This window comes from Vidua chalybeata, chromosome 21 (assembly GCF_026979565.1).
Source record: "Vidua chalybeata isolate OUT-0048 chromosome 21, bVidCha1 merged haplotype, whole genome shotgun sequence".
NCBI lineage: Eukaryota > Metazoa > Chordata > Aves > Passeriformes > Viduidae > Vidua > Vidua chalybeata.
In genome coordinates, this window is record NC_071550.1 from 4,889,412 (window position 1) to 5,002,951 (window position 113,540).

Here is a 113,540-nt window from a genome sequence, read left to right on the forward strand (position 1 = left end):
GGGATCTTCTTTCCTCCCTTCCCCCGTCACAAACCCCCACGGCTGCCTGGGAGCAGGGGATGGAGCTGCCTTAGGTCGGAGGAGCTCAAAACTCACATTTTACAAGAAAGGGATCCCTGAAGGAGCTACAGTTATTGCCAAACTTGGCCTGGGCACAACTTATGCCCTTAACACAGCCGATAATGAACGGCTGGAGCCACGTCCCTCCCATCCCTCTCGTCAGTGCTGCTGCAGCAAGCCCCTTGCAGGGATGGATCCTGATGGATTCAGCCACAAAGTTGGGGAAGAGCAACAAGTCCAGAGCATTAAAACCAGGGGCTGCCAACTCCTCAGCAGTGAAACCCTTACAGGGCTGCAGAGGAAACCTCCTGGTGTTACCACAGACCCTTCTGGCCCAAACGGCAGCGATCACAGAAACTGCCAGGGAATCCTCGGTGTCACAGCACCAGGGGGATGTGACAGTGACAGAGTTTCTCCAAAATTAATGCTGATGCTGCCCTCAGTGACACCCCAAACTCCCTGGGACGCGGCGGAGAGGGAACAACAGAGTCCAACAGACGGGAAATACTTGGCCCACAAGACACCTTGTGGAAATTTTATTATATAGAGTGTAAAATGCAACTGTCAGTCAAATAAAAAGAACACTTTTTTTTTTTTTAACACCATGCTCAACATTATCCAATCGCGGTTCTTTATAGTTAGACATTTCAAGCATAAGGAAAAATAAGGAAAGAACCCAAGAACAGTAAATTCAGTACATTTAAAAACGGAATGTCCCGCAGGGCAATTAAAAATGCAAGAAAAAATAGCTTCAATTCCGTTTTTCCTTTAAAAATACACTGTTATCTGTACAAGAAACACTACAGTAAACATCAGAAATCATATTATCCCTTTTATTAAATCAAAATTATTTAGAGCATACTGTGGTTAATACTAGATTCATTTATTTCTCTAGGTAATTTGACAAATATTAGATAAGAAAATATTTAAAAGAAACAAAAAAGCAGAAAACACCTTGGAATTAAAAAATAGTTACTACCTTTTATATGGTTTTATGTTCCACAGTGTTTGTTAAAGGTACTAATAGCAGATTCATTTTAATATTAAAAATAACAGTATTTATATTTCTGAGAGCATAGAAGAAGTTTTTTTTCTTTTCTTTTTTTTTTGCTTTTCTTTTTTTTAACAAGCTTGGAGGTCTTAGATACATAAATGCAACTAGCAATGGAGACATGAAAACATGTATTGCTAAAAAAATTAACACGTTTTTATATTACCCCTTTAGACTCTAGAAATTATACAAACCCTACAAAATGCCCCCCCCCGAACTTGCAAACAGTAACTGTTTCAAATACAGAAATCATATCATTAATTACAATACATATCATAGTTCAGTTTTTAAAAAATGCAATAAAATCAAAGACAGCCAAGATACAAGAAATTAGAAGTAAAACATTTAATGAATTTACATATTTAAGAATATTTAAATACTGTTTAAATTTTTTTTTTCTTTTTAAGATTTGTTACATACCACCTAAGACTTCCAAGCCACTCTTTCTGTTCCAACAGAAAAGATCGAAAATTAAAAGGAAAAAAAAAAAACCACACAAAAAAACCCACATGTTGAAATGTCACATCTCTGGGGTACGTTTTGGTGCCTGCAAATTCTCTGGCTTCTCTCCAAAAAGAATCCCGGAGTTTTGTTTTTTTTTTTTTTTAATATAAATTTGGAAACAAAATTACCAGCATGTCCATACGTTTAGTACATTACTAATTGTTCCTGATTCTTAGAAAAGTTCAGTATAGATTATCCTACAGCTAGTGTTTCACAAACAGAAAAGTCTTCATCAAAATGTTGCAAATCTAGAAACCTCTGTTACAAAAAGGTTTTCTTCCACAACCATTCCAAGGGAAAAAAATTGCCACGAGGACCTTGTTCTACTGCTCCTGGAAAGAAAGAGAGAGGAGAGAAAAGGAAAAGTTACTGAGCAGCAGGAAATTATCCAAGCTGCCGAGCCCTCCTCCCCCAACACAGGTCTGTCCCCGCTGCAGCTGAGCGGGAAACAGAGCTCAAAGGATGCTCCGAGCTGCCACTGGAGCCCTCTGCCCTAACGCCGTCCCAGAGCTCTCCTGCCCCTCACCAAACAAGATCTCTCTTTCTAGCAGGGCAGGCTCGGGGAGGAATGAAGAGAAGCCCTTTCATCACCGCGTCCAGGTCACACTTGGCCAGCGCCCGCGGCGAGCGCCGGCGCCCGGCTCCACCTCGCCGGTGTCAGCGGGGAGAGCAGGGGAGGGCAGGGGAGGGCAGCTGCTGGGGGCTGGCATCCACAGCAGCCTCTGCTCCCGGGAGCCACAGCTAAATGTGGAGCCGTGGGGACAAGTGTCAGACCACAGCGAGGTGCCCCCGTGCTGTGCGCAAACTTTTTGCCGCTTTGTTTGCTCCATGAAGCACCGAGTGTCATGAGGATAGATCTCACACAACTCTGCGTGCACTGTGTGACAGCTGAGGGGAGATTTTACTTGGAAACAGGTGAATACAAATTATTTTTCAACGGTTTTGGTCTCAATTTTTGAGTCAGGGAGCTGGTGAGCACACAGCTCCTGTCCCAGCATGAGAAAAGGCAGCGCCTGCACTCTCAGTTCTGGGATGCATCAGTGCTGTGCTGCCTCACCAGCCTGGTTTCATCATTCCTTTTACTTTAATTCCCCAAAGTCAAACAACTGCCTGTAACCTCCCAGTCCTCTCCCAAAAAAACCCTCACCCACCCTGTACAGGAAAATAAGACTTCGATGCTGAGGCAACACTTCTGTGATCGCTTCCTCAGCCATAAAACATCTCTGTTTCACCATGTGAGCCTGAAGGAGAGTCCCCACACTAGGGCAAGGCCAATACACCCAATTGCCCAAGAGAAGGAGCAGAGGGGTTTGGGGAAGGTGAATACAGACCTGGCTGTGGGCCTGAGCCTGCCCTAGTGTCTGCCCGTAGTAGGCAGCCTGCTGTCGGTAATACTCTGCCCAAGCCATCGTGTAGTCCGGCTGGGAACTTGCCTGAGAAGCAGCACTGGCAGCATGACCTGAAGGGAAAGAAGAAAAAAGGGAGAGATAAGCAATTCCAGAAATGCAAGCCCAGGCTTAGGATCTCCTTTTGCCAAGCTTTAAAGAAGAGCCAGCCCCCTTCCAGCTGCTGCAGACGCCTGACAGAGCAACACGGGCTCCGCTGCGTGGGATGGCAGGACGGGCTCCAAGCTGGACTGTGAGGGACAAGCAAGAGCAGGCAGAAAGCACCCAGAGCATTCCTGCAGGGACAGGCTGACAGCCTGCACAGCCCTCATCCTCAAAGGCGCAAAGCCTCCAGCAGCTCCATGTCAAAGCAAGTCCAGAGGTCGGGATCATGCACTCCGTAACACGGTGGGGAGAGCCAGGCCTGTGACCTTCCCTGAGCTCTCCTACCCTCTCACAACCCAGCTCCAGCTTTCTGGATTTTGCCAGCAGCAGTTCCTGCGTGCTCCGTCTCCCCCAGGCTGGCTGGCTGCAAGCAGGGGCACGAGGGGACCGGGGCTCAGTGGGAGCTGCTCTCCCGAGACGCGACAGCACAACCGAGAGCTTTCCGTGGGAGCACTACATGCACCATCACCAACAGGGCAGGACCAGAGGGCATCTGGAAAGGACTGGAAGCTAAAAATGGCAGGGATGGAGATGCAAGTCATCGGATTAGAGTTAACTCCTTGTAAGAAGAGCTGATTCATCTCCAGTTAGCCTGTTTCACTCACTCTGTTTTTTGAAATACTCCTCCCATGCTTTGCTGTAATCGGGATGGCTGTTCTGCTGCTGGCTCTGTTGGCCTGTGCAAAGATGACAACAAGGGGCACGTCAGTATGGAACAGGTGACAGTTTCCAGCCAGTGACATCTACCTCTCCGCTAGGCAGGCCCTGGGTCTACCCCAGCTGGCCAGACTTGACACTTCAGCTTCCACTTTACTACAGTGCTGGGCATCTTCAGGGGAAGCTGAGGAAAATCTTAAATTCCTGATCACACCTGATCTGCTGAAGGGCATGAAGCCAAATGTCACCCTGCTGGGTGGGACCTGCTCAAGCCAAAGCACGTGGCTGGGAGCTGCCCAGTCTGCAGTCAGCCACCCTGAGCTCCCAGTCTGCTTGCACTCAGCGCAGGAGAGCTGAGACAGCTGAGATCTGTCACCTCCACAGAGCTGCCAAGGGAATGGCCGTGTTTTGAGTCACCTCATTGGTTTCTCAAGGGCTGAATCCTTCACCCCCATTTTTCTCAGCAGAGCAGAGCTGAAGGACTCCTGTGAGCAATGCCCCTCCATACACCCTGCACACACACGAGCTGCCACAGCATGACCTGCACAACTCTGGGGCAGCCACTCAGCTCCTGACTCCTCAAGGTGCCACGAGCCCTGCACAGGACACGGCCAGCTCCACTGCCCGGGGGGCACGGCCCAGGCATCACTGAAGATGCAGCCACGACATCCCAAACAGCCACAGCTGGCTCATGGCGTCATCTCCAGGCTCCTACACTGCTCCAAGGGAAGTGGTGCCAGTGTCTCCTCACAGATCCCAAACCTTGGGCTCCACCCAGCACAGACTCCCCATCTCTGAGGCACTAAGACACCTTCAACCCAGCACATCCAAGTGCTACAGCAGGGAGAGCCCGGCCAGCCGGGACAGAGGAAGGATACCTGCCCTTCCCAGGCTTCCCGGGATCCCAGCGGGAGCACAGAGCCCTCAGTGACACACAGGACAAACGAGCAGCAAACGCAGCAGCTGGGAGCTGCAGAGAGGCACAGCAGGAGTGGGGAGCACGAGCCACTGGGGACAAAGAGAGGCAAGGACAGAGGACACGCGTGGAGCAGAGCTCTTCCCATCCCATCCCAGCTCCGTGCGCAGCCCAGCCCCGACGCCGGCCCAAGGGGGGCTTTGAAGTGGGGGGAAGGGGGAAATAATACACTGCAAGTGTGAAGTGGGTGGAGGGAACAGGGCAGCAGTGTCCTGTCCAGGGGCATAAAAGCGGGTTAAAAGACTTGACCAACGCTACAAGTCAGGACCTTTTCTGGCAGAGGTCAAGGCTGCCTCAACTGTCCACCTGCTAATGCCAACAAAGGACCTCCTTCAATGCCTTTTCTTCTCGGAGAATTACAGTCCACAGCAGGCTGAAAGGACACGCAGCTAAATGCATTTCACAGCAAAATGTTTCCCCAGCCAGTTAATTTATTTAAGATGGGGGAAGTAATTAAAATCTAAATACATGTGTAGGGGTGGGGGTCTGCCCCTCCTCCCACAAGGAGGGCACTCGAGGCTGTCCCCAGGACGCCGGCGCTGTGACAGGGCTGACAGAGCTGTGACACACAGGCTGCAGCACTCGGGCAAGGGACCCTGCACAAGGCTGTTTTCAAATTAAAAAGTGCAAAAGCAGGTATTTGCCTATTTCCTACAACAACCTCCTACGCCTTGGTGAGCTCCACCTGGGCACCACTGCAGCAGAGAAGAGTGGTGAAGGTCCTTAAAGCATTATGTGTGGGTCCTCTCTCCTCACCTAGCCTGCTGTCAGTGTGCCTGGCTACAAACAGGAACAGGGAGCATCCTAAGCACACGTGGAACTAGGGAGCCAACATTTTCCATCAGGTTCACCTGCAGAAATAAAACACTTGCCTCCAAAAGGCAGCAGTGTGGGACTAAACCCACATGGGGAAGGACAATGGCAAGGCAGGAAGCTCCAGGGGTTTTGGGAGCCACCTGAAACCTGACAGTGCAAAACTGCACTGGAGTATGAGCTGCATTATTGGTCATCAGGGGGCTCAAGGGGGCTGTGCTTCCTACACCAGGCTCCAAAGCCAGGAGGGGTGAGCCTGAGATGATTATCTGCTGTAGGAAGGGAGATCCTTCTTTCCCCAGCGACTGGTGGGCAGCATGAGGGGATGTTTCAGGAAGGCGAGGAAGAAGTTAAGTTACCAAGGAGAGTGTCTAAAGGCATCTTGCAAGGCAAAGAGCAATGCTATTTTGTAAGCATTTATTCCAAGGATCTATGGAAGATAAAAGTTAAATGTTTTTGTGGAGCTTTCCCTGCTGCACTGACTGCTCTGCTTCCCAAAGCTCAGGGAAATTCAGAGCCCTAGGGGGTGCAAAGCAAAGGAGCAGAGTAACAATTTTTCCTGTAAAACAAGTTAGTGAGAAAATACTCTTCTTCAGTACCATACTATTCCACTCCTGTACAGAAGAAAAGTCCACTGAAGCCCACCACTGCATTTTAATGTGCTGAAACCAGAACAACTGCTGACCTTCTCCAAGACCCTAGAGCTCAAAGGGAAAGTCATCATTTCTGGACTGTAACTGCTAAGAGGGAGGACTCATCCAGAGTTTAACACACACTTTAACACTAGGGTTCCCATGTGCCACCACAGCACACATTTCAGAAATGCATCAAGTGAACAAAGCAGCACTGAGGTTTCCAAATTTCACATATTCACAATGTCATAAACACTCAAAGGTGATCAGTGTTACAGGGAATCACAAGTGCAATTGCAGGCATTGTCCCTGCAACGATTCCTCTACTTCAGGCACAGCAAATTTATACCAAAGTTCAAAACCTGCTTCATTGCTAAATCAGCCTTAGCAGTGAAAACTATCTGCCATTGAACCCCTTTAAAATTACCTCCTCACACACCTTTTGGTGCTTAGCTTTAGTTTAATGAGACCAGACTATTAAAAACTCCTATTTCTTAAAATATTGTGACTGCAAGGGTCCTTTGGACATTACCACCATCACATGAGCTCCGAGATTACCAAGCAGACGTGAATCTGCTCTGTTCAGAGCAAACTATTCCTCAGCTCTTGGAGACACAGGGTGATGCAGCTACAGCATCACCATCAGCATTTACTACTTGAATTATTCTGAAAAGGCGACTCCCCATTCCAAACTGCTCAATTTTGACTCGACAGACTTTCAGGAAAAAATGACCAGTACAGGAGCCCCTGCCTAACCTTCCTTCCATTTCCTGCATCCCTCTCCCCTGTTGTTCCATCAGTCTGGAATTTGAACAGTGAGAAAAGCTTGTAAGGAATAAATAAAAAAATAAACAAGAAATTATAAGGTCAAGAACAAAGAGATGGGAGGGATCAGCACCAACAGTGTGCCTGTTAGGGGGAAATGTGGTCATCAAGTGCTTGCCTGGAGAATCCTGGGAGAAGAGAGCCACAGGCAGAAATGTTTTTGTTAAGAGAGGAACAGACAGCAAGGACCAAGTTTCTACCCAAAGACCAGAAAGAGGCAATAAGCAGTTAAGCACACAAAAAGCAAAAGTTTTCCATGGCCTTCGGCTTGTTCTGAGCTCAACCACCACCGTGTGCCTCCACACACCTCTTCTGCTCAGGAAATCCTTCTGCTGTTTTCACACACGTGGTCTCATGGGTGAACCTGCCTTTTGCAGGCACGAAGCAGAGACTGCAAAGGGAACACCAACCCTTCTCCAACCCAGGCCTGGCACTTACTTGGGACTTGCTGTCCAGGCTGCTGCCACGTCTGGTAGGTACTGCCCCAGCCCTGCGTCATGAACGCCTGAGGACCACTGCAGAGGACAAAAAGCCATGCTCAAGTAAACAATAAAATACTTACCAGGCCACAGACATGAAGCTGCCAGAGAAGAGAAGTTCTCACTTCTAGTCAGCAGCTGCTGGTCAAACAGGGAACATGGGAGCAAAAGGAAAGCTGTGCAGGTGTGAACTGCTATGACCTGCCTTGGTATCAATCTGTTCATGAAGCCAAGGTGAAGATACATCACACTGAACAGCACTCCTTGTGCTCTGTGCAGTTCAGGCTTCTTTCCATGCTCTCACTGCACTAGAGATAGGAATTTTGGAGATGCCAATACCTACCTGTGTATCATTTAATAGATGATATCTTTTCTGTAGTCAAGCTTAAAGGACTGAGCTCACTTGCTGCTCAATCTTTAAAAGGCTCCACTCATACCCCACCCCTTCAGGGCCCTCCACCCTTCTCCCAGCACTTTCTAGCTCCCAGCCATTCCCCCAGCCCATGGGTGAGGAGGTGCAGCAGCTTACTTTTGATGAGGTGTAGCAGGTGCTTGGCTGAAGGGACTTTGACCAAATCCTCCAGGTCCACCCATGCTGGTACCCTGTCACAGAATCCACAAATATTTAATGCCAGCTCCAGGTATGGGGTGGAGGCAGCTACTATGAGTAGTAAGAAAGGAGAGAAGACAGCCTGGGACACATGGATCCTGTGGTTGCTGTCAAGCCTTCTCCTCTCAAACAATTCAGCATGAAGGCAGCTTTTCAGCTTTGCCATGCCCCAGTTCAGTATCTTCCATACTTTTTTATCAAAGTCTCCCCATTCAGTAGTACTGCAGCCTGACTATATTAAGCTTCAATACCACAGCACTGCATTAAGTGTAAGATAAGTCATCCTGAACTTACTGAGCAAGGAGTTGAGTGCTTTACTTTCAGGACGATGCTGCCAGGACTGTGTCATTCTCACACAGTGACACTACTGTCTTCCTTTCAAAAATCTCCTTTGACAGCTTTTTCATACCTTATTATTGCTGTTCTTCCCTCTCATATAGCTGTGTACACTACCCAGGATTATGTCAACAGTCAAATCCTTCTGGGACCACAGCAAAAATTAACCAAATGGGTGCTGGAGGGCCATCAAGTTCAAGCCAGCTGCTAAGAGGCAAATGGTTTTGAAGCTGAATAACACAAGCACGTACATTCTGTGCCATCCTGGGAGTCCAGGCCTAGAGATACCCAAGAGTGACAACAGCATGTCTGAAAGGGACAGAGAAAGAGAGCAGAGATGGAACTTACACCAACTTTCTCATCTATGAGATGTCTAGCGAGCTCGATTTGCTGGGGGACCCCTCTGATTGTGAATATTCTTACGCCAGGGTCTGTGTTTGGGGGTGGGTTTCTCTGCAGCTCCACGTGTGCTCCTGACTGCTGATTTATGCTCTTGATGTTCTCACCACCTGAAGAGAAGAAAGCCAAGACATAAGGAGGGATATCCAGCACATCCTTCCATAAAATCGTATCAAAGTCAGGTCCTGGGAACGGATTACAGTTTCAGCCACCTTCTGTGTGCCTTGGGAGAGGTGGGCTGAGGATGGCAACAGCAAAAGAAACTACAGTGCCTGAGCTCGTGCTGCTCCTTTAATCTGTTTCACAAGCATAACCTGAAACCTTGAGCTACTGTAACAGTTTCTGGGGTCGTGGATGATGCTGCTTAAAAACACACAAGCCCCGCTAAGTGCCCGTTGCCAGGCTCCCAACAAGATGCAGCGTGACTGGGATACACTTTGACAAAACAGATGCAAAACCTGCACTGACTGAATTCCATTGCTTTTGCACAGCTGTTCAAATCCTCTAGGAAACGAAGGTCACCTGCAATCTAAACATACTGGGTTTTCTTCTTTTCCATCACTAAAGCAAAAAGCCACCAGCCACATAACAAAGCTTAAGCCTTCTCCCAAACATGAGCTATTTGATAGGTTATTGCCTTAGAGCAGCCTCTGCTTACAAGGTTTGCTATTCACCCTGCAGCCACACATCCATCCCTCCACAGGCACGGCAGCACACGATTCCAGGCTGTCTCCTGCTATTTCAGAGTTAGCTCTGCATGCAGGGAACATGTCTGGCTCGTTTGCCATCTGGATGCACAAGAGCACAGGAGTGCTTCCAGCAGGATGCAGCAGGGCCAGTCAAAGTGGATCTGATTTCCTCAAGACTTGCTAGGTCCTGGTCTCTTCATGAAATTTGCTTAACAAAAGCCTCAGCCAATGTTACAATGGTTCAATTCTTCTTTTGGAAGCTCACACAACTTACAGACCAGCTCCACTCAACTGGAGAAATTAAAGGGTGTGGGGAAGGAAGGGGTTTTACAGCTTTTAAATCACAAACCAAAAAAATCACCAGCTCAAAGGATAGACAGCAAGCAGCACAGAGAGCAAAGGAAACTAACCAGAGATTTTTGTTTGGTTTTCATTAAAAAGAACCTCCAAAAAAATAAACGCCTCAATTTTGCTCACATTTCCATCTCTATACATCCAGCACAATTTCAAAACAAACTGTGGATATTGCAGACACTTGTTCATTTCATTGTAATGGACTCGTGACCTTTTTAACATTTTAAAGCCTTCTTGGGGAAGGGAGGAGGAAAAGTTGCCAAAGGGCAATTAACTCTTTCTAAATGAATTTTTGAAGATGCATTTAACAAAAGATAATCATGTCACATCCCCGGGCAGACAACAGGATTGTACTGTGCAGCCAAAAGCCAACCCACTTACTTTCAGTCAAGCATGGGAAAGGAGTAAGATGAAGTTTCAAAACCAAGAGGTTTTTTTTTTTGTGTCATGCTTTTGTCTGATGCAGATTTGTTTGAAGCTCTGTTTTTTACATATCGAGGTGAGATCTGAATCAACAGCCATTTCATCTGCTCTGTGAAAACAGAGGAGCCTTTCAGGCAACACAATTTGAAGGAGTGGCACAACTTCTTTACTGGGTGACAGAGGCACAACCCGAGGTTGCTACTTGCACTGCAGACTAGTTTCTCCTTCCAAAAGGGGATTAAAAATCGAAGCATTCTCAAACTGGAAGCAAGGAGAATACAGATTTCAAATCATTGCCCCATTTAGCATTCAGCACCAAGCCTGTGGTTGTTGGGCCTGTTCCTACAGCAGCTCCCTCCTATACCACACGGCAGAATTAAGTTAGCTGCCTCTCCAGGTTTGGTGGGAGACTCCAAGCTCCTACTCCCACACCAGAAGGACTCAGTGCCCTTGTCCTCCTCACCCTGCAGCCTGGTACATGTGGAAGTGCTCTACCCCGAGCCAGCCTCCAGAGCATGCAAGGCGGTGCCGGAAGGAGATGTCCTCCCCACGGCGAGGTGACCGCTCGGCACATGGTGGCTGTCTATAGAGCATTCATCCCCTCCATTCTTCCACCTGATGGGGGGCAGGAGCGATCCAGGAGCGGCCTCCCGGCTGGATGTGAAATCCTAAAGCAATTAATCAAACCTGCTCAAAGGCCGAGCTGACAAGAGCCGGGCCGGCCGCGCTATCTGTCAGGATCGCCGTATTTATCATGGAAATCCAGGGGGGCCCAGGGAGTCAGCGGCTGTTTCCAAGCACCACCAAACACAGACAGACTTTGACATGTGTATGGTGCTCGCCTCCACCCTTCCTCAGGGCCTTTGGGAAAGAAAAGCTGCACCTACCCACCCTCCAGGGGAAAAAGGCATGAGCAGGATCTGCAGGGAGCCCCACCAGCTCCTAAAAGCTCATGCTCCCAAGCTGAGATGTCCACAAGGAAAAGGCACCAGATCTGTCACGTATGCTGCAGAAATTGAGCTGAGAAACTTCCCAGCCTCCCTCTTTTTCCTGCTTCTCGAGTGGTCACATGGAGCTGGGAGCACAGGGTCAGATGACACACACCACACCTGGGGTCAGCACTCTTTGCTTGGGTGCTGATCTCGGGACCAAGCTGATGGCCCAGAGTCCTCATCCAGATTTTACAGAGAAGGCCAACAGCCCCATTCTGTATCACAGCAAGGAAAAACACCCAACAGCTGGAAACTGCTCAGAAACTGTCAGGGAGTGCAAAGGTTTTGTAATTGGTCACTGTTAAGAAAACCCCACCAAGATCCCCTCAGCCCTGCACTGCCCCACAGGCAGCGGGGGTGGAAATAACAAGAATTGCCTGTCTTGCATCAACGTGTGGAGAGTGCAGCACATCCATGCTGGTCCAGACCCCAAATGGCAATGCTACAGCCATCACTCACTTGACAAAAGTGAAGGCTGCAGCAGCCTAAAAGCACAGGCACTGTGAGAACACCGATTACAAGGTGGTATTACAATGCTACCAGCACTCAAATCACCATACAACTAGTAATTAGTCACTCCAGAAAGCTTCTGATCTGGCCAAGTAAGAATCCCTATTTTGCTGTTGTGGAAACAAAGGTAAAAAGCCACCCTTCACCCCCCAGTGAGGCTGTGCCAGGCCCTGCACTTGAATGCTGGGACATTCACTCCACTACCTGCATTTATCTTTTCAGCACACAGTGCTCTCTGTAGTCACAAATGCTCCACTTCAGTGCACTGCTGAACAACAAGTGACCTTTTCTGATCCTTTATTAAAGATGACTAATGGATACAGCAATAAAGTTTCATTATAATTTGATTTTTCTGTACATGTAAGTCTCACTCATGGGCTTAAAATTTACTTTGTTTGATCTTTTGGCCAACTGGACTGTTCAGTGAGGACAAGCATAATAACTGCAATTTCTGCATAATGGGGAAAGCAGGTGGTTTTTCATACTGAAAAAAGTTTTCAGGTTTGTGAACAGGCTTGTGGCAAAAAACAACATCTGAAAACAATTGCAGCTACAGGGCTGACCTGCCCATGTCCCTGGTCATCCAACAGGGCAGGAGCTCAGGGTGCTGTGGGGACAGGCTCATGGCAGGGAACAGCAGAGATGGGCAGGAGGGAAAGAGGCCACAAGTCTCACCACAAGCTCCCTCCTGTCAGGAACACTCTCAGCCACTGAAACCTGGCCCAGTGCCCTCAAGTCTCTGCCTCCTTTTCTGCTGAAGCTTATCTATTCCTATTCTATTTTCTGCTGAGGCTGAAAGCCAGCTGTGATTACTTAAATACTACTTCAGGCATATGCCATTCTTTCTGAAATAAGCAGATAGAAAAATGAAACACTGCCTTGGATAGGTCAGTACATTAGCTCAGACACGTCACAGCAGTTCAGAGCTAGAGAGTTTGTCTGCTCCTGGCTCTACCCTAAGTCCTGCCACTGCCCCACGTGCAGCTCCTGCTCTCTGACAAACTGAGTCTGCTGCTGATGCTCAGTTTCATAACATCACAGGGTTGTCCTGATTGAGAGGATGACTCCCCATCCATCTCCTTAACATGGAGAGATCCACTGGCTAAGCAGCCAAGGGTCCTCCATGGCAGTGGAACACGCTCAGCCAAGTGGTACAGGCTTCTGTGCCAGGTCAGGTGCCAGCAGAGGCAGAGAAATCCTCCTACTTCACTTCATTCATCACACACTTCAGGGGCTGGAAGCAACTCCTGTTATTACCACACTCAGAGACCTTCCATTTCCTCACACAGCACTCACAGAAGGATGAAATTACTGCTCTGCTTGTCCCTGATAAACCGTCCTTCAAACAAATTCTCTGTAAAAAGAATCCACAAATGAACCTGCCTTTTCTCAGCCAGCTGCTTGTTATAAAACAAGCTTATTTGACAGCTCTGCATTAAGAGCCTCTCTTACAGCTTGTGAACAAGGGTCTGGAGAACACAATTATGAGTGAGAACACCACAAAGAAAACAACCACAAGCACTTACAGCTTTTTCCTATGCTGCATTCACTGGGCACTAAACACTACAACCACAGAAAACCCCAAAGCTTCACTGTCAGGCAGCAAGAACACGACCATCCTGAGAGAGAAGGATTGCAAGCTGTGGTATTTGGAGTCACTAAACCCACCTTTGCCTATAACCAGGCCACACTTGTCAGCTGGAACAGTGTAGGTGATTTCCTGCACGCCCCCAGGTGTTCCAACACTCCAGTCCCCACGGCCACGACCTCTTCCTCGGGCAATAGCCAAGTTTCCAAAGCCATCTCGTTCCTTAGAAGGCAAAACATGTGCATCAGTGTTTTTATGCTGGCACCAATACACATTAAAAACAAAATAAAGCCAGGTCAGTTAAACTGCCTCATAATCAATAACATTGAATTGAGATATTCCTGGACCTCAGCTTCACATTCAAGGTTTTGAAGCACTTTAGAAAGATGCCAAGTAATGTAGGTTACAGTTGCCTTCCTGATTCAGGAAGATATTTTTATTTTTAAATGCTTGCCTTTACATGTGCTGAAATAAACCCATAAATAAGCATCAACTACTAAAGGACTTTCAGTTTGTGATGGGGGGTCTCTTTAGAGCAAACAATGGATCTTGGCACTGACACACAAAAAAGTTGCTTTCAAACCCTTTCAAGTGTCACCCTGCTGGAATTACTCAGCAGAAACGCACATTTTCCAAAACTTCCAAAGGAAGCTTTTAAGTTCAAAGACACCTAAAGGACATACCCATTTTGGGTAAGTGATTCTTCCAAAAGCAAATGCCATGGGCAGTCAGAGGCTATCATGACAGACCTCAACATTTAAGTGAATCATTACAGCAAATTATGAAAGCAAGTATTCAAATCAGGTTAGAAGAGATATCAGGATGGACAAATTATGGACCTTGTTGGACAAATTATGTTCAGGTTTCTGAAATGGCCTAAAGTTTTAATTCCTTACAATGCAAAGGGAATGTTACAACCTCTTTCAAGAGTCTGCCCTAGTACTTCACCCTTCTTGCTCTTGTGTAATGCAGTATGTTGGTGTGTCTTAGAGCACAGACACAATACCTGAGCCCTCAGCACCTTCCTGTGCCTCCACCAGACCAAACGGCTGGAGTCTGAAGATGAGGCACCACTGAGCAATGGCTCTGTTGTCTAAACAGAGCCCCAGGTCACTGTCTGATGCTGATGGACTCCATTCCATCAGGTCACTGTTCCCAAATTTAACAACAACTAAACAGGAGATAGATGTGGAGCTATAATGATGCCTCCCACAGCTCAGTTAGCCCACATAACATTAAAAGAAATTCCATCATAAACAAACAAACTTCAAATCCAGCAGCTCTGGGCAGCAGCATGTGTGCCCTACCAGGGGAAAACTGAACACTGCTGCTTTTCAGAAGATGGCCTCCATCCCTCCACGCAGCCTACCTTCCCAAAGAGCACTTCCAGAACCCACCTGTGCCGTGAGGATGAGCTCACTGATGATGTGTGCTGCGTGTTGACACCGATCGGGGAGCCCCATGACCTGTGCGACTCTTTCAGCGCTAATCCCATCATCTGTGGAGAGAGGAGGCAAAGACCAAATTAAAAGCAGAAAACATCCACTCGCCAACAAAAGCTTCCTTCCAGCACCAAGACTGCTGGCAGCATTTTCACACCGCACAACTATCCCAGGAGCTACTGCTTCCCTCCACCTTCAGCCCCTCTTCCCTGGACTGCAAGAAGACAAAACCCAGCCCACACTGCAGAGGGAACAACACTCAAAAGAAAACATTTTCAAATGTCAAAAAGCTATGAAAGAGACTGATATAATTTTAAGAGGAAAAAGGCAGCTTTGATAGGTGATCAGACAGCCAAGGACCCAGAGAAAGTTACTCAGAATTAATCAACTCCTGATCCCCAAAGGCTTTAATGTCCTGAAGGAGAATTCTTTAACAGGAAATAAAAGATTTTTGTTATTTTACTTATCTGTATAATTACCACTCAAGACATGACTGTTGTGACATCTAATGTTTGCAAATGAGCTGTATATAATCTTACTCTCTGAAAACCAGGAAGTGCATGAGGAGGCAGCACATCATATTTAAATGGGTTTCAGAAAGAGACACAATGCACCTGTAAATGAGGAAAGCCTGGCTGCTGGAACCCAAAAGTGGAACACTGGTCAGAAAGCAACGGCTCTCCATCCTCACACAAACCTGGTTTAAATTGAATCCTAACTCCAGCATCATTCTGAATCTTTTTGATCATTTCTCCATTTCTTCCTATCACAATTCCAACAGCATACCTGGGCACAGAGACCTGATGGGAAAGGCAAAGGAGTATGAAAGTGCAGAGAACTAGACTGAATGACTCTGATTTTACAAGGAGATGCTCTTAACTTTGAGGACGGGCCATGTTAGGCAGCTCCAGGCTACAGAACCGCATCGCTTGAGAAAAACACGTGGCCACAAATTCCTTCCCCACTAAATGAACTCTGCACTACAAGAATGCAGCTTAAATTATAAAGTGCCATCTGGGAGTCCACGAGAACTCCTCCTCTTTGCAGAGCCAGACTCAATTCTTCTGGCAAAAAAAAAGAACACAACACATTTAAAAAAAAGCTTACAGGTTACAAGTGCAGTTGGATGACTCCCCCCAGTACCCATCCCACAGGGAGGTTAGCAGAGCACTGTGAAGGAAACGTACCTCTATGCTGCCTCCTCCCATTCTAGCACTGAAATCACTGCGTACGCCTCGGAAGTCTGCCTGATCTTTCTCTCGGATGATCTCCAGTACCATTTCCCTCGCTTGCTACATGGGGAAAGAAGTTACAGTTAGCTTCAAATTATTCTGCTTGCCCTCCTGGTGTTAGGGCCTCAACAGTGGGTAATGGTCAGGCTTCGGGCAGGGGGATCTCCATCTGCTGAACAGGAACAGCAGTCTGATTTAGGATTTCTTTTACCACAGTCTGTTCTTGATGGCATCTTCTATGTCTGACAAAACATGCCAGGTGCACAAGGTGGCAGTTTCTTGGGTGCAATTGCTTTCTCCAGTCTTTCAGAAAAGGTCCTTTAACTTTTAAAGTATCTTTGCTTTTTTGTTGTTTTTTTAAATTAAAGGAAGTGGATGCCCTTTCCTACTGATAGAACAGAAACCAGTACAGAAGCTGTTGGCAGCATGACAGAGATCATGCCCACTAAGAGCTACAGAGCACATACCAAGGAGGCTGCTGGGCTGCACTGAGCTTACTGACTCTGAGAAGTTAAACCCAAGTCTGCAGCAATCCAGCAAGACATTTTCTGAGACAAATGGATATTTTTCCTACCTACTGACAGCACTCAAGGCCATTCACAAGCCTGCATGTAGCCCAGCTAGTGAAAGTCTGCCCTGGAAATTAGCCAGCAGTATTCACCAACAAAATCAAAAAAGCCTGTATGTCAAACCCCAGCATTTGTTTCTATCTACTACCAGTCAAGCTTTTGACATCTTGGTTCTATTTCCAAGCTTGAGGACAGTGGTGAGGTGAATCTCTCTCATTTTTACATATTTCCCCATGTCCTCAAAGTATTTTTAACAGAAAGAAACAACTCAAAGACATTTCAGAGATGCCAAGACAGAAATATGGGTGATGGAGAGATTTCAGAAGGATTTGAGGGAGTTAAGAAACACTGTTGCAGCATCCACAGAATCCCACCAAACCCAAGGATTCATCACACTTCTTAAACACTTCCTAAGTGTGCTCAGCTTTAAGTGCCTCAAGGATCTTCCAGCCTGTGCAGTCTCCATGTTTCCTTGAATGGAAGATGTGACAACAGCAAATCCTGCACAGCAGAAGCCACATGGGAAGTAGCAGCACTGAGAGTATGGTTTGGTTAAAAGTAGCCAGACTGTCATTAATCTCCTTTTGCACAGCTATACCTCCACAGTAAGAATTTCAGGGGGAAGAAATAATTAACTCTAAAACTTGCAATAAGAGCTTTGAAAAATACTACCCAAACACTATGCCTGAGCAACATCAACTGTGGCAGCAATTTATGATTAGGGAGATCCTATGAAACAGAACTACCTCTATTGGAGACAGGAATGCTAAGCTAGATTTAAGTACTTAGCAAGGTATGAAAGGCACTTGCTGAGAAGTGGAACATGCTGTGGCTAAACTTTAATGCTCTAATTCAGGCGCTCCCATCACACTGCAGTCCCCCAGTCTCCAGCTGATGTTTTTTTTTTTTTTCCCAAACCACAGGTACATCCACATCTGCAGAACTCTGACACAAGGAGACTGAGGCATGAATATTAAGCAAACCCCTTGGTTTCAGGAGTTGTTGTGGGATTGGTTTTTAATTACCTGCGTCGATTGGCTGTCTGAGGTAGTTTTGTGAAAGGTTGACTGTCTCAAACGTGTGGTTCAGTCAGTCACTAACAACCCATTTGCTTGAGAGACACAGAGCTCTCATTTTTTGTCACACAGTGGAAAGCATTTCAAAACTACTTTCTCCAAACCCTCCCCCTCATCTCTACTCCTACCCATGTGCAGTATTTATATGGAGTGACAGCTCCTAAGTTATGCTGTAAAACAAACTGCTCTGGTGTTTTAACTTGCTCTACTCAACCTTACAGAACAAACAAAACCAGGAAAGATTATTACATTTACAGTTGGATTTGACTCCATTAGGTGCTCACAAATACACTCAGTTTGAATTTCTCCTCAGTTCTCTTGGGCAATCAGTTTGCTTGTGTTACATACCTGCACTTTAAATGCATCTCCAGTAATACGGAGAGGTTTATCTGCTCCAGTAGGCAAAGGACCATCTTGGATCATTATCATTTTCACACCTGTTCGCTCCTGAAGAAAAAGCACAGAGCAATTTTCTAAGCAGAGTCCCTAGAACAAGGGACTAGATTTTGGTTACTAAACATTATGAAGGTGAAAGCAGCACCGTTACAGAATGCACAAATTCAGGAACAGTCCCAGAGTGTAAAGGACTGCCAGAAACTGCACTGCTCCTGAGGGTGTCAAATAGCTGAAATCCTTGCAAGAACAACCCCTCCACCTCAACTACTGAATTTCCAGCCCTTTCCAAAATCTGTAGCTGTCTGCATGTAACAGTTAAGTGACCAGCCTCCAAACTGTATGACAGAGGTCTAATAAGGGCACTCAAAACCCTTCCATTTTTGACCCTAAGTGTTTTGCTATAACCCTCTATTCTTTAAAAACTTGTACCAGATGGAGGAATAAAGAACATCCAGGAACACAGTTTATACATAACACAACACTTAATTAGAAAGGGGTGGGATGAGAAAAAAAGATGACATATGGCAGCTTTACCACAGATCAGCAACAAAAGAGAAGCAGAGCACTCCACAAGAGCATGGCTGGCATTAAAAATACTGCAAAGCAGAGCAGACATGGCCCTTCCTTGGCTACAGGGATCCCCTCCTAAACAGCACACACCAAGTGTTATCTACAGCACACGGGTTTCTGTCACAGTTCTGGCAAAACTCCACTACTTGTGTAGCTGGGGCCACACTGATTTTGTAACACAAGATTGGATTTGAGTCCAATCTCCGAAGGCAGAAGAGTAGTCCCTGCTGGAGAAGGTTAGAGCATTCAAGGCTCTCCATTTCAGCCTGTTCCAGTGGATCTAGAGAAGCTGCAGTAGGGAAGAGAGCCCTAAAGGAAATGCATCTTGCGCACCTGCAACTGTTTTATTGTTTCACCTCCTTTGCCGATGACTAGACCCACTTTGGATGCCGGGATCAAAATCTCCTGAATGGTACTGTTGCCATCAACATCGTTGTGAAAACCAGGTCCGTTCCGACAGCGATCTACAATCTGCCCCAGAAGCCGTTTTGCTTGTCTTTGGAAAAGAATCGAGGGAAACAACCATTAGACAACATTGCTCCACGTGACCAAGAGACCAGGAACCATCGGAATGGAGAGCGACCGGGGAGAGAAGTGGAAAGATGGAGGAAACCATAGTCAGCACAATGTTTGCCCTTTTATTTTTTTTAAACTCTTTGATGTCTGTTTTCCTCTATCATGATTACTTATAAGCAGTTTGATTTTTGAAGGGGAAGAGAAAAGGAAGAGCAGCAGCATGCTCTGACCTCTTAGGAAGTTAAGGACAATAGCTGAACTATAGCATTTGGGGTGCTAACATTGAATGAAGATGCTCTAGGTTTTAACTTTTCTAACACATATACAATAATAAAACTCAAGCTCTGGTCTCCTTCTCAGTCAAGACAAAAAGACACACACTGCTCTGAAACTAACACAGCCCATGGATTAACCATTCTCTGATCAGTCACAGGCAACTGCTTTGCTCTTCTCTACCTGCTCTTACCAGCAGCACCAGAACACTGTCCTAACACAGCCTCTGCTCCAAGCAGTAGGTGCTGAAGCTACACCACGAAGCAAGGCAGGGATATTGCAGCAGCCACCAGTGAAAGACTGGGTTCTTCTACTCCTGGTGAGAAGAGACACACAAAGAAGCATTTGGGAGATTAAAGATCCCTTCTCTAAAATCTTTAGCATGTCAGAGGTAACTGGCAGGGTTTCCTTTCATCTTCAAGACTCCTATACCAGCACATCCCATTCCTGCCCTTGTCCCACAACCCTTCTGAAAGCAGAAGAAATTCACTGGCTCCCTGTACAGACTCATGCAGCATCTTCCCCTCTCTCCACTTCACACCAAGCCATATCAGGCACCCTAAGGACGACTGACTTCTCTCTGGAGATTTGAAGAACCAGTACAAACTCATCCCTTCAAGCAGACATTCCCCCAGGGCAGCTCAGGGGGTGGTGCTCTGAGGCTGCACTCAGAGCAGAACACTGCTTGCCCTTGACTTTCTCACAATGAAAGGGAAAAAGTGGAATTTCTGGAAGCCTGCTTCAAATGTTCTGGAAAAGTTTTAGGAGGTTTTATTCATCTGCCTTCATATTTTGTGCAAATTTCTTTTAGTGACAATATAGAGACCACAACAGTTAATACACAACATATTTCAGATGAGAAGAGGTCACTTGGAAATTAACCCTATTAGTTTGTCACTGGATGTAACTAATGAAAACATTGCTCACAAAACCTTTCTCAATGAAGTCTGACACTTAGAATGGTTTCCTTACTTTTCTTTTCCTACAAGTAGCCTGAAAAAACAAGTTCAAACAACCAACTTGTCAAGAATTTTAACACAAAACTAAATTAAATTTCACTTAATTCCATGTCCATGTTCTGTTTCACAAATTTAATAGTCTCACTTTTAAGATTTACTTGTATTTTATTTGAAGACAGCCTTGGACATGAGTACATTTAACTGCTTATTTCAGAACCATGAAGTCTTAACTACACCTCTCCCCCATTTTCCCACAACTGCATCTCATGAAGCATCCCAGCTTTTTACTATTTTGCTCTTGTTCTTAAATATCCTTTGCTAAAGGGGGAAAACCACTTCAATATCAGCAAGAATACACTGCCTGCCCTATGAGTTTGCCAATTATATTTATTTGGGCTCACTGCTTGCAGTATTATGGTAGAATAAGGAGATTTAAGTACCCTTAGATCTCTTTAGGAATGGAAGAATGATGAGTGTCTTCTCTTTAGAGAGACAGTCTTTGCACCAATGTATTTTCAAACGCAACTCAAAGATTTCCAGATGGATTTTAAAAAACCCACCTACCCAAAGGCTGGGGAGAGAAAGAGCAGCTCCATATGTTAAGTGTGTTCCTGTAAGCCTGAGGATCCTGGATCCAGTTCCAGCAGGAGGTCCTCAACTGGTTTGTGAGAGTCTCAAACTCAGCTCCTGGGAAGGGGGAGGGAGGAAACACTGTCCCTAAAGTTTCTATAGGTCTAAAGATAGAAATCCCTGCTGGCTGGCCACGTGTCTCTACCATGCAAGGAGCAGAATCAAGACTTGGGTTCAGTCCTTTGCTTCTTGTTGGCAGCAATGCAGAGACAAGCACCCAGTGGGCCTCATGCTGCTCTGCAACAACACCAACACCTCCAGGGAATCCTGGAGTGGCACCCACAGGCTTTGGAGGCCTCATGCAGCCCTTCTTCAGCTGGAAGGATGCTCATCTCAATAGGAGTAGGGAAGTGAAGGGGAGAAGAGAAATGCCCTTCAACAGCTTAGCTCAGTATCCTGGAAAGCTGCAGTTACTAAACTGCATCCTAGGCGCCCTAAGAGCAACCTCACCCTGAAGAGGGGAATTCCAAGGAAATTTCTGCAGAGGAGTCAAACTGCAAGTGGAAAAAAAGCCTCTGAGGTGCACAGCTTAAAGCATCAGACCAAGAGGTTCTATGCTCCAGAGACCCTCAAGTTTCTCTAGGCCAACATTTGCTGGTGTGGCTAATAACCAAGTAGCACCACTGACAGAGCACAGCATTAGGGAGAAGAGAAAGAAGGAAAAAGGAGAGAAATTAAATCAGAACTCACTCAATGCTCTCTGGTGTTCCAGTGAGTACACAGGGCCTCTCGGCCATTCCACCACTGTCTGCAAAGGAAACAAGGAGAAAACTTGTGATATATGGAATTAAAAATGTGGCAGCTATTTCAGTGACCATGAAGCACCAATGGAAGCACCACCCACCTGCACACACAGCATGCTAGAGAATTCAAAGACATCCAGGATCAACATATTTTAAATGATTTACTGGATGTCTGCATTCTTTTAAAGCCTTCCCCACCAATTAAAGGGAGGGGAAAAACTCAGATAACATTGATCAACAGTTCCCTGCACAGCACTGCAGCACAGTCTTCCCCAAAGCAAACTGGCACCAAATGATCCCATTTGGACAAATGGTCTCATTTTTATGATGCAAAGCAAGCTGTATGGAGAGCTGCTGCCAAGCCTCCTGAAATGTCTTCTGCCAGGAGCTGGAGCTGACCAGATCAGTCAGAGCTGAGCAAAGTGAGAAAACTCAACAGCTTCAGGACTAAGCACAACACAGATTCATTTACTCTGCAACCATCTGCTGCTTAAAGTCAGTTCCCTCACTGTTCCATTGCCCAAACCACCTGACCAACCTGTTTTCTACCCTGGTTGGGAGGTGGGTCCCACAACAGCTCTCCCATGGCTGTCTGTATCCATGTTAATGGTGATAACACATCCTGAGCATGGAAAGTGCCTGTCAACCCTTTGACATTAAAACCTGTTCACCCATCAAACAAAGAGGGGCTTACCTGGAGCAATTTGAATTTTGCAGCCAGACTCTATCTGAATCCGTGAGATCTGTTCTCCTCCCCTGCCGATTACTGAAATGAGTTCAACAAGCATCAGAACAAACTGTTTTTCCTGGAAACTGCAGAGCACCTTCCCCCTTTTACTCCGCTGCAGCTTTCTATAAAGGAACAGTTTGACTCCAGGATTGCAGAAGAGGCATCCACAGCATGACCAAACTTATCATAGCAGAAAAACATTAAAATACTGCCGAACATTATTCTATTTGCTTGGAAAAACAAAACAAAAAAAGCCTGTCTTGCACAGGAATGGAAAGAAATGAGCATGAAAGAAATAAGGCACTAGTCTGGGTGATGTTAGGAGAGTAATTTAAGTACATTTTGTTCAGCCTGAACCAATAAGCCTGTTATTTGGGGTACTAAAAAAGGCAAACACTTGTTTCTTTGTAATTCCTATTTTACTGCCATTTTTCAATGGACATGCTATTTGGCTGTCTGCACTCAGACAGAACCACATCCTGAAATGCTCTATCAACCTCCAGGGAACACAAATATCCCTCTCCCTTAACTCTCAGAGTTGATACATTGCTGTTTCACAACAAGACACCCAGAGCACAGACTGTGCCAATCACCATTCCTACCCTTCCCAGACTGCAAAACCAGCAAAGCTGTCAAACCACCCAGGTATTCCTGGCTCAGGATGCTCCCAGAGCAGCATCTTAGCTGTGGGGCTGCATCCCCCCGTATCCAACCGCCCCCTGAACCAGGGTGAGGCACAGAGATGATGCCTGTGAGCTCCCCTCTCCCAGGGCCAACATCCTCCATGTGCAGCATGGAAATGAAGAGCTCTGGCAGGAGAGGAGGGAGCCTTTCCTCTGCAGGAATTTGAGTTCCAGTCTTACAGTGTCTTTAGAGTCGGGACAAAACTTGGCGCGCTATGGGGTAATTAGCACGGCCTGTCATTTTCCTCTTTACTCTCCATATATCAAATTGGAAGGGATACACAGAGACCCAGGAGTGGAAGAGTCTATGCAATCACTGCAGTAACACATCAGCAGGAGGTGCCATTGAAAGCCAGAGTAATGATCATTAAGAGGAAGAGAGAAATTAGGATCAAGCTTGAAAGAGAACAGCATCAGGAATGCAAATCTAGGAAAAACTCTGGTCTGGTTGTTTCCCTGCAGCAAATGTGTGAGGAATTTAAAATTCTGTTTAACTTGCCTTTAGTCAACTCATATTTTAACATTTAAATGTTGTTTTCCTTCCTCAGCTCTCACAGTTTTGCATACTCAAAGTAAAATGTTGCCATGAAGGGAAATAAATTCACTTTTGACTTGTTTATGTACTGTGCTAATGGGAATTTAAAAGAGAAAAATCACTAAATTGCCCAGTAACTTGTACCAAACATTCTTGTTCTTATTACTGGTACACCAAGCTTTTCCATGAAGTTTGCATCTCGATTTTAAACACAGATCCTCTGTTCCCCGTGAAGACAGCATTAAACAAGACTTATCCAAGGCTAATTAGCACAAAAACTTGTGTCAGAATCAATAGCAGTCCTGCACAGGAAACACATCAAGAAGCATCAAAAGCATCCAAGGTACTTACTAAATCCAACCATTTTATCAGGCACTTTGAACTCTTCTGTTATTACAGCCCTAAAAAATAAAAGAAGATGAAAACTCCATCAAAGTCATCACAAAGAACAATTTGGAAGAAACTACAGCCCTGCCATGGAGCCTGGGCTCAGCACAGGGGTTCTGCACACACAAGTAAAAGCATATCACTGTCAAAATTATTTGTTTTGGAAGGGACCTCTCACGGTCACACAATTCCTCCTATGCTGGATCCATTTCCAGTTTATCTCTGGTATCTTGAATGGAGCTGATGGAAGAAGCTCTTGCTGTCATTCTTGCTCCACACAGATTTAATAAAAAAAGCACAAAGTTCCCTTATCATTGAGCCTGGACCTTCCAAGCAGCAGCATCTGCCCAGTGCTTCTGGATATTCTCTTCCCAGAAGACACCAACCAAAGCCAGTCCCGACATGAAATCCCCCTTCTGATATTCACAGGTTTGGTGTTTTTGGGACTCTTTTTTCACCTGCTTGTCCTTATAATTCTTTTCCTTGGAATTAATAAAGACTGTCTTCAATTATCCTCTGAATTCTTATTATCTCAAGACTTCCATACCTATTGCTCTTTGGACATTTTCAATGTGTCTGCTTCAAAACAAATCACTCAGAGCAGTTTCCTAAGACCTGACCATAGCAAGTAGAAAGGAATTCACTTGCATTGTTCTTTGTTTAGCTTTTTCTGTCTTGTAGAAAACACAACACCATGAACGTGGAATTTGCACACATGTATTATATACAATTTGCTCAGCAATCTCAAAAGCAATGAAACACCTGCACAATAAATTTAATGCAGGTTTTATAGGAAGGTATATTAAAATATCTCCACTTTTTTGCTTTAGATCAGTTAGGAAAAGTGTAAAATACACACTAGACTTGACTAGCTAAGTTGCAGATTAGGTACTAACACTGCCTTTCCCTTTCTAGGATTCTCTAGAAGGTCATTAGCTTCAACTTAACCATTAAAAATTTAAGGTTCTACAACCTTCATGCACATTGTTTGTCCCTTCTGCTGAGGCCCCAAACAGCTGGTTAGGATGGAAATGCATTACTATTCACCTTCAGGCTAATCCAGCTTTAGAAATGTTCTTCCCTTCAAAGCAACACAGAAAAGTCCTCAAGAGCAGGATTTGAGAAAAACTGAGAATTTTACATTTTTATTGGATGCTGAGACATGTTGGATGACAACTCATACTTGCTTCAGTCTTCCCAAACCATCTTTGACAAAGGAGTCATCCCAGGTCGTATTACACCAACAAAACCAAATAATAACAACAACAACAACAGTAACACGTGTCTGATACTTCCACCTTTTGCCAAAATGCCAGACCTTTTTTCACCTTTTCTGTCTTGCCCCTGCCAGGGCAGGGGAAGGGAAAGGAGAGAGAATTAATTTTTTTTGGTCATGCAGATTTGCAGAGACCAAATCAAAGTTTCACATCAACTCTTCTTTTTTCAGCAGAACAAACAGCCCAGGCTGTAGAAAACCCAAGCTGACAGTTTTTCCACATTCTCAACCTCTGACTTCCTAACACTACTACAGATGGTGGATCAATAAACAATTAGAATTGATCAATAAATAATAAAACATAACCCACTGCTTACCTTTGATGTACCAGGGCCCCTAACTGGTTACCTACTGTGGCAGAGAGAGAAAAAAGGGAAAAAAATCAAAGCATTAGCACGGATAAACTAACTTCATCCCTATAGAAAAAGAGTTCTTACCGTTTCATCAAAAAAGAAAGAAAAGCAAAACAGTAATTTAGGTTCAGTGGCTGAAATGAATGCGTTATGTGCTACAAAACAGGAGGGGATTTCTTGATCAACACACACCACAGCCCAGTGTCCAGCTGAACACAGGATAGGGAATTGATCCGTGTCTCCCCATGCTGAGAGTCATGGGAGAAAATCCTGCCTGCCCAAATCCAAATCCCTGCAACTAACCTCCCCCCCTTCCCAAATTAAGCCCAAAGTAGTAAAAAAAGGGAAAAGGTGGGGGAGGGAGGAGGAGGGAGAGAAATCTGAAGGAGACCAGTGTGTATTAATAAACAAGAATAAAAGCCAAGCAGCCTCAGAGATTCCCTCAGTCCAAGCATTAGACACGGCTGGCACATACTTCTCTCTGTGTCTCTGATCTGTGCTCCATGGAGCCCACTTACACGGAGACCTGTTAAAGGAATAGGGCTGTTAAGTAACCTCGTGGCACCCAAAGTGTTTCAACCCAACAAAACACATGTTCTTGAACACATTCCAGGCATTTCTGCCATGCTAGCTGGTGGTCCATCTATGATTAGCAATTATCTCCCTACTGACAACCCTGAGACAGACTTCTCCCCCCAGCCCCAACAGATTAGATCTTTCTTCCAAATGTTAATGGGGAAAATATCATTAGACCAACTCATGCAAAGTAGGAACACGAGCCCTGCTGGGCTTCCTACTGGACTTTGCCTGCAGCAAACCAGCTAAAAACCAGACCATTTGGTGCTAACAACCAGTTGAAAGATTATATTGCATGCCTGGAGGGCACGGAACAAAACAAATGAAACTGGCCAACATGTGAGCTGTGATAATAAAGATGCTGTTTCAAACTACCTTGCAGCAAGCTGCACATTCTTTGACCTGAAATAAATTGGCAATCAGCTGGCAGGGATAGAAAGTGGATGCATCCCACACTCTCTAAATCTGGAAGAAAAATGCATCAAGCTTGTGGCCAAACACTTCACTCGAAGAATACAGACAAAGAGAGTCAATTGTGTATTTCTGCTGCGTGTCAATAACTCCATGATAGTTCAGGACCAAAATATTGATAATGTATCGATTTTATTATTCTCTCCAGCTCAGTGATAAGACAACTGCTGTGTTAATTGACTCACTTAGATTTGTCTTTGCATATTCTCACCTTGAATATGAAAAGCTCTAATTTGATAATTGTGAATATTGCAGTTGAAAAAGGTGGGTGATGTAATGGGGAATATTTGCTCTGGCTGATAAGCTTCTACCACGGAGCTGAGCCAATACAACCAAAGTCAGAATATTTCAACTCCACGCAGTAGGTCTGGTGGTATTGGTGTAGTGTGGGGCTGCCACAGCCAAGGCCAGTCATTATCAAGATGCCAGAAAAAGTGGTTTTAACTCTGCAAAGGCTGTATTTAAATCTCCACTTCGCATTTCAATTCACCAGAACAGCTCTCTTAGCAATCTGTTCCGCTGTGGCCGCTGCCCACAAATTATGAGACAGATACACATCCTATAATCAACTCCCCAAGTTCATGCAAGGAAGGGAAGAGCCTTCATTCTGTAACACAATCCTACACTTGAAAAAGTCAACTTGTGAGGGGAAACCTGTACGAGCACAGGAAGTTAAATCAGTCAGGGAATTAATGCTTTAGATGCAGGTAGCAATGTCTCTCCAACCCAGTCTGAGTTGCAGAATCAAAACGGAGTAAGCCATTCACCCCCACAGGGAGGTATCAGCCTTAATGCATGTTTATTGTACAAATTAGTATGGAAAAATTATGCCACAATAACTTATGTGAGAGACCATTCCTTCTGCAGTTCACAGGTAACTTCTCAAAAAACTGAGATTGAAGGCAAATGGAGAGAAATGGAAATTATTTACTTCAAGTCAGTTATGATTTCTCTCTGTTTTTGGGGGGAAAAATGGTGTGGCTCCCAGTTCCAACAACCTAAAGGTCCATTCCTTCTCCAACATGTCCATTTTTCCCTGAAACACAGGGACTAATAGAGAGGCAGGGCTGGGGCAGCCACAATACTGAAATCTGATGCACCGTTCCACTGTCTCCCTTCACACCAAGGAGGGGGCTGAACTCTGACAAACCACATACATATTTTCCCCTTTTACATCTATTCAGTACAATTTAACTGTAACTGCAGTCATTTTACTGCAAATAAGGAAAAATACTGAATAAAATCAGCACAATTTCCTATTAATGGCACCTGCTGGTTGATAACTCTTCATTCTGCTTTACGCTTCACCTTAACTGAATTTTACCTAACAGACACTCAAAACAAATGCGGATTTTTCTTCCACCCCACAAAACAGAGCAGTGCCTCCCACTAAATTAATGTGCATGATAGGAATATACAATCTCTTCAGGAATATCTTCATGGCTAGAATAAAATCAGAGCGACACATCTCCTTGAGAGCAGTGGAACAGGGCTGCTTTTCATACTTAAGAGTCAAAATGGGATCATCATAAATTTTAGAAAGCTACAAAGATTGTTATCCTAGATCTCCATCATTAAATATTGACAGATTTTTCTTGAATTAAATAGTCAAACCCTAATAATTTTTGTGTGTGACTTCACTGCAAATCTTTGGAGGTTTTGCTCCCCTCCCTTAAACCACCTAATTTTAAAAAGTGGCCATCTGTAAAGTTACAATTTTAAAGAATAGTGGCATTTTGTGTATTAAACGAAATCTTTTGCCAAGAGATCTGGACTTTTGCCCTGGTCCTACTGCTGCAGATGTGTCAGAGCATCAGTACTGACTTTCATCAGCAATAAGACAGGGATAGAATTCCCTTCTGCCCATCACTATTTTTATTGAAAACACATTGGGGGAAAAGAATAAAGTACTCTGTACAGCAGGTCATGTCGTGTTTGAGCCCTTGGTTCTACTACAATCAAATTTTATTAACAGAACAGCTCATCTTCAGATCTGGATGTACCACAGGAGCTTCCTGAGGAGAGGGGAATGGAGAGAGGGGGGTGTGAGGCTTCTCCAAGGTCTCTCACCTTTGTTTTCCCAGACTCAAAGGGTGCCCCAGCCTTCAGCTGTAATGCTGCTGCTTAATCCTATGGATCTCACAGGACACTCCTTTAAAGGAGCCCAAAGCAGGGCAAACAAAGGGGAATGTTCTGTCCACAAGTCTCTTGGCAGCAGACTAGATCCCTCCTTCCTTTGAACAAAAGGAGGCTGCTTCTTTAATGGTTATTTAGCATTAAACAAACTTATTAATCTGTGCTGATAATTAGAGGGACCTTTTAATTAGAATAGAGGCCAGGGGCAGCAGTTGGCCCTTAACAGGTGGGCTGGGGTCTGTCCTCAGCAGCAGCCACAGGCAAGATGCCACCAGGTCTCTCTGCAGTTCAGACTCACCTGTCCCTAGTGTTCCCCTTCACTGAGAAACATTAACCCCTGCAAGTGGCCACAGAAATGCCAGCTGTCACTTCCCAGGAGCAGTACAAATAAACCTAATCTCTTCCCTGCACTACAGCTGTTTGCAGGATTACTTTCAAGTTGTTTCCAGAAAGGGGGGAAAAAAGAAGCCAGGGAAAAGAGAAATAATCAGTCTCAAGCTCCATCTAACACCAATGAGCCAGGTTTCCAGGGTTGATCCTGCTGCTCCTCAGTTCAGATGAGGGTTATGTTAAGGGAAGTGCAAAAAAACACTCACACATCCTGGTTTCCGACACTATGATAAATCTGTTTTTCCTGGAAATGCTTGAAAATCAGCTGAATTTGTTTTGATCAACACACTGACACCTGTCTTAAGACCACTTCCTCAGCTGGCATCAGGCAGCCACAGCAGCAGCTGTTTACAAAAACAGACGGGAACAATGAGATTGTCCTGAAAGACAGTTCTCCTGTCACCTTAAATACTTTCTTCTGGAGACTCATTTTTCAGCAGTATTTAGGAACAGTGATAATTTCCCAAGAGCTGCATGGGGATAAGGAAGCAGTGAGACCTGCACCCAGCTGTGAGCATGCAGTGTATAGGGAAATTTCCCACCAGATTTGTTTCCAACCCATCCAGAGCAGTAGAATGTATCCTAATCCACTATAAAATGCACTATAACATTTCTAGAGCATGTGTAACAACATAATCACTTCTTGACAACAACATCTCCAAACTGAGCTTTGAGACAGAAGTGTGGGCATGAAATTCCAGCACCCTTTGTTTGCAGCTAACAGAGAACTAAAAAAAATCATCCAAATAGGAAGTGCTTTCTTAATTTAAGTGTCCTATTAAAAGCAACTTTAATCTTCCAGAAGTTTAAAGCTAAAGCTGCATTACAGACATTTAATTACATGGCAGCAAGAGCAGGTAGCCCAAGACTAAGATATGGATCACACCACAAAGAGATTCAGAGCAAGAAGCACACACAGCTTCAGGAGTTACTTTGCCAGGCTGCAGGTAAAGAACAGCACAGGAGGATCCCATGTGTAGAGGGGAACTCATCACGCAGCTGCATCTCAGTACAGGATTTACTAATACCATTAGAAATAAAATCCAACATGACCCAAGCTGAAAGAAGTGCTACAACCCTTATCCCTACCCTGACAATTCCTGCTTCTTTGTCAAATTCCAGCCCTTTAAAATATTACTTCTGTCATTTCTCTTCTCCTCAAAGACCTCACAGACCAGATTTTTGGGAGGGGAGTTGGGCAAAGTTATATACAGATGTGTATGAACAACCCAGTGGCAAACATAGCATTGGAGCTACTTTAAAACAATAACAAACAAGGTCCAGTGCTGAGGACAGGGTGAGCAGAACAACTGTTGATCCAGGAGTCAGGAACAGCCACTCTGGGAGGCTCTCCCAGGAACAACACCCACTCCATGGAGTTATCTACACAAGATACCAGCAGTAATGCACTTTTCCAGCCCAGACTGCTACTGTATTGACACGGTCTGTGTCAACACAAACAAGGCTCACCAAGTTCTAGGGCTCGTCAGTACAAGCTGAAGTACGAAGTCCAACCTGTCACTAAAGCACTACGACCAAGTCACGTGTTATGAGTTCCTAAAACCCATTTTGCCAAGTGGTCAGATCTCCAGCTCAGTCTGATGAATCAATGAAAAACACAAGCAGGACAAATGCTGTGAATGACTGGTTCCCAGAAGATTATTTTTATTCCTTTTTACACACAGCCACGTCCCTAAGCTCAGAGCTGTTCAGCATTCCCCAACACCGCCCAGCACCTTCCCCTGCAGAACCAGCACACACCAGCAATGCCAGACCTCTGGCTTCTCAACAAAAGGATGTTCCAGTCCAAGATACAAAGTGTGGGGGCTCACCCAGATAAATCCATTCTCTCCTGGAACCCCAAACCAAAGGAGCAGCAGCAAGCTGTTGCTCAAATAGAGCCAAGAGCAGAGAACAGAAGTGGGTGGTGGCATGTGTTCAGAAAACAGTAATGTTAGCAAGCCAGAGGCTCCACATGAAAGAAACTTCTCCCCATGCACCAGCATGTTTTTTCAGACTGAGGAGCAGACGTGCAGTTATTTTCAGCCTTTGTATCAGACAGAAAAAAATTATTTTCAAAATGAAGTGCTAGGCAGCAGCCTGGCTTATCTCCTCAGTACTACTGAACATATTCATGGGGGAGAGAATCACCCAGCAGGGCTACGAGTGATCTGGAAAAATACCAGAGGAAATGGCAAAAAGGAAGACATAGCCATGCTTTTTATTTCTTCACAAAAAAAGGTGAGCTCTTTGCATCTATACAGCAGCAGATAATACAGTTTAAACACTTGTAACAATGCATATAATTTATAAAACCTAAAAAACTCTTGTTCTAACATTTTTGTTGTTCCCACCAAACATAAGAAACTAGTGGCTTATTTTAAAATTGTAACAATTCATACAATATTGACTTATGACAGTTACCAGTTATGGTCCACGCAATAAACTATCCTTTGGCTACAGCCAATTTTAAGTTCTTCAGAGATTTTAGAATTCTCAATTAATAATGGAGAAAGTGAAGCTAAATACTGGAAGTTTCCTTCCAACTTGCATCATCTTACATAAACACCTTTTCTCCTTAAAATTTAAGTAAAAAGCAACCAGAACTTGACAGCAACTCAGCTCCTGGGCTGTGTTGGAAACAGATGGAAAGGAACACTTGTAATATTGTCCCTACACATTACCTGCTCTCAGAAAATAAGTGCCATCAGGGGAGAACATGTACTGTGTACACCTATATGTGGGCTCCAGAACAGGCCCAATGAACAAATCCTCCTCCCTCCCTCAACTACCACAGACCAAGATTTAAATGACACCGTTTGTTTGCTGATTCCCAGAGGTCATGAACTAACAAAGAATTGCTTCACATTAATACTACTGCCTAAGAACACTGTGCAATCTAGGTGAGAGTCAACAGCACAGGGCATCTTGTATAAAATGTCTATACACAGAAAGCTGCATTTTCATCCTTAAAACAGACAACTGCCTCCATAGATGAATTTCAGGAGCTGCATCCACAAGACTGACTAATCACAGCCAGCTTACCTCCATCATCCAGGGGCCGTTTCTGCACTCCATAACCGTAGACTGACGGGTCCACAAGTGTTGTAGAATTATTCAAGTGAGGAATATCTCCAATTTTAGCAGCAATCTACAAAAAGGGGATAAAAGCATTATCAGCCACCACAACTAAACACTGTTTCTCCCAATAAAGCATTGACCCCAGGCCAATCTTCTCTCAGGTATTTACTATATAGGTGGATTTGTAACAAGGTGCTTCATTTGTAAAGCAAACAATTTTCTGCTTACTTTTAATATTTGCTTAATTAAGACCATATTCACCCAGTTCCTCTTCCTGATCATAAGTAGCCCTGGAACATTATATTCAGGATTATTTGCTCGATGGACAGCTGACAAGCTAAATCTTGCTAAGAGGAGGGTTCAAACTAACCCACCAGTTTTGTCCTGGAGAAGCTGCCACCACCAGAGCTGTGTGGGAGGACACGTGCTTCCTCCTGCATCCATGCAGATCCAGACACACAGAAATGCACTCACACATCCATGGGGGAGCAGAGGGAGAGAGTGGAAACACACAGCACAAGGATAGGTTTGGGAACTCCCTGTCAAAAAAACTGGATCACTCTTGTTTACTGAGTGAGGAATAAGCCAGTGGGCAAACTATCAGTCCAAAACTAGTTTCCATTTCCTGCAGTGGTCAGTACAGCACAAACACAACTAATGCTGTCTGTGCCTCTGCTTCCAAGCCTTCCAGAGGGGAAACTGCCATTCCCTGCTGAGCCAGGATACAAGGAGTTTATTCAGAGGAAAGAGGAGACAGACAGGTATCACAGTAAGGGGACTAAGGCAAGCAAATAAACTGACACACATACCTAAACATCACTTAATACAAGTGAAAAGTTAAGCTCATCTCTAGTGACATTTGGGGGAGAGCTGTACAGGTGGGTGCTGACAACACAAGCTCTTCTAGCTGCTCTCTGAGCTAACTGAGAAATCCACCCTAGAAACACCCAGGTGCATTCCCTGGGTGTTGCACCCTCCCAGGACAAGCAAACTGCAGTCTCACAGCTCCCTGTGCCTACATAAAGTATTTTGCTGTAATAAACAAGCACAGAACAAAACAGTTACAGAACAAATATAAAGTACACTGCATGCTACAACACTTGCAGCCTTTCCCAGCAAAAATAAAATCATTCAATCAAATCTTTACCAAGAGACTGATCAGGAACAGGAGCAGATGAAAGAGTATTTTACAATGACCAGTACATCTAAAGACTTCTAAAATTTGCATTTCACTGCAACAGAAAGACATCTACAGCAGCTCTGGTTGTTGACACTATCTTCTGCTGCAGTGGAACAAACAACTGCCCAAGATGCAGAACCACAGGGTACTGGAAAAAAGCTATTTGAAATAATCTTGAAAGATTGAGGGCACTGCTTTTAGAAAGAGAACAGGTAACATTCTGTTCAATGCCTTCCATGAAAAGGTCCCCAGGTTTGGGCCATTTTCTCCTTATAGTCCATTCTATCTTGTCTCCTTTTGGAAAGTCAGAAAGTTGTTGTGTCAGAAATGTCAGAGCTAGAGAATAAAATCTTCCACTGGTACCAGCTGCAATCCTGTAGTGAAGTTTTCATGAAAAGCATTTTGTACATCAACATCTCCAGGAAGTCCCCAGACAGCTGGTTCTGAAAGCATTAACACACCCTGTCCTCTCCAGGAGGGAGGGCCAAGTGATGCTTTACTCTTTTGTTAAATGTTGTACTGCATCCATGGATTCAGTCCTTTGCCCCTTCCCCTCATGTTTGGGATGAAGAGAATTTTAATGAAATACAAAGAGGAGAAATGTTTTCTGACTACTTCAATGCTGAAACATAAGTTTGAAAATATATTGTACAGCAACCTATTGACAGCTTTTGTATAGTAACTTACAACATAGACCAAAAGGAACAGTGTCAGGTCTAACACACCTGACATATTTTGGGACATTTGATTTCAACACCCCCTTCAAGAACTCTCTGTCAGTAGTTATTTACCATGACTTATAAGTTATGGATGACCCTTTAGAGGTGAAATCACTCAGCACACACTCCAGGAAAAGAAAAAAACCAGTCTGTGGGTAGCAGAAGCTGGCTTAGGGAAGGAAGGCAGCCTGAAGTACAAAGGTGTTCAGGCCCAGCCTGCTGGCCCCAAAGCTGTCTACTCCCACCTCAGGGGAGCTTTGTGAACCCCTGCTCACACTGAGCACACAATGATCACCCTGGCACAGAATCCTCCAAGTAAAGGGCAAAGCAAGAGTGTTAAAGCAACTTTTACATTATCAGCTTTTAGGATATTTTCCTTCCCCCCCCCCTTTATTTAAACTTGTATCCTTATCTCGAAAGCCTTCCAGCTGCCACTGGATTACAGGCAGACAATGGTGCCACCTCACCACAGCAGGAAAATACACCCTGCAAAATGAAGAGCTGAGCTTTTAAAGTAGATGTAGCAGCTAAAATACATTTTAACATCTCATGTTCAAATGGGAAGCTCAGTTTTTATGACAGGTTCAGCAGGGAGGTAAGCACAAAAATTAGGACATGGCAAAAGCAAGCAGACCTAGCCCTTATCTGCCTCAATGACCTTGAGTAATGTACTGCTGTTAGCCACTGCTTTTGTCCTGCTCTATGTCAGCCTTAGGTTTTTTCCTCCCCCTTAAACCCAATGCATCCATTTTATCAAGCTCTGAAATACACTAGGGAAAAAGCATCACTGTTTCTGCACCCAAATTCCCCAAATAAAGCTCTCCAACAAAGACTTTAAAGGACAACACAAGCCCCAGCTGCAAATTGCACTGATAAAGCCAAGAAAAACAAGTTAATCCACGAAGTTTTGTGGGAGATACAAGTTTTCCTATACCTTGCACTTCTGTTCTCCTATACATTTAAAAGCCAGGAAAATGACAATACAAAATACAGAGTAATACAAAACCACTGCTAAATATGAAGCTTCTTTGCTAGGCACACACAAACACCAATATCTGCAGAATTCAGCTTTCAAGAGAACAGGCCCAGCTTCCAGGAAAAACCTCTCCATGGTGCCTTGCAAAGAACAGCTACAGATAAAATCACCAATTCTAGGTATTAACAGGATAAAAAACCCCAATAAGGCACTGTCATCTGACCCTTCAGACTATTCTGGTCCTTGTGCTGCTCCTCCCATTCACTCAGCAGAACACCTGAGTTGGGGTGACAGACATTTCTCCAGAGTTCTGCAGAAAGCAATGAAACCATCCACAACCATTTAAACTTCATGTCACAGGTGGCTTTCCTAAATACCAGAGTAATTGGCAAAGCCCAAATCTATTTGAGGATGACCTGAAAAAGGACTCTGCAAGGGGGTAAAGAAAAGTTTGTCCAAGGCCCCTCCATTACCACAGAAATTAAAGTTAGAGCCTGATAGAGAGGGATTTCAAGCACAGCCTGTTGACTCTCAGTCAGTCTCAGGATATTCCCCATTTTTGAGGTAGCCAGGATGGCACATCACAGGCTCACCAAGCCTCAGCCTCTCCTCTCCAGAGCATTCCCAGAGCACCCAGCAAGATACTGTTTGGTCAATAAGAACAAAACTTAAGGACAGTCTGAGAGAAATTCATTTTAGTCCAAAGTACAAGCAGCTCTGCTTATTTTCTGATCCCACTATTCAAAAGGGGAGCAAACATCCTCTCTCTCTCCCCAAAATGCCACAGAAAAGCCAGTCTGCCTGGGAGCAGGTGCACAGATCTGTCCCCACCTAAGAGCCACCAATCCACTTGAGAATGGTGCAGAAGATGCAGGACAGAGCAATTCGAAGTCCCAGAACTGCCTTGAAAAAGTAATTATTCATAAATCCCAAATATTTCAGAGTCCACAAAAAATCCAGGCAAGTCCAGCACAAATGCTGAAAGCAATGCAAGGTAATTTCTTTCAAATATATTCCAGGTTTCTATTTTACATTCCCATAATCATCTCACATCCCTGTGGCTCTGAGGAATGCAGCTACTTTCCTTGACTCAGGGAAGTCTTCCTTGTCCTGAAGTTATGTCCTTGTTTAGATATTCAGAAGCAAGCTCTGTATTCCACAGCCTGATTGTAATGTTGTGGCTCTCATGAGAACTGAATTTAGTAAATTTGGTTACTGGTCTTACATGTGACACAAAACCTTGAAAGACTCAAACATCAAGCCAGGGATGACCAACCCATACAGTAAGAACCATGGCTGAATTTCTTTCCTCTGCTCCCTCATTCCCTTAGAGCAAAGGGAATACTCCAAAAAGGCCAAAACCAGAACAAAAGCTGTACCAGATCACAGACAATGAGCTGTACCAGCTCAAATGCAACACCAAACACCCTTGGTGAAAGCTCTGCCATCACCTCCAGAGAAATATTAGGTGTAGCTGCCTTTTCATTTTCCCCTGATTCTCAGCCAGGAAGTTCCATCACAGATTGCTTGGGTGGTGAGGCAAACATCCATCACCTGAGCATTGAAGAGCATTTTCAGTAACATTTGGTAACAAGTCATCAGTGACAATCTAGTTCTGTGAAGAGAAGACCACCTGCTCCCTTACCCAGCCTCTACAGAACCCAATTAAATCAAGTACTTTCACAGGGGAAGGAAACATTTTAGCCCTCCAACAGCTCTTTTCATCCCACAAACACTAACAGAAAAAAAATCATATTCAACAGGCAGCAAACAACTCACTGCACAAAAATGTAGGGCACTGCTCTCCCACAAACACGTGCAGAGCCCACATTTCCCAGTGCACTTGTTTCCAGGGTGAGAGACAGCCAGGAGGTTGCTGCTGGAATCTTCCAGTTTTAGGCTCATGGAAACCCAGCACGTACAGAATAATTGCAGCAAGTATAATGAACTTAAGAACAACAAAAGCAAGTAAGTGACTACAGCCAGGGCACAGAATTATTTACTATTTATGATTCCATCTCCCTCATGCACGGGCTGGGGCCTCACAGACTCCCCCTACAAACATGATGACAGCTCCAGATCTGTTCAGATCCGTTTGTCTGTGCTGTGTTTGAGCCCAGGATGCTCTGAGGCATCACCCTTTATCCTGTTATTGATCACCAGTGGTACACACAGAAGGGTTTGGGGTGGAAGGGACCTCAAAGACCATCCAGTTCCACCTCAGGGTCACCTTCCACTGTCCCAGGTTGCTCCAAGCCTTGTCCAACCTGGCCTTGGACACTTCCAGGGATGGGGCAGCCACAGCTTCTCTGGGCAACCTGTGCCAGGGCCTCACCACTCCTACAGGGAAGAATTTTTTCCTAATACCTAACTTAAACATCCCCTCTTTCAGTTTGAACCCATTCTGCCTTGTCCTGTCACTACAGTTCCTGATGGGAGAGCCCAGTCCCTCTCCAGCTTCCCTGCAGCCCCCTCAGATCCCAGAAGATGCTGTGCTGTCCCCATTCAACCTTCTCCAAGCTGAACAGCCCCAGCTCCTTCAGTCTGGCTCCACAGGGCAGGTGCTCCAGACCCCTGATCAACTTCATGGCCTCTTCTGGACTTGAAACACTCACAAAATAATTTCAACAACCTGCACTTCAAGCAAATCATTATTTTCTTTAACATAAATGGGTTATTCAACTGCTAACAGGTGGTAGCATTATCAGATGATATTTAAATGAGATGTTTCTGCAATGAGAGGCCTTCAGTAAGATAGAATCAGGTCAAGACAAACACAGCTGCAGCACCTCTCAGTTGAACTGCATCAAGCACAAAACCCTGTCTGGGTGCTCAGACATGTCAAGGACAGGGCACTTTCCCAGTGACTGAAAGAAGCAAGGCCTGGCTCACCCTGGAGCAGCTCACACCCCACCAGCCTGTGCTGAGGAGGAACTCGATGGCCCCAGAGCAGCTCCTGGTGCCCTGGGAGGTGCAGGGTGTGGATCAACACCACCAGGTGCCTCTGTGCAGGTCACTGCAGGCTGCACAGAACAGGGACTGGCTGCCACACTGATTCCCAGGTGAGCTGAGAGTGAGGGGAGAGCACCTCAGTTCCATTACAGAGAGCACTTGAGAGGTGTTAGGGTCCAGCTTAGTTTCCTCAGAAGCCTGTCAGTGAAAGCACAAAGTCTGGGCAACAGAAGGGGATTTCTCCCACCTGGCCTGTAAAACTGGAGAGAATAAAGTCAGAGTCTTTGAGCACCTGGTGGGCTCTGGTGCTGGCACTCAGCTGTGTCACAGCTCCTTAATGTGCAGTCACCAAGCACAAGTGCAACCTGCTCAGAGATGAAACAAACACCTGAGACAGACCTGCAGCAGGAGATGTGAGGAACAGCCACGGCACCCGTGCTGTGAGCAGCAGCTTCTTGGTGTGCAGCCACTTTCCACAAACCAAGGAGCACACAAACACCTGGAATATCCTGTACTGAAGGCAAGGGCGCTGGTTCCTGCAGGGCTGGGCACTTCCACTGAAACCTCCCATTTCAGCACTGGGTAAGCTCATGGGTTCCTCTGGGGAGCACCTCGCTGCCCCCTCCCTCTCTCCCTGCAGGGAATGCCAAGCTCCTGCTCTGCCAAGGTCTGTATTCACAGAATGAATTAGCTTGGAAAAGATCTCTGAGGCCGTGGAGTCCAATCTGTGACTGACCACCACCTTGTCAGTCAGAGCATGGCACTGAGTACCACATCCAGTGTTCCCTTAAACACCCCCAGGGATGGGGACTCCACCACCGCCCTGGGCACCCCATTCCGATGTCCAATAACCCTTTCTGTGAAGGAATTCCACCCAATGTCCAAGCTAAACCTCCCCTGGCATAGCTTAAGACTGAGTGCTCTTGTCCTGTCGCCTGGGAGACAACTCCGGGCCGCACCTGGGGCCAGCCTCCTTTCAGGGAGCTGCGCCCTGTTCCAGTCCCCCCCGAGCCTCCCCTTCCCCAGGCTGAGCGGCCCCAGCTCCCTCCGCCGCTCTTCACGGCACACACACCCCAGACCCTTGCCCAGCTTCGCTGCCGGTCTCTGGCCGAGCTGCGGCTCAGCCCACGCACCCGGCCCGTGTGAAACCCGCACCGGCACCGGCTCACGGAGCCTGCGGGCCGCCCCTCCCGCACAGCAGCGCCGCTGCCCTGGCACCAACCCCGGCCGCGACTGTCAGAGCCCCGCCGCCCCCTCAGGCACAGCCCCGGGGCTCCGCTCTCCCGGCAGCGGGGCCGCGGCCGTGCCCCGCCTCCGCTCCGCGGCCTAGCGGCGCCCCGCGGCCTCCTCCCGCCCGCCCCCGGCCCGCCGGCCGGCGCCTCACCTGCCGGGCCCGGTGCAGAGCGTCCACGAAACCCTCGGGCTTGATCCCCACGGGCGCCGCGCTCTGGCTCTGCCCCTGCGCCAGCTCCGCCATGGCCCGCGCCCGTCCCGCCGCTCCGCCCGGGGCCCGCGCCCGGAAAGGGAAGGAGCCCCCCGCTTCCGCCGGAAGTGCCCCGGGGGGGCGGGGCCGGGGGGGCTCGCGCCGCGGGGCGGGGCCGCTCGCGCGCCGTGGGGTGGGGATGGGGGCGAGGGGGCGGGCCCAAAAAGGGCCACGCCCCCAGGGACCCCGCCCCCGGGACGGGCCTGGGGACACGGAGGGGACAGGGCAGGGATGGGACAGGGCAGGGACAGGGCAGGGACAGGGCAGGGCAGGGATAGGGCGGGGACAGGGCAGGGATAGGGCAGGGATAGGGCAGGGACAGGACAGGGCAGGGACAGGGCAGGGATGGGACAGGGCAGGGATGGGACAGGGCAGGGATAGGGCGGGGACAGGGCAGGGACAGGGCAGGGACACGGAGGGGACAGGGCAGGGATGGGACAGGGCAGGGACAGAGCAGGGATAGGGCAGGGACAGGGCAGGGATAGGGCAGGGACACGGCGGGGACAGGGCAGGGACACGGAGGGGACAGGGCAGGGATGGGACAGGGCAGGGACAGGGCAGGGATAGGGCGGGGACAGGGCAGGGACAGGGCAGGGACACGGAGGGGACAGGGCAGGGATGGGACAGGGCAGGGACAGGGCAGGGACACGGAGGGGACAGGGCAGGGATGGGACAGGGCAGGGACAGGGCAGGGACAGAGCAGGAATAGGGCAGGGACATGGCGGGGACAGGGCAGGGACAGGGCAGGGACACGGAGGGGACAGGGCAGGGATGGGACAGGGCAGGGACAGGGCAGGGACAGGGCAGGGACAGGGCAGGGCGGGGACAGGGCAGGGACAGGGCAGGGACAGGGCAGGGACACGGAGGGGACAGGGCAGGGACACGGCGGGGACAGAGCAGGGATAGGGCAGGGACAGGGCAGGGACACGGCGGGGACAGGGCAGGGACAGGGCAGGGACACGGCGGGGACAGGGCAGGGACAGGGCGGGGACACGGCGAGGACGGGGCAGGGACAGGGCAGGGACACGGCGAGGACAGGGCAGGGACAGGGCAGGGACAGGGCAGGGACACGGCGAGGACGGGGCAGGGACAGGGCGGGGACAGGGCAGGGATAGGGCAGGGACACGGCGGGGACCGGCAGCGCCGCTGTCCCGGACCCTGTTCTGCCCCTGCCACCCCCTCCCCGCCTGTGCCAGCCCGGCCCAGCCCGTCCCCACCTGTGACATCCCCGTCCTGACCGTGCCATCCCATCCACACCTGTCCCAGCCTGTTCCTGACCGTGCCATCCCATCCACACCTGTGACATCCTGTCCCTGTCTGTGCTGCCGTGCCCTGCAGGTCCCATCCAATCCCTGCCTCTTGCATCCCATCCCTGCCTGTTCCATTCCTGCCCCTGCCTGTGCCATTCCATCCCTACCTGTGGCCATCCTCTACCTGCTCATGCAATCCTCTCTGTGCCATCCCAGCCCTGCCCGTGCCATCCCATGCCAGGCTGTGCCATCCCCTCCGTCCCTACTGTGGTGTCCCACCAGAACCCTCAGTTAACCCCTCCCTGGAACACCTCTCCCACGGTGCCCATTCCCAGCCTGGTTTGGTCCATGTGTTTGAGGGCCGTGTTCCTGACTCACATGGCCATGGTTGGACACTGCCATGGTGTTGGTGGCACTTTTCACAAAGATTCTGGGCGTGGAGTGCTCTGGGGAGCTCTGCCAAGAGCTGGAGCTCTGGAGGTGCCCCGAAGTCTGGTCCAGTGCCCAGTCACATCATTCCTGCCACAGTGGAGCAGCAGGAGACTCTGGGATGATGCAAGGACCAGATAGTCAAGGATTAATGCAAAGAACATGCAAAGCTTGTTCCTTGAGCAGGGCCCTACACAGCCCTCCCTGCTGCTTTTTGTGAGTGTCATTTTTGGGTGACACCTCCCAAAACGCAGCCTGCACCCAGCTCCTGGCCTGGCTGTGTTTGCACACTGAGCCTGGAGTAGTCCAAGGTTCCCAGAGCCCGTTTCCCAAAGCCCTGAGTGTGAAATTCAAAACCTGAGGGATGTCCCACAGAGCTCTGTGCTCCTCCTTCGCTGGTTCTTGCTCTTTCCAGTTCTGTGCATCCCATCCCTACGTGAGTAGGCAGGAATTGCTGAGCGGATGGAATTATCTGGTGGGAAGGGAACACCTTCGTCACTGGAGTGCAGAGTCTGCTCTGGTCACCTCCCCACACCAGTGGGCTGGTGGCCCCCAGCCTTCCCTTCTCTCAGAAGCTGGGATCGTTTTCTTAGAGCAAAAAGTCCATTTGTTTTAGAAAATGAAATTTCTAAATCCTTTCCCCTTTAGCCCATGGGGAAAGGATTTTAACCACAGAATGCGTTGGGTTGGGGGGACTTTAAAGCTCTGCTGGTTCCACCTTAGACCAGGTTGTTCAGAGCTCCATCCAGCCTGGCCTGAGCACCTCATCACCTGAGATGGTCACCACGGCCATCCCATCATCTCCTGAACATGATGGAAGCAACATCTCCAGCCACTCCCCGGGCTTTGCTTCTTCCTCTCTCGGAAACAGCCCACAGACTTTGGATGCGGGGAATTTTCCCCTCCTGACTCTGGCTGGGAAGACCCAGTGTGCTCAGCAGCAGCCTCTCCCCAGCTGCCCCTTTCCCCAGGCACATCCTGGAGGGGGGATCACCCCAACTGCCCCACTTAGCTCTCAGGGGTGCCCTGTTCTGAGCAGGATCCACCCTGTGACCCTCCAGCTAATGCCAGTCACAAAGTGGCTGCAAAGGTGACCAAACCTGAAGCATAAAGCCACCAGCACTGGGACAGCGGCAGAGAGAAGCTGGAACCTTCCCTACCAAACCCAGAGTGGTGCTCTCGCTGAATTTTGGGAGCCTCAAGCCCTGGTAACAGATGGAAAATCCTCCTTGGCACTGGGCAGGACCAGCTGAAGGACCAGGCTGCTGGGAGGATGACAGCCAGCCTCAGCACTGGAGCTGGCAAGAAGAAGACATCAGGCAGTGATTGAAAAGAGGGAAATTACAGGCCTTAAACACTTCCAGAAACAAATTTCTGATGTAAATCTTCCTTTTGAGGAATTAAAAAAAAAAAAAAAAAAAAAAGCAAGGGAATGATTCTACGCCTCCATCCCCCGGCTCCCCCCGCCCGAGGCACACACACACCTTTGCACACACACACGCTGAAATTAGTTGTGACAGCTGAAATTCTCCACTCGTCGGATGCTGTTTGACAGGGTACTTAAAAAAGGAGGAGGGAAGGGGAAAAAAAAAAAGAAAAAGGGAGAAGAAGAAGAAGAAAAGGGAAAGTGGTTTGGTATCGCACGGGGGAGGCAGGAGGGGGGTGATGTGCTGGGGGGTTTCAAGTGATACAAGACACATAATTCAGGCTTCTTGGATTGCAAAAGCTCCTCTTACCTAAAGGGCCTGCTGCCTTTATTTTTATCCAAATGGCTCAATTACTGCAAAGCCCCACAGAGAAAATTATGGATGTTTGCCTCTATTTTTCTCCCCTTGTCTCGACAACTGTAGATATTTTGTTTTCCTTCTTTCCATCTCTTTTTTTCTCTTTTTTTTTTTTTTTTCCCTCCCTTGTGGTGGTGGTGGGGGGTAGAAGGTGGCTGGGAACGAGGATGGGGAGATGTGGGGGACCTGGGGTGAGGGGTGGGGTGCTGGCATGTGGTGGCCCTGCCACCATCACACACCTTGGTCCTCTCTCCATCTCCCCTGTGTCACCTCGCACCTCTGGCTCCTCACATCCCCTTCTTCCCCACAGCCCCCACTCTCCTCCCTTCCTCCAGCCCTCTCTCCCTCTCTTCTCCCCCACCTCCCTCCTCTCCTTCCCCCTTCTCTCCTCCCCACCACCCCCTCCCTGTGCCTCTCAAAGCCACCATAATAGCAGCTTGTTTGGCACTTCACTTGGTCTCAATGAGAAAATTCCCCTCTCTCCCTCTCTTTGCCTTCGTTATTTCCAAACCCTGCAATAGCTCCTTTGCTCAGGGCTGCGGGAAGTGCCCATTTTTCAACATTTTTCTTTGGCTTATGTTTGTCATCCTCTGAATTACCGCACCGGGGAGTCCAGTCAGCCTGACACCGGGCCCTGCTATTCACACCTCTCCTGCTCCTTGAGATCATGTAGGGAGAAATTAGTTATTTATTTCGAGCACCACTGCAATGCACTTCCCCACACAAGTGTTTGTTTTGATCCCCCGCTGGAAAAGGAGGCTCCACAGGGAGCGACGGCACCGCGGCAGCGCCGGGTCTGGTTGGAGATTTGGTGAGGGCAGGGCAGGGTGTGGGAAGACACAAGGATTCCCAGGAAAGCTGTGAACACAGAGATCCCCCCCATGGTCCCCCACCATGCTGAGCTGCCTTTCTGCAGGTGCTGAGAGTTTCCAGGTGATCTTGCCCCATCAGGAAATGTGTCTGTCCGTGGTTTTATCTCTGGGTCAGACACGGGCCTGGCACCAGGGGATCATCCCAACCCGAGGTGGCCGTGACTGCAGCAGGCAGCGTGACCCAGGAGCCTCTGCCAAACGCTGAAAGATTGGACAGATTTTGTGGCTGGAAGAAGAAACTCTGTTCTGACACAGCTCACGCCGCTGGTCGTGGTCCCCAGCCCCGTTCACCACCCGCTGTTCTGCCCAGAGCCAGCCTGCTGTACAAGGGCAGCACGGACTGGGAAACAATCTCCAGCTCAGAGATGGCCCCAGACGATGGGAGAAGGGAAGGACCCTGCCACCCTTGGAGGTTGTGATCCACCTCCTTCCTCCAAGGTCAGGAGCCAGTGAGTTCCCGCTGCAGACCAGGCTGGCACCGCTGTGGCTCCATAGTGAGGATGCTGCCAATGCTCTTGAGCCCTTCTGCCTGTGGAGATGCCATGGCCAGGCACAGGCAGCACTGGCACTGGCACTGGCACCAGCAGGCTGCAGGGAAGGGGCCCAGGGAGCTGCAGCTTTAAAGAAAGAAGAGGAGCAGCGGGAGGACGAAAATGCAAAATTGGCCCAGTGGGTAGACCTGCTATTTAAGTGCAGTTGAGAAAGGAGCAGGAGGAATTACAGGAGAAATGATAGTGTCCTGACAGCTGCCATTTCCCACCACCAGTCTCCCCTAATGGAGTCCTAATGTAGTGGTGGGCTCTTCGCTGACAGCCCAGCCCGAGACAGGGCTCGTCTTTGTGCTGGTGACAGATGGGACAGTCCGGCAACAAACCTGTAATCCTCTGATTCCTGCCGCCGCTGGCTCCGCTTAACCCCTTCCTTCCCCAGCAGCCACGCTCTGCCAGGTGTGTGGTTGGTGTGGGCTCCAACCAGCTCACAGGGTCCCCCATGGCAAAGCAAGGGAACGGGAATGGGAATGGAAACGGGAATGGGAATGGAAATGGGAATAGGAATAGGAATGAGAATGCGAGGCAGCTGCCTGCATCTCCCGCCTCATCCCTTGGCTGCCGCTGGGGCAGCGTGGCAGAGGCTCAGCCTGGTCACCGAGCCGGAGCAGGCGGCAGCACGAGTCCCTGTGGGTGGCTCGGACTCTGCCCTGTGCCAATTAACTGCGCAGGTGAATGTGGGCAGGTGAGCACGGGCAGGTGTGCTCAGAGCTCACAGCGACGGCTCTGGGCTGCCTGCCCAGCACAGCGCCCACAGGGAGCCTTCCCACTACCTGGCACTGTTTCTGAACCTCCTTGCCTGCCTCAAATCAGCCCCAAAGCCGGGTGTGATTGGGTGGCTGTAAGATAAAAGGTGTGACAGCTCTCCCGCCCCCAGAGCAGGCGGCAGTGAATGCAGCTGCTCCTGTCCTGCTCCCCAGGATGCCGCGGGTGGCAGCAGGAGAAGCTGTCCAAGTTTTCCTGCAGAAAAATAAATGCAGCTACTGCACGTATTTGTCTCTCTCTGCGGGGGGAAAGGCTGGGTGCCCTGGTTGCAGAGGGGGAGATTAACCATCCTCTGATCTCTTTCCCATATCCCAAGGGGCCCAAAGGATTCCTCGGGAGGGTTTTTTGGATACTTCTCCATTAGGCAAAGGTCCAAGTCTCTCTATCTTCCCTTCCTGCATTGAAGCATCTCTCACTTGCACGCTCTCTGCCCTCCATCAGGCACCTGGATCTCCATCCCCTCCAGTGAAACCCACTGGCATCCCTCTAAGCTACAACAAAGCTCTCTCCCACCAGCATGGGGCAGCCAGCTCCTCTGGCCTTCAGCTGCAGAGCCATCAGCCCAGAGTCACAGCCACGGAGATAAAAGCCACCGGTCTGGCAGGGTGGCACCCATCTCACCCCTGCCAGAGCTCCCATTCCACTGCAGCTGCCTGCTGCCTTCCTGCCCGGAAGGAATTAGCAGGCAGGACAGAGTCCAGGGAGCTCTGCTGCATCCATCTGCTCGTCCAGGCTGCTGCAGAGCGAGGGCTGAGCTGAGCCCCACTCCTGGCTCTGTGACCATCCTCTCCAGGCTGTGGGGAATAGAAACATCCCAATCCCATATCCCTGCCCCACCACACCCTGCAGAGCAGCTGAGCCCCCCCAGGGCCAATCCTGGTGGATGCTGAGGGTTCCCATCACCCTCGGGTTGTTGGGGAGCCGCGGTCCCTGGCAGCATTAAACCCTCCTTGGCAGGGAAGGGCAGTGCGGCGCGCGCGGGTCCTCGGCACAATTAGCCAACAAGTGGCTGTTTTGTGAGGGATTGTTGCTGATGTGTTTTAAGTGGCTTTCTGAGTGGAAAATGTGAGGCGCTGGAGAGGCCGGCAGACAAAGAGGGGGATGCATTAGGTTTTATTGGTCTGCTTCGCACACATCTGACATCACTCCACGGAGCAAGTTCTGCCTGGCTTTAGGGAAAATGAAAAATAAAGCAAGAAAAAGCGGCCGAGGGTACAGGGGCGGGGGAGCGCCAGTGATTCAAGCAGGCAAGTGGGGGCTTAATAGCAGGAGACACTGGAGCAAACTGTGTCAACCAGATGGGACCCGGGTGCCGCGGGAGGAGAGGGGAATTAGCCAACCCACGCTTTGTTCCCGCAGAAAGCGCGGCCCTCTCCCCCCAGGAGCTGCCTACATGTGATATAATACAGCCCCTTTCAGCCGCTAAGCTGGCCAAGGACAAAAGTCACCAATAAATAGCGAGAGGGCGAGGTTGAAAGCAAAAGGCAGAGTTGCCAAGAGCTCCCTGCTTTTCTCCTCGGGCTGCCCGAGCTGCTGGGCATCTGCCCCGGCTGCCGGCGCAGGAACCGTGGGCATGGCCCTGGAGGTGCTGGGGGTGATTCTGTGCGACAGGAGGGGTTCTGGAGCTATGGTGCCTTCAGCAAGGGTGATGGAGCCTGTGGGGTGGTGTTGGAGTGCTGCCCATGTGTTCTTTGCCTCGATTCCCCAAGCCAAGCCATAAAAGGAAGAGCCCTCATGCCTTGGGCATCCCCCAATGTGCAGCAAGGAGGGCTGGAGGGCGGTGTCCTGGCCAGATCTCTCACTGATTGGATTTATTATTATTATTAAGTTGATGATCATCCTTTACTGCCACTTCCAGGCTTCTATAAAAACAGCATCAAGTAGAACAGGTCCAAAATCCCTCACGCAGGCCCAAACACCATGAGCAAGAAGCAGATCCTCCAAAGCAGCCCCACACCTGCTGAGCAGTGGGGCTTGAAGGCTGAAGCCATCCCAGCTCCTCGGGTTTTGAACTCAAAGATATCCCAACCACTGTGCCCCAGTGCAGAGTGCGAGACCCATAAACTGGAAGGAGGAGACCCCAAACATCTCTGGCCTGAGCTCCACCCCTGATTTAGGGTTTTCTTCCCTTCCCAAGCCCCAGAAATGCCCCAAGCCCAGCTAAGCATTAAACCAGCCGTGGGGCTGTGCAAACAAGCGGGATCCCCTCATGCCCTCCTTCCCCTGGAGGGATCTTCCTTGCCCTTGCAGAAATATTGATCCAGATAAACCAGGGAGACACATTAGCTGCCCCGGGGAGGGTCAGGAGATCAGCAGCTCAGCTGGGCCCCTGCTGCCCACGGGGTCCAGCCATGCAGGACCAGGATGGGCAAGGGGAGAACTCAGGGCCTTGGGAAGCCCCTTACGCCATGGAAGGGGCCAGGGCCAAAGTGCTTTAGCCAAGGGGAGGTAAAACAAATCGATGAGGGGCCGCCGTGACACGCTGACCCTGGCGCTGAGCCGCGGTTTTAACGCGTGACAGTAAATCTGGGCGGGGGGCTCAGAGGCAGATGGCTGGAGGGGGAGGTGAGAGAGGGCTCTTACTGGTGGGACAAGGGAAGGGCAGGAGCTCCCAAACTGAGCAGAGGCCAGCAAAGCCCCCAGGGAAGGAAGAGGAGGTGGGAGAGAGGAGCTTGGTCGCTGACACGGGTGATGCCTCTGCCATGACCAGGGTGCTGCTCATAGCCGAGGATCACTCCTGGTGGTCCCTTCCTGCTGCTGCACCTGCCCGGTCCAGAGCAGAGAGCTGTGGGGTGCCTGAGCCAAGACACCTTGAGGCTTGCTCCAAACCCGTTTCCAGATGAGGAGAAGCCTCCCTGCTGAACGGAGGTCTCCATTTCCAGCCCTCATCTCCTCACTCCCACCCCCTCGCCGAAGCCAGAGCAGAGGGCAGAAAGGCACCAACGGCTGCAGATCCTGTTACCTGCGGCCAACAAAACCTACCTGTCCCTTCCCAGCCACTCCCCCTGCCCCTCGCCGGGGGGACAGAGCAGAAGGACCCCCTGGCCCTCCCTGAGCATCGCCGGGTCGTTGCCTGCCACGATCGAGTGACCAGATGGACGGTGGGCTCAGAGCGCAGCCTCCTCTGTGGGTCCCTTGTCCCTCCCGGAGCCGGCTGAGCTTTGACGCTCTGTCCCCCCGGGGCAGCCTTTGTCAGGGCCGTGCAGAAGGGCCCCTGTGTCCCTCTGATCCGGCCCCACAGCAGCGCGTCCCCGGCCCGAGCATAAAGCTGGCTTTCAGGGACCCGGCGTTGGGAAACTCCCGGGGAAGAAGCAAGGGAGCTTCTTGTCAAACGGGGAGACAAAGCCACCTTGTTAAGGGGTTTACAAAGGCGACCATCTCCCCCTTGCCTGGGAAGCTCAGGACCGGCGACTCCCAACCTCACCGGGGGGATGGCTTTCCCTTGGAAGGATGGGAGCACTGAACAGCCGTGCTGTGCTGCAGCCCTGTGACCTGTGTGCAGAGCCCAAGGCGCCTTCTGCGCTCCCATGAGCCACTCGAAGCCACATCTCCAAAGGAAAATGGGAACCAACCACCCATGGTGGGGAATCCTGTGGTTTTCCCAAGAGTGCACCGTTGCTACCAGTGTCCCTGCTGAGGGGACGTCAGCCAGGGCTAGGGAACGCCATCTGCACAAAATGATGTGATAGCACGAGAGGATTTTCTCTCCCTCCTTTGGGAGAAGTGGTCTGGGGTTCCCTCCTACACACCCCACAGATGGGAGATGGAGCCCCAGGAAAGGATGTGATACGGACACAGTCCCACAGGGCACAACCACACAAGACCTCCCTGCTTCCCTCCTGCAAAATATCATGTCTCTTCCTTGCATGGACCCAGTGATACACTTCTTTGCCCAACAAAATAAAATTAAAGCAAAAACCCAGCAGCCCCACAGCTGCTCTATCCCTCCAGGAATTTTCTCTTAAAATACATCCACCCTCACTGTCTTTTGCAGGAAAAATCCCTGCCCCAACAAGGTTAGCACAACCTTTGGCATGACTTTTGTGGACTCTGATGGTCACTCAGCCTCTGATGGGCCCCCACCAAGCCCTTGGGCTCCCCATTTTACAGCCCACATCTGGGGGCTCCACACACCATGGCCATGTCTGAGCCACCAGGATGTGCTGCCCACACCTGTGCATTGTTCTGAGCTGTTCTTGGCAATTCCTGCTAAAATCCACGTGCATATTAAACCTCACCCCTGGTAATTACCTCTGCCTTCAGAGAAACGGGAAAATGGATGATGCCATTGGTATGCAGCAGGATGTGGTAGCCAGGGATGGCTGGTCAGCTTAAAAAAACAGAACCCCTGGGCCCAGAGCCCATCTGGGTGTGATGCACAAGGGGAAGGGAAGACCTGGCTCTCCTGCAATCCTGAGGGATGGGCAAAACAGGACAAGTTTCAGGTGGGGAGTCCCACCAAGATGCAAGTGTGATGCCAAAGAAGCCAAATTAACAGCAAGAAACTGCCACCCTTGCTCTTCCCTGCCTCCCTCCACGTGCAGGTGGCACTTTGGGAGTCCACATCTCTCCTGGCACCATCCTCACATCCTTCTCCTCTTCTCCCTGGGGAACTGCCACCTCTGGAGAGCACATCACCATCTCCTCTTTGACCCAGCATCTGTGAACTGCTGTGTGGTGACACCAGGGCTGCCAGTTCTTCACTGGGAAGCCCCAGCCACAGCTCTGTGCCTCATGAAGCCAGGCTGGAGGCAGCTCTCCCTCCCCAGGACAGCAGTAAATTGGAGTGCTACAGCTTTAAAGAAGCGTGTCTGCTCCTTGGCAGGGCTGGTGGCAGCGGGGAGAGCCAGAGGACACCTGCGGAGATCCTGTACAGCTGGGGAAGATTAGCCTTTTCCACTAGACAAGACCCATTACCATGTTCCAATATACCATCACTTCCGCTAGGAGAGCCTGCAGATGAGATATCGATTGCAGTGACCCCGGCCAAACCCTTCACCAGAGCCCGGGAGGGCGGCAGAGCAGCCCCATGGCAGAACCCGTGGTGCAAAGAGGGGGTGCACTTTCCCAAAGGCACCCCCAGGGACCCGAGGGTGGCAAGGGGCTGCCTCAGAGCTGCAGTGATGGGTGATGCCGTGGGGGGATGCACAGAAGAGCTTCAAAGGCCAGCAGTGCCCCAGGTCCTTTCCCAGGGTCACTCTGGGCTCTTTCCAGTGCAGCTCTGCCCTGGGAATGGGGAGCCCCCAGCCCATCTTCACTGCCCTCAGAGCCAGGTGGGTGTTGCAGAAACAAACTTTTCACCTTGAAAGGCCAAAATATTCCCCCAAAAACATCTTTGCTGGGGAGTTCCAGCTGGTTCAAGAGGTGCTCACAGAGTGCTCCTCACCCGCTGTTTTTCCCTCCTGGCAGTCCCAGTGCCTGAAATACCTCCCTGAGATACAACAGGGTGGAAGGACACTGAGAAACTGAGAAACCACCAGATCTTGGGAACTGGAAGGGCTGATTGCAATTAAGGTAGCAAGGTAATTAAGTGATGTCTGTCTCGCAGCATCTATCACTGCAGCCCCAACAGGAAGCACAGGCACTTTTGGTGGGTGTCCTCTATCCTTTGAAACCATGATTTCTGAGAGTTTTTCCCTTCTCCAAGACTCCCACTGGGTTTGACTTGGCTTTTCGAATACACTGAGCTCTGCCTTACCAGTACAATCCAGCCCAGCTGGAAGCAGCAGCTGGAAGCTGACACGTGATACTCCTCCAAGGCTGATGTGCCATGTCCATCACTGCCTCTGAGAGCATCCCTGTGCTTCCCGAGGAGCTGGAGCTGCCACGGTAGAGCATGCTTTACCCCGAGCCAAAAACCTCACTGGACACTCCAGTGGGTGCAGAGAGACAGGATCCCCTCGGATCTGGGCTCTGGTGTGAGTGCTGCAGGATATTCCAGGACTGAGAAATAAATGGCTTTTTCCAGGTGATGATTTAAGCACCCAGCTGGCCCCATGAGCCCTCACAGAGCTTTTCCAGCATTTCTCAAGCTTTGGGGCACAAGAAGCTTCTGCCGAGGCACTTCGTTTTGTTGTTGTTTTGTTTGGTTTCCCCCCCCCCCAAATAAAAGACATCAGCTCCCCATTGCACCAAGTTGTTTCAAACTCCAATTTTCCAATGGGCTGCTCTACCACAGTCAAGGATGGGCATGGAAGGGAACTCTCACAGCTTCCAGGGCTGCTCACTATCCCATGAGCCAGCACAGCATCCATCCCTGGTGTGTGGAAGGGAAGCAGCTCCGTTCCCGTGGTTTTGTGGATGATTCCTCAGGTGAGGTTCCAAACCCTTCCCCCACCTGAGAATGGGCTGCTGTGGGATGAAAAGGGCAGGCTCAACACTGGGCACCCAGCCAGGGTGGCTGGTCAGCACAACCTGCTGGCCACTAGCCCCACTGGGGGCTTATGCAGGACCCCACGTGCAGCTGCACTTGCAGCATGGACTTGCTGCTGAAAGCAGTGGGATTGAGGGAATGGGGTGGCCCTGCAGAGCATCCCCACCTCCCCAGAGCCCACAGGGGTTGGACAGGCTCCACCAGCTCAGAAAACCATTTCTCTCCCCTCTCCTGACAGCCCTCTGCTGCTGCCTCCTCCCAAGATGGTCGCTGCCAGTAATAGCAGGGAAATTCACATCCAAGCTGGGAAAATAACATGTTATTTTCCCAGCTGTGATGTCAGAGCTTGTCACACTTGCTGGCTTGGCAGCAGGGTGGGCAGGGCACGCTTGGACGTCCCCAAATGGCCACTTGGCCTGACTGAACTGTAGGGGCTACTAAAATGTGCCCCTTTTCGGTGGCAGCTCTGCTTTTTGCTCCCCAAACACGTTGGGAAGCAGCACATGGCTGCTGCTGGGATGGGGCTGCCCAGCTCCCTGCTGGGTACCACAGCAAGCACCGTGGTTGGTGCACCCCAGTTCCAGGGAGCATCTCTGCTCCTGTCCTGGGGACACCCAATGTGGGAACATCCCAACCCATGTCCTTCCCCAGCCTCAGCAGTGCTGAGTGCCAGCACAGCCAGAGTGTTTGCACGGTTAGGAAATCCAGTCCTTTCCTCTTTCCCTCTGCTTCCACCACAGCTCCAGGCTTCCCTCGCTGAGCCATCCCTACCTCCCAGCCGGGTGTGCAGCCTGAACATCGGGACCACAGGGACCTGCACTCCTCCAGGCACGCTGGGAGAGGGACACTGCCCAGCCCGGAGCGAGCAGTTCCTGCTCACCTCCTGCGACACCATCAGAGGATATTCCCTGCATTTTTGTCTTTCCCAAGTCTGCTCTTTAAAACTCACCAAAACACAGCAGAAAGGATGGAGCCCCGCTGACCCTTGACCCCCCAGCTCACCCCTGCTCCCCACCTTCCCCACAAGGTACCACAACCCCCCACGTCCTTCGCAGCCACTTAATCCATCACCAACTTCACAAAGCCGGGCTGGGGGAAGCGCTGGGCCAGAGGAGCAAACAAACGAGGCAGGAATAAAGCCCGGCTCTCAATGCCGGACCCCGCGCGTGGCTGGGGGTTTATTTCTTTCCCCACTTCTCCTCCGATGGACAAACCTCTTTTTTTTTTCCCCCCTCTGATTGCATTTCACTTGCAGCCCCGTAACAAAGCCGTCACCTCCGCCGCCACTCTGCTCCAGGGAGACGAGTTACAATTACAAATTGCCACCACAATTAGTGCTACTTCTTAGAGGAATTAGAAAGGGGAGCGGGAGGCTCGCGTGCGATTGATTGCTATTCATCCTGCTTTACGGTGACCTTGCTCTGGAGACGATGATATTCCTTCAGCCTGGAAACCGGGATTTGAAAAAAAAAATTAATTGTAAATTAACAGTAAGAACACACATTTCCTTTCAATTAATTTAAGCAGAATGAGGGGGCGTGAAGAGCAGGCATTTGTTAAGGCCTGTACAGTTTAATTATTTTTTTTTTCCCCCCCCACGAGATAATGTAATTAATCTTAGAGGAGTCGGGGGGGACACGGAGGATCCGGGAGAACAAAGCAGTTAACGGGCAACGGAAAAATTAAGAGCCCATTATGTAAATGCGGCGTGTTTTACAGCCCTGGAGTTGGGAGGGGTCTGAGAAATAAGTAAAATAACGAGGCTGGCTGTGCTGGGGAAGGCTGCAATTAAGCAGGGCTGGTACCGGCAGGGCTGGTGGCACCCCACTGTTCAGGGGGAGCTTGCAAAGGGGGCTTGGTTCACCCCCAGAGCCTGAGTGAGGACAGGGGAGAGCCCCGGGGTGCTGGGGGCTTTTCCCCCCATCGGGGAGGGTCCCACTGCACCCCACAGACCTGAGGGAGTTGATGTTGATGAAGCCGGTGGCGTCGGCGGGCTCGTAGTCCCCTTGCACGTTCATGCTGCGGAGAGAAAGGCACTGTCACTGCCACGGGATTCCCGGGGGAATCGGGGCTGCCCTTTGGGAAGGGAGAAGATGTTGGGGGACCCCAGACCTGGCTGCTCTGCCCTGCTGCTGCCCCCTCATCCACTGGTGGCCGCGGGGGGCTCAGGTCAGGTCCCTGCCAGCCCCTGGGGAAGAGGCACATGGCTCAGCCATGCCCAGGCTCCACAGGCCCTGCCAGAGACGCAGCCCCAAAATTCCCTCCTTGGTCCCTCACGTGCATCCTCACCCTTCCTCCTCGTGCTCTGGCACTGCCCAGGGATGCTCACCCTGTCCCAGAGTAATCCTACAGGTATGGCTCTAGAAAAGGGATGGGATCCTGGGCAGGAGACACTGCCCCAGGCACGAACAGGGCTCCAGGCAGGGACAGCCCCACGCTGGGGTGGGGGTTTATGGACCTGGCAGCCGATTCCTCAGTGCAACACTGAGCACATCCCCTTTCTCAAGGCAGCAGCCACCCACTGAATCCCAGCTCCAACAGTTTCCTACATCCCCAAAACACACGGCTCATTTCCCAGAAACCACAAACCGTAAAGGAGGAAGTGGAGGGAAATAAAGAAGAAAAAATAAAAAAGAGTTTACAACGATTTTACCTCCCCTGACGGGCTACAGAAAAACCTCTGTGCTTTTATTTTTGCTCATTCGAGTGGTTCTGACCTGCTCTATAATTACGTTACTTTCTACCTACTGTGCAGAGGCATTTCCACACAGCTCTGCCTCTCACAGCTTTCTCTCAGGTTCCTGTGACGCCGTCACTCAAAGGCTTTCAAACCAGCGATGTAGAAATCAAAAAGAAAAGGAAAATGGTTGGAGACGCAGGGAGAATAAGTGCCCCTGCTTTTCTCTCCCTCTCTCTTTTTCCTCCGTCCCACCCCCCTCCATCCTCCTTTTTTTTCTTCCCTCTATTTTTTTCTTTTTTTTTTTTTTATTACTTTATTCATTTAATCTCTCCAAGTGAGAGTGCAAAGCATAATGAAGGGTTGGGACGGATTATTAGGAGCTGTTGATTTTGAGGGGGAGGGAAGGGGGGAAAAAAAGCCAGAGAAGAGAAAGAGAGAAGATAATTTGACTCCGACTGATCTAAACTCATTCGGGTGTATTTATGGCTTATAAAGTGTTTAGAGAGATTGAAAGGAGTTGAGGGAGGGCTGAGGGGGGAAGCGAGCAAGCGAGAAAACAACACGAAGAAAAAGGGAAAAGCTAGAGGGGAAAAAACCAATATTGACTTGAAAACGTGGCTCATGCTTCGGCCGGATGCTGGGCTGGGCCCGTGGTGTCACCTGTGCCACTGGGAATGGAACAGGATAGGGATGGGATGGGATGGGATGGGATGGGATGGGATGGGATGGGATGGGATGGGATGGGATGGGATGGGATGGGATGGGATGGGATGGGAGACTCACTGTCACCACTCCTGCCCACCCTGCCCTCCCCAGCCCCGCTCACCTCACCAGCTCCTCGTTGTAGAGGGACCGTGGGGACTCCCTGCCCAGGATGTAGACGTGGCCCTTGAGGACGGACAGGCGCACGGTGCCCACCACGGGCTCCTGCGAGCGCCCGATGCACTCCCGCAGGAACTCACACTCAGGGCTGTGCCAGAAGCCTGAGGACAGGAGATGGGATCAGCAAAGGGCTTGGAGAAGGTCAGTAGGGCCTGGGACCCCAGGTGCTACCCCAGGGCAGCCTAGGGTGGTCCCCAGGCTAAGTCTTACAAGGCAGATCCTGGGTAATTTCCAGGGGAAGGGATGGAATTGCAGGAGTGGGTGAGGAAATGAGATGCTGGCACACACAGGTTGAACCATGAGGGATGGAGACCTCAGGTGTTTCCCTTCTCCCTGGTGGCCCTCAGGATGGGAGAAGAGGATGGAACAAACTAGAACTAGGCCATGGGGCCATCCTTATTCCAGCTCTGCTGGGCAGGGGTGATTATGCAAATGAAAAGATTTGTTAAGTAGGTATGAAATTGCCACTCAAAACTCACCATCTTGGGAAGGCCAGGTGGAGACAGACAGATGGACACAGAAATGGGAGGGGGAATCATCTCCCAGCCCCCCAAGAAAGGGATGAGCCATTCTCCCCTGGGATGGGCAGAGTAGGAGTTTGCCCCAAAGGGCCAACCCCAGCCTGTGGACGGTGCTCAGGGGGATGCAGCCCCACAGGAATACTTCACCCCCCAGCAATGGGGGTCCCAGTGGGGCAGTCACCCCAGCAGTTCCCATTCCCCATCCCAGATGCAGAGCAGTGCTCCCCCTGGCTCACACAGCCTGGGCTGGCACTGGGGCTGTGCTTTGGGGCACAGGTGTCTCGGCAGCCCCAGGTGGGCTCTCCACCTTCCCAACCCCCCCCCCCCAAGGTCAGGGAGGCTCAGCTTGTCCCTGCTGCCACTCGTGGGAGGTTTCACTTGTCCCCACTGTGGCCCCAGCACGAGGAGCTGGTGGGACACAGGGAAGCGGTGCTGGCACCCCAGAAAACTCCATCTAACCCCAACCTGGCTCCAGTGGGGACAGCAGCCCCTGGCAACCCAAATGCCCTGAGCTGAAGCCCAGGCTGGGTGTTGGGGTGATGTGCAGTCACACCCCGGCCCCCCAAAACACATCCTGGGGGCACTGCAGGTGCATGGAGGGGCCGTGGCCCTGCCTGCCACCCCCGCGCCCCTCCTGTCCCTTAGCGGGGTTATTAGCCAGGGAGTCCTCGGAGACCCGGAATAAAGCCTGGGAGATGTAGAAGGAGATAGAGGTGGAGGAAGAAAGAGCCCATTCACCGCCCTCCAGTCATGCCCCGGTTTTATCTCTCCCATCTCGCACCGGTGCCCTCTCACCTTTCCCTTCCCAGCTGGGCTCTGGGGCCGAAGCCATTAAAGAAACAAATAATTTCTTTTGTTGTTTGGCCTCACCAGCCCCCGAGCAGGGCCGTATCCTGCAGCCTTGTCCTCGGGGTCTGTTCCAAGGCACAGCACCGTGGTCCTGCAGCCCCTCCCCACCAAACCCACCTCCCTGAACTGACCCCCCTCCGCTGCTCCCCCCCGGCATGGCCGGGGGCTTTGGGCACCCCTTCCCTGAAATCAGCACTGCCATGCCAGTAGCAACCCCGGCTCCAGGCAGATACACTCCTTTTTTTGGTACCCACCCTCCAAGTACAACTCTTCAAATAGCAGGATTGATATAAAAATCCCTGTAAAAATAAGCCCCAGACACACTAAAATAATAACCAGCTGCTTAAATCCTGACTCTGACAGCTCCAGGTGGGAGGAAGCATCCCCCCCTCCCGACCCCCCACTGCAGACACTGGAAGCGATCCCCCTTAATGACCTTCCCACCATCCTGCCCTAATCAAGGCGCAGGCAGGGGGACAATGGCATTTCCGCACCTGGAAAGGACGGGAACTGGCTTCAAAGCCACCCCTCCACAATGGGATCAATAGGAACAGGGGGAAGATAAACACTAATTCTCCTAAAAACAGGACTAGCTGCAATAATGAGGTGTTAAAGGAAGGTGAGCTTGAAAGCCTGGCCTCCGGCACGGGGACCCACGGGTGCTCATTGCACCCTGCTGGGGCTGTTCCTTGGATTCAGGATTGGCTGGCAGGGAAGTCTAGGACCAAGCTGGGAATCCCTGGGGATTCTGCACGTGGAGCCAGGGAAACATCAGCCTCTGCCTGGCAGATGTGGGGAGGGAGAATTTAAACCATGATTCCCCGAGTGGCTTTTTAACCTGGTGGCTGCACAACAAGTGAGTGGTTAGGAATAAACAAACAAATAGGTTTATGCCTGAACTACTACTACTACAAAAAAAATATATATATATATATAGTCAAAAGAAAGGCAGGCCAGGTCAAAGTCTAATAAAAATGGCCAGAGGCAAGAGTGGCACTGGAGAATGAATGAGGGCAGGGGCTGTCATCCAAGAGGAAGGTGACAAAGGCTCCCCCAGCCCCTGTCAGGGCCCTAAAATGTGATTTAAACAGCAAAGGGGCTCAGGCATTAAATGCCAGTTGCTGAGGAAGATGCAAGAGCAAATGTCCTTGGAGGGGAAGGTGACAAGCACTGGCACCAGAGACTGCAGGGGACAAAAGCCTGACCCAGTCCTGATCTGCTGCTGCCCAAAGCCTGAGCTCCCAGGATCAGGCTATTTCCAGGGTGTCTTCCCATGGAAGACCCCACAGGAATCATCCCAGCCCTTGTGGTTAGAGACACCTGAACTGATGGGAGGAGGAGCTGGGAGGCTGAGAAATCAGGGCCTGTAAATGACAAATGTTTGGCCATGGGGCAGGAATCTCCTGGTGTGGGGCCTCCAGGGGTGACAGCTCTGAGCCGAGCACCCAGGGGTGGGCAGTGGGGTTTTGGGTCTGCTTAGGGCATTTTGGGTTAATCCTTCTTCCTTCAGCTTAGCACCAGAGACTGGATCAGGGTGGATCCATGGGGCAGCCCCCAGGGCAGGGCTGGTTCTCCTCCCAGGGTGCCAGGCCAGGGGAAACGCTGAGCTGCAACCCCTCAAACTCAACCCACGGTCTGGGGCTGCGGCTGCTCCACAAGAGGAAGGACACAGGGCTTCACTGCTGTCCTTCACTGCCGGGGTGAGCCACTATCCCCTCGTTCCTTATGGCTCCCAGCCCTCTCCAGGCAGTGCTGTCCTGTCCCAGACCGGGAGCCCCAACCCGCAGTGCCCCTGTGTGGGCTGTGCACCACATAGCACAGCCAGGACCCTCCATCCCTCTGGAGTCCCCTGTGCCACACTGCCAGGGCACAGGGACAGCTCTGCAGCTTCAAATGCCGTGGCAGGGATTGAAGTTTGGGTGCCCCATATCCCAGTGTGCATGAGGCAAAGGCAGAGGTGGAAGGGGTTGGAGGTGAGAGCTGGGGGAAGGTGAGAGTGGGCAAAAGGATGGTGCAATACATCCAAATGTGCTGGTTGGGATGAAGTGCTGGCACTGGGCTGGGAGAGATGCCATGAGCAAGCCCTCATGGAATATGGCATTGCCTCCCAAAGGCAGGCACGGAGCTCCCTGGGCAGGAAAGCAGGCACAGTGTGGGGTTTTGCTCAGCCCAAACCCCAGGAGCAGCCTCAAAACCCACACCTCTATTTTACAACCAATGGGACCTGCACCCTCCAGCAGCAAGCAGGGAGGATGAGGAGGAAGGCTGGGAGGATGCTGCTGTGGCAGGACTGGACTGCACCTACCGTTGTACACCAGCTCTGAGAATTTCAAGGAGAGTCCCTGCTTGATTCTCCTCACTTCCCGGTCCATGGTGAAGGCCTCGATATCTAAATGTGCATGGTATAGGATCGTTCCTGCTGGGGTCTCATAGATACCTAGCCATTTTTCCAGGCAGGGGGAAAAGCAGAAAAAGAAAGAGAAACGAATGAGACCAAAACTGTCAGCAAATGACAAAAAATAATGACTTGGCTGACAGAAGGAGCCGTGGTCGAGCGCATTCAGTCTCAGCTCGCTGTAAAATGCATCTGTCATTATATTCATGCTGGGGCCGAGACAGTCCACTCCGCACCTTGCGGAGAAAATTTCTAGATTCCCCTCTTTGAAGAGGCACTCTGACGAGGCTAAATGACAGGGTTTGGGAACCGATCCCCCCACCCACCCGTGCCCAACGGTCTGCAGCTGAAAACCTGTAATTAGCAGAACGAGCGGGGCACAGGCATGGGGAGCGCAGGGCCTGCAGTACCCTCCTCTCCCTGCGCATCCGCTGGGAGGCAATGAGGCTACCCAGGGGCTGCGAGGGCAACCTCCTTCGGGGTTGGCAGGGCCCCCCCAGTCCCTTCTGCCACCCCCCCACCCATTGCACAAGGCCTGGGGATGGAGGATGCTTAATTATTTCGGCAAGCTGCTCCTTTGTTCTAGCCGTTCAAGGCTTGTTTTGTGGTTATTTGGTGTTTAAATACGAGTGTGGCCATGCGGTTCTCCCGTCCATGGTGGATGCAGGTGGAAATATTGTGGGGAAATGCTGAGCTGGTCTGGCAGTGAATACGTGATGGGAAAGGCTGTGAACTGTCCACAGCCAGGGCTGCTCCATCAGCGTGTCCCTGTCCTGCAGGGATGGTCCCTTTCCAATGCTGGGCATCTGCTGTGGTGCAGTCACGGGAATGGCAAAGGACACAAAGGAACCCTGTAGGAAATTGTCCCCACTGAAGGGGATGTGTCTCCAACCAGCCCAAGAGAGGCTGAGGGGAGCCCACAGGGCTCAGAACTTCCCCAGGCTCTGCTCTCTCAGTGCCCTGGAGAGTGGCACAGGCTCAGCATGTCCTGTGCCAGTGTGGCCACAGTCCCACAGGCACAACAGGAGCCACAAGCGCAGCAGCCCAAGGCTCTTCCATCAGACCTCATCCCAAGCAGTGCCCATGATTTCAGCATCCTACAGGCACAGACCACAGTCTGACTGTCCCGAAGGAGAGCCAGGCCCTCCTCTCCAGCCACCCCAGTGATGGTGCAGCCCAGTCCCTGGGGCAGCTCAGGTGTTCACCAAACATCCATTCCCTCGGGGTGGGGGAACAAACAGCCAAGTTAACACCAAACCCCAGTGTCCCATGGGCACAGCAGTGACACAGGGCACAGGGAGCTGCTCTGTGTCCCCTCCAGCCCCTGACTGTGGCGCTGAGCCCACCACTAACACAATTAATATAATTACAATTAATACAATTAATATTCCCTCTCCTTCCCCTTAGGAGATGTCAAAGACAGTTTGGTCTGAAGATTTGGGTACATGCCTTGACCCCCACCTCCTGCTCATCTGGGGTGCTGGGAGACAGGACCAGAGCGTGTCAGCTGGGGCAGAGGGGAGGGCAGCTGACAGCCACTCTCCAGCCTCACCACTGCCGAGGAGACAAGAGACACCTTCAAAGTGACACTCGCACAATCTCCAAGTGTCTATTTTCCTCTCCCCATGTTTACAGGAAAAAGACAGAGGTGTCAGCACTGCAGCCCAACGATGCTTCAATCACCCCATAATTACTGCTAAGGAAGGGGGGACCGGAGCAGGGGGGCTATGAAGGGAGGCAGCAAAGGAGACAGCTGCCGCTACTTAAAATTTTCTAATTTGTAACCTCGGCTGTCACTTCACCTCCATCCGAGCAATTCTGCTGCGCTGAGTGCAGGCTGTCACTCCCGACGTCATCCGCGGGACAGGAAGGGATGTGGTGCCTTCCCGAGGGGAAGGGCAGGGTGATGCTGTGCCCACAGGAAAACGCTGCCCAAATTTCTACCGCTGGTCCGGGGCTGAGGCTGAGCCACGAGGCCGAGTTTGGCCTGGTATGTGCTCGTTGCAGGGAAGGGGTTTTCTGCTTTCCTCCTCCGTCAGCTCAGCGCATCCAGAGGAGGAAAGGGAAAAAGGACGAGAGAGCCAAGGGGAGGAAAAGCCCCAGCCGCCGGCAGCGCTCGGCTTTTGGCAGCGGCCATCCCCCTCCTTCCCTTTTCCTCCCCGCTGATTTCATTTACTTCACTTAATTAGCCCCCCTTCGGAGTTAAAAAGATAATTTGATAATGAGGATGTGAACGGGAGGGAGAGGCAGGGCCGTGCCCCCGCTGCAGCCGCAGCCCCCGGCCGAGCCGTGCCCCCCGAGCGGCTGGAGGGGCGCTCCCTGGCACCCTGTAATTAGCCGCCCTCCTCCCACTAAAACAAATGCGGCAAAACCGAGTTAATAGGGCTTAAAAGGCTGGTGCGTTCCATGAGCCCCTCGCCCATTAGGCCTTAACGAAGTCCAATTAGGAGCTTAGTAAAAATCAATGCAAATGAATTTTTCCTCTTCTCTGACTTCCTGGGACTGGGAGATGAGGAAGAGGAGGCACCTTCGCTGCCACCTCCACCGCAGGGAAGGTTCTGGCCATGCTGCTGCCCGTGCCTCAGTTTCCCCTGCAGAACCCCAAATCTGTGGGGCGACCACAGACTGCTGGGGTTTAAAGGATTGTCTCCTCCAAGCCCAGCTCCCATCTCCTGCACCATTGATCCTAAATCCGTTTGGGGTCCAAAATGCTCCAGGCAGCGGTGGGGTCACCCTGAGCTCCGAAGCCCTGGGAGAGAGCAGTGCCCACAGCACCCTCCTGCTCTGGCCTGCTCCCATCCCAGCTCTGCCTCTCTCCTGCAGCACGTCCCACAGGGCAGATTTCTGGGGGGTTTCTCTTCATCCCAAAAAGCCAACCAGGGGCAGGTTCCTGCTCAAAGCAAATGGGGGAGGCTACCCCAAGGTCTCATCCCCACGGGGAGCCACCCCAAGGTCTCATCCCCGCGGTGCTGCCCCAGACCCCCCAGTCCTGCAGCACAGGAACACGGCAGCGATCGCTCGGCGATGTCACGCGGGAGACAGACGTGACAGTTAAATGGGGTTTAGAGAAATTATTAAATGCTGGAAGGGTCACTAGAGCGTGTCAGCGGCTCTTAAAAAAATGAAATAGATTTTGACAAATTACTCAGCATCCTGCATGCAAATGCACAGGCTGGCATGTGCGGGTCAGGGTTGGGGTTTTTTTCTTCCTTATTTTGGTTTTAATATGATTATTCAAACTCAGATCAAGTGATTTGGGGTTTTGTTTCTTACCCTCTGGTGGGGAGGAACACTGCAGGCTTAGTCTTACCAAAATATTTGCTGTTGTCCTGCACAGAGGGCAACTTTAAAGAAAGGAAGCATCTAATAAAGTATTAATGAGATTCAAAACAAAAGTGTTGGAGGAAGGAGTTGGGAAATGATGCTGAGCCTCCTCCTTACTTAGTTTTGCACAGGGCAGCTTGCTGCCTCCAGAGATTTCCAATGAAATTGATCCCAATGGAAGATCAATATTAGAAGACATGGACTCAAAAATGTGTGGATAAATCAAACATTTGCTTTTTAAAAAAAAAAATCAAAACAGTAATTTGCATCAGCTTTCTGTGGTTTGTACAGGTATTGGAGAGTCTGACGCCATCCAGGACTTTCCATGAGCATATCCCCACACAAGCCCGCAGCCTGGTGTGTTTGCTGTGGGGACAGGTCTCACCTGGAGGCACTGGGACCCCCGGGCTGCTGCCAGCAGGAGTCCCTGTCACGGGGAAATCTCTGCCAAAAGCTGATGGGGAGGGAAAGGCTGAGGGCTGCTGGTGTGACCTGAAGCAAAGCACCCCAGGATTACTGAGCACCCACCATGGTTTTCCCATTTTTTTAGTCTTTTCAGGGCAGGGCAGGCTCACCTCTGGACTTCATCCCAACGAAGCGGTTCTCCACGATGTCGATGCGCCCAACCCCATGCTTGCCCCTGTGAGGAGAAGGGAGGGTGCAGCAGCCCCAGCCCCACAGTGGGACACAGGTGGGTCAGAGGGGTGGACAATGGGGAAAAACCCCAAATGACAGCAGGCCAGCCTCTGGCCAGCACTGCTGACCATCAGTAGGGACCCCAGATAAGGCAGGGGACAAGGAAATGGACTTGTCTCCCCACCAGTCCCTCACTGGTCACTGGGGCCACCAGTACTGCAGGCAGCCGTGGCACTTGGGCCACTGGAAAATAAACTGGGCAAGGAGACAGGACATGGCACAACTGTATTCCCAAAGTACTTTTGAAACAACTTATTAACCATTTAAAAAGCGAACAAAGTGGAAAAGTTCATTCCCATTCAGCACCAGGAGGATAAAGGCACCAAGGAGGAGGGCCAGGGACTGGGTGGCACTTAGGAGGAGTGGGTGCCTTTGTGGGTGCCCTCATGGGTGCTGCTGTATTTTTGGGAAAACTCCTGAGGATGGTTCTGTGCTAGCAGCAGTAGAAATCGGGCATGGGGTGGCAAATGGAAAGAAAACCCCAAAGGAGCTGCTGCTGTGGAGACAGGAATAGAAAAGGGCAACGAGCCTGGCCAGCAGGTCTCCATGCTCCAAAAAAGTCAACTCTCCACACGAAAAGGACACTGAGCCCTCTCAGGGAGACAGGGCAAGGCAAGATGTGGGAGCAGGGGGTCCAGAACTGAGCTGGGACAAGAAGTAAAGGGCAGCTGGGCACAGAGACAGCCCAGAGAACTTTTGAATCCTCCTGACACCCACTGAGCAAAACCCTGAGGTATTTATACCCTCGTGCTCCTGGCCTCGGTGCCCAGCTCTGCTTGCTGGCATTTGTGGCACAACTGGGACCCAGCTGGGACCATCCCTGGGCTCGTCAGGACGTGTCTGCTGTGAGCATCCTGCTCCCACCCCACGCTGGGTACCCTGGGGACGCTGCCCTTGTCCCCTCTGCCGGCCGGACAGGGTGGCACTCACGCGATGTCGTTCAGGTACACAAAGAGCTCCAGGGCCGAGGAACGAGTGGCTCCGTCCCCAGTGTTGGTGACCTTCACTGGGACACCTGCAGAGGCGGGGAGAGAGGATGGGCAGGATCAGCCAGTGTCAGGATCCCCCCGGAACATCATCCCGTGGGCGTTAAATAGATGTGACAGATATGAACTCTAAATAACTTCTTAAAAAGGCATATCCAAGCTGGTGCAAGGGGGAGGCGAGGGGAGGGGGACCCACCTCGGGAGAGGAGCGAAATAAATAAATAAAAAAGGCCATAAAAACGTCACCCCCTCCTTTTCCTCTCTCTCCTCCCTCTCTTTTTTTTTTTTAGGGCCTGTGAAATTGCAACCAGGCCCTTAACTAATTGAATTTCACGCTCCGCAATTGTCTTACAGCGCAGCACCTTCTGTCCCACCAGCCCTTGCTGGGGAGGGGGGACAGAGTGACAAATGTGTGCCCCCCCCTCCTCCCCTCGCCAGCATGGGGGGTGTCTGGGGGGGACCCCCACACCGGGGCACGGCTGCTCGCACACGCACGCACACGCACCCCGCGGCGGGGTGCTCCCCGCCATGAATTAATTATTGCACCTTTTCTTTTTTTTTTTTCCCCCCCTCCCTTAATTTTTTTTTTTTTTTTAAGGGCAGCGGGCAGGAGCAAAGCAGAGCGGGGTGGTGGTGGAGCGGGGGGGGATGCTGAATAGAAAGAGGCATTTTTCTTTAGCGGTGTGAAATGAGCAATAAATGTATTAGGAAGCTGACAAGGGGGCTGCGGAGCCCACAAAGAAAAGCGGTGCGGAGTTGGAGGCTAATCCCCCCTCCATCTGCCCTCCTCATTACCATTTAACGCACTATCAGTTGCCAATCAGCCTCAATGCCTCCCTTTCTAGTCTTTATTATATAGGCGCCCGCAAGAGCCCTGTCTAGTGATGGGGGCTGTCAGCTCCCCCCCACTGCCCCCCCCTTAAACCCCCTATTTTCCAGGGGTTTATAAACTCAGTTGTAAATTGCTATTAAATGTAAACTCGCGGCAATAATGAACCTTAAGCTGCTTCTCGGCGTGGGCCCCCCCACCCCGCGCCCTCCCCTCGCCCCGGCTCTTTCTCTCCTCATCCTCCACCGGGATATTGGCCGGGGTCCGCTCGGCGAAGAGCCGACGTTGTCGGGGCTGTTGTTGCTGAAAGCTGCTTAGCCTTTGAAATAGTTAATAATTAGATTAAAACTTCAAATAAATTAACTAGGGGCTGAATGGGCTGCCGGGAGGGGGGCTGCTCCTTGCAGGGGGACCATTATAATGGAGCAGGGAGGCTGGCGGTGGGGAGGGGGTGTCCCCTCCCGGCAGGGTCTCCCCCCAGCCTGTGCTGGGCTCGCCGCTGCTGCCAGGATGGATGGTGGCACGGGGATGGCCGTGGCTGGCAGAGGTGGAGGTGCTGCCCCAGTGTCCCCTGGTCAGTGCTGGCCTCTGCCGTGTGTCCCCAGGGATACCATGGAGTGTCCCCAGGGATGCCATGGAGCGTCCCCAGGGATGCCATGGAGCGTCCCCAGGGATGCCATGGAGCGTCCCTGTCTCCTTCGTGAGAGCATCACCAGCCAAATCCTGCTGAGCAGCTCCCCGGCTGTCACCCTGGCCAGCATCACCTGCATGCCCTCAGAGCCACCTGCAGGAGGGGGGGGACCCTGTGCCCACTGCAGGTGAGGGAGCTCAGACCCCTTCCCACTCTCATCCCAGAAAGCCCCTGAGATCTAAGCAGATCCTCTGCACACCTCAGAGAGCCCTGGTGTGCTGCTGGCACCATCCTCAGCCCCGATGTCACGAGTCAGGGCCCACCCATCTGCTCCCACCCTGGGGATGCTCCCAGCTGCCAGAGAAGCCCAGTCCTGGCTGGGAAGTGGGGCTCGTCTTGGGGGCCCAAGGGCCTGGCAGCAAGGAGGCTCTTACCCCGCTCAAACTGGATCTCCAGCACGTCTGGGGTGTCGGGAGAGTTGGCCGGATCACAGGTCTTGGTGTAGAGCCCGGGAGGAGCCTGGTTCTGCAGGGAGAGGGAGAGAAGAGGGGCAGTCAGTGACATTGCCATGGCCAACACTGCTGGCAGCCACAACCCTGGAGTGCAATCCCCATCCCAAAGCACATCCCCTTCCCAGGGGTGCATCCCCCAGCCCAAAGCACATCCCCTTCCCAGGGGTGCATCCCCAGCCCAAAGCACATCCCCTTCCCAGGGGTTCATCCCTCATCCCAGAGCACATCCCCTTCCCAGGGGTTCATCCCTCATCCCAGAGCACATCCCCTTCACAGGGGTGCATCCCCCATCCCAGAGCACATCCCCTTCCCAGGGGTTCATCCCTCATCCCAGAGCACATCCCCTTCCCAGGGGTTCATCCCTCATCCCAGAGCACATCCCCTTCCCAGGGGTGCATCCCCCATCCCAGAGCACATCCCCTTCCCAGGGGTGCATCCCCCATCCCAAAGCACACGGCCAGCACGGCACAGCACAGCACCGACGCTTACCGGGGGCCCCGGGAACAAAGGGGTTGGCAGAATCAGCCAATTTTTCCCCTCAACTTGATCTCATCTTTTCCTCCAACGCCCCCACAGCTGGAGGCGGGATGGCTGAGGAGAAGCAAGTCAGGCAGGGAAAAGCAGGGCGCTGGCAGCGAGCGGCGGGGCGGGCGGGCGCCCGCACGTCCCCGCACCGCGGCCGGGCTTATTCGGCGCTGACCGAAAAAACTAATGAGGAGGCCTGACCCCAGCAGGTGCTCCCGGCACACCGGCTCTTTCATGGTGTCCCCGGGGTTAATACACACGGGGGAAAATAGAGCAGCAAAGCAAAAACCCATTTCAGAGCACATCAACCTTTATGTATATATATATTTTTTTTTCTCTGAGATTTATAGGGAAGAGGCATCTTATCTCCATCAGAGCCAGGCCAGCAGAGGCTCGGGTGCCGATGGTGAATTGCTGCAATTGAAGTGCGTGCCAGAAGAAGCGGGGGTGGGGGGGGGTGGGGGGCGGGAAATGTAATATAAAAAAGCTTTCCGTCCCGGAGAACAAATGCTTTGCAATTTCACATGGCCCCTCAGCACTCACCCATGATGCGACTGCACAGGCTGACCCCAAAATACTTTCAGATGTGTGTTTGTAAACTCCTGCCTCCAGAGGGACTCCCCACCCAGCCACAGCTCCAGGAGGTGGAGGGGGAATGGAGGCACAGAGCACCCAAGGCGCTGCAGCACCACGGAGAGTCACGCACCCTTTTAAAAGGTGGCAAACCGGTATTTCCCCACTAAACCCAGCTGGACAGAGCTCTGCGTATCTCTGGCTAGGGGGGCCCTGCCTGCACCCAACCTCCCAATGCCTGGCCCATGTTCCTCTTTTCCTTTTATAAGCACAGTTCTTCCGTTCACTTAATCAAATCATGGAATAGTTTGGGATGACCTTTAAATGTCCCTTTTCCTCCCTTCTCTTGCATTCCAGCAAGGAAGAAAATGATAAGGTATAAAGCAAGTTAGGAAAAAAAGCCCCATAATAATCCAACCAAAAGTGATCGCTGCTTTAAAAAAAATTAAGCTTCTTAAATGGAAAAGTAATTTCTCTACAGAAGAAGTTTTCATCTAATTTTTTTCCAGACAGGCAACAAGATTTTTAGTGAAAGCTTCAATTATTTTTTGTCCAAATATATTTATATTTGCTGAACCACTGCCAGCACCTGAGGGAACCCCACACAGCTGCAAGCACCCCATCCCAGCCTCCACACTGGGAGGGGACCCCTGCCTCACCCCAAACCTCGGGGTGCACATCCCAACACCAGCCACAGCCGAATCCTGGGAATACAGACATAGCTACCCAAGCACTCACTGCAGCAAACCCCTCCTCAGTTCCCATTTAATGTCATTTTTGTCCCTTTCCCTCGTTTTAAGGGACAGGCGTTGGCAGGCAGGCGCATCTCCCCCGTGCCCCCACGCACAGATTACATGGGCTGTGGATTTCAATTTTACATCGTCTGGCCTTTCCTAGCCCTGATCACACTTATTAACTAGATGAACCTGTGAGAGATGATGAAAAACTTTGAGTTCAAAAGGAAAAGGTGCAGGGGGGTGAGAGAAAAAATACCGGAAAGTATTAAAAACTCTTTACTAAACATTGGAAGTCAAAGTCAGGTAGTTTCCAATTTTCCGAGCCAACTATGAAAACCCCTATTAAATAAAATAACTAAATAGAAATAAAAAGTGACATTTGGCTTGCATTCCATCATTACGGTGTGAGTCTGTCCTCTTTTTATTCTCTCTCCTAAAAGCACAGTTCAAATGACAAATAGTTTGTTGCAGTGTATCAATGCCTTCTATTTATCCCTCCCCGCAGGGGGGCTAGTCCTGCAATGTCATCTTTAAAGGCAAGAGAGGAAAAAAAAAAGTGGGGGGGGAGAAAGGGAAAAAAAAAGGGAAGAGTGTGTGGAAAGTGAGAGAGGGAGGGGGGAAAAAAGAAGCAAGAAAAACGGGGCAAGAAGAGAAGAAATTGGAAGCAAATGGTCCATGAAGTAAACCATGATGCAGAGCTATCGATGCCGCAAATGGTTTATTCATCCGGCTGATATTGTTGTGCCCGGGACTGAATGAACTCTTTCAGAGTGCCATATGAAGTTAAAGCAAGTAAATTTCTATCTTTCTCCACATTAGCTGCCTCATTGCCCTTCAATCGGGCCTCACAGAGGCAGAAAATAGCTCAACCATCTGCTTTCAAATCCCTGCGTTTGGCAGGTCCCGGGGGCTTGGGGAGGGGAGCCCGCCGTGCCTGGCACCCCGGATCTTGCCACGGCCACCTTGTGCCCAGCACCGCTTCCCGGGCCGGGAAGGGGACAGCAGTGACAGTGACAGCAGTGACACCGCGCTCCAGGAAGCCACCTCCCAGCGCTGTCACGGGGTGAGGTGTCCGAGCAGAGGATGCTCGGGGATGGGGTCAGGGCACTGCTCAGCCCCGATTTCCAAGCGGGGTTTAGGAAGGGAGCGGGCTTGGCAGAGCCTGGGGAGTGCGGGAGGAGAGGAGAGGCGCTGGGTCAGGATGGGCGCGGGTCAGTCCCGTGCCACCTTCAGCTAAAGCCGTGAACAACCATCCCGGTGCCGACCACGCTCCGTGAGGAGAACACCCCACGGGAACCCGGTTCTGCGAAGCCTGACCCACAGACACCCCTCTGGAGGGCAGCAGAGGAGGAGCGGGACCCCCTCTCCACCTTCCTCTTCCTCCCTCCCCGCCGCAGGCACGCGTCAGCCCCGCTGCGGGAGCCGGCTGCGGGCACGGAGCTCCAGCGGCTCCGCTCGCTCTGCGCCTGCCTTCCCCTCCTCTCCCCGGGCTGTCTAATTAGGGCTGATGGATAGTTTAAATAGATAGTTTAAATAGCGGCCGGGCGCCGTGACCCGCTGGAGCGTGAACGGCGCAGGCAGGGCCAGCAGGACCGCGGGCACGGCTCGGAGTGGCCGGAGATGTGGCGCTGTCACCGGCAGCGCCCTGCCCCAAGTCCCTCTTGGTAGCCAGAGCTGGTGGCCCCGTGGGTGTCCCCAACACCACCCATCCAACGGGAGGTTTTACCCCACAGCCCCATGGAGAGCGGGCTGGCAAAGCAAGGAGGGCTGGGCGAGCTGCAGGGGACACGCCGAACCTCTGCCACCCGCCACCAGCTCTGACTCTCACCAGCACCGCGCCTCTCTAATTGCTCCTTTAAGGCTGCCCCGCGACACTGTCCCCTCCGCCGTCCCTTCCCCTGTTCAGGCTGGCGGCGATTAACGTGCCGGCGGAGGCGGAGGGGCCGGGGCGGCGGCGGAGCCTCCCCGCACACACGGACGGCCCCGCCGTGAAATTTCCAATTAGGCTGCAAATACACGAGACGCCCCCGGCCCCGTGGCTGCCGTGCTGGCAGGACGGCTGTGATCGATTACCTTGGGGTTCTCCAGGATCCCGGCTTCGTAGCTGCAGCAGGCAGGAGAGGAGAGAGAAGTCACTGCAGCACCTGCAACTTGCAACCCCAAAACCCACCCTATGGGATGAGACCCCCCGCTCCCACCCACCCCATGAGGATGGACATTATGAACACTTCAGGGATTTCCAGAGCATTTGAGCAGCAGCCCTGAGAGGAGAGCCAGGCTTAGGAGAGTCCAGGAGATAAATGCTGCCACTTGGAATGTGGACAACCAGACAGAAAGGGAGAGTGGAGGATTTGGTGTCACCCGTGGTCAGCATGTGGTGGGGCAGCCTGGGATGTGCAAAGGGCTGTTCTGGACGTGTAGGCTGGATGGGATTGGGGCTCCAGATCCCAGGTCTTCACCTCATAGGAGCTCCCCACCTGCCCAGCTCCTCACCTGATGTGCATTAGGTTCTCATCCATGCTCCACGGCGTCTGAGGTGTCACGGGCACTGGGATCCCATGTTTCTGCCAGTTGAAAGGGAGAGTGAGGATAAGACAGCCTGTAGGGAAAGCCAGCCCCCATCCATGCTGGTTCCCAGCAGGATCAGCCCCAAAAGCACAAAGGCACAACCCATGGCCACCAGCAGGGCAGCACAGAGTGAGGTGGACTCCCATGTCCCTGAGACGCTGAGCAACATCAGCTCCCACCACAAAGGGCACCTCAACAGGCACATCAGGGACACAGTGTGGCTGGCCTGGGGGAGAATGGCCATCCCAGCCTTGCCACAGGCTGAGAAGGGGTCCCAGAGCACCCTGTGAACCCCAGACATGGGGACACCAGCACAGATGTTGTCTGCTTTTCCCAGCTCCAGGGCCAGGACAGTGCAATGCTCTCAGGTATGTGGTGGGATTGTTGGGATGTTCTTTGCAGGGCCAGGAACTGAACTCGATGACCCTGTGGGTCCCTTCCAACTCAAAATATTCCATGATTCTATGATTCCCCCAGCCAGGCTTCTCAGCAAGGGGAGGTGACACAGGGATCTGAGTCCCCAAACCCACAGGATGCTCTAGACCCTAAAGAGGACAAATGCTCTGTCATGAGGGGACAGCAGCACATCCTCACAGCCTCGTGCAAACACATGGTGAAGCAGATACACCCCAAGCAGGCTCAGTGTCCCTCTGAGCCCAGGCACCTCGAGCATGCCATGCCCAGGGACGTGTGGCCCCACAGCAGCTGCCAGCCCAGCACGATGTGCAGCGCTGAGCCCAGTCCCTAACAAGGTCACCAGTGTGCCATTTATCCCCTGACATTTCAATGGGGGAAATTGCCTGTGAAAACGAGGTGAATACGTGGGGGAATTAGCAGGAGAGGTGACAGCAGCAGGCTGACAACTGGAGCAGTGGGGACGTCACCCACCCTGCCGGGACACCAAGCCACAGTGTGCTGGCTGTGGGATGGCCATGGCACGACAGGGATGGGGACAGCGGCTCCCACTGAGCCTTGATGTGTCTGTACAGCCCGTGCACTGCTGGGCAGCTCTGGCATTTCAGTGTCACCACAGCAGGGACAGCAGTCAGGGCTCAGCTGGGGACAGAGGACCAAGGGCTGAGTGGACATTTATTGTTTGCCAGGAACAGGGGAAGGAAATGCTCGTGGTTGTTGCACCACAGCTGTCAAGCCATCACCTGAGGTGGGAACAGGGCTCTGAGATCTCCTAATGCTGCAGAGGGACTGACTCACAGCCCTGCTCCTGGGGGGACATGGCCTCAGGCTCATGGGCTCTGATTTGCTGGTTCCCTACCATAATTCTAGCATAGGGCCTGCTGAGACCCCCCATTATCCAACCTAAGCCTCCTCTGGCACAACTTAAGGCCATTTCCTCTTGCCCTATCTTGTATTTGTGAGAAGAGACCCACCATTGGCACACCCATCTCACCTGGGGTGTACAGATCCACCTTTCAGACCTGAATGACCAGTGACCTTGAGCTGGCTTGTGCCCTCAGCCAGCCCTCTCCTGGCAGATGGGGAAGCCAGTGCTGCCCAGCCCATCCTCACCCCATTTCAAAGAGGATCCTCCAAGTCCAGACCAAATACCTACAGAGCCTAGGCACCCTTTGCTGGAGCCAAAGGTGCCAGCACCAGAGAGGGATTTTGTTCTCAGCTTCAGCTGGCTCTGCCTGTGGCAGCAGGAGGGTTTGGCCATTCTCATTAAGGTGTGTGAGAATGAAGCAGCCACTGGCACAGATGTGCTGCCAGAGCAAGGCTGGCTTCAGCCCCTGGGCAGCAAATCCATGGAAAGAGCTGTGCCACAGTAAAACAGAGCCTCACTTTCCCTGGCACCAATGGAGCCCCAAACATCATCATTTTCTAATTCCCCCAGCACCAAGGTGAGCACATGCATGTGCTCAAAGGACCTGGCCATGCATCTCCCTCTCCTCAGGGTGAAAAAGAAGAGAAACCACCTTTTTTTTTTTTTTTTTTTTTTGTAACAGATAACCAAAGACTGAAAAGTACTTAAACCCTCACCCCACAACCTTTTGCTCTTGGAATGGGGCCCCAATCCATTTCATTTCCCTTTCCCCCCCCACTTCCAAACAAACAAAACAATCCCCACAACCAAACAAAACCCCCAAACCCAAAACACATGTTCCATTTTCCATATAATAAAACCGTGGCGCTCTTAATAACTCCCCTATTTGACAATTTGTTTGGCAACATATGGAAAGCTCTCGTAAACTCTCCCCTTCATAATACAACGGCAGATGGCAAACACAATCCTCAACACGCCGCTCTCTCCCGGCAGCCCTAATGGGCTCGGAGGGCTCCTCACCCCACGCCACATCCCTCCAGCTCCACACCTCGCCTTCCCAGAGATTACCCAGGCAGCTTCGGTGGCAGCTATTTAAAAACTGAAGCAATTTTCTGGTTTATGCACAGAGCTGACTTTTCCCTTTTGATTGATTGAGCCGAGTTGTCAAGCATTTCCATGAAGTCGCTAAAAAAGAAAGGTACCCTGGTGGGCACATAAAAACCTGATGCAAAACTTCTAATATGTTTTATTGTAACTTGTACTTCAAAAAGGAAGGGACAACAAAGGTGAATGTATTTGCTTTGTCTGTTACACAAGTCAGTGAGCTGGGACCCGTTTCCTTGGAAAGCGGGTTACAACTAATTGCCAGGTAATTATGGGGCCTTCAGAAAAGAAGGAGGAAAAAAAAAAAAATAGAGGAAAGGGGGATGGGGGGAACTCTGACCAGGAAGCTCCTAAGTGGTGCTGCAGGGATGTTGTGCAGGGTGTGCTGCTGGCACCTGCCAAGTCATGGCAAGCATCCCGTGATCCATGGTCACTCCAAGAATCCCAGGGCTCCCCTGAGCTTTCATAGCCACTCTGAGCACATCTGCTGCCCTGGGCATCTTGTGGCCACCCCACAGCAGCTCCTACCTTGGCATAATCCATCAGCTCACGGCGTCCAGGGAAGCGTTGGTAAAACTCGGGCAGCCTCCACGGCGCAACAACCTGGCAGGAGAGCAGGAGCATGAGATGAGAAGCCCCCTGCCCTCTTGTAGCCCCTGGGAGCCAAGACCCACAGGATGTTGGTCCCCCAGCTGAAATTTAATCTCCCAGCACAAGGTGGGAGTAAACCAAGCCCCGACCCTAACCAGGCACTGCATGCAAAGGGAAACAGGCAGCATCGATTATCCAGCAGCTGCCTTGGTACTGTTTCCTCTGTGGCCTCGTGGTGTTTGGGGTAAAAATAGGTCAATTAAGGATCATTACAGCCCCCTGAAATGCCAAAACGTCGCTGCGTGCAGCTGGTGGCTTGTTAAAGTGAGGCAGGGCCATTTGCATCGGTGTTAAAACAGAATTCCCACCAGCTGCAGAGGGGCCAGGAGCCCGGCAGTGGGGAGGCAGGGCATTTGGGTTTTGGGTGCCTTACCTTGATCTTGGGACACAGGGCATAGCAGCTGAGCTCAAACCGAACCTGGTCATTGCCCTGAAACAGGAAAGGGAGGTGCTGAGGGGTCACCCCAGCCCAGGGTGTGACAACACACACACTCAGCCTCTGAGGAGCTGCTTGGCTCCAGTCGCAGCTCCCCTGGTGGTGTTGGAAACCTTGGGCACAGAGGGCAAGGACCCTCTGCCCCATGGGATCACTCCTGGTCCATCTCCACGGCTGGTTGGAACCCCAAGCCCTCTTTCCTGTAGCTCCTGATAGCTGTGTGTTCAAACCAGATTTGGGGATTTTTCCCCCCAAAGACATCAAAGGACAAAGAGGGAAGAGAGCAAGGTGGGGGTAAGACCACAGTGAGCAGAGGGATGCAGCAGCTCATAATTAAATAGCTCAAAACCTCCCTTTACCTTAATTGGCCCTTGCTGATTAGATCCCACTAATGAGTCCAGGTAGCTGGGAAGGGGCAAGGAGCAGTAGGAAGGCTGGGAATTAGGAGCACTTCCAAGGGAATAGCACTCACTGAAACCTATTTTCCACCCTCACCAAGGGGTGCAAGGACCCCCACTTCCCTGCCATGGGCCTGGAGGATACATTTACACCGGGCTGGGCATTCCCAGAGGACTATTACACACAGGCAAGTACATCCAGCCGAGCTCTCATTTCCCTCACGGGCCCAGAACTCGTCCATCTGCTCGGCAGCGGGGACACCCCAGATGGTCCCACTTAAGGCTCTGCAGCCGGGTCGAGTTACCGGCAGTCAGTCCCTGCCTGTGCCCGCGGCTTAATGGCTTGTGGTGGCACCTGGGAGCAGAGGGGACACCATGGAGTTGGGGGTGTGTTACTCCAGGGCATCTCTGAGCGGGAGCTTTGAAGAAAAGCTTGCCGGGGATGGATAAGATGGACAGAAAGGGGTGCAGGGACCCGGTTGCAGCAGGAGAGAGAGTAATTCTGGTCATTTAGCCCCCCAGCTGCCCCTCTGCCCCATCTCCTGGGTGCTGGGGTCTCCTGGCTGCATTTAACATCCCCTTTCTAGCAGAGTCCCCACCGTGGGGACCCCCAAACCCATTGCGATCCCCCCAGGGAGTCACCTCGCCTTAGCCCAAGGCATGGGCTGTGGGAAGAGCAGAAGGAGGCACCCGGCAGGTCCTGGGTTCACCCACTGAGCCCTCACCTGCCCCAGGTGTCCCCGCCCCGGGCGGGGCAGCGGCTGGAGGTGCCGGGGGTGACCCACGGTCACGTCTCACAGGTCCCACGCCCCCACCACGCTCCTCGAGGGGGATTCCCCCTCTCCAGGAAGGGGCTGGCACCGAGCATCCCTTTTCCACGGTCTCTGGCTGCCTCTAGCGGCAAAGTGTCCTCCCTGCGGCCAGCGGGGACAGGGACCAGAACAACCGGGACAGGGACAGGAATGGGGACAGGGACCGGGAGAGCCAGGAATGGGGACAGGGACCGGGAAAGCCAGAACGGGGGACAGAAATAGGGACAGAGTCTGCGACAGCCGCAGCTATTCCAGGACGCCCCTAACCATGCCGGGTTGTGCTGGCTCAGTCTCAGCCGGCTTCTAGCCCGGGAAGCCTCAGCATTTTGAAATTGCTGCCTGACAGAGTGTTCAGCTGTGACTCCTGCCTTCCCAACAGCGAGACGGAACCGAAATTGGGCACCGAAATCCCAGAAGAGAGGAGGAAGTGTCGAAACACGGCTGAGTTTTGCACAGTCCCCACAAAACACCCTGTGCGCCCCTCCTGGCACCCACAGCTTGGCCTGCAGACCGAGCAGCTCCCCCATCCAAGCACCTCGAGCCGTCCCTGCCCGGTGCCCGTGTCTCCCCTCACCTTGCCCGTGGCCCCGTGGGCGACATACTGGGCTCCCTCCTGCTGGGCGATGCCCACGAGCCCGCGGGCGATGCAGGGCCGTGCCAGGGCTGTGCCCAGCAGGTACCGATCCTCGTAGAGCGCGTTGGCCTGGACTGCCGGCCAGATGAACTTCTCCACGAACTCCCTGCTGACGTCCTCGATGTAAACCTGCCGGCAGAGGGACCCTCTGGAAGGGTTGCTACAGGGGAAACCCACTCCTCTGGAGCTTTAGGAGCAGTGCGGCAAAAAAGTCTCTTTGCCTCTCTTTTCCTAAACGTCGCTAAAAGGCTTTGGGGTAAAACCTCTGGAGAAGGGATTTCTCATTGGCACGATCCCCTCTCCGGGGTGTGTGACACCCCAGGGTTCACCCCCATGATGGGGAACAAGGGGAGGGACACTGTTACCTTCTTGGCCCCCAGTGCCAGCGCTTTCTTTCGTGCTGCCTCAAAATCTTCCTTCTGCCCAATGTTGGCCTGGAAAGCAGTAAAAAAAAAAAAAAAAAGACTCACTGTGAAACAAGACCAAAAAACCCAGAACAAGCCCAGTTTGGCACAGGGCATCATGCATGGCATGACAGAGTCTGGGGAGGCTGGGCTTGAGGACACCCAGGACGGGCAGGAGGAGAGTTCCACCCCTTGAGGTGGATATCTCAGGGCCATACCCCGCTTTGCCAAGCCCCCTTGGCTCTGCCCTGATTCCCTGCCTTCTCATTAGCAGAGGGTCATTAGCTGGCAGGGACAAGCTGTGCCACACAGGGCTGGCACTCATCAGAGCAGCAGTGAGCTGGGCCATGGTTAACCAGTGCGAGCAGGGTCACCACCACAGGGTGCACACACACACACAGAGCAGGACCCCCATTGCTCACCCAAGCCCCCCCAGACCAATGGCCCAGCACCCCCTGCACCCCCAGTCCCCAGGGACAGGGTTCCTGTGACAGGGCTCAGCGCAGAGCTCACCAGGTAGGCGACAACGTCGTAGCCCTGCTCCTTCAGCCACACCAGGATGCAGGAGGTGTCGAGCCCCCCGCTGTAGGCCAGGACCACTGTGCCCTTGGATTGAGCCATGGTGCTGCCAGAGCAAAGGAAAAGGGGGTCATGAAGCCCCTGCCCTTACTGCAGCCATCAGCCACGGCACCAGGAAGGATCAGCTTCTCCTGGGCTGCAGGGAGCCAGGGCAGGGCTGGGGGTGAGAGGAAAAGCCACAGCACTGTGACCATGGCCAGGTTGTGGCTCTCAGCCAGGGAGGACACCCTGCCCGTGCACCAACCTGTGCACCCTAAGGTGGCTGGACAATGGAGGAGCCCAGGGCAGCCAGGAGGGTGGTTTTACTCTTACCTTTTCTCCATGCTGCAGCCCCAGCACAGCCTGCCCCACGCTCTGCACGTGCCCTGCAATGCTGGGGAGCCAGGGCTCAGGCGCAGGCGCCCGGCTGTGGCAGAGGCACAGCTCAATGCCTTGCTCTGGCACAACCCAGCACGTCCCAGCCCTCTGCAGAGCTGCCACGGGCTCAGCTCCCAGTGCCCATCAGGACCAGCAATGGCTGGGGGACTTGGCAGCATCCCCTAGAGCCCAGCCCAGCCCCAAGTCTAATTAATGCTTACAGGGCATTTGTTCTAATTGTGCTGCACAATTGTGTTTTCTGCCAGCACCAAACACCTGAGTGGGGATTTGGCACCCCTCATCCTCCAGCCAAGGATATCCAGGACTTCAGCCAACAACAGGAGGATGCAGCAGCTCGATCTCAGGGGGAGGTTGGGGGTCCCGGGCAGGAAGGGGCTCCAGACTGTCCCTGCAGTCCCCGGGCCAGGCTATGAATCCCAGGGCCCCACGAAGAGGCGATGCCAGCTGACCCTTGGCCGGGGGAGGCAGACGTGGAGCCGGCCAAGCCCTGTCCTGAGCAACTTTCACACTGCTGCTGCCAAGTCAGCACAATCCTGCTCCTGCAGGCCGGGAGGGCGCCGTGCCTGCCGCTCGGGGCTGGCCCACCCAGCGCCTCTCCCAGCGGGATGCGGTTATCCCGGGGCGTGCCCCAGCCCCACGGTGCTGCCAGCGCGGTGCAGAGCCAGCATCCCACGGGGTAAAGCTCGGAGCAAGCCAGAGGCAGCTCTGCCCTGCTTCTGCCGGCTTCTTGCTGAGGAACAAAGGGGTCTGGCAGCCCCGTACCCTTCCCTCCGGCTCCCCGAGCCTGCCCCTGCCCGTCGGGTTGCCGCGCAGGCAGCGCCCGGTGCCCAGGCTTGTGCAAGCAGCATTTCCCTGCTCGTTCCCCGTGGCTGTGCCGAGCTGGGTCCCTGCCCAGCGAGCTCCAGCCGTCCCTTCCTCACCGGGGTATTTACAGGAAGGCGCTGGCAGTTCCCAAAACGGCCCAGCCCAACCCTGACGCTGCGCCTGCGGCTCCTTTTGAGACAACTTCCCTCCTTTAGTCCCAAACCCATCCTCGCCGTGGCCACCAGCATTGCTGTTGTGGATGCCAGCCTGAGTAAGCACCTCCGGGACCAGGCACACTCGCTCTACAAGTGGCCCAGCAGGGCGATAGGGAAATGCCTCCAACTTTTGCCTGCTCAGACGCGTCCCAGTGTCGCAATGCCCGAAGGGCCTGGGGCACTTTGTCCTGGAGACGCATCCTGCATCCCAGAAAGGGGGTGGGACCAGCAGCGTTCCCAGCTCTGGAAGCAAGGCTCGTGCCAAACCCGCCTGCCAAGGAAGGGAGAGCCCCGAAGTTTCAACGCTCGGTGGCAATAAATCAGAGCAAACAAAGCTCGCTGAAGGGAAACGCGGCGGGACTTTCTCAGCCCTTATTATTATTCTGTAGCAATTTCCGTGTGAGTTGGGGCAGGGATTTTACTGGAGAGACTGGGGCTGCCCTACACCAAAGGAGCACCACGCTTTCGGTTCTAAAACCAAGCAATAAATAGAAAGAGGGAGGAGAATAAAAAGCCTGAAACTTTGGTGAAGAGAAGAACTGTCTTCGCCATCTGGGCTGCTGCCTGTGGGCTGGGATGGAGCAGGCAGGAGAGGCAGGGACAGGCAGGAGGGGCAAGGACAGGGGCAAAGGCAGGCAGGAGGAGGGACAGGAACAGCCTTTCCAGCAGCAGAGGCATGTGCTCAGTGCTGCTGGGGTTTTCTTCAGCATCACTCCTCCACCTCGTGGAGGTCCCACCCTGCCCCCCAAAATCCCCAGAGAGGAGAGGGCACGAGGTGGTACCGGCTGAGGTCTCAGTTCCCCTCCCTGAGGGTGGCCAAGGGGACCCTCAAGGAAATGGGACTCACTTGGAAACTCCCCACCCATCCCAAACTGAGCTAGGAAGGCTTTACTGCAGTCTGCACCGCGCTGGGAAGGGGCTGGCACCCCACTGCCCTGCTCCCAGGGCTGGGGGACACCCGTGGGTGGATGGAAATGGGACAGACAGGTTGAGGGGACATCCCCCAAGGCAAAGGTCCTCCTTTCCCCTCTCCCCCCGTGCCGTGCCCACACTCACGCACTCCCGGTGTCCGGCTGCCCTCGGTGCTCTGGCCCGGTGCCTGGAGCATCCTCCCCCTCCTCCTGCTCCTTTATACCGGGCGCAGGCGGGCGGAGCCGCCGCAGGACAGTCCCCCCTCGGGCACCGAAGCCGCGAGAGGCCCTGCGCTCCTCCTGCCCCGCAGAACAGGGGGAGAAGCTGTCCCCGGGCCGGGATGGAACCAGTGCCCAGCCCCAAGCCCTGCCTGGCTGCTCTGGGTGCTACCACAGCTCTCCCCCCACTCCTGACCTCCTCAGCGACCTCCACAGAGCACCCACGGGTGTCATCGCCCCTGGGGGACTCCACGGAGTCACCTGCCCCTGAGGAGTGGGAAAATGGGGGCAGAGGAGAGATGGTGCTCTGCAGCACCTGACTTTCCTCCCCAGGCCAGCAAGGAGGGGGAAGGTTGGATTTATTTGAACCTCCATCAGGAGGCAATGCAGGAGCCAGGGTGGGCAGGAGGGGATGGGGGCAGAGGGCTGTCCATGGGGCCAAACTCACCTTTCCCCCCTCACACATCCTCAGAGCACCCCAGACCCACAGCAGACCTGGCTTTGGAGGACAGGAAAGCTCCATCCCAAAGGACAGAGATGTTTAGGGGAATCTCAGACAGGTGCAGCAAGAGCCAGCTCCAGTGACGGGATCTGACCACGGGAGGTGCACGGCCACCATCAGCCTCTATGGCCCAGCCCTGGTGGCTGTGGGCTCGTGTCTCCTGGGGCCAGCAGCCCACATCCCACAGCATCAGCTAGGACTGAAACAGTGTTTAGGGAGCAGCCTCCATCTTCACCATGGGCAGAGAGGCCACATCCTGCTCTTGCTGCTTGAGGGGCTTGACACTAGGGCAGGATTGGACCTTCAGGGCTGGACATTGGCCTTCTGGCATTGCTACATCCAGACAACCTCCCTTTTATGGTCCAAGGCCAGGCAGGGAGGTGTCCAAAGCCCTGGGAATTCTCCCACACACTGAAGGAAGCTGCCTTCTTCAGGCACAGCTAATATTTAGCCACAAAACATAAATCAATAAGAGTGCACAGAGACCAAGTGGATTTAAAAAAACAAACAAACAAAAAGACTATTTCAATTTAATAATGGTTAATGCTGGGGTGCCCCACACCCTCCCCAGCCCAGGGAATGCCTCCCTGCACCCTGGTGGGACCCTTGCTGGCCACTGTCACGCAGTTCATCTTCCCACCCCCCACATTTGGGGACTGATAGCAGCCAAGGCCATCCAGAGCTGTGTTTGTTCTGGGATCTGGGACCTGATTGCAGGAGGTTGGTGGGACATCTTATCCCCCTGGGATCCTGACTCTCCTGCTGAGTCAGGGCCCGGCCCTGGGTGAAAGGAACACAGCTGAGAGGCGAGGGGGGTCTGGGAGGGACAGAAGAGGTACAAGCTCAGCGTTCCCTGAGCCACGTGCCCCACCGATGGGGTGGGGAGGGACAGGAGGAGAAATGACCCTGCGGCGTCCCCTCCTGTCCCTGGGCTGTGTCAGTAAGGGTAGGGCGAGACAGAGATGAAGAGGAGGAAGATGCTGGGTGCTCGCTGCCCGTCTGGGAGCAGCGCCTGCACCTTGAGCCGGTGGGTGCCGGGCTCCCGCAGCGGCCGCAGGGTGGAGATGACGCCCTGGCCCTGCTCGGTGCGGAGGGCGAAGGGGCTCTCGGGGTCCTGCTCCAGCAGCCTGAAGACGGGGCGGTGGCGCAGGGCGGAGGCCGGGGTGAGGCGCACCACGTCCCGGCGGGCAGCGATGCCGAGGGGCAGCGGGAGCAGCTGGTGCTGCAGCGTAGGGGGGCCGGCCGGGCCGCAGAACGGGGGGCAGCGACCCACGCACAGCCTGCACGAGAGATGGGGAATGTGGGATGTGGTTCGTGCCGGAGAGTGGACAGGACCACTCGGGGTCATGGTGAGGTGGGCAGAGCGGGATGGGCACTCCCAGCCCCACAGCACGACTCACCCTGGGCTGGAGCCTCTCCGGTACCCAGCTGGGCACGGCACATCCATGCACCGGGCACCTCCACGGGTGTTGAAGCACATCTGGCTCGAGGCACACTGGATTGTGCCCTCCGTGCACTCATCCACATCTGCAGGGAGAGAGGGGACAGGTCTGAGGGTGCTGGGGTGGCTGAGGTGGGGGTTCAATCCCCCATGCTCCCACATCTGCCTGGACACTGAGGCAGTGAGACATGAGCACTCAGACTGTGGAGAGCTGAGGCTGGGAACAGCCATCCCGAGAAAGGAGAAAGACTTGCAGCCCCAAAAAGATGACACCCAGGGCACCATGGGGTCGGGTCACCCCCCTGGCACCCCTGCACTGACCGTGGCAGGTCTTCCCGTTGGACAGCAGCCGGTAGCCAGTGGGGCAGAGGCAGCGGTAGCTGCCCAGGCTGTTCCTGCACTCGTGCTGGCACTGGTTCAGTGTCTGACACTCATCGAGATCTGTGGGATGAGAGGGGTGAAGGCAAGAGGGGAGGATCAGACCCCTCTGGTGCCACTGCCTTGGACCAGCCTGGCTCTCACCTCCCCTTCCCAGCCACACAAACAAAGTTGTGGACGGGGCAGCAAGAAGGACACGAGGTACCTTTTGGGGGCAAAATAGTCTCTGAACTCCCTTCAACACCCTTCCCCAGAGCACGCTCACCAGTGCAGGTGCCATTCCTCCTGATGTAGCCCGTGGGGCAGGGGGGGCCCCGGGCACCCATCCCTGCATCCTTGGCCACGCGGCGCAGGGCGAGCTGGCTGTAGAAGGATCGTCCCCGTGGGCGGCTGCTCGGCCCCTGCCGGCGCAGGGGAGTGTCCCGGGGCACGCTGCTCTCTGTGTCCCCTCCCTCCATCCCTGCTGTGCCACACCGTCCTCCCGGCAGCACGGTCTTGCCAGCGGGGCACAGGCACTCGTAGGAGCCCCGCAGGTTGCGGCACTCGAAGGCACACGGTGGGGGGAAATTCAGGCACTCGTTGACATCTAGGGGAGGAAAGAGGTGGGGAGCTGCAGCTGGATGGGGGAACCTGAGGCTGGAACAGGGCAGGGGGGTGACCATGGACCCTGAGAGCCCAGCTCGTACCCAAGCAAGGCCAGCCAGTGCCCAGCGTGCGGTAGCCGGGAGGGCAGGAGCAGCTGTAGGACCCGGCGGCGTTCTGGCAGATCTGGTTGTAGCGGCAGGCATGGGACCCCTCGGTGCATTCATCAACATCTGGGGAGCAGAGAGAGGACAGGGTTGGGGGGACAGGCAAGTGGCACCAGGTGCCCCTTGCTGCCCCCATGCCCCCTCAGGAAGGGTCCGTACCCATGCAGTACAGCTGCCCAGGGTCCGGGATGAATCCCAGTGGGCACTGGTCTCTATCAGCACCTGTGAATTGAGCAGAGAGAATGTGACATGTCACTGCAGGGACATGGCCTTTGCACCCTCACAGACACCCAGAACAACAGATCTCCATCCCCATGCTGGGGACTCCCCTGGTTACCCGCATCGAGCGAGGCTCGGAGCTGGAAGTGGAGCTCCTGTCTGCCTGGGTCGTAGGAGGCTGTGATGGCTCTGGCCCGGAGGTGCTGCACCCGGGGGGGCTGTGGCCCCACGGGGGGGTCGAACACGATGGTGTGATTGCAGTGGGCACGGACGAGGCGCCCATCCCGCAGGAAGCTCTGCACCGAGCCCCCGGAGAGCTGCCCCGCGCCCGTCCGCACGTAGCGCTCGCTGAAGTCCTGGGGAGGGGCAGGGAGGGGGGTCAGGCCATGGACCCCCCCCCCCCCCCCGTGCTCCCGGCATGGGAATCGCGGTTCCCATGGGAATAACGAGCAGTGCCAGCACCTGCAGCAGCAGCACGGCATCGCCAAAGCTCTCCGGCACGGAGCCGCTGATGACGCTGTCCAGCTGCAGAGCGCCAGCGCCACCCGCGCCCCGGGCGAGGTGGGTGACCCGCAGGAGCTCCCCTGCAAGGGGGGGACGGTGATCAGCACCCCACAGCACCCCCACACACAGCTCCACTCCTGGATCAGGGATGGTGCCCGGGGGAGAGGGAGGCTGAGCTTCCCCAGGAGCTGAGCGGGCTGTCCTGTCAGAGACGCCTCACCTGTGGCAAAGTGCAGCAGTGACTCGTGCTGGAAGGTGCCCTGCGAGAGCAGGAAGCCGTTCTGGGCTGCCCCGCTGGCGTGTGCCAAGGAGCAGTAAATGGGGGCGATGATGGTCACCAGCACCCGCATCAGCGGCCCTGGGAATGGGGAAGAAAGGGTGTCACCACGGAGCCAGCACCCTCCTGGGGGGGCACCCAGGCTGTCCCACCCCTCCCTGCCCACAGTGGAAGGTTTGGGGGAAAAAAGGTTTGCTTTTAGGGGAAAAAAAAAGAAATAAAAACCTTTCCCCTAAGATTTACATCTGACAGAGGTCAAAACTCTCACAAGGGTGAGGGTACAAATGTCCACCCACCTATGGCAGGTGGAATGCTCCCAATGCTGCTCCGGAGGGCGGCGGTGCTGGATTGAGAGTCACCCAGCACGCTGGCATCAAGGGTGGAGGCACCGAGCTTGTGGCCATTGATGACACCGACCAGGCTGCCCCGCACCTGGTGCAGCTCCCCTGGGGCAAATGGGATGGGGTCAGGCAGCAACGCTGGGACTGCGCTCCCTTGCCTGACTCCCCTCTTACTAATTTGCTTGTCAAAAAAAGCTTGTTTTCTGGAGGTGAAAGCAGCCAGAGCAAGGCAGGCAGTGACCCTGCCTGGCTGCAGCACAGTCCCCAGAGACCCCATGGTTCCAGGCACAGTGCCATGTTGACAAGGGATGTTGGGAGTGTGGCCCTCTGTGCCTCATCACACCAACAGGCACTGGCACCCCCAAACCCTGCTCTGTATCAACCTCAAGGTCCTGGCATAGCCTCAGGTTTTTATTTGCTTCTCCAGCGTGCCTGGCAGCAAAATGCCACCAGCCACACAAGGGCACACAGGGCACCTGGCAATTCCTCCAGCCTGGCTCTCTGCTCCCGAGGGGCAGCAGGAAAGGATGCGTCTGTGCATTCAGCAGAGCCCCTGGGAGAGGGGAATTTAATCATGGGCAACTAAGGCAGGAAGGCCAAGGAGAGGCAAGTGAGGGCTGGCACGCGGTGGCTGCTCGGGACAGGGTCTGCTTGGGCTCAGGCCTCCAGTGCATGAGAGGAGAAGACAAAGCAGAGTATGAGTCACAGGGGGTAGAACAAGCAAGGCAATGTCACTCCACACCACCACGCTGGAGGTCCTACCCCGGGTGTAACAGCCCTGCAGGCAGCCCCAGCCCCCCGGGCCAGCCAAAGCCCCCGGGCCAGGGGCAGACACCCACCTTGGACATCCAGGGAGGTGTGGGCCACAGCAGAGCCCAGGGCATTGCGGGCGAGGCAGGAGTAGCTGCCGGCATCACGGTGGGCAACAGAGGGCAGGAACAGGGTGGCATTGGGCAGGACACGAGCGTGGGGACCCTCGGGCAGTGTGTCCCCGTCCCGCTGCCACTCCACAGACGGGGTGGGCTCCCCTGACACGACACAGTGCAGCAGCACCTGCTGCCCAGCATGGACCCTCACCTCTGCTGGTGTCACTGTCACCACAGGGGCACCTGGGCAGGGAAAGGGATGCAGGTAGTGATGCAGCATTCCCCACGGAGCAGGGCCAGTTGAGGGGCTGAGAGGTGACATGGTTTGCAGTTCCTTAAAAGAAGGGTGCAGAGGGGACCAGCACTCACTCTGCAGAACGAGGGTGACAACTTTTGCTGCTGTGCCTGCATCATTCTCTGCCACACACTGGTACTGCCCCACATCGGTGCTCTAGCAGGACCAACAGCATCAGCACATTTTGCTGTGCCAGGAAAGCACCCTGAGATGTGCCAGCACCCCCCAGGCCCTGCTCACCCCCACAGCACGGATGGCCAGGGAGCCATTCTGCAGCTGGTGCAGGCGCCCACGGGCCACCACCGGCACCCCGTCCTTGCTCCAGCGGATGAGGGGCTCGGGGTGACCCTGGGCGTGGCAGTCGAGGAGGGCATCACCTCCGGAGTGCTCCACCTGGTAGGTGCTGGCGTCCCCCCGTATGACGGGTGCCTCTGGGAAAGGGAAAGGGGTGGCAGAGGAGGTGAGCTGGCCGGGCACTAAAAATGTGGCTGTTTCCCTGCCAGCGCTTACCTCTGACAGAGACGAAGACAGTGGCCCTGATGGCCCCGGCGCTGTTCTCGGCGTGGCAGACGTAGGTCCCGCTGTCCGTGGGTGCGGCTGCCTCCCGCCGCAGGATGCTCCGCCCGCTGTGCCCCGACGCGCCATCTGCGGGGTGCAAACCCCCAAAAAGGGTGGTTGGCGATCAGCTGGTTACAACCCCCCACGGCCAGACGTGCTGGCACCCCGGGGATCCTGAAAGGTGCGACAAGGGTAGCACCAGGATCGCATTCTCCGCCACGTTCAGCATCCTCTGCCCCTGCCCAGGTACCAGTGACGAGCTGCCCGTTGGCCGTCCAGGAGACGCGGGGCTGGGGGCTGCCCACTGCGGCACACACCAGCTCCAGCCTCTCGCCGCGGCTCAGGGTGATGTCTGTGGGCAGGTGGGTGAAGGTGGGCAGGGTGTGGATGGAGAGGGAGAGCCGGCGAACGGCCCTCCCAGCAGAGTTCACCGCGGTGCAGGAGTAGCTCCCAGCGTCCCCTTCCTGTATGAGGATGAGAGGGAGTCATCTTGACTCCGGGCTCCAGCTGCAGCCCTGGCTCGCTGAGCTACAGCTCTGCTGGTTCTTGTGCACCTAAAAAGTCACGCTTTGGACAGAGCCGCTTTTCCCAGCCCACATTAGCAACCCCACACTGCCCCAACCCTCCAGCCTGTGGCACAGGACTGCACGGGGCTCTCTCTCTGCCAGATGTATCCACAAACAGCCAAAAGCTCTTCAGCAGCAGGAGACACTTGTTCCTCATCACTCCAACCTCACAGCGGCCCTAGGGGACAGTGCTCACCTGGACATCCCGCAGCAGCAGCTCCCCGGAGGGCAGGACCGTGGCCTTCCCGCCCGGCACCAGCGCTCCCTCCCGGCTCCAGGACACGCGAGGCTCGGGCACACCACGGGCGGCACAGGGCAGCAGCACCTCCAGCCCCTCCAGGACCGCCAGCTCCAGCGGGCCGGCAGCAATGACGGGGGGCACTGGATGGGGCACAAGGGGCAGGGACTTGCTCGCAGCTTGGCAGCCACGTTTTGCTGAGCGGTGCTGGGCAGGGGCTGAGCAGAGGGGGGAGCACCGGGGCTCTGATGGCTGCTGTACCTTGCACAATGAGCCTGGTCCTCCCCGCAGCGGTGCCCGAGGGGTTGCGAGCCATGCACAGGTAGGTACCTGCGTCCTCTGGGGCTGCTCGGAGGAAACGGAGCTGCCCGTTGGGGAGCACCTTCAGCCCAGACCCTGGCAGAAATGGACGGGATGGGGCAGCACAGCTGAGCCGAGGCACAGATGGATGACGTGCAGGGACTGCTTCCCCCACAGAGTGCCTCTTCCCAAGGAGTCGCCATGGAACAGCTCCAGCGGCCACCACACCCACCAAGGACAGCAGCCAGCAGCACCCACGCACAGTGACACCCCACACCCTGCCAGGGTTCCTACAAACCCCTGGCACCTACATCTCCCCCTAGGTAAAGGCTGGCAGGTAATGTGGGCTCTGCCAGCCCCCAGCTCACTCCTGCTCACCTCCAGTGATGCCAACACCATCCTTTTGCCAGGTGACCTCCGGCCGGGGGACGCCCGTGGCCTCACAGGACAGCACCACGCTGGTGTTGACCATCACCATCACCATGCCAGGCAGGGGCTTCAAGGCAGGGGGCTCTGTGAAGGGCAGGGAAGTGCTACCCTGGGAAGAGGGCGCAGGACCCGCAGCAGCAGGACCCTGGAGCTGGTTTTACCGTGCACTGTGAGCCAGAGGTGCTTCCGGGCCGTGCCCGCGGCGCTCCGAGCCGTGCAGGTGTAGCGGCCGGAGTGTGCAGGCAGCGCCTGCCGGATCTCCAGGGCTCCTGGAAAACAGCAGGCAGAGGGGAGGCGGCGGCAGGGCTGGCAGGGACCCCTGTCCCCTCCCGGGCCCTGCTGCCCCGTGCTGTACCTCTGGGCAGGACCCGGTAGCCCCCTCCTCTGCTGCCCAGCTGAGCCCCCTCCTTGCTCCATGACACCGCGGGGGGGGGCACGCCCGAGGCGTAGCAGGTGAGGACCGCAGGGGACAGCCGGGTGACAACCACATCCGTAAGGTCATCAGCGATGGTGGGGGGCACTGGAGAAAGGAGGGAGGGAGGTGAGCAGGGCTGTATGGCAAATGTTGAAGAGGATTCTGTCCCTGCTCCTATGGGCACGAGTATTTCTCTTCCCCTCTTGTCCACCCCCAAGCCCAGCTCTTGAGTGGGCACCCAACACAGTGCATGGCTGGAACACACCCATGTCACAGCCGAGGTGGTGACAGATCCTGGGAAAGCCACTCTCACTCAGCAAGACCCCCAGCCCCAGGAGCTCACCATGGACAGACACGAGGAAGGCCTTTCGAGCCTCTCCAGCAGCGTTGGTGGCGATGCACTCAAACCGGCCCTCGTCCCGGGGAGCAGGGCTGGAGATGAGCAGTGACCCTAAGGGCTGCAGACTGTGTGGGAAGAGCACACATCAGGATGGCCTCTGTCCCCCAGGGAGCAGCAGGAGGGGCAAACCCCACCCTACAGGGGAACCCTTTGGTGTACAGGTACCTGTAGGTGCCGGATGGGAGGTGCAGGTTCAGGGGACGGCCATCCTTCTCCCACCTGATGTGGGGCTCGGGGGTCCCCCAGGCGTCACAGCCCAGCGTGGCTGGCTGCTGAGCCAGCAGGGTGAGGTTGGAGGGCCCAGGCGTGATGGCAGGAGGGACTGTGGGAGGACATGGCAGCCATGAGCAGAGGATAGTAGCACATCATTGCACTGTTGAGGGCAGCCCAGCAGTGCTGGGTTGCAGGAGGGTGAGCCCAGGAGGGATCCATCTGACTCTCCTGCTTACCCAGGATGTGGAGATCCAGGCCCCGCCGGTCAGAGCCAGCAGGGCTGGATGCCATGCAGAGGTAATGGCCCAAATCCTGGACCTGGACAGGGTCAATTTGCAGGGAGCCACCTGGCAGGAGCTGCAATCTGAGGAGGGAGAGCAGGTGAACGCTGTGGGGGCTGTGCATGGCCAGGCTGCATCACACAGGGAGCAGGGGTTGGGAAGGTGACAAGTGCCATTGCAGCCACATGCAGCTCTTGCCCACTGAGCTGGTGTGAGGACAGAGCACAGCTCTTTGCAGGGTGACTGGCACACTAATCACCTGTTGCTGTGGAGGGTGGCATGACCTAAGCACCAGCTCTCAGTGCCACCAACCACAGAGCCTCATACCTGTCGCTCCCGGGCAGGGGCAGGAGCTGGCCGTCCTTGCGCCACGTCACCCGGGGCACGGGCCACCCCTCTGCCCGGCACGGCAGCACGGCCGAGGTGTTCAGCAGCACCTTCACCTCCTCGGGGCCCGCCTGGATCTCCGGGGCCACTGCAGCAGCACCCAGAGCGTGGGGTAAGGCTCAGGGATGGAGGATGCCAGCCCAGAGCAGCACTGAGGGCTGGGTGTTGTCCAGCCCTGCCATCCCATCACCCGACCATAAGACACCCTATGACATCCCACATGCTGGATTTAACCGGGAAGGAGCCGGCACTCCGGGCAGGGCTCACCGTGAACCTGCACCCGGACGCGCGGGCCGCTGTCCCCGGGGGCGCTGGTGGCCCTGCAGCTGTACTCGCCGCCGTCCGCCGCAGCCACCGCCAGGACCTGCAGGAAACGCCCCTGGGCCAGGACCTGCCTGCGGGCATCGTCCTAAAACCGCCGGGACCCCCGTCAGCAGCCGCCCAGCATCGCCCCCAGCACCAGCACTGGTGACGGTGCCCGGGCCCTGACCATGACCGTCCCTGGTCCTGTCACAGGTACCTGCAGCAGGGAGCCCTCCCGGCGCCACTCGATGTTGGGGCGGGGCTCAGCACCCTCTGGGCACTCCAGGAGGAGCTGCCCCCCTGGCACAGCCGTGATGATGGGGATCTCCCCGGCGCTCGCCATGCTGGGGGGTGCTGTGGGACGTGGGCCAGGGGGGTCAGGGTGTGCCACATGGGCTGGACACCCCCATCCCTGTCCCCATAAGTCATGCATAGGCCCCTACTCTGCAGGACCATCACTGTGCTCCAGATCCCTCTTGTGGAGCCCACACCAATCCCATAAAAGGAGGTTCTGGCTCTCTGTTCCTCCAAGGGTTGGACCATCCTGCAGCCCCCCCTGCTAGCCCTCTCCTCGCTGCACTGCTGGGATCACACTACCTTGGATGCTGACATGGAAGCTCCTGCTGTCCTCCCCTGCAGGGCTAGTGGCCAGGCAGGTGTACAAGCCAGCATCAGCCACCTGCACAGCCAGGAGAGGGAAAAATTGAGGCACAAAAAGAAAACCCAGGCAGGGAGAAAAAAGTGGAACTCCTACCTCAATGCTGTCAATGTGGAGGGTGCTCTCATTCCCTGACACGAGCAAGGGCCCTGCCAGCAGCCGTCCATCCTTCTCCCAGGTGACAGTGGGCATGGGGACACCTGTCACCACACACGTGAGCCCTAGAGGGGTGCCCACAGCAATGGATATCTCCGTGGGATGGGACCCAGCCTCGACACGGGGTGGCTCTGCAAGGCACACAGCAAGGCAGGAGGGTTCATCCCCTCATTGCTCCCAAAAAGTTGGCTAAGCTGCCCTTCTGAAATCCCAGAAGGATGACACGCACCCATCACCACGAGGTGGAAGGCTTTGCTGACCTCTCCCACTTCATTCACCACCAGGCACGAGTAAATGCCTGCATCAGCCAGTGCCACGGCCACCAGGCTCAGCTGTGGGCCACCAGGCACCTGGGCACTCTGCAGCCCCAGGGGCTCTCCATTCTTCAGCCAGGTCACTGATGGTGCTGGGGACCCGGTGGCTTTGCAGGTGAAAGTGACATCGGAGCCCTCAGCCACCATCTGCTCCTCACTGCTCTCGGGGCTCTCCAGGACAGGGGGCACTGGGGAGAAAAGTCAGGTCCCCAGACACGGGGGTGGGGGGTTTGGCCACTCCCTGGTGTCCTGCGAGCAGCCAGAGGCGGCCCAGCCCTCCTGCAGGATGCTCTGGGACTGCTCTCAGGCTGGTCCTGCTTTCCTGACAAGCCCACCCCAGCAGTGAGGAATGGCTCAGAACCCTGCTTGGGGATGGGTGCAATGCACAGCGTGTGCTCTGCCAACAAAAGCAGTGTCCAGGTGGCCCCTGCTGTGCCCGCCCCACCCCCCTGCCCTGTACCCTGTATCTGCAGGAGGAAGCTGCGGTCGGCCACTCCTGCCCGGCTGGAGACAATGCAGGTGTAGAGTCCAGCATCGGAGAGCTGTGCCTGGGAGATCCTGACCCGTGGGATGGGACGCGGCATGGGGAGGACAGGTCAGCTCCGGGTGACCCCCTGCTCCCCAAGGTGACACTCGGCCACTTCAGGGTGCAGCAGTGCCCTCATCCAAAGCCGGCTACCAGCCCCCAAGCCTGCGGCTGACCATTGCTCCAGGGTCACTTCTCACCGGAGGATGCGCCCAGCCGAGAGCAGGGTGACATGAGGGGACAGGCGGAGGGGCAGCCCATCCTTCAGCCAGCTGACGTGCAGCGGAGGGGACCCCCGTGCCCAGCACTCCAGTGTCACCACGGCGGACAGGACGCCACGGACCACCTCCGAGTCATCGGCACCTCTCTCGATGGTGGGAGGGACTGGCGAGGGGACAGAGGGGCTGCTGGGGCTGTCGGGGTCGCGGTGGCCCTGGCGCTGCCCCGCAGGTCCCAGCTCTGCTCACCCAGCACGTTCAGCGTGTGCAGCCGCGTGTCCTCGCCCAGGCTGTTCCGGGCCAGGCACGTGTAAGCTCCGGAGTCGGCAGCTCGCAGCCCCTCAAGGAGCAGGGCGCTGCCATCCGGGGACACCCTGCGTGGGGAGGGTGGCACAGTGACCCGTGTGCTCGTCCCGAACGTGCCCTTGGGGCAGAAGTGCTCTGTGCTCAGTGTACGGCCAAGGATGAGGATTCTGGGGCACATTGCAAGGTCAGGACAGCACCTGGGACCCTGCCAGGGTGACAGTGACCCCATCCCAGACTCCGAGGTTCACCCCAGGATGACGTTCTCTCAGCAAAGAGCCGGGATGAGCCCATCCCAGAGCAAGCAACAGGAAGAAGCAGCACAGCTCAACCTGCCTTGCCAAGCAATTTTGCACGTGGGGCCACTGAGCCCCGGGGGTGTCCCCCCAGACTCACCGGGCGTGTGAGGGGGGCTGCAGCCCCAGGGGCTGCCCGTCCTTCAGCCAGGAGATGTGGGGGGTGGGCTGCCCCTCTGCCCGGCACTCCAGCCTCACCCTGCTGCCCTCCAGCACGCTGTGCTCACTGGGGTCCCCTGAGCTGCTGATCTGGGGGGCCACTGCACCGAGGAGAGAGGGAGGCTGAGGAAGAGGAGGGGGAGGAAGGCTCACCTCTGAGGCAGAGCCCGCAGGGAGCAGGCTGCCTCGGGGAAGCCCTACCTCGCACCAGCACCACGAAGTCCTTGCGTGTCTCGGCCCCCGGGCCCTGTGCCAGGCAGGTGTATCGGCCCTGGTGGAAGGGCTGGAGGGGGCTGAGCAGGAGCTGGGCCCCCCCGGACACCACACCCTGCTCTGGGCTCATGTCTGCAAGGAGACAGGGGGAAGGGGGCTGAGCACTGCTCCTCCACTGAGCCCTCCCCAGGCTCATTGTCGTGCTTCCCCCTTCCCCCCCTGGACCCAGGTTGGGGACACTGTTAAAGCAAAGCAGGGTTTTTGCAGAGTTCACTGCTGGAGCTTTACAGGAAAAAAGAGACACTGGTTTAGGGGCAAACTCCTGTGCCAGCAAGCACCCCAAGGGCTGGTACCGAAAGAGCTCACCCCCTGCATATCCCTCCATCACGTCTTGTGCCCACATCCCATTGCTTTGAGCCTCAGGAATGAACCTGAGGTCTCTTGAAAGCGTGCAGGGAAAAGGCCAGACCCTTCATGCCCTGTGTACCCTCCCTGTGCAGCCCTGAGGGTCTCTTGCAGCAGGGTTAGAAGTTGGGAAACTGAGGCAGGACTGCTTGGAGGGCAGCAGCAGCGAGGCTCGGGGTGGCAGCCTGGCCCAGCGCTGCCCTGCACACACACCCAGCGGGCGCCCGTCCTTCAGCCAGGTGACAGTGGGCACGGCCACACCAGTGACGCGGCAGGTCAGGACGAGGGGCGTCCCCATGTCAGCTTCAAGCGCCTCCTGCTGTGGCTCCTGCGTGCCTGGGGGTTCTGAGGAGGATGAGCAGGGACAGGGTGAGACAGACCAGGGCTCACTGTCAGCTCCTCAGCTGTGCTCGGGGGACAGCTCCTGGCTGAGCCCTCACTGCTTACCATGGATGGTGAGGATGAAGCTTTTCTGATCCTGCCTGGCCACGTTCAGTGCCATGCACGTGTATGTGCCCGAGCTGGAGAGCTGCAGGTGAGGGATCTGCAGCACCCTAGAGCCTGGCAGAAGTGGAGAGCAGGGAATCAGGACAGCCTGGAGCAGAACCCGGTCCGGGCCATTATACCAGCAAGCTGACTGATCCCCCAGCACCTGGCCAAGCTCCATGCAAAAGGAGTTTGGACATTGAATTCCCATCTTTGATGTCCAAAGCCTTGCTGTGCCCCACAGGAAAGGGCACTGAGCTCCCAGGAAGCAGCAGCATGGAGTTCTGCAGGATGCAGCCCTTGGTCCTCTCCAGAGGGGATCACTCAGCAGTGTCATTAGTGTGTCACACAGCCCAAAGGCTGAGCTCGGGACCCACACGTGGCACCCAGAAAAGGGGAATTAGGGCACCTAGAGCTCGCTGTCAAGAGCTGGGGCACAGGCAGTGATTCTGGCTCATCCCAACATACCTCGGGTGACAGTCACCTCCTCTCCAAGCCTCAGGATGTGACCATCCTTGTACCAGGTGATCTCTGCAGCCGGGTGGGATTGGATGTCACACACGAGTGAGACGCTGCCATTGACAATGCCATCGACGTTTTCGGGGTCTGTACCCACACTCCAGGGAACTTCTGCTCCAGTGCACCCAAAAGACAGTGCCAAAGGGCAGCCATCACCGTGGAGGCCTCCCCAGGAGGAAACACCGAGCAGGGTTTCCGAGCCCCTCGCCTGCTCGGAGCCCGTGGCACCTCAACCTCCTCGCACAGGGCGAGCGTGACCAGCACAAGGCGGCAGAGGCAGCCATGCAGTGCCAGAGCCAAAGGAAACTCCAGTTGGTGGAGAAAGAGAAGAAGGGCAGTAAATCAGTGACCCAGGGAAGGGGAGATGCCTTACCCTGCACAGCGAGGGCAAAGTGCTTCTCGGCTGACCCGGCCGGGTTCTCAGCCATGCACGTGTAACTCCCGGCGTCACCCGCCTCCACCACTGCCACCTGCGGAGGGGGAGCAGAGCACCACTGAGGGCTCCCAGCTGGGGAGATGCTGTGGCTTCCTTGGGGACCTTGGTGAGACCAGGGCAGCCTCCTTTGGGAGGAAAGAATGCCCCCATCCCCTCCATCCGCTGTCTCCTGTGTCTCTCCCCAGCACAGCCACCTGCTTAGGGGAACACCAACCTGCAGGACTGTTCCACCCTCCAGGAGCTGGTGCCGTGGGCCAGCCTCTATGGGGAGATCATTCCAGAGCCAGGACACTGTGGGCTCTGGGTGCCCGGTAGCTTCGCACTCAAAGCGGACAGTGTCATTGATGGTGGCCGTCACCTCCTCCACCGGGTCTTCTGTGCCACCATGGATGGCCGGGGCAGCTGGAGGCAGGTGGTTATGGGGCTGCCACGTGCCCCAGTCCAACGTCCCCTGTCCCTGTACTCACTCAGCACCTCCAGCTCGTAGTGCAGGCGGTCCCGCCCCGCAGCGTTGGCCGCCTCGCAGGTGTACCTGCCCCTGTCCTCCTCCTGCACCGCCTGCAGCTGCAGCACCCGGCCCCCTGTGACACGGGACAGGCTTGGGGCAGGGCACAGGGAAGGGTCTGTGGGATATCCCCCAGCCCTGCCCTGCACAGAGCCCTGTGCCCTGCTCAGAGGTCCCAGGGGTGCTGTGTGTGGTGGCAGGAGGAAGGGGACAGGATCCATCCTCCTCCATGCTATGGATGCTCTCAACCCACAAGGCTGCTGCAGGACCACCCCCAGGCCCCACAGTGGGGGTTCACACCCGCTACCCATTACCTTGCAGCATCAGCACCCCCAGGCCAGGGGAGAGGGGCTCCCCATCCTTGTACCAGGTGAGCTGGGGCGGTGGGATGGCACTGGTGTCGCAGTAGAGGGCGGTGGGCTGGCCAAGGACAGCCTGTCGATGCTCTGTCACCTCCCCATCCTGGTCTTCCTCCCGATAGAAGATCTCAAGGGCTTCTCTGGGGTCCGTTTGCTGCTGGAAGATGGGGGGCACTGCGGGGACAGGCTGTGGTCAGCTGTGGGAACAGGGACATTGACCCCCAGCTGTACCCACAGCATCTGCCCTCACTGGAGCTGAGGAGATCTTTGTTGTTTTCCAGCAGGCTTAAACTTTTTTTCCTGCTCACCGTTCTCTGTGCTCTCAAGTGACCCTGAGGACCCCTGCTCTTGCTGAGACACCCCCTGCTCTGGGTGCTGGCTCTCTGCCCAGGGCTCACCTTGGACGTGCACGATGAAGTCCCTGTCATCTTCACCCACAGCATTGGTGGCCACGCAGGTGTAGTGCCCCGAATCTGAGACAGCAGCTGCTTGGATCTGGAGGACCTGCCCCTCACTGAGGATCTGGAGGTGTTCGGAGCTTGCCAGGAGCTGAAGGGAAGAAAGGGAAGGGCAGGAGGAGGATTACACACTCAGGAGTGGGGCAGAGCCAGCCGTACAAAGGGAATCTTCCCACTCCATCCAGCTGGGACAGTCCCCAAACCCAGCAGCTCCTCCCTGGTCACAGCTGGGACCTCACCTGCTTGTCCTTGTACCACCGGATGGTCGGCTCGGGCACAGCCCAGGTCTCACACTCCAGCACCACTGTGCTGTTCACCCTCGTTTTCACCTCTTTCACGGCAAATTCCCCCAAAGGATCCTCTCTGGCAATCCAAGGAGGAACTGGTGGGGAAAGACAAAGGGAAGCAAAAGGAAGCAGCACTGGCCCGGTTACAGTGGTGGGGTCACTGCAGGAATTAGGAAGGACGTGGGGATCTCCCTCACCCAGAACCTTCACAGCGTAGTTCTTCACAGCCTCCCCGTCTTCGTTGGCCACGATGCAGCTGTAGGTGCCTGTGTCCTCCTCCTGGGCGTTCAGGATCTGCAGCCCTTGGCCACCTGGGCAAAGGGGGTCTCCTGAGAGGGTTGCTGCTCACAGCCGCAGCTCTCTCCCCCCATGCAGCACCTGAAGGCATCTCTAGGGACCTGCTGAGCACCTGCAAGCCTGGCTGGAGGGGGTCTAATGCTCTTCTAGAGCCCAGTCCCAGGCTTATAAAAACCAGCACTGAGGAGGCTCGTTACAATCAGAGGATGCAGGACGTGGAAGAGCAGCATGCAGCTGAACCCTGGGCCCTCAGGTCCTGCAGGATGACGATTTGTCACCATCCCACTGTGCTGGACCCCAGCCACACCAAGAAAAGGCCCCACTCCCACTCCCCAGGGCATACACAACAAGGGGCCACCACAGTCATGCAGAGCCAGTGGACAGCAGCACGGTACCAGGGAGCAGGAGGACATTTCTAGATGCTTTGAGAGGAACCTCGTCCTTGAGCCAGGTGATGTTGGGAGATGGGTATGGCAGGGCCTCACAGACCAGGGAGATGGGGTTGTTGATGATCACTGTCACTTCTTCTGCAGCAGCATCATCTCGAGCAAAGGTGGGACTGGCTGCAGAGACGTGGTTGTGTGTTAGATCAGCACTAGCACACACTTAGGCTTCCCAGTGCTTCATCCCCCCACCAGAGAGCATGATCCAAGTTCAGGGAGTTGGATTTGACACCGCCTGTGCCAGCTTGACTCTGCCCTGTCCTGCTGCCCTCCAAAACCACAGAGATCCAGAAGACACATCCCACCTTCCACAAGCCACCACCACAGATAGATCCTGCACTAAGCAGGCGCTTTCTGCTCCTCCAAGAGATCTCACAAGGGCTTTGGGACAGGTCCATGCCATGTTTTGGCTGCAGGACAAAGGGATCCTCCCCACCTACCTGGGGCGGGCCATTTAAGGCCACTAAGTCTGCTCACACCTGAGACCCTGCCTCCATCCAAAGGCATCTCTTACCCAAAACATCCAGCAGGTAATGCTTGGTCTGATTTGCCACAGAGTTGGAGGCCACGCAGGAGTAGTGACCAGCATGGGCCAGGGAGGCTTGGGGGATGTGGAACAGGGAGCCATCAGGGGAGATGGAGAAGGTGCCAGGGAGAGTGCGGTTGTCTTTCAGCCAGGTGATCTTAGGTTGTGGGTTGCCTGTGAGGGATGGAAAATGGGTTTTGGCCTTTGTGTGAAGTTTTTCCATGTGTGAGCACAGCCTGGCTGGGGTCACTGTCAGAGCTTTTCTGGAAAGCAGGGACATCATCCCAAATCTGAATTATCATGATCTGGATCAGGATTTTAGAAGCTGCTGGATGAGCCAGCAAGAAGAAAGAGAACTGTCCTGAGTGGGAGGTGATTAATTATTCCCATCACTAAAAGAGAAATGAGATTAGAGGAATTTTAGCTCCATTTGGGAAAGATTGGATCTTACATTGTGGAACAGGCTCCCCACATGGGCGTCCCCTCCCCAGCGCTTCCCGGACAGCCCAACTGCAGAGCCAGGAACCATCCCAAAAGAGCTCTGCGGCCGATTTCAGCTGTTTTCATGTCTCTGACTGGAGCCATCCGTTTGTTCCACACCCCAAAGTGAGACCCAGGTCTGGCCCTGAGCCCCATCCCCTCCCTTCCCCACTTGATGCTCACCTGAAGCCAGGCAGGACCAGGTGACAGGGTGGCCCTCGGGCACCTTGAAGGTGTGTTCTTCACCCGCGTTCTCAATGTGGGGAGGAACTAGGAACACAAGCCCCCAAGGCCTTCAGCAGCTGGCCAGCTCAGCCTCTGAGCTCACATCCTAAGGACTCCAGCACACCCAGCATGCCCAGTCTTAACTCATGTCTGTTCCTGCAAGGGTGGAGCTCTCAAACCCCAGCAGGAATCCTGCAGCAGACAGAAGACCCCTCCTTACCTAGGACCTCCACGTAGAAATGCCTCCTGGCCTCCCCAGCTACGTTGCTGGCCAGGCAGGAATAGTGACCACCATCCTGGGCTCGTGCACGGGTGAGCCTGAGCAGCCACCCCCCTGGAAGGACAGAGCAGAGAGGTCTCAGGGCCCTGACCCAGGTACCAGCACATCCCAGCTGTGCTCCTGTGGGGCTATAGCTCCACCATGAGTTTGAACTCATCAGTGTTGGGGCAAAACATGTTCCCAAAGCACTTTTACAACAGCCAGACCTCTGACCTGAAAGCACGTGTGTGTGCTCGCTGGGGGTGACAGGAGAGCCATCCCAGAACCAGGTGACGCTGGGCTGGGGAATGCCAGTGGCCTCACAGGTCAGCGTCAGGGATCCTTGCAGGGAAACACTGACATTGGTTGTCAGTCCCGATCCTCGAATGAACTCAGGAGGAACTGGGGATGCAGAAGAAGATGGACACCCATTTGCAAAGCAGCCAGGACATCAAAGGAGCAAAGAGGGGAGAACTGGGTGAACCTGGTTTTTTCCACCTTCTTGCTTTGTACAGCTTTAGGACATGAACCAGAAGGACCATTAGCATCACCTGGAGATGGTGACTTTAAAGGTGTTATGGGACAGGTGACCCACAGCAAACATGTGCCACTTACCTGCACACCCAAGCCCAGGCTTACAGGTTCACACTGGGATAGCCACACAGCCTGAGCCACCTCAGACCTTTTATAACTGAAGTGACTTTGACCCGTGAGGTCCCCAAGTCCCTGGGTAGTAGAGGACTTTATATGAGATGATCTGCTGTGATGGCTCTGGAAAGAAACTCCTACCTGGTGGACACAGTTCTACAGCTATTCCCAAAGCATAATCCTGCTGACCCTGGGACCTGCTACATGCTGGATTGTCCAACACCTGCTGCACATCAAGCTGCTCCACATCACCACCCTGCTTATCCTGCCTGCATCCACCCCACCCCCAGCCTCCAGGCCCATCCCACATCCTTACCATGCACCACAACATCAAACTCCCTCTGCTCCTGCCCCTCTGCGTTGGCAGCCAGGCAAGCGTAGTGTCCTGCATGGGCCACCTCTGCCCTGGGGATGTGCAGCCGCCTCCCTTGCTCCGTAAGCAGGAGCCCGTCCCCAGCAGCCACGGGCTGCCCGTCCTTCACCCACGTCACCCACGGTGGTGGTGTCCCCATGGCCTCGCACTCCAGGACTGTCTCGCCACCCTCGATGACAGAAACCCTCCTCGGGGCGTTGCTGCTGCCCTGGACCCTTGGCAGTGCTGCGGGCAGAGGGACACGGGGTGGAGGGGATGTGCAGCAACTCCCTCAGCCGTGCACAAGTGGACGGGCAAAGCTGAGCCAGGTAGCAGCATCCCTTCCAAAATATCCAAGGCACCAGGCAATGGCTTTAGGGTCCAGCTGGACCTTGCACTGAGAGAAGTCACACCACCTCCACCCGGCCCTGCAGGTCTCTGGTGCCCCATGCTCACCGTGCACCTCCAGGTGATGCTCCTTGCTGCTGCTGCCAGCAGCATTCCTGCACTCGCAGGTGTACGTCCCCTGGTCCAGCAGCTGTGCCTTCTCCATGTACACCACGTTCCCTCCTGGGGACACCAGCTTTGGGCTCCCTGGCTGGGTGGAGAGGGGCTCACCTGCCCAGGGAAGGGGACAGCAGCTTCCCCTCAGGCTCCCAGCAGGACAAATTCCCACCCACAAGCTGGATTCTGCTCAACAAAAAGCGCTCCTTGCTCCAAGGAGACCAACAGCTGGGTCAACCCATGTGGGGGGAGATGAGGCTGAGGAACAGGGCCCTACCATCCTTCCACCAGCTCAGGGTGGGCAGGGGGATCCCATGGCACTCGCAGGCCAGCTGGACAGATTGTCCCTCCAGCACGGACACGGCCTCGGGCTCTGGCGAGGACAAGGTTGGAGGCACTGCAGGGATGAGAGGAGCAGCTCATTGATGGCACTGGACAAGAGGAGAAGGGCACTTGGAGCTCCATCCTGCTGGATGCACACCCCCTGCAGCCCTGCTGGGTGCCACAAAAACCCCAGCAACACTCCCCTGCCCTGGCTTCATGTGGAAACAATAATCTTGTCTCTCCAGCCAAGTGAGGGATTCTTTTAATTGCACGTGGCCAACAGCAGAGGATGACCAAGCATCCCACAAACAGGCCAAGGTCAGGCTGGCCAGACACAGCCTTATTAGGCAGCCCTCCTCACTGAGAAGGTTACCCAACTCTTTCCATTATCGGATGATGTTCTCAGCTGCTCATAGATACAGCTGGCTGGATAATGGTAACTCCTTCCCATGGGGGATATCAGTTTAGAGAAGAAAAGCCTCAACACCCAGAAACCCTTGAAAAACAAAAACAGCAGAACCCAAACAATCCACCCGAGCCAGGACGGCAGACGTGCAAACATTTCCCTGGGAAGAGATTGCAGGAACAAGCCCAGAGCAGGAGAACTGGATCTTCTCCACGTCCTGGCCACCTGCCTGCAGGACTTCCACCAGCTAGAGCATCCCTGAGAAAAGCCAGGGCCTGGCTCAGCCCCCGGAGCTGTGCACATGCTGAGTGGTCTGGGAAGCTGCAGGGATGCTTGGATCAAGTGAGAAGAAGTGACCAGTGCCTGTCTTGGCAGCAGCCCAGGAGTCACCACTGAGTCCAGGGGGACAGAAATGTCACCAGGCACACAGGGTGCAAAAGGGACAGGGTGGGCAGGTGACCCCGTAATGGGGACCTGGCAATACCCATCCATGGGGCCATGGCTTTCCAGGATATAATTTGGGATGAACACAGGGGATTGCGTGACTGGAACTGCAAACGAAGCAGAGGACAGGGTTCTGCTAGAGCCATCTTCCAGGGATGTATCCTGAGGGCTGGGACAACCCCACTGATCCCACACACTCACACAAGATATTCCAGGGGGGAAGCCCCCATCTCTCAGGAAAGCACAGCTGCACTCACCGGTGACCTGCAGGCTGTACCAGAGCTCAGCCACTCCGGCCACGTTGGAGGCCACGCAGCGGTAGCTGCCACCATCGGAGAGCCGGGCACGGGGGATCTCCAGGCGCTTCCCATCCCCGGACAGGGTCAGCGCTGCTCCGGCCGAGAGCTGCTCGTGCCCCTTGTACCAGGTGATGTCTGCAGGGAAGCAGAGAGCTGAGCTGTGGGGAGCGATGCTGCTGCCCCCCCTCACCCAGAGAAAACCCCAGGGATTCAGGAGCAGGAGCCGAGGGACAGGATTGACTCACCGGGAGCAGGCAGCCCCGAGGCCAGGCATTCCAGGGATGCAGAGCCGTTCTCAGGGATGGCCAGATCCACCGCGCTGGGTTCAATGCTTGGAGGCACTGCAACCCAGCACCCACTGTCAGCAGCTCTGTGTGACCCGGGCTGTCTGCAGCCACCGCAGGGCAGGGCCCTGGGGCACAGCCAGGCTCACCAATGGCCCTTGGCACACACCGAGTCCCGGCAGAGCCACGGCCGGGGGCCACAGCTCGGTCCCCACTCTGGGAGGGGACCACATCACCCCATGGTGCCACCACTGCTCCCCAAACCAGCCAGAGGTTTGGTCCCTGCCCCTGAATGAGACATTCATTCTTCCCAGGCAGGGATCTCTGTTCCCTGCCTGGTTTCTCACTTGGCACCTTCAGAGTCCCATCCTGCTGGTGGAGGGGAAATGGGGCTGGGGGAGGACCCTCCAGCAGGAAACACCAGTCAAGGATTTACTGTGGTGCCAGGGGCCATCACCTCTCAACTTCATTGACAAAGGACAAGATCCCAAGGAGCCAAGCCAGTGACCCTTCACCTACCGAAAAACTGGGCCAAGAACTCCCACCCCTTTGGGCAGCCACGTTTTTCCCAACACGTGGGATGGATAGCCCACCTCACCCCAGACGCTGCGCTCACCATGCACTGAAACCTGCACCTCTGCCTGGGCCAGCCCTGCCCAGCTGCTGCCCTGGCAGATGTAGAGCCCTTGGTGACCAAGCCCCACACGGGTGACCAGCAGAGTGCCACCGTCCTCGGACACCACCACACCATCCTGCCCGTCCAGCGGGTGCCCATCCTTCAGCCACCTGCGAGCAAGGGGACAGGCAGCAAGTCCTGGCTCGGTCCTGCCACCACACACGCCCTGTCTCTCTCTGCACACCAGCAGGGTGAACAATGGGGTGCTGGCAGCAAACACTGTCCCCTTGTCACCTGGAATGGGGCTAGCAGTGCCAGCAGAGAACTGTTGAGAAGAGGACACCAGGGACAAGGAGAAGGAATGGATGCCTCCACCCTAAGGGACACCCCAAGCCAGAGGGCCCTGCCACCCATCCTGGGAGCACAGGGAGCTTCACCACTCTGCAGCACTCACTGGATCTGGGGTGGGGGGATGCCCGTGGTGTGACAGTGAATCCTCAGGGAGGTGTTGGCAACAGCTGTCAGGTGCCTTTCCCCATCACCAATCCACAGCTGGGGGGGAGCTGAGGGGAGAGGGGACTTCAGGCCGTGACCACCCTCGCACCCTGGCACAGGGACGTGAGACAGCCGAGGGTTTGGAGGGAGCAGGAGCCCAGGGGCACATGGGGAGGGGTGTTTGAACCTTGGACGTGCAGGCTGTAGCTGAGCGAGGTGTTCCCCGCGGCGTTCGTGGCCGTGCAGGTGTAGAGGCCGGTGTCCATCACCTGGGGCTCGGCCAGGTGGAGGGATCCTGAAGGGAGGACACTGAACCTTGGGGGAGAGGGAACAGAAAAGCTGGATGGGAGAAACATCCATCACCCAACCCTGAGCAGGAGCTGAGGGCTGAGAGCTCACCATCACCTTGGGACAGCCAAGAGAAGGTCACCATGGCCACCTCCCATCCAAAGAGGGTGGCACAGCTGCCCAGGGGGGCAAATCCCCTTTGCTCAGCCCCTGCACGAGCTCAGCACGTGAGCCCAGGGGGATGAAGGAGGACAAGGGTCCCCCCAGAGCACAATCCCTGCAGCTGGAGCTGGCCATGCTCTCATTCCCAGCCCCATCTGTGCTCCACAGACATAACATCATCGCAGCCCACGGCTGCAGATTCCTCCTCGTGTGCTCCCATAAATCACCCAGCGTGGACAAGCCAGCTGAGATGTGGGGAGCAGCACAGGTCAGCCAGGAACAACCATGGCAAATCAGACACAAACAACAAGGCAATGCATCCCCCAAGAAGACAAAACCAAGATGCCTTCCTGCTTTCCCAGGCCACAGCAATCCTCAGGTACAGGTAAGAAGTGTTTAACCCCAAGACCAGGGCCCGTGGCTTTAGGGGGTCCCTTTCAACATGGTGTTAACATATGGAAATAACATTGGATGACCAAGACACCAGATAACCTGAAGAATGGTTGGATCTGTGTTTATCCTTGCCCATCAAATCCCATTAACTGACTGTCTCATGGCTGTCATCAGCTTCAACACCATCAACAAATTGATTTGTCCCTCCAGAAGTCACTCACTGGAACAAAAATGGCCTAAAACCCCACATCCCAGGGCAGACAAAGCCACTGCTGGGCTAAAAACTCTGTTTGTGCCAAATGTCATCCCAAGAAGCATCAGGCCCTGGTCCAGTACTTCCCGCAGGGATCCACCATCCCCAGGCGCATCCTTGACCTTGTGACAGCACAAAGCAGGAATGTGCGCGAAGGCAGACAGACAGCAGGGTGAGGAGATGCACTGCAGTTGCCTTTCCTTTCCAACCCCAGCCCCGTGTCCAGGGTAGGCACATGAATGATTGGATGCAGCTGCTTGGTCCATGAATGACTGGATGCAGCTGCTTGGTCCCAGATGTTTGGAAGATGGAAGAAAAGCCTGGTGCTCTCCAAGGAGAGCAGAGCAAGTGCAGTACTGCTCGGCTGCCTCAGCTCCTGCATTGCCCACAGGATGCCAGGGGTGTCCTTCACATCCCCCTGCCAGGCAGCTCAGTCCCTTCACAGACCTGACATCCCTCTGAAGAGACAAAATCCCAGGAGCTGGTGGCCCCCAGCACCCCCAGCCCTCCTTACCTCGTGGTGGCGAGAGGCAGGGGCTGGGGCTCCCGGCTCCACACCACCAAGGGAGGGGGATATCCTTGGACCTCACAGGGCAGGGTGGTCTCCTGCCCCAGCACAGCCAGGATGGGGACAGGGTCCGATGCCTGTGATCCGTTCACGCTGATCCTGGGCTTCGCTGGATGGACAGGGAGCACAGCTGGTGCAGGGACACTTCAGGAGCCCCACAGCCCTCATTGCTTCTCTTCCTACCCTGCAAACCCATCTGGCACCCGGATTGGTGCTCCAAGGAAGCCAGGAGCGTTCCCAGGTCATTCTGTCCCTGCCAGTCCCCTCTGGAGCTGTTCTGAGCACTCACTGCTGATGGAGAGCTGCATCTCCCGGCTGGAGAATCCTGCTGCGTTGGTGGCTGTGCAGAAGTAGGTGCCGGCATCCCCAGGGGACGATGAAGGGATCAGGAGGGTCCCATTGGGGTCAAGTTGGTAGTGTGGGCTCAGTGAAATGGGCTCTGTTCCCTACAGAGGAAAGGGAAGGGAGGAAGGCAGAGATTCACCCATGAGCTCAACATCCCAAAGGCAAGAAGAGAGCTCTGGACGCACCAGAGCAAGCCATGCCCTGGTCCCAGCTTCCCAGGCCACTTGGTGCCACCTCCCCAGGCAGCCACAGCCACACTGGAGAGCTACACTCCCTTCAAGCAGTTTACACTGAACCCGAGGGTGGCCCCAGCTGGGCTGGCCGGGGCACAGCAGCCTGTCCCTGTCCCCTACCTTTGCCCAGGTGACAGTAGGGGGGGGCACGCCGGTGGCATTGCAGGGTAGGGTGACAGCCGCTCCCTCGGTGGCAGTGACGAGAGCAGGGCCAGGCTCGATGCTGGGAGGAACTGGGAAGGAAGAGAAGCCCCTCATCCTGCATGGCCAGGGCCACGTCCACCACAGAGAGCAGAGCACAGAGAGCACCTGCCCCGTGTCACTGCCGCGCGGGGACACCCAGCTCCCTGTCACTCACCGTGGATGAACAGGGACACGTCCTGCCTGTGCGAGCCGAGGGCGTTGCTCACCTCACAGGTGAATGTTCCTGCATCCCCCTGTGATGCCTGGTCCACGTGCAGGCTCCCATCAGCCCGGATGGAATAGCGGTCACCTGGGGCTACCTGGACATGGGCAGAGAGCAGAAAGCAGGACAGATGGCAGGGTCAGGCACCAACACATCCCTGCATCTTTGGGGCACGTCCAGAAATGAATCCTTGAGCAACATCCTGATGTGGAGATAAACCCACATCGCCTTCCCAGCACAAATGCTCCATTGGATTCATTCACCAGCAGTTTCACCCCAAAGGTTGGGGGACCCATCCTGCAGTGAAGCCCCACCAGAGGGTAGGTGTCCACCCACCCACCCACCATCCCAGCAGGCATGGAAGTCTCACCATCTGCCCATCCTTCAGCCAGCGGCGGGCTGGGAACGGGCTCCCAGCCAGGATCACACAGGGCAGGGACACGGGCTGGCCTGGGAGAACACGGAGCACAGGGGATGCAAGGGCTATTTCTGGGGCTGCTTGAAACAGGGGAAAGGGAACCAGTATTAATCAGTGATAAATTGCCAGGAATGCTCAGGAGAATGGATGTAGATCACCTTTCTTCCAAGGTCTGGAACCTGGCTCAGCATGAGCCAGCTCCAATTCCACTCCCCAGGAATTTGGGGATTCACTGCAGTGTGGGTCCGTGTCAGCGTATGAAGCCAAAGAGGGCTCAGAAGGGCATTGCCCAAACCCTGCCCTGGGGTCGCTGAGCATTCACTGTGGCCAGCTCAGGACCAGAGACAGCTGCTCTGGTCTCTGCCACTCACCCCCTGCCAGCACACTGGGATCGAGTCACCGACCAAAGCAGGGAAAAACAAACCCTGTCCTGTGACTGTGAGCTTGACCTCCGCGTGGATTTTCCCAAACTCGTTCTGGGCTTCACAGATGTAGATGGCTTGGTCATCCAGCGAGGCACCTGGAGCACAGTGGGGAGAAGCCTCAGCCGGGTGGGGCTGGAGAGCCCTGAGCAAGCTCCAGGACGGGGACCAGCCTCCCCTGCCCCACCGCCATCTCCAATGGGGACACACCCCTCAGAGCTGGAGGCTTGCAGGGTGCTTGTGCACAGCTAAGCTTGCACAAGTTAAAAATACAAATAAATGCGTGCACACTCAGCTCTTACTGTCAATGAGGAGCTGGGCAGCCTCCAGCTGGCTGGAAACACCCGGTGGTCCCTGCCAGCCCACCACGGGCTTCCCGTCCTGCCGGGACCAGGTGACCCGTGGCAGGGGAGATCCCTCGACACGGCACAGCAGGCTCACTCTCTCCCCAACCTGGACCTCCATGTCGCCCAGGGGTTCAGGAAAATGAGGGGCAGCTGGAGGGGAGAGCAGCAGAGAAAGGGCTCAGGCAGGTCCAGCATCCCAGCTTCCCCACAGCTGAGCCTGGAGAAGGGATGGGGCTGTAAAACCAATGAGCCAGGTGCTCTGACAAGTTACGAGACTGACTTAAAGCATTTGGTGCTTTTCCAAAGCTGTCAGAGCCGTTGCAGTTTCCACCTCTTCCAGTTATACTCATCAACCCCTAACTCAGCAAAATGACTTGAACTTTTCCATCTTTAACTGCTTTAAACCCTGCTGCCCTCAATACAGAGCCTTCCCTCTCCTCCTCATGCTCTTTCATCCCTTCTGCCTCCAGCAGATGATTTTCAGACACACAGAAGTCAGCCCCCACCTCTACCTAATCCCACTGAACACACTTTGCATCTGCAGCTGCGTCCCAAGCCCTCATGTCTCCATACAAAAACAACTGCCTTGTCTTTTCCCACTTGCTGAGCCTCCTGCATCTTCCCAAAGCTTGGAACCCCTGCCAGGCTTCCACCTGTTTGTACCAAGCACCAACACATCCCTGCTGGGAAGCCTCGGAGAGCAGCAAAGGGGAGCTGAGCCAGAAAGGAGAGCTGTGGAAGAGGCTTGAGCCCTCGGCAGGACGCGGCAGGACTTACAGCCCACGTGCAGCACGGTGCTGTGGAAGGCAATGCCCGCCTCGCCCAGGGCCTGGCAGCCGTAGAGCCCCGCGTCCTCCTCGCGCACCGCCTGCAGCCGCAGCACCGCGCGCTGCCCGCCCGCCGGGAACGTCGCCATCGCCTGCTCCCCTGCCCCGAGAGCCCCACGTCAGCACCCCTCGTGCCTCTGTGGGTCCCTCCCGATGGCACAGGTGTCACGCCCACGTGTGATGCCCCCGCAGGGCAGCGGAGGGGTCCCGGTGCGTGCTCCCGGTCTCACCTTTGTACCACACGATGTGGGGTGGGGGTGCCCCCGAAACCCAGCACTCCAGGGTCACATCCTCTCCCACCAGCACCTTCAGGCTGGGCGTCACTGCCAGGATGGCAGGAGGTTCTGTGCCACGCGGAGAGGTGTCTTTGGTCACTCCCTGCTGCGCTGGGTGCGATGCCACCCAGCCCGAGGGGACCCCAGAGCCCGGGGAGCTGTCCCCCAATGCCCTTTATCACACACAGCCCCATTCCCCGTGTGCTGACCCCAACACCCTCCATCACACAGGGCCCCATTTCCCCGTGTGCTGCCAGTGAGCAGGTACCAGTGAACTCCAGGGTGATCACTTGCTCATCCCAGCCCAGTGTGCTGCTGGCATAGCAGCTGTAATTCCCTGCATCCTCTGGGACAGCAGACCTGATGTGCAGGGTACCCTCAGCATCCCTGAAAACCCTGCAGCAAATGGGAGAGAAGCAGAGAAATGAGACCTGTGAAAATAGGGATGATGGAAAATGTGTTGATGTAATTGAGCAGGTTTCAGGACATGCTGGGCATGTGGTGAATGTGGGTCAGCACTTAGAGTCAGCTGCTGCAGGGAAGGACTTTGCTTTGAACCAAGGAAAAACACTGAGAATTGGGCTTTTTCATCTCAAATGTCCAAAAGCCTTCCCCAAAGTCAACTCTGGCACTCACAGCCTGACACGGGCAGGACTTGAAAGGCAAAAAGCAGAAGAAATTAAGGGGAAGAACAAGGAGTATTCTGGGACTTGAGCTCACACCAGGTGTACAAAGTGGGGACAGTGACCTGGATAAGGCAGGACAGCTTAAAAATAAATATAGGAAATTAAGGCCAGCAGCATGCCAAGGATCTCAGGAGCATGGGCTGGGATGCTGCAATGCCTCCCACTTGCCAGAGCTATGGCAGCCCCAAGCCTCCCTCCCTCACCTTGTACATCCCTGCAAGGGGAGCACCATCCCTGTGGGACAGGCAGGAGGGAGGCTCCTGGGTCCCCAGGGGTTACCTCTCATCCTGCTGCAGTGCCCAGCCCCAGCGCCTCCAGGTGGTGTGGGGCTGGGGGTGGCCCCCGGCCGTGCAGTTCAGCCGCAGCTCCTGGCCCCTGCTGAAACGCTGGGGACTGGGGTCCACCTTCACCCACGGCGCCTCTGCACGGGGTTGGAGCAGGGCTCAGCCCCTGGTGCCATTCACCACCCTCCCACAGGGCAGCAAGATATCCCCCAGGCCAGGGTCCCACACAGGGGCAAAGCCTACCCTGGATGAAGAGCCACAGGGAGGCAGCGGCAGTGCCATGGGCACTCTGTGCCACACACTCGTACAGGCCCCCGTCCCCTGGCTGCACGTGGCTGATCTCCAGAGAGCTGTTCTGCAGCAGCCGGGTCCGGCCATGCCCTGGCTGTGCCGCCTTCCCATCCCAGCTCCAGGTCAGGTTGTAGGGCACATCCCCCAGAACCACGCAGGACATGACCACGTCTTGGCCTGGTGAAGCCGTGATGTTGCCCGGGGCGATGAGACGCGGTGGTGGCTCTACAAACACGGGATGCCTGGGTGAAAGGAGCCCGTGCCCAGCCACAGACATGGCAAGGGCTCTAAGGCGTGGCACAAGCAGCACCCACCTGAGACAGACACGTAGGCACGAGCCCGGGTCACCCCGACCTTGCTCGTGGCCGTGCACTCGTAAAAGCCTTCGTCGCTCTCAGACACCGCAGGGATCAACCAGCTGATGTTCCCTGAAACCCTACAAAAAGGGAGAGATGAATATATGGATCACTCCCACCTTGGGGCTGCCATGCCACCATCCCAGTCCTACTCCCTGGGATTTTTTTTTCATCTGAGTCAGGCAGAGGTGCATCCCCACTTGCTGCAGACTTGTTCCTTGGAATTTTCCTCTTGGGATGCTCAGAACCTGAAGGCACTCACCCAGCACAAAGCACCCCCTCAGCTGGCACAGCTCAGGGACCCACATGGGTCCTGCCTGGGGCTCACTGGGCCATACCAGAGGCTCACCTGAAGACCTGCTCTTCCCTGAGCTTCATCCTGCCACGGCTGAGCTGCAGGTGGAAAGGGATCTCACTCCGTGCAGAGCAGGAGATGAGCTGTGGCTCACGGTTGTAAGCCTGGATATTGCTGGTGATGTTCACTTTAGGCAGACCTGGAGGGGGTTGGGGATGTGCAGATGTGCAACGCCCTTGGAAGCTCACCGGGAGCTGCACTGGGAAGCAGGATGACCAAGGAGAAACCAAAGCAGAGGCGGCGCTGGAACCTCTGGTCCCTGCACAGCACCCGCGGGTTCCACTCACCGGGGACCACGCTGGTGTAGGTGACCCCTGAGAGGCGGTGCAGGGGGTGGCCCTGGCCATCTTCACCCTTCACCTTCAGCAGAAAGTCACCCGGGGGAACCCAGAGAGGTGAGCCCACCCAGAGCTGCGTGGTGGAGCCAGAGGAGGAGTTGAAGAGGGGCTGCGCGGGCAGCGAGACCAGGACGTGACCCGAGGTGTTGAAGAGTTCGATCTCCTGCAGGCGCCCAGGCGGCCTCAGGCCGGTGCAGTTCACCAGCACAGAGATGGGCAGACCTGGAAAGCGAGGAGGGAAAAAACCACCAGCCACATTCCCGGCTGCAAAACGCCCAGATGCGGCATCCAGCCCCCCGGGCAGCACCACCCTCACCCTGCACCGGCCGCTCTCCGGGCTGGCTGGTGTCAAATTCCGGCTGGGTGGAGAAGCTGGCTTGAAAATTCACGTTGCTGATGCCCGTGATCCTCAGCGAGTGGCGGCCACTGCTCCGGGTCTGGAAGCAGATTGAGAGTCAAGTGCTGAGGGCAGGGGAAGGGAGAGGAGATGGGAAGGGAGAGGTTGCAGCCGGCCCCTCTCAGCCTGCTCACACATCCTCTGCCTGGCCGGAGATGGATGGGGAAAGTCCACTCCTGGAAAAGCCTGGCAAGCTAAATATCCATCAGGAAAAGGCAGAGGATGTGCAGTCTGCCACCAGCCTACCGTGACCAGCCATGTCCCTGGCTCGTAGGGCTCCACGGCCACCACCATGGCTGAGTTGGGGATGCTGAGCAGCTCCTTCAGACCTCGGCCTTTCTCCAGGACCTTTCCTGTAACAGTAAGTGAATGCCTCGGGTGGGCAACCCAAGTCTATGCCCTGGCTCCTACAGCAGCCAGGAGTCACCTCCCTCAGGGCTCAGGGAGGTGCAGAGCCCATCACAGCTCACAGCCAGGGAAAACCCTCAAAGCCAGAGGCAAAGCCAACCTGAGAGGGGAGCAGGGAGATGTGCTGGTGTTTGCTGAGGGCTTTGTAGCTCATCACCTTTTCATTTGAGTTTTAGGGCAGGGTTTGGTGAACCCCTTCCTGCTTGTCCTCACCTGAGGTCTTTCTGGGGGCCAAAAGTGGCTCCCTTGTTGTCCCTGTCCCCTGCGTTCCTACCTGCTGGATCCTGGACCCTGATCCCTGGGGCAGGGCCACTCAGGGAGATGGTGACCTCCTTCAGGCTGGGATCAAAGGGGACCTGCCATGTGTTCTCCCCACCATCCTCATGGTCTGTGGACAACAGGTGGACCTTGGAAGCCTGGATGGCCTCTTCCACCCACTTCAGCACCTGGAGGCAATCAGGGGAGGATTAAACCTGGATCTCCCCTCCCCGACCGGCACAGCCTCACTTCAGCACAAGGGGCCAGGTGTCCCCACTCACCTCGGTCACCTGCTGCTTGTCCAGGTGGAAGATCTGCCCGGAGCTGGTGGCAGCGATGCGCTCGTACACGCGGTACCCGGGGTGGCTCCTGTCCCCGCAGTCCCCCGTCAGCACAAACACCACCTGCCACAGCAACGGCCCCGTGACATCCCAGCCACCCACGGGAGGGGACACAGCTGGCATCCAGCAGCATCCCAGAACATCGAATCGGCCCGGGGGGTGCAAAATTCCCCCAGTCCAGGGGTTTTATCGCTGTGTCTCACTGACGTGGTGCTGTTACTGCACAGCTAAGCTTGCACAAGTTAAAAATACAAATAAACGCGTGCACACTCAGCTCTTACTGTCAGTGAGGAGCTGGGCAGTCTCCAGCTGGCTGGAAACACCCGGTGGTCCCTGCCAGCCCACCGCGGGCTCCCCGTGCTGCCGGGGCCAGGACTGCCGCAGTCCTCCTGCACCAGGGCCGCTCACCTGGCTCTGCTTGTGCTGCAGCAGCCGCAGCAGCTCCTCCTGCTGCTCGTAGTCCTTGGCCCGAGCATCCGAGAAGACGTAAATGAAGGAGCCGGGATGCGAGATCTCCACGGCCACCCTGATGGCCCCCACGCTCATCTCCGGGCAGTCCCCCCCGCCCTGAGGGACACAGGCAGGGACGTGGCACAGGCATGGAGCCACCCAGGATCCCAGCCGGGGGTGCTCACAGGAAGGAACTATCCCATTTTTCTGCAGTCAGCGGGATGGAACTGCAGGGACGCTCAGGATCACACGGACCCGGCCCTGTCCCACTAACAAGGATAATTAAAGCACCCATTTGGGGTCCCATGCTCACAGAAGCCACTGGTTTCCCACAGATACCTTTAGTGGGCACATTTGTGCCCGCCCCTGTGGCTGCAGTGCCAGCCACCCCAGGGAAGCTCCTGGCACAGAGAGGACCCAGGACTTTCCAGGGCTTGGCACCCCTAAGTGCTGGGAAACCATTTGCAGCCTCAGCGTTACACCTCCTGCCAAAACAGCTGCATCCGAAGGGAAACGCCACAGGGATTTAGCAACTCACAGGAGGCAGGGCAAGAGTGGGGATGGATAAAGCAGGATTAAAGCTCCCGGGGAACATTTCAGCTGGCAGAGAACAGACGAAGTAATTAAAAAAAAAAAAAAAAAAAAAACAAAAAACCAAAAAAACCAACCAGAAATTGAAAACTCAATTATCAGGCAGTGGTTGTAGAAGAGGAGATTTTTGGTTCCATGGAGAGTCTGTGCAAACTCTTATGGGAACAGCATCTCCATTAGAGGCAAGAGCTGTGGACTGGGAATTCTCTGCTCTGTCGCAGGACTCTGGGGCACAGCACCAGTATTACCCATCCTCTCCACTCCCACCCCCGTGTGCAGCCCCCAGCCAGTCTGGCTCAGCCTGAACCCCCATCACACTTGTGGGGGATGCAGAGATTGCCCCCAGAACCCACCACCAGGCAGTGCCAGGCTTCCCCCCAAGGGCCAAGGCCTGCCAGAGCAGCGTGGGGCTGAGGATGCCTACCTGGACATGGAGCTCCCGCAGGCGCTGCTGGAAGAGCTGGGGATCCGTGGTGAGGGTGACAGGTCCCACCTCTGCAAGCACATGGATGCCACCACCTCAGTCCCCTGAGCCCAGCACCAGCTCCTTCCAACACCGCCCACGCTGCTGGTGCTCCTGGCACCTGCCCTGGCTCAAACACCTGTGAGACTCGGGGTCCAGCATCTACCCTGGCTTGGCACCAGCAGAGAAGTGGGTTTGGGCAGACCAGCCCCTGCGCCCATACTGTGACCACTTTGGCAAACTATTCCTATGCCCAGGAATTTCTCCCGACACGCTGGGTGGTCCCAGCCAGGGTGAGCAAAGGTTTGCAGGTTTGCAGGCCCCCAGCAAAGCAATGCAGGAATTAATTCACTACCTCTGCCTCCTTCCCTGTCTGGCTCCAATGGTTTTCACTCAACTCAGTGTTTCTGCTGAAAATAAAGCTTGGGTCCCACTCTCCTGGTAGGAGGCCAGGGCTCTTTTGGGGAGCAGCTGCTCTTTTATGGGTGTGCACAAAAACAAGACAAACGTAGGGGCAGAAAGAAACAATTCTGGTATCACAGCAAGTTACCAAAGCCTCTTAGCAAGTGGTGTTTTTATTGAGGTGACCTGGAAGCACGTTGTGGACTTGGACAGAAATACCCCCATCATTATTCCAGGGAGATTAGAGCAGGATGGAAGGGGAAGAGCCACCCACAACAAAGCACCCCTGGGATTCATACAGTGGAAACAACCCCCCCCCACCCCGTGCCCACAGGGTGGCTTGGGGACAGGAGCCCCAGCCCAGCCCCCTGCTGCTGAGGTGCCATCCCCACCAAAGCAGTCACCAGGGCATTAAAAACAGGGAGAAGGGGCAGTGCAAGCACTTGTGAAGTGCGTGCTTCAGACCCAGACCCAGCCAGAGCCACAGCCCAGCTCCCCACAGCCCCATCCCTGGCAGGACACATCCCCACCCTGTCCTGGACCTACCTGGGTCGTGGAAGGGCACCAGGGCGTAGTTGCTGATGGGCTTCGTGCTCCTGCTGCGCGTCCGCTCCAGGATGCGCGAGGCCCCGTCCATCACCTGCACCAGGTCGTCGTACATGGAGCCGGTGACATCGAAGACAAAGGCGAGAGTGGCCCACCCTGGGCGGCTCTCGGCCGCACTGAGGGCCAGCAGCATCCAGAGACCCACGAACACCCCTCCGTGGGGTGGCATCGTGGGGGACACGCTCAGGTGTCAGGAGCGCCCCTCGCGTCCTTGTCCCTGCCCTTCCCGCAGAGCCGCTGGGCACCGTCCCCACAGCAGGGAGGGACACGGCGTGCGAGGGGCCACACGCGGCGGGGACAGAGAAGGGACCGCGGGCAGGGAACGCCCAGCGCTCCGCAGCTGCGGACCTGCTCCTCCAGCGTTCAACTTCTGGGAGGGAGCAGCGAGGGCGGGAGGAAAAACCGGACTTTGGGAGCCAGCGACGCGGCAGGGAGGTGGGTGGGAGTTGGAGGAAATCGGGATGGAGATACAGGGAT

The 113,540-nt window shown here is 54.3% G+C and overlaps 3 protein-coding genes across 8 annotated transcripts; all 3 read right to left on the reverse strand.

Moving 5' to 3' along the window:
• Positions 1 to 565: 565 nt before the first annotated feature.
• On the reverse strand, positions 566 to 39,787 carry FUBP3 (far upstream element binding protein 3). Of its 4 annotated transcripts, none has more exons than XM_053962159.1 (19): positions 39,684 to 39,787; positions 32,437 to 32,542; positions 26,294 to 26,344; positions 25,783 to 25,813; positions 24,154 to 24,203; positions 22,549 to 22,620; positions 21,802 to 21,859; positions 19,067 to 19,229; positions 18,116 to 18,214; positions 16,078 to 16,182; positions 15,588 to 15,690; positions 14,846 to 14,946; positions 13,529 to 13,670; positions 8,842 to 9,002; positions 8,077 to 8,150; positions 7,507 to 7,583; positions 3,771 to 3,842; positions 2,947 to 3,074; positions 566 to 1,947 (listed from the first exon to the last, which is right to left on the reverse strand). In XM_053962159.1, exons 1-19 carry the CDS (start codon positions 39,774 to 39,776, stop codon positions 1,939 to 1,941), a joined length of 1,695 nt encoding a protein of 564 aa, XP_053818134.1. In that variant the 5' UTR covers positions 39,777 to 39,787; the 3' UTR covers positions 566 to 1,938. The 4 variants fall into 4 exon arrangements, with proteins under 4 accessions (XP_053818134.1, XP_053818133.1, XP_053818135.1 ...); XM_053962158.1 differs by having other exon boundaries at positions 25,783 to 25,816; XM_053962160.1 differs by lacking the exon at positions 26,294 to 26,344 and having other exon boundaries at positions 25,783 to 25,816.
• Positions 39,788 to 52,950: 13,163 nt separating this feature from the next.
• Positions 52,951 to 79,298, reverse strand: ASS1 (argininosuccinate synthase 1). 3 transcript variants are annotated; one of them, XM_053962420.1, is made up of 15 exons: positions 79,265 to 79,298; positions 76,746 to 76,857; positions 76,194 to 76,262; positions 75,769 to 75,957; positions 73,922 to 73,978; positions 73,426 to 73,500; positions 70,437 to 70,507; positions 70,017 to 70,047; positions 66,031 to 66,121; positions 64,081 to 64,165; positions 63,030 to 63,094; positions 59,041 to 59,172; positions 55,310 to 55,466; positions 53,757 to 53,822; positions 52,951 to 53,249 (listed from the first exon to the last, which is right to left on the reverse strand). In XM_053962420.1, exons 2-15 carry the CDS (start codon positions 76,851 to 76,853, stop codon positions 53,195 to 53,197), a joined length of 1,251 nt encoding a protein of 416 aa, XP_053818395.1. In that variant the 5' UTR covers positions 76,854 to 76,857; positions 79,265 to 79,298; the 3' UTR covers positions 52,951 to 53,194. The 3 variants fall into 3 exon arrangements, with proteins under 3 accessions (XP_053818395.1, XP_053818396.1, XP_053818394.1); XM_053962421.1 differs by having other exon boundaries at positions 79,269 to 79,291; XM_053962419.1 differs by lacking the exon at positions 79,265 to 79,298 and adding an exon at positions 77,124 to 77,176.
• A 1,093-nt stretch (positions 79,299 to 80,391) lies between these two features.
• On the reverse strand, positions 80,392 to 113,232 carry HMCN2 (hemicentin 2). The gene is made up of 79 exons (XM_053962097.1): positions 113,004 to 113,232; positions 112,017 to 112,087; positions 110,960 to 111,118; positions 110,492 to 110,614; positions 110,227 to 110,398; positions 109,791 to 109,897; positions 109,464 to 109,584; positions 109,097 to 109,369; positions 108,804 to 108,948; positions 108,413 to 108,534; positions 108,051 to 108,323; positions 107,803 to 107,944; positions 107,106 to 107,233; positions 106,793 to 106,906; positions 106,513 to 106,662; positions 105,691 to 105,885; positions 105,391 to 105,486; positions 104,919 to 105,043; positions 104,501 to 104,645; positions 104,263 to 104,375; positions 103,854 to 104,010; positions 103,511 to 103,673; positions 102,088 to 102,215; positions 101,860 to 101,968; positions 101,406 to 101,575; positions 100,751 to 100,846; positions 100,464 to 100,640; positions 99,310 to 99,429; positions 98,985 to 99,146; positions 98,493 to 98,774; positions 97,763 to 97,930; positions 97,490 to 97,603; positions 97,228 to 97,314; positions 96,553 to 96,738; positions 95,991 to 96,158; positions 95,496 to 95,609; positions 95,251 to 95,393; positions 94,952 to 95,102; positions 94,509 to 94,727; positions 94,157 to 94,270; positions 93,904 to 94,091; positions 93,627 to 93,723; positions 93,203 to 93,364; positions 92,696 to 92,809; positions 92,462 to 92,593; positions 91,832 to 91,975; positions 91,572 to 91,731; positions 91,122 to 91,246; positions 90,855 to 91,038; positions 90,589 to 90,686; positions 90,044 to 90,316; positions 89,755 to 89,945; positions 89,598 to 89,679; positions 89,218 to 89,354; positions 88,965 to 89,106; positions 88,638 to 88,785; positions 88,266 to 88,393; positions 87,982 to 88,138; positions 87,760 to 87,881; positions 87,357 to 87,521; positions 87,163 to 87,270; positions 86,951 to 87,085; positions 86,534 to 86,668; positions 86,231 to 86,415; positions 85,719 to 85,932; positions 85,421 to 85,555; positions 85,151 to 85,341; positions 84,985 to 85,066; positions 84,589 to 84,858; positions 83,705 to 83,854; positions 83,352 to 83,489; positions 83,090 to 83,211; positions 82,746 to 82,983; positions 82,568 to 82,630; positions 82,346 to 82,474; positions 81,925 to 82,245; positions 81,603 to 81,722; positions 81,241 to 81,367; positions 80,392 to 81,120 (listed from the first exon to the last, which is right to left on the reverse strand). The coding sequence occupies exons 1-79, from the start codon at positions 113,230 to 113,232 to the stop codon at positions 80,778 to 80,780; spliced, it is 12,186 nt and encodes a 4,061-aa protein (XP_053818072.1). The 3' UTR covers positions 80,392 to 80,777.
• Positions 113,233 to 113,540: the final 308 nt, after the last annotated feature.

What these genes read in the sequence shown, in the direction of transcription:
- HMCN2 (XM_053962097.1), bottom strand. Translation starts at nt 113,232, where the DNA reads ATGCCACCCCACGGAGGGGTGTTCGTGGGTCTCTGGATGCTGCTGGCC. An exon ending in CTCGGGGCTGCCTGCTCCCG is followed by an intron (nt 100,641 to 100,750) that starts GTGAGTCAATCC and finishes GCTTCCCTGCAG; the next exon opens with ACATCACCTGGTACAAGGGG. An exon ending in CTACCGGGTCCTGCCCAGAG is followed by an intron (nt 87,271 to 87,356) that starts GTACAGCACGGG and finishes GCTGTTTTCCAG; the next exon opens with GAGCCCTGGAGATCCGGCAG.
- FUBP3 (XM_053962158.1), bottom strand. Translation starts at nt 39,776, where the DNA reads ATGGCGGAGCTGGCGCAGGGGCAGAGCCAGAGCGCGGCGCCCGTGGGG. An exon ending in CTCTGCACCGGGCCCGGCAG is followed by an intron (nt 32,543 to 39,683) that starts GTGAGGCGCCGG and finishes CCCTTTTTGTAG; the next exon opens with ATTGCTGCTAAAATTGGAGA. An exon ending in CAAAATTCAAATTGCTCCAG is followed by an intron (nt 21,860 to 22,548) that starts GTAAGCCCCTCT and finishes TTTCCTTTGCAG; the next exon opens with ACAGTGGTGGAATGGCCGAG.
- ASS1 (XM_053962419.1), bottom strand. An exon ending in CCCACGGGGCCACGGGCAAG is followed by an intron (nt 73,979 to 75,768) that starts GTGAGGGGAGAC and finishes TTCCTGTTTCAG; the next exon opens with GGCAATGACCAGGTTCGGTT. An exon ending in CCCTGTGTCCCAAGATCAAG is followed by an intron (nt 73,501 to 73,921) that starts GTAAGGCACCCA and finishes CTCTCCTGCCAG; the next exon opens with GTTGTTGCGCCGTGGAGGCT.